At 46.4% G+C, this 132,915-nt stretch overlaps 3 protein-coding genes across 3 annotated transcripts; all 3 read right to left on the bottom strand.

The window, feature by feature from the left end:
* Positions 1-31,921: 31,921 nt before the first annotated feature.
* Positions 31,922-50,955, bottom strand: C18H10orf53 (chromosome 18 C10orf53 homolog). Its single transcript, XM_003278181.3, has 3 exons — positions 50,818-50,955; positions 35,561-35,680; positions 31,922-34,909 (listed from the first exon to the last, which is right to left on the bottom strand). The coding sequence occupies exons 1-3, from the start codon at positions 50,912-50,914 to the stop codon at positions 34,845-34,847; spliced, it is 282 nt and encodes a 93-aa protein (XP_003278229.1). The 5' UTR covers positions 50,915-50,955; the 3' UTR covers positions 31,922-34,844.
* Positions 50,956-65,778: 14,823 nt separating this feature from the next.
* CHAT (choline O-acetyltransferase) lies at positions 65,779-118,287 on the bottom strand. Its single transcript, XM_030798084.1, is given in 16 exon segments — positions 65,779-66,080; positions 68,076-68,213; positions 75,441-75,503; positions 75,654-75,795; positions 78,882-79,004; positions 81,587-81,715; positions 82,595-82,695; positions 85,892-86,061; positions 104,793-104,970; positions 106,915-107,095; positions 110,369-110,422; positions 111,869-111,987; positions 112,567-112,758; positions 115,881-115,984; positions 118,003-118,263; positions 118,266-118,287. Coding segments are annotated over 16 exon segments (2,247 nt in total). The 3' UTR covers positions 65,779-65,810.
* Positions 118,288-119,767: 1,480 nt separating this feature from the next.
* SLC18A3 (solute carrier family 18 member A3) lies at positions 119,768-122,180 on the bottom strand. The gene has a single exon (XM_003278180.3). The coding sequence runs from the start codon at positions 121,744-121,746 to the stop codon at positions 120,148-120,150; it is 1,599 nt and encodes a 532-aa protein (XP_003278228.2). The 5' UTR covers positions 121,747-122,180; the 3' UTR covers positions 119,768-120,147.
* Between the last annotated feature and the right edge of the window lie 10,735 nt (positions 122,181-132,915).

Here is a 132,915-nt window from a genome sequence, read left to right as displayed (position 1 = left end):
TGGTGTGATCTTGGCTCACTGCAAGCTCCGCTTCCCGGGTTCATGCCATTCTCCTGCCTCAGCCTCCCGAGTAGCTGGGACTACAGGTGCCCACCACCACGCCCAGCTAATTTTTTTTTTTTTTGTATTTTTAGTAGAGACAAGGTTTCACCATATTAGCCAGGATGGTCTCGATCTCCTGACCTCGTGATCCGCCTGCCTCAGCCTCCCAAAGTGCTGGGATTATAGGTGTGAGCCACCGTGCCTGGCCAATAGTTTTAACTTTTAAGTTTAGGTCTATAAACATACATTATGAGTTATTTTGTATATGGTGTGAGGTGAGGGTCAAGATTTATTATTTACTGGATGATACTCAATTGACCTTGTACCATTTGTTTAAAAGACTATCCGTTACTCATGGAATTAACTTGGCACCTTTGCATACGTAATATATAGTCAATTACATAGCACAAAAATGAGAAAATATGTGCAAGACCTGCACACTGAAAGTATAAAATATTACTGAGACAATTAAAGAAACCCTAATAAAGGGAGAGAGTTATACCATGTTAAGAATCAATCCTTCCCGAATTGATCTATAGATTTGACACAATCCCCATTCAAATTATATCAAACTGTTTTATAGATTGATTCTAAAATATATTTGTAAATATTTAACTAAAACAACTTTGAAAAGGAAGAACACAGAAGACTTTCATTACCTAATTTCACAATTTATTATAAAACTACCATAAAAGCCTGATGGGATTTTGATTTGTATTGTGTATATATCAATTTCAGGAGAAATGATACCTTACAATCCAGCAATATGTTCTATACCCGCATGTATCTATATCTTTTAAAATTCTACTCAACAACATTTTACAGTTTTAAGTGTATAGGAATGACATATATTTAGCTAAATTTATCTGTAAACATTTTAGTTTTTAAAGCCACCATAAATGGTATTTTTAAAATTTCAATGTCTAATTATTAATTGTTAGTATATTAAAATGCAATTGATTTGTATATACTGAGAACATGCTTACTAGTTCTAATGGCTTATTAAAAATAGATTCCCTTGGATTTTCTACAAAGATAATCATATAATCTGCAAATAGAGTTTTATATCTTCATTTGAAATCTTTATGTATTCTGCCTATGTTATTATTTTTACCTTACTGCACTGGCTAGGATCTTCTGTAACAGGTTGAATAGAAGTTGTAAGAAGTTGCCTACTCTTAGAGAAAAGCATTTAGTCTTTCATTATTAAGTATGATGTTAAACAAAGGTTTTTCTTGGATGCTCTTTATCAGGTTAAGCACAATTTTTCTATTCCTGTTTGCTGAGAGTTTTTATAAGGAATGGATGTAGGATTTTGATAAATTTGTTTCTTGTCTATTGTGATGATCATATAGTTTTTCTTTTTAGTCTTTTAATATGGTGGATTACATTTATTGACTTTTGAATATTAAATGTATTTTCCATTCCTGGGATAAACAACATGGTCATAACGTGTTACTTATTTTATATATTGATAGATTTGGTTTGCTAAAATTTTGATTAAGACTTTTACATCTATGTTTATGAAAGACATCGTTCTGTAGTTTTTTTCTTATAATGTCTTTGTCAAATTTTGATATCTGTTGGGAAGTGTTCCATCATCTCTTGTTTTCTGGAAGAGATTATGTGGACATGGCATAATTCTTCTTTAAACATTTGCTAGAGTTAACCAGTGAAGCCACTTGGGCCTGGAGTTTTCTTTGTGGAAGGGTTTTAAATCATAAATTCAATTAAAAAATAAATTTAGGGCTACTTGTATTGTCTGTCTTCTCTTGAGTGAGTTTTTCCACCTGTTATGAGCTTGATTGTGTCCCCTAAATTCACATGCTGAAGTCCTCACTCCCAGCATCTCAGAATGTGGCCGTATTTAGAGATATGGCCTATAAAGGGATAATTCAATTAAAATGAGGTCATTAGCATGGGCCCGAATACAAAAATGACTGGCATTCTTAGAAGAAGAGAAGATTAGGACACAGACATACACAGAGGAAAGAGCATGTGAATGTGAAGACACAGATAGAGGATAGCCATCTACAGACCAAGAAGAGAGGTCTCAGAAGAAAGCAACCTTGCTGACACCTTGATCTCAATCTTCTAGTCTTTGGAATTGTGAGAAATTGTGAGGAATTATGTGGTACTTTGTTATGGCAGTCCTAGGAAACTAATACATAGTCTTTCAGAAAATTTTTCCATTTCAGTAAGTTGTTGAATTCATTAGCATAGAATTGTTCCTACTATTGCCTTATTAGTCTTTCAATGTCTGTAGGCTCTGTAGTAATGGCTCTTCTTTCATTTCTGCTTTTGGCAATTTGTTCCTTCTCTCTTTTTTTTCTGACAAGTCTGACTAATATTTATCATTTTTTGGCTCTTTTCAAAGAACCTACTTTGGGTCTTATTGATTTTCTCGATTTGTTTCATTTTCTGTGTTACTGACTTCCGCCCTCATCTTTATTACTTTCTTCTGCTTATTTTAGGGTTCATTTGCTCTTACTTTGCTTTTCTTCTCATAAGAGTAGTCATATCCCATCAATTTCTCCCTACTTTTGGTTGATCTACAGTGCCTCAAACAGTTATTCTTTTTACATTTTTGTCCAGATTTTTGTAAATGTTATCAGCAGGAGGGCTAATCTGATACAAATTCCTCTTTCATTACCAGAAGCTGTTCCCTAGAACCACCATCTTTGAAGGAAGATTTGGCAATATGTATTAAAAATTTAAATACCTCCATTTCTTGGTTTCTGTTCTACAGATATTCTTATACATGTGTATACAGAAATGAGTACAAGATTTTTCATTTCAGCATTATTCAAAATAGTGAATTAATAAATCCCTAAATGTTCTATAGCAAGGATTGGCAAAATTTTTCTGTAAATAGCTAGATTGTAAGTAATTTAGGCTTTGTAGGCCATATGATTTCTGTAGCAATGTCTTTATTCAGGCTGTTGTAACAAAGACTATGGTCTGTGTAGCTTATAAACAACAGAAATTTATTTCTCACAGTTCTGGAGGCTGGGAAGTTCAAGATCAAGATCCTGGCCGATTCAATGTCTTATTAGTCCCTGCTTCTTGGTTCATAGATAGCTATCTTCTCACTGTGTCCTCACATGGCAGATGGAGTGAGAGAGCTCTTTGAGGTCCCTTTATAAGGTCATTAATCTCATTTATTAAGACTCCACCTTCATGGCCTAATCAGTTCCCACAAACCCTACCTTCAAATACCATCACATTGGGAATTAGGTTTCAACATATTTAGGGGACACAAACATTCATTCTATAGCAAGCAATAACTCAACTCTGCTGAGGTAATGTATAGATAATATGTAAATGAATATATATGTCTGTGTTCCAATAAAACTTTTCCTGTGGACTCTGAAAGTTGAACTTGGCACATAATTTTCATGTATCACAAAACATTCTTTTAAAAAAATTTTTAACCACTTAAAGATATAAAAATTATCCTTAGATTGCAGGTCATACAAAAATAGGTGGTGGGCCAGATTTGATCTATTGTTCATAGTTTGCCAATCCCTAATCTATAGATTTTATTTAACTTTATACGCAAGTGATTTTTTTCTTAAATTTTAATTTTAAGATAATGATAGATTCACAAGAACTTGCAAACATAGTACAGAGTACCTTTTAGCCAGTCTCCCCAAGTGGGTATGTTTTATATAATTACACTGCAACCGTACAATATGTGTATAGTTTTATGCCTTTTTTTTTTTTTTGAGACATTCTCACTCTCTGTCCCCCAGGCTGGAGTGCAGTGGCATAATCTTGGCTCACTGCAACCTCTGCTCCTGGGTTCAAAACGATTCTCATGCCTCAGCCTCTCCAGTAGCTGGGATTACAGGTGTGCGGCACTATGCCAGGCTAATTTTTTTTTTTTTTTTTTTGAGACACAGTTTCACTCTGTTGCCCAGCCTGGAGTGCAGTTGGACTATCTCAGCTCACTGCAACCTCTGCCTCCTGGGTTCCAGTGATTCTCGTGCCTCAACCACCTGAGTAGCTGGGATCACAAACACATGCCACCATGCTGGGCTGATTTTTGTACTATTAGTAGAGATGGGGTTTCACCATGTTGGCTAGGCTGGTCTCAAACTCCTAACCTCAAGTGATCTGTCCACCTTGGCCTCCCAAAGTGCTGGGATTACAGAGGTGAGCCACTGCACTGAGCCACATTTTTGTATTTTTTGTAGAGACAGGGTTTCTCCATGTTGGTCAGGCTGGATTTGAACTCCTGGCCTCAAGTGATCTGCCTGACTGAGCCTCCCAAAGTGCTCCCAAGGATTATTGGTGTGAGCCACCATGCCCAGCCAATGCCATTTTATTACATATGTAGACTTGTGTAACTACTGCTGCATTCAAGATACAACACTATCCAGCATCACAAAGATCTCCCTCGTACTGCCTATGTATAGTTACAGCATCTCTGCCACTGTCCCTAACCTCTAGCAACCATTAATCTCTTTTCCATCTGTATAATTTTGTCATTTCAAGAATATTATATATGTTGGGTGTGGTGGTGGCATGCACCTGTAATCCCAGCTACTAGGGAGGCTGAAACAGAAGGATCCCTTGAGCTCAGGAGTTTGAGGCTGTAGTGAGCTATGATTGTGACACTGCCCTCCAGCATGGGTGACAGAGCAAGGCTTTGTCTTGGAAAAAAAAAAGGTTATATAAATGGAATCACACAGTGTGTTACCGGTTGAGATTGAGCTTTTTTCATTAAGCAAAATGAAAAAAATTTTTCATTAAGCAAAATGAAAAAAATTTTTCATTAAGCAAAATGAAAAAAATTTTTCATTAAGTAAAATGAGCTTTTTTCATTAAGCAAAAGCTAGGCAGCGCTAAGTTGAACACTCTGATTGTATTGACATGCTTTTTGGTTTTAAACTGGAGTTGCTAGTTAAGTTGTTGCTTAAGGAGCAACTTCTACAAATGTTGTGTCTATAAAGCTTATATTCCCTGAAACAGTGTAGAATGTGGATCTGAAACATCCCATGGCTTGAATGCTACTTCAGTTTGCCGATCTTCCTCCTAACTGCTGAACTGGATTTCCTTGTGTTGACATCTCTAGCCCAAAGTTCCTGAGGTGCTGGGGAATAAGCAGTGCTGAGAAGCCAGCAGAAAGGGGGCTCCAGTTGGCAGCATTGTCTTTCTTCCTTCCCTGTGAGCCCCACGCAGCAGCCAGTGGGTCCCTTTCGCTGGTTCCCCAGGGTGAGGCCAGCTGGAGGACCACACCTGCCACCCATGTGGAATCTTCCTCTGTGGAGGGTCAGAGATCTTTGCTTGGCAGAGCTGAGTTCGCCAGGCTCCCTGTCTGCACCATCTCTGTCAGCTAGTCTCAGCGCTGGGACCATGGTTGGGAGGGGACAGTGACCACACTTGCTGTCTACTGTGGTAATTAAGGTAAAGATGGGAATCAAATGGGGATGTATTTGATTCTGCTGTAATGCTTACGGTTCTTTCTAATTCTTAAATAATATTATGAAATATTTAAAATATACAGAAAAGGAGGCCGGGCATGGTGGCTCACGCCTGTAATCCTAGCACTTTGGGAGATGAAGGCAGGTTGATCACCTGAGGTCAGGAGTTTGAGACCAGCCTGGCTAACATGGTGAAACCCCATCTCTATGAAAAATACAAAAATTAGCCGGGCGTGGTGGTGCACACCTGTCGTCCCAGCTACTCAGGAGGCTGAGGCAGGAGAATTGCTTGAACCCTGGAGGTGGAGGTTGCAGTGAGCCAAGTGAGACTCTGTCTCAAAAAAATAAAATATACAGAAAACTGAAAAGGATATGAGAACAGACATCAGTATATCCATCAACCACTCATCTTGATCAAATTCTGATGTCTTGCTCTACATGCTTTCCATATTTTTACAACAATGAAGCATAACAAATACAGTGGAAGCTCTTTGTTACTTTTTCATCTTGGGTTTTAGCGGTTGTTTATAAATTCTAGAATCTGAGCCTTGACAGTTACATGTGGTACAGGTATCATTTTCCAAACTGTAGGTTATCTTTCCATTTATCCCATCTTTTGTTGAATAAAAGTTTTAATTTTCTTTTTTCTTTTCTTTTTCTTTTTTTTTTTTTTTGAGATGGAGTTTTGCTCTGTCACCCAGGCTGGAGTGCAATGGTGCTATCTCTGCTGACTGAACCTCCGCCTCCTGGGTTCAAGCCTGCCTCCGCCTTCTGAATAGCTGGGATTGTGGGCACACGCCACCACGCCCAACTCATTTTTGTACTTTTAGTAGAGACAGGGTTTCTCCATGTTGGCCAGGCTGGTCTCGAACTCCTGACCTCGTGATCCGCCCACCTCAGCCTCCCAAAGTGCTGGGATTACAGATGTGAGTCACCACATCCGGCTTAATTTTCTTATAATCTGAATTATCATCTGCTGATTTGGAAGCAATACATATTAATATTCATTTTAGCATCCATTCTTATTCTTAATAATTCTTTTGTATGCATGATTTTATTTAAAAATTTGTTATTTAGTATTTCTAACTTCTTTAACAAAGAAACTTGTTGAATAACTCCCATTTTAATCTTCTTATCTAAAAACAATATTGTTAAACACAGAAATTATATTATTTTAATATGGCTATTTTCCTTTTTTTTTTTTTTTTTTTTTTTTGAGACAGACAGGATCATGCACTGGCATGACCTCAACTCACTGCAGCCTCGACCTCCCTCAGCTCAAGTGATCCTCCCACTTTAGCCTCCCCAGTAGCTGGGACTACAGATGCGAGCCACCATGCCCTGCTAATTTTTCTACTTTTTGTACAAAAAGTGCAAGAAGAGATGGGATTCTGACATGTTGCCCAGTCTTGTTTTTAACTCCTGGGCTCAAGCAATCTTTCTGCCACGGCCTCCCAAAATGCTGGTATTATAGGTGTGAGCCACTGTGCCCGGCTAACTATTTTTTATTGTTAATTAAATTTAATGATGTTTTATTCATCCCTGTGCTTAGCATTGTATTTTGAGAGCTTGTTTGGAGGTTCTAGCAGGGGAGCACAGCTACTCGTATACCCTTGACCGAAGACCGGTCCTCCTCTATCGGGGATGGTTGTCGTCTTCGACCGAGTGCACAGCTTCGGGAGGGATGCACGTGGAGCAGTAAGGGAGGAAGGGGACACCCGCCTAGCCAGCCAGATCAGCCGAATCAACCCTGGCGATCAATGGGGTGACAGATGTCGCAGCCAGATCGCCCTCACATCCAGCATTGTATTTTGAATCCCACAACTTCCCTCTTGTTTTATTTTACTTTGGACTGAAATACAACTTTGTAATTGATCTTTTTTTTTTCTTTTAGAGACAGACTCTCACTCTGTTGCCCAGATTGAAGTGCAATGGTATGATTATAGCTTACTGCAGCCTCGAACTTCTGGACTCAAGTGATCCTCCTGCCTCAGCCTCCAGAGTAGCTGGGACTACAAGGCATCTGTTACTATACCTGTCTACCTTTAAAAATTTTTTTTGTAGAGATGGGGTCTTGCCATGTTGCTGAAGCTGGTCTCAAACTCCTGGCCTCAAACAATCTACCCACCTTGTAATCGTGTTTTTTATTTTCTGATGCTTTGACATCTCTGGACATTGCTAACCCTGGAGGGACTGCCCCTCCTAGGGCCAACCAATTTGTAGAGTTAGTAAACAACTCCCCGGAGAATAGACTTTCTGTATGCAAACCAACCAATGAAGAGCCCATTCCCCAATCACAGACCCTAATCACCCTAGGACCTGGTACCAGATAATTAAGGATATTTCCATTCCCCATGAAGATTAAAAACCTGCTGAAACCATTCAAGCTAGCCAGTCGTAAGCCTGCTTCCCCTGCTTTGTCCTTTTCTTCCCATAGAAACTGTAATAAAAAGGCTCTTACCCACATTTCCTCCTCGCTCCCTCTGCCCTTGACCCACCTGGCATGTGGTACCTCCTGTTTCTAGCTAGCTGTGAGTAAAACCAACTTCTTTATTCATGACAGCCATTTCTCTGTTTGTGTGTCTTACCACACCCGATTAAAGCAAAACCCAGTGGCCCTTAAAACAAGCCATGGCTTTAGTGAGAATCTATCAGTGGTGAGACCTCTTAGTCTTTTGGTTATAAAAACTCTTTTATTACTCCTCATAAATGATAGTTTATGTGGCATAAAATTCTAAGTTGACAGTTTTTTTACCCTCAGTCCTTTGGAAGCTGTTCCTCCATTTTCTTGGCTCTCATTTTGCTGATGAAAAGTCTTCCATCAGTTTAGTTGTTGCGCTCTTAGCAATTTTTATTTCCTTTCTGGTAGCTTTTAACATTTTATTTTATTTTATTAATATTATCTTTTATTATACTTTAAGTTTTAGGGTACATCTGCACAACGTGTAGGTTTGTTACATATGTATACATGTGCCATGTTGGTGTGCTGCACCTATTAACGTGTCATTTAACTTAGGTATATCTCCTAATGCTATGCCTCCCCCTTCCCCCCACCCCACAACAGGCCCCGGCGTGTGATGTTCCCCTTCCTGTGTCCATGTGTTCTCACTATCCAATTCCCACCTATGAGTGAGAACATGCGGTGTTTGATTTTTTGTCATTGCAATAGTTTGCTGAGAATGATGGTTTCCAGCTTCATCCATGTCCCTACAAAGGCAAGAACTCATCATTTTTTGTGGCTGCATAGTATTCCATGGTGTATATGTGACACACTTTCTTAATCCAGTCTGTCATTGTTGGACATTTGGGTTGGTTCAAAGTCTTTGCTATTGTGAATAGTGCTGCAATAAACATACGTGTGCATGTGTCTTTATAGCAGCATGATTTGTAATCCTTTGGGTAAATATACCCAGTAATGGGATGGCTAGGTCAACTGGTATTTCTAGTTCTAGATCCCTGAGGAATCGCCACACTGACTTCCACAATGGTTGAACTAGTTTACAGTCCCACCAACAGCGTAAAATGTTCCTATTTCTCCACATCCTCTCCAGCACCTGTTGTTTCCTGACTTTTTAATGATCGCCATTCTAACTGGTGTGAGATGGTATCTCATTGTGGTTTTGATTTGCATTTCTCTGATGGCCAGTGATGATGAGCATTTTTTCATGTGTCTTTTGGCTGCATAAATGTCTTCTTTTGAGAAGTGTCTGTTCATATCATTTGCCCACTTGTTGATGGGGTCGTTTGTTTTTTTCTTGTAAATTTGTTTGAGATCATTGTAGATTCTGGATATTAGCCCTTTGTCAGATGAGTAGATTGCAAAAATTTTCTCCCATTCTGTAGGTTGCCTGTTCACTCTGATGGTAGTTTCTTTTGCTGTGCAGAAGCTCTTTAGTTTAATTAGATCCCATTTGTCAATTTTGGTTTGTTGCCATTGCTTTTGGTGTTTTAGACATGAAGTCCTTGCCCATGCCTATGACCTGAATGGTATTGCCTAGGTTTTCTTCTAGGGTTTTTATGGTTTTAGGTCTAACATGTAAGTCTTTAATCCATCTTGAATTAATTTTTGTATAAGGTGGAAGGAAGGGATCCAGTTTCAGCTTTCTACATATGGCTAGCCAGTTTTCCCAGCACCATTTATTAAATAGGGGATCCTTTACCTATTTCTTTTTTTTGTCAGATTTGTCAAAGATCAGATAGTTGTAGATATGTTGGCATTATTTCTGAGGGCTCTGTTCTGTTCCATTGGTCTATATCTCTGTTTTGGTACCAGTACCATGCTGTTTTGGTTACTGTAGCCTTGTAGTACAGTTTGAAGTCACATAGCGTGATGCCTCCAGCTTTGTTATTTTGGCTTAGGATTGACTTGGCGATGCGGGCTCTTTTTTGATTCCATATGAACTTTAAAGTAGTTTTTTCCAATTGTGTGAAGAAGGTCATTGGTAGCTTGATGGAGATGGTATTGAATCTATAAATTACATTGAGCAGTATGGCCATTTTCACGATATTGATTCTTCCAACCCATGAGCATGGAATGTTCTTCCGTTTGTTTGTATCCTCTTTTATTTCATTGAGCAGTGGTTTGTAGTTCTCCTTGAAGAGGTCCTTCACGTCCCTTGTAAGTTGGATTCCTAGGTATTTTATTCTCTTTGAAGCAATTGTGAATGGGAGTTCACTCATGATTTGGCTCTCTGTTTGTTATTGGTGTATAAGAACGCTTGTGATTTTTGTACATTGATTTTGTATCCTGAGACTTTGCTGAAGTTGCTTATCAGCTTAAGGAGATTTTGGGCTGAGACAATGGGGTTTTCTAGATATACAATCATGTCATCTGCAAACAGGGACAATTTGACTTCCTCTTTTCCTAATTGAATACCCTTTATTTCCTTCTCCTGCCTGATTGCCCTGGCCAGAACTTCCAACACTATGTTGAATAGGAGTGGTGAGAGGGGGCATCCCTGTCTTGTGCCAGTTTTCAAAGGGAATGCTTCCAGTTTTTGACCATTCAGTATGATATTGGCTGTGGGTTTGTCATAGATAGCTCTTATTATTTTGAGATACGTCCTATCCATACCTGATTTATGGAGAGTTTTAGCATGAAGGTTGTTGAATTTTGTCAAAGGCCTTTTCTGCATCTATTGAGATAATCATGTGGTTTTTGTCTTTGGTTCTGTTTATATGCTGGATTACATTTATTGATTTTCATATGTTGAACCAGCCTTGCATTCCAGGGATGAAGCCCACTTGATCATGGTGGATAAGCTTTTTGATGTGCTGCTGGATTTGGTTTGCCAGTATTTTATTGAGGATATTTGCATCGATGTTCATCAAGGATATTGGTCTAAAATTCTCTTTTTTTGTTGTGTCTCTGCCAGGCTTTGGTATCAGGATGATGCTGGCCTCATGAAATGAGTTAGGGAGGATTCCCTCTTTTTCTATTGATTGGAATAGTTTCAGAAGGAATGGTACCAGTTCCTCCTTGTACCTCTGGTAGAATTTGGCTGTGAATCCATCTGGTCCTGGACTTTTTTTGGTTGGTAAGCTATTAATTATTGCCTCAATTTCAGAGCCTGTTATTGGTCTATTCGGAGATTCAGCTTCTTCCTGGTTTAGTCTTGGGAGGGTGTTTGTGTCTTGGAATTTATTCATTTCTTCTAGATTTTCTAGTTTATTTGCATAGAGGTGTTTATAGTATTCTCTGATGGTAGTTTTTATTTCTGTGGGATCGGTGGTGATATCCCCTTTATCATTTTTTATTGTGTCTATTTGATTCTTCTCTCTTTTCTTCTTTATTAGTCTTGCTAGTGGTCTATCAATTTTGTTGATCTTTTCAAAAAACCAGCTCCTGGATTCATTGATTTTTTGAAGGATTTTTGTGTCTCTATTTCCTTCAGTTCTGCTCTGATCTTAGTTATTTCTTGCCTTCTGCTAGCTTTTGAATGTGTTTGCTCTTGCTTCTCTAGTTCTTTTAATTGTGATGTCAGGATGTCAATTTTAGATCTTTCCTGCTTTCTCTTGTGGGCATTTAGTGCTATAAATTTCCCTCTACACACTGCTTTGAATGTGTCCCAGAGATTCTAGTATGTTGTATCTTTGTTCTCATTGGTTTCAAAGAACATCTTTATTTCTGCCTTCATTTCGTTATGTACCCAGTAGTCGTTCAGGAGCAGGTTGTTCAGTTTCCATGTAGTTGAGCGGCTTTGAGTGAGTTTCTTAATCCTGAGTTCTAGTTTGATTGCACTGTGGTCTGAGAGACAGTTTGTTATAATTTCTGTTCTTGTACATTTGCTGAGGAGTGCTTTATTTCCAACTATGTGGTCAATTTTGGAATAGGTGTGGTGTGGTGCTGAAAAGAATGTATATTCTGTTGATTTGGGGTGGAGAGTTCTGTAGATGTCTATTAGGTCCACTTTGTGCAGAGCTGAGTTCAATTCCTGGATATCCTTGTTAATTTTCTGTCTCATTGATCTGTCTAATGTTGACAGTGGGGTGTTAAAGTCTCCCATTATTATTGTGTGGGAGTCTAAGCCTCTTCATAGGTCTCTAAGGACTTGCTTTATGAATCTGGTTGCTCCTGTTTTGGGTGCATATATATTTAGGATAGTTAGCTCTTCTTGTTGAATTGATCCCTTTACCATTATGTAATGGCCTTCTTTGTCTCTTTTGATCTTTGTTGGTTTAAAGTCTGTTTTATCAGAAACTAGGATTGCAACCCCTACCTTTTGTTGTTTTCCATTTCCTTGGTAGATCTTCCTCCATCCCTTTATTTTGAGCCTATGTGTGTCCCTGCACGTGAGATGGGTTTCCTGAATACAGCACACTGATGGGTCTTGGCTCTTTATCCAATTTGCCAGTCTGTGTCTTTTAATTGGAGCATTTAACCCATTTACATTTAAGGTTAATATTGTTATATGTGAATTTGATCCTGTCCTTATGTTGTTAGCTGGTTATTTTGCTTGTTAGTTGATGCAGTTTCTTCCTAGCCTTGATGGTCTTTACAATTTGGTATGTTTTTGCAGTGGCTGGTACTGGTTGTTCCTTTCCATGTTTAGTGCTTCCTTCAGGAGCTCTTTTAGGGCAGGCCTGGTGGTGACAAAATCTCTCAGCATTTGCTTGTCTGTAAAGTATTTTATTTCTCCTTCACTTACAAAGCTTAGTTTGGCTGGATATGAAATTCTGGGTTGAAAATTCTTTTCTTTAAGAATGTTGAATATTGGTCCCCACTTTCTTCTGGCTTGTAGAGTTTCTGCTGAGAGATCAGCTGTTAGTCTGATGGGGTTCCCTTTGTGGGTAACCCGAGCTTTCTCTCCGGCTGCCCTTAACATTTTTTCCTGCATTTCAACTTTGGTGAATCTGACAATTATGTGTCTTGAAGTTGCTCTTCTCGAGGAGTATCTTTGTGGCATTCTCTGTATTTCCTGAATCTGAATGTTGGCCTGCCTTGCTAGGTTGGGAAAGTTCTCCTGGATAATATCCTGCAGAGTGTTTTCCAACTTGGTTCCTTTCTCCCCGTCACTTTCAGGCACACCAATCAGACGTAGATTTAGTCTTTTCACATAGTCCCATATTTCTTGGAGGCTTTGTTTGTTTCTTTTTATTCTTTTTTCTCTAAACTTCTCTTCTCCCTTCATTCCATTCATTTGATCTTCCATCACGATACCCTTTCTTCCAGTTAATCGAATTGGTTACTGAGGCTTGTGCATTAGTCACATAGTTCTCATGTCATGGTTTTCAGCTCTATCAGGTCCTTTAAGGACTTCTCTGCATTGGTTATTCTAGTTAGCCATTCGTCTAATCTTTTTTCAAGGTTTTTAACTTCTTTGCCATGGGTTTGAACTTCCTCCTTTAGCTCGGAGTAGTTTGATCATCTGAAGCCTTCTCTCAACTTGTCAAAGTCATTCTCCATCCAGCTTTGTTCCATTGCTGGTGAGGAGCTGCATTCCTTTGGAGGAGGAGAGGTGCTCTGATTTTTAGAATTTTCATTTTTTCTGCTCTGTTTTTTCCCCATCTTTGTGGTTTTATCTACCTTTGGACTTTGATAATCGTGACATACAGATGGGGTTTTGGTGTGGATATCCTTTCTGTTTGTTAGTTTTCCTTCTAACAGTCAAGACCCTCAGCTGCAGGTCTGTTGGAGTTTGCTGGAGTTCCCTTCCAGACCCTGTTTGCCTGGGTATCAGCAGCAGAGGCTGCAGAACAGCGGATATTGGTGAACAGCAAATGCTGCCTGATTGTTCCTCTGGAAGTTTTGTCTCAGAGGAGTACCCGGCCGTGTGAGGTGTCAGTCTGCCCCTACTTGGGGGTGCCTCCCAGTTAGGCTACTTGGGGGTCAGGGACCCACTTGAGGAGGCAGTCTGTCCGTTCTCAGATCTCCAGCTGCGTGCTGGGAGAACCACTACTCTCTTCAAAGCTGTCAGACAGGGACATTTAAGTCTGCAGACGTTTCTGCTGCCTTTTGTTTGGGTATTCCCTGCCCCCAGAGGTGGAGTCTACAGAGGCAGGCAGGCCTCCTTCAGCTGCAGGGGGCTGCACCCAGTTCGAGCTTCCTGGCCACTTCGTTTACCTACTCAAGCCTCGGCAATGGCCTGCACCCCTCCCCCAGCCTCGCTGCAGCCTTGCAGTTTGATCTCAGACTGCTGTGCTGGCAATGAGTAAGGCTCCGTGGGCGTAGCACCCTCCGAGCCAGGTGCGGGATACAATCTCCTGGTGTGCCGTTTGCTAAGATCGTTGGAAAAGCGCAGTATTAGGGTGGGAGTGACCCGATTTTCCAGGTGCTGTCTGTCACCCCTTTTCTTGGCTAGGAAAGGGAATTCCCTGACCCCTTGCACTTCCCGGGTGAGGCGATGCCTCACCCTGCTTTGGCGCATGCTGGGTGCGCTGCACCCACTGTCCAACAATCCCCAGTGAAATGAACCCTGTACCTCAGTTGGAAATGCAGAAATCATTCGTCTTCTGCATCGCTCACGCTGGGAGCTGTAGACTGGAGCTGTTCCTATTCGGCCATCTGCTTTATTATTTTTTTTTGACATGGAGTCTTGCTCTGTCGCCCAGGCTGGAGTGCAGTGGTGTGATCTCGGCTCACTGCAACCTCTGCCTCCTGGAGTAGCCCTTCTCATGCCTCAGCCTCCCAGTAGCTGGGACTACAGGTGCCCGCCACCATGCCCGGCTAATTTTTGTATTTTTAGTAGAGATGGGGTTTCACCACGTTGGCCAGGCTGGTCTGGAACTCCTGACCTCAAGTCATCAACCCACCTTGATCTCCCGAAGTGCTGGAATTACAGGCGTGAGCCACCGCACCTGGCCTAACATTTCCTTTTTTACCCTTGATGTTCTTCAGTTTTGTTACAGATTCTCTAGGTGTAGATTTATCTTTCTTTGTCCTGGCTCCATATTCATAGTGCACTCTGAGAAACCTTTCTTCAATTCTATAAATGTTTAAGTTATTATCTCTTCAAATATGTATTTTTTGCTATTTTTCTCATTCCCTGCTTCTGTGACGCTTGTTAGATAGGTGTTACAACATTTCAAAGTAGACGTCAGGTCTCATAACTGTTTTTTTCAAACGAATCTTTTATTTTCTGTGTCTCTGTGTCTTGTCATGGGTGAATTCTCCAGGACTATCTTCCAATTCGGTCATGTTCTCCTCTATTAGTTTCTATATAGAATTTATTCTATCTAGTGAGTTTTAAAAAATGTCAATAACTATGCTTTTCTAAGATTTTGAAGTTGTTCATATGTCCTTGATATCTCTCATTGTAGTATACATTCTTCAATTCTGCCTGTTTAAAAGTATTTTATTTTTCATGGATGTTATTTAAAAAATCTCTTGGAGCAGCTTATAATAATTGCGAAGCATTTGTCAGATTGTTTTATAAACCTAATTTTGTCTGTAGTGAGCTCATGTTCCGACGAGGTTGACTTTGTTGGCCGTCTTTTTCAGTACTTGCATTCTCCCTTATATTTGGAATATTGATTTGCTGGCTTATTTAGAGTGGGGTGTTTTAGGCCTTTTGTGTTGTTTTGTTTCTCTTCTCTCTCCTGCCTTGTGCATCAGTTTTTCGTTTTTGTGGTTGCCTTTACTAAGCCTCATCTAATCTCATTTGGACTAAACATTATAATGAAGTTTTATGGATTCTCTTCTGTGGTGATGCTAGACAGATGCTAGGCCCAGGCAAGAAGCCAGCAGGCGATCTTGATTAAGTTCTTTATCCAGCCTCCTCTTTAAGTCCAGAACCTTAAATAAACCAGTGTTCCAGGTAGTAGGTCAGAGTTTGTTTCTGCCATATTTCCTGACCAGTAGATCCACATCCCAACAACTGGTTTTAAGCAGAGAAACTGCTGCAAGCCCTCTGCCTCATGTGGGATATTTTTAGCCCTATTACCCTGTGAAAGCCAAGCTCCCGGGTTCCTTCCCTGCCCTGGAGCCAGTGCTCAGGAGCCTTGCAGCTTCTGTACTGCCACTCCTGTGTTGGGGCTCTCCCTGCATCACCTCACTCAGTTCCCACCACAGTCTTATGAAGAAGCACCTGAGTCCAGAGGCAGCATGGCTTAGGGGCTCAGTATACGAACTCTAGACCCAACTGGCCGGGTGTGAATCCCAGCTGTGTAATCTTAGGAAAGTTACCTGACTTGTCTGACCTGTCAGAAATTGCACTTCTGTCCTGTTTCTGGCCCCAAAGATTTTTTTTTTTTTTTTTTGAGATGGAGTCTTGCTCTGTCGCCCAGGCTGGAGTGCAGTGGGGCGATTATGGCTCATTCCAACCTCTGCCTCCTGGGCTTAAGCGATTTTCGTGCATCAGCCTCCTGAGTAGCTGGGACTACAGGCATGTGCCACCATGCCCGGCTAATTTTTGTATTTTTAGGAGAGATGGGGTTTCACCACGTTGGCCAGGCTAATCTCAAACTCTTGACCTCAACTGATCCGTTTGCCTCAGCCTCCCAAAGTGCTGGGATTACATGTGTGAGCCACTGTGCCCAGCCAAGTTCCAAGAGAAAATATCTGATTGGCAATTTTTTGGGGGCTATCCATATCTTTCTTGGGTTAACTTGATTGACAGTTTACCCAAGACTCTGTACAATGAATGGGGGAGGAGCTTCCAAATAAAATTGGGGTATGGTTTCCAGAAGAAGGGGATTTGGATGTTGAGCAGAACACCTGTGGAGGCCTGTTCTACTTTGCTACCGGGTAGGTGTGAGAACAATAATAGCAGCTGATATTTATCAAGTAATTTCAATTCCTTACCAGGGGGCCGCCATTGTTTTCCATCCTTTCCACCTAATCCTCGCTATACCCTATGAGGCATGAGGCATGTCTTTACTTCTATGCTACTGATTAAGATGTTGAGGTTCAGACAGGTCAAGTAACTTTCCTAAGGTCACACAGCTGGGATTCACACCCGGCCAGTTGGGGCTAGAGTTCGTATACTGAGCCCCTAAGCCACGCTGCCTCTGGACTGAGGTGCCTCTTCATAAGGCTGTGGTGGGAACCGAGTGAAGTGGTGCAGGGAGAGCCCCGACAAGTGCTTGGTCCTTGGCGGTGGCTCAGTACCTGCTAGGTCAGTCAATGTGGGTCTGTTGGGGCTCACTGGCTTTTCTCCATAGATGGGGGGAGGGAGAGAATGATGTGAGCTGTTTTCTCCTTAAATACCCAAGGAAATTTCCAGCATAACAAGAAAGAATTCTCAAAATTTGGAGGCTGGGGTGGAACTCCATTACACATTATCTGCCTCTGCGTTCTGTCACCTCTCTCTTCAGCTGAAGTATAAGATGAAAACACCCTGCGGTCACCTCCTTCTGCTGGGCCCAGAAGGAAAGGCCAAAAAAAAAAAAAAAAAATGCTGCTGCTTTATTGTAGATGATCCTAAAAACCAAACTTCATGTTTCTCCTGGTTGAAAAGCAATGTATGTCCTTTGAGTAAAAATGAGAACCTAAACAAAAGAAGCCGGAATGATGGTCGCTCACATTTACTGCTGGCTTAACCGTGTGCCAGTGGGCTCAGCTCCTTACAGCATTTCATTTTATCCTCATAATAGCCTCAGGAGGGACATGTTATTGCCACCCCCATTTTATAGGTGAGAAAACTGAGAATTGAGAGGCTGAGTAAGTTTTCAATACTACAAACAGCAAGAGGGGAGCGGGCATTCACATCCCGGCTCTGCATCCCCACCCCTGAGCTGTGTATATTGTGTGGTTGACAAAGAAGACAGCAATCTTTTCTTTTTCCTATGCCCCCGTTCCATAAAATGACACACATACTTCCATTCGAGCAATGCTCAAAGCATTTGCTCACACAGAGGTGTGCCCAAGGTTGTCTTGTGCAGTAAAGGGATTTGAGGCGCTTTTTTGCTGGGATCTTAGAGTCTGTTGAAATGTGTGCTTTGAAGGACACAGTAGCCGTCCGTGCAGCACAATGGGAGGGGCTGTAACTCATATAACATGCAAGTCAAGCTGTTTGGAAAATGGCAACAGTCACTGTGACAAACTGAACAACATATTGGAAAAGGGGGCTATTTTCCCAAATATTTCACAGTTACAATTTTTTTTTTCAGGACAACCTCTACAATTTAGATGTCTGTACTTTGACTAAAAGCCCTTACACGTACTAGCACTTTCCCCATGTCGCATGAAGTGAATCTGTGTGTTCTCGGCTCCTCTACTGCCTCTTTTTTGCTCATCAGCACTCTGCTCACCCATCTCAGCTTCATCTGAGTCACGCAGACCTGGGTTTGAGCCCTGACTCTGCCTCCAGCCAGCCTTGGGGCCATGGGCAAGTGACTTCACTCTCTGAAACACAGTTTTAAAAGTCTGGATAGCAAGGCCTGTTAGCTCACAGGTTGCTGAGAACTCATGAACATCCATGACGCCCATGCCATGGTTTCCTCGCTCACAGCAGGTAACAGGGTGAGGTTTCCAGAACTGTGGTCTACACCTGCCTGGAATCAAACACAGGGAGGCATTAGCTGCTGGAGGAGAAAACAGGAAAGTGTTTACTCCTGAAAAGGGGGAGGAGGCAGAGCCCTGGGGAATGGGGAGAAGGAGGGAAGGGCTGGGCTGGGGTGGGTGAGACAGAGAAAAGCCTGGGGGTGAGGGGGCAAATGCGGAGCTAAAGCCATCAGCTACTGCAGTGGGGTGTGGGGGACTCAAGTCCTGGACTAGAGCTGGGTGTGCCAGGAGCTGCAGGGAGCCACCCCTTTCCTGTGTGAGAAGAGGCCCACTTAATCCTGCTGGGCACCCACTGTTGAGTTTAGTGGCTGATGTAGCAAAAACCATTTCAGTTCTGATTACAAGTGATAGCAAGTCTAACTTACACTGGCCTAAGAAAAGCTGATTGCTGTGGCCTGGGTGATGTGCTCTGACTGTTGGGACATGAGTTTCAGCTGCAACAAGGCAAGGCATGGAGTCCAGGGGACCATGTAGACTGAGAGTGGGGAGAGGCAGGGAGGCAGTGACAACAGCAGCCCCTGTCCACCACAGTGGCCAAAAGAGACAGCCATGTCTTCCCTGCTCCACAGTCACAAGGCTCTTCCAGCCACCAGAACCTGAGGGAGACAGTTTTCCCAGCCGGTCAACTGATAATCCCCAAGAGAGATGACATGGACATGTCTGCAACAATTTGTACTAAGCACTCTTCCCCGAGACATTCAAACATTTTCCAACATGTTTTATTAAGTAACAATGCCACACTGGCCCTCAAGCAACTGTTGGGTGTTGTGTCCAGGGCTGGCAGGATGGAGCATTGATTGCCATCCTTTGTTAACTGTGTGTTTGTTGAGGGCTCACTATGGGACAAGTGCTATGCTGGGCTCTAGGGTAGGGGGCACCAAGACATGGGGCGGTGGGGAGGTGACATGCTGCTGCTTTGAGGAGCTTTATGACCCTCCCAAGACACACACACACACACACACACACAGAGATATAGGGTGCCAGGCATTCATCAGAGCCTATGCAGAGCGAGGCTGCAGGGAACCAGAGGAGGGAGCCCACCGTTCTGCTGGGAGAGAAGGGAGAAGGGGAAAGATGATGGCAGGAGTTGCCGCTTGAGTTGGGCAGCATTTACCAGGTGGAGAAGGGGATGCCAGGAGGGCAGAGGCCTGTAAATGTGAAAGACCTGCTTTGCTAATCACTTAGGGCTGTGGGGTGGGCAGTGGTCCAGGGAACAGGTGAGTGAGATTCAGATCATAAAGGGTCTCTTATGCCTGGCTGAAGAGTTTAAATTTTCTCCTGAAACCACACAGGAGTGTCTCGGTCAAGGTTTATAGCTGTGAGCAACAGAGCTGGCTCTGGCTGAGGTGGGCTCAAACGGAATTGTTTGAGAGGAAACCAGGATCTCAAAGACTTGCCTAGAAGGCTGGAGAAGCAGGCTGGATAAAATACAGGGACACAAGGAGAGGCACTGAAGCTAGAGGTTCAGCCCGTGTCATACCACAAAACCAGGCCTGGAAGGAGCCCATGGTCATGCTGCCGAGGCCAGAAATGGCAGCTTACCCCATTAACCTTGCTAGATGCTGGATGTCATGGCTGGCATGATTGCCCTGGCTGACCCTAGAAGCTGGATGTAGCTGCCACTGGCAGATCCACAGAACACATCATTCCTTCTCTTACCATCCTTGTGCCACAAGCCCTAGAGTTGAGGTCTAGGGCCAGTGCATTCCCCTGGTGGAGCATGGGTTACTTGCTCATGTCAAGACTCTGTTTCCACCAAGACTTACAGTGTGGAGAGGTCCCCAAGTATAACATGATGATGGAAAACCAAAAAATAAATGCACAGGGAAGAAACAGGGGCAGATCAATGCTTGGGAAAGATGATTTTAGCAGTCATGTGGAGAGTGGTTTGCAGGAGTAGATAATGGAGACAGAGTAACGAGATAATGGAGACAAAGTAATGAGATAGGAATCCAGGGAAACAGCTTGGGGAAGAGATGCCAAATCCCAAAGCAGGGCGAAAGCACTGGCATTGTTGAGAAAAGGGCAGATCAGTTCACTTCAGAAGATGGTGAGGGCTATCCCCAAGTTCCCAAATTGAGTAAGTAGTTCATTGATCATAACTTCAACACGGGAATACAGTTGTAGAGACTCAGAGCTGGGGAGAATCATGTTGGGTTTGCCATAGGTTGTCTGTGGGACATCCAGCTGGAGAGGTTTGGGAGATGTGGGACAATTTTTGTTTTGGGGGACTCAGTATCTATTCACCCTTATTCTGGAAACAGACCCACCACTTTCCTTGTGTGAAATGAACCCCTTTCCCATAATCTGTCCTGTTGATTTCAGCAGGGCTGAGTTCCCCTCTTCTCTAGTCCAGAAATGACCATGTGATCCAGGCCTGGCCAACCCAGGTCACAGAGATTGGTTTGGAAATGGACACATGATCCAATCTGGGCCAATACAATACAAGTAAGGTCCTGGGTCTTTTGTGGGAACTATTGCAAAGGAGAAGCTTTCATCCCACACGGGCTGCTAAGCTGGTGAAATGTCAGCCTGGAGCTGCTGGTAGTCCTCTTGTCACTACTTGGGGTGAGCTTGCCTGAGAACAAAGACAACAGAGAAGAAAGCAGCATCAAGAGATGGAGACAGAGTCCTGCTGTTGTTGACTGAACACTCATATTCACCTATGCCTGTAGCTGGACTTTTCGGGTATACAAACCAATATATTTCCTATATTCTTAAGCCGATTGCAGCTGGCTTAAACTGCTTGAAGATGAACATTTCCTGACTTAACCATTGAGATTTGGGATCTAGCACATAACAAAGAAATCAGGCTGGAGAAAGATGTTGGTAAGTAGAGCTGAAGCTGTGGATATGACCATAGAGTGTGCAGGGGAGAACACATGAACAGAACCAGGAGATGGGCCAATACTTGGGTGGTGCAGATAAATACATTTAGAAACACTTAGAACTCCAGGCACTAATACTGGTACTCTTCTTATAAAGCGCTAATGTTTGTAGCAAATTGAGAAAAACTTTAAGACAGTTAAAAATACAATGAGGCCAATGGGTTTTTTTTTTTCATTTCTAAGGAAAACCACTGAGATACTATTAGATGCTTTGGAAGCATTTTCGAAATGGAGGAAAATGGACATCCCTCTGAAGACAGTTCCCAAGAAGCACACACTGTTCAAGTGCCGTGTGCTACCTGGCTTCCATGCCACTCCGCTGCTTGCTTCAGAAAAGACAGCAATCAACAAGTGGTTTAAGATATTTTTCCACTATGAATTGGGTATTTAACTCATTTAACCCATTTCCTCAGTGATGCTGAATTTCCAATGAACAGCTAAACGACTGGAACATTTTAAAGACAAGAATCAGTCAAGTCTTGGAGCCCGATCACCAGCTGCTCTGAATCTTATTTGGTGTTGTTTAGGCTGTTGCCTAAGTTCTGGTGAAACCCGAGAACTTTTGCATGAACCTGGTTCATTGTATATGGGCACTGTAGCTGGTTGTGCTTGTCATTGATTATGGTGATGGAGACTTCCTAAGGTCAGTTTTGGGAAAATTACAAAAATAGCTTGAGTCCCATTCCAGCTATGGGAAGGGATGGAGTGGGAAAGCTTAACATTGGGGTCCGTCCTGTGGATATGGGCTCTGCCCCCAGGCTTGGCCACTTCTCTCCCATGTGAGTGAGCTTGGTCAGGTCCCTCACCTCCACTAAGACCCAGTTTCCTCACCTGTTAAATGGAGAAAACACTGTAGGGTGTGTAGGGCTCTTGTGAGGATTAGCGGACAGGAGTTACATCTGAGATGGTCCATGTGAGGCACGTGACCAGGGCTTGATCATTGATGAATGCCAGCAAAGGAGCTCAATTTTTGTTTTTTATTAATTTTTGTTGTATGCTAACAAAGTAGCATGTGCTTATTGTAAAAAAATCAAACAATGCAGGAATAAAGGAAAGTTTTCCTCCTGTGCTCCTACCTACTCATCTTGCTCTCAGGTAACCCTGGGCAAGAATATTCTTCCTGGCATATTTTTGCTTGTGCAAGTGAGTATGCACACACTATACACACACCAGAAAATTGTTCCTGTAAATGTTATATGGACATCTTTGCAAAATCAGTACATACAGATAGATGTAAACACTGCATCAGTGCCTTTAATGTTGTTCAAATAGTTTGGAGGGAGGGGGCAACTGACTGTTTTTGGTAGTTAGGTATAATTCACATGTGTACAATTCATCCATTTAAACTGTACAATTCAATGGATTTTACTATGTTCATAAACTTGTACAACCATCACTACAGTCAATTATAGGACATTTTCATCATGTTAAAAAAAAAAAGAAACACCTTATTCTTTAGCCCTCATCTTCTCAGTCCCCCTTCCTCCAGTGCTGTGCAACCACTAATCCACTTTCTGTTTCCAAATGTTTGCCTATTTGGACACTTCATATGAATGGACTTATACAATACGTGGTCTTCCTTTACTTAGCATGATGTTTTCAAGGTTCATGCCTGTTGTAGCATATATTAGAACTTCATTCCTTTTTATGGTGGAACAATATTCTATTGTATGGATAGACCACATTTTGTTTATTCCTCAGTTGATGGACATTTGGATTATTTCCAGCTTCGGCTACTATCAATAAATGCTGCTATAAACACTTGTGTACAGCTTTTTGTGTCAACATATGTTTTCATTTCTCTTGGGTATATACCTGGGAATAGAATTGCTGGGTCAATGTTTTACTTTTTTAGGGGTTGCCAGACTGTTTTCCAAAGTGGCTGCCCATCTTACATTTCACCAGCAGTGTATGAGGGTTCTGATTTCTTTACATCCCCATCAACCAACACTTGTTGACTATTTGATAGAGCCCATCTTTGTGGGTGTGAAATTGTATGTCATTGTGGGTTTGATTTGCATTTCCCTCTAATGATGCTGAGCATCTTTTCCTGTGCTTGTTGCAATTTGTATGTCTTCTTTGGAGAAATGGTTTTCCCATTCTTAGCCTCTTTTTAAATTGAGTTATTTGTCTTTTTATTATTGAGCTGTAAGAGTTCTTGATTTTAGATACAAGTACTTTATCAGATATATGATTTGTAAAAACTCATTTTGTGAGTTATTTTTTCATTTTCTTAGTGGTGTTCTTTGAAAGACAAACATTTTTAATTTTGATGAAGTCCAATTTATCTATTTTTTCTTTTGTTTGTGTTTTGATTTAATATATAAGAAACACTTGCCAAATACAAGGTCATGAAGATTTACCTGTAGGTTTTTTTCCTAAGAGTTTTATAATTTTGGCTCTTACATATAGGTCTTTGATCTATTTTGAGTTAATTTTTGTATATGGTGTGAGGTAGGGGTCCAACTTCATTCTTTTGCCTGTGGCTATCCAGTTGTCCCTGCACTTTCTTGAGGCAAGTGACTTTTGGATCTTTCTCCAAACAGAATTATCTTATTAATGCAAACAGTCTTCCAGTCAATTCCTGTTTCTCATATCTTCCATGGGCCTCTGCTATGCTAGGGTCTGGCTTCTCTGTCAATCTAAACACAACTGCTTTATTTTTAAAACATTATTTTTGAATGAGTAATATAATATATACAAATTTTCAAAGATAAAAAGGATGTATAGTGAAAGATCTCCTGCTCATTGCTGTCCCTCTGCCACCCCAGGCCTCCCTCTCTAGAGGTAGCTTCTTTCTGTTTCTTGCTATTTTAAGCAGATTCAATGCATATGCATATGTTCTTTCTCATTTTTTCATAAATCATACAGTATATATATTCCTCCACACCATACTTTTTTGACCTTAGCAATATATTTTAGAGAGCTTTCCATAACAGTACTCCAAAAGTCTCTCTCATTCTTTTGACTGGACACATAGGACTCCACTGAATGAATGAACCAGGGTTTATTTAACCAGGCCCTTGTTAGTGATACAGGGCAGCTTTCAATCTTTTGTTATTACAAGCATTTCCTTGTATGCACATAAATTTGTTGTATAGATTTAGATGGTATCTTTAGAACAAATCCCTTTAGGGAGGTATAAAGATATATGCTTTAGATTTTTTTGACAATGCCAGATTGCTCTGTAGACATTTTGTCAACTTACTCTGCCTCTATCAAGCACAAGTGCCTGTTTACCACATCCTTACCAACACAGAGTCCTACAACATTTTTTGTTTTAGTATTTCCTTTTTTATTTTTATTTTTTTTTGAGGCAGAGTCTTGCTCTGCCACCCAGGGTGGAGTGCAGTGGTGCAATCTTGACTCACTGCAACCTCCACCTCCTGGGTTCAAGAAATTCTCCCACCTTGGCCTCCTGAGTAGCTGGGATTACAGGCGTGCACCACCATGCCCGGATAATTTTTTTGGTATTTTTAGTAGAGACAGGGTTTCACCATGTTGGTCAGGCTGGTCTCAAACTTCTGACCTCAAGTGATCCATCCACCTCTGCCTCCCAAAGTGCTGGGATTACAGGTGTGACCTACTGTGCCTGGCCTAGTATCTCAGTTTCAATTTGCATTTATCTTATCAAGATTGAGATTAAACATACTTTCCTCTGTTTATGTACCATTTATGTTTCCTTTTCTGTGAATTGCCTCCTTACATTTTTGTCTTCTTTCTGTGGGCTGTTAGCCTTTTTCTTAGTGATTTGTGGGAGCTCTCTGTAGGTTAAGGATATGAGTTGCAAATGCCTTCTTCCACAAGTATTTTCATTTTTGATGTGATTTGCTTTGTTTTTAAAAACACAAAACCACTTTTCTTCTTATGAAGTTGAATTTAATCATTTTTTTCTTCTATGTCTTTGGGTTTCAAGTCACGTTTAGGAAGGACTTCTTTATTCCAAGTTTATGAAAAATTTCAAGTTTGTGATTTTCTTTATTACATGTAAGTATTTGCTCCATCTGGAGTTTATAGTAGGATAAGGACAGGCGGGAATGGCGTTGCTCCTCCAGATGGTGGTCCAATTGTCCTAACCACATTTTAAGAATGAGCGCTCTTCTCCAGTGATTTGAGAGGCCCTTTATCATATACTACATTCCTCTGTCAATTTTTAGATTTTGATTCTGTTTTTGGCTACTGTTGTTCATATTTCAATATAAACTTTATAATCAGGTTGTCTTGTTTTCAAAAAGTCTTATTGGCATTTTTATTGGGATAGCATTACATTTATATATTAATTAGGGAGTGTTGATGTTTTATGATGAGTCTGCCTGTTGTATCCAGCAGGAGGAAGGAGTTATGACAAGAGGGCTTTAGAATGGTCTAGAAATGTCCCCAGATCTAAAGCACTCAGTTTATCACAAGACCAGGCATCACAAGCCCTTAGTGGTGACCAAGTTCCCTTCACTGCATGTAGCAGGCACTCTGTGAGCACCTACCTACCTTGTGCCAGTATGTGGCTGGGGCTGCTGGCCGCCTTACATGGACTCCTTCCATCTCTTTACTAATAAGATATTTTAGCAGAACGCTGCTGCTTGGCTAAACAGCTCCAATTTTCAGTCCTTTTCATAGCTAGGTTTGATCATGCAAATGGAGGCTCATGTGAGGCTTCTGAGAATTCTTCTTAAAAGGGTGGGGGTGTTGCAAAGGCCCATGGAGTGTGTTGACACAATATAATTTCTGCCCAGTGCTCTCAATGCCAAAGTGAAGAAATTCAATGAAGTGCAGGTAAAGGAATAACTATGACTCTCTTAAGTAGTTGAATGCCTTGTCATCTAATTAGTGATGTGCATGAATTAATGAAGTGGAGATTCTCACTGTCCCTACCTACTATCCAGTGAAACCACAGCCAAGGGAAGAGTCTTGGCGGAATTGGCGGGGAAAGAAGACCTTGTTGAGCTTGACTCTAGTCTGGCATGGTGAAGAGACATGAGAGGTGTAGAATAAGCGGTGGACCCTCGGCAACCCCCCTCCCCTTGAGGGAGCGGGGTGGGGTACACTGTCCTTGTAGGCCCCTGATGAAAAAAGAAAAAGAAGGGGAGCAGGGAGAACCCCTCTTTTTGTCCCTTCCTCCTTCCAGATGCCTGCAACATATATCTGGTGGCTGGAACTTGCTAGACATCATGGACCAGAACACTCCATACTTAGATGGTGGTTAGTAGAGGTAGTTGGAGTCAGGGTCTCTGGAACTGAGGAGCAGCCTCAATTCTTGACTTCTGTATTAGTCAGAGTTCTCCAGAGAAACAGAACCAATAGGAGATCTATATGTATATCTATATAGTCTATATCTATATCTATAGCTAAACCTATATCTATATGGAATTGTCACAATTATGGAGGCTGAGAAGCCCTGCTACCTGCTGGCTGAAAGCTGGAGACCCAAGAGTAGGAGGTAGTTTAAGTCCAAATATGAAGACCTGAGAACCAGGAGAGCCAGTGGTGTAAGTCCCAGTTCAAGTGCAGGAGAAGATCAGCATCCCAGCTTGAGGACAGTCAGGCAGAGAAAGCAAATTTCCCCAAATCCCACCTTTTGCTCTATTCAGATTTGGATGAGGTATGGGCTGGATGAGGCTCCCACCTTGAGTGGGGGTGGAATCTGCTTTACTCAGTCTAGTGATTCAAATGGTAATCTCAGCCAGAAACATCCTCACAGAAACTCCCAGAATAATGTTTGATCAAATACCTAGGCACCCCATGGCCCAGTCAACTGGATACATACAATTAACCACCCCAACTTCCCACGGGTTTTGACCACTGTCCCTCCCTCCCTCCCTCCTTCCCTCCCTTCCTTCCCTCTTTCCTTTCCTTTCCTTTCCTTTCCTTTCCTTTCCTTTCCTTTCCTTTTCCTTTTCCTTTTCCTTCCTTCCTTCCTTCCTTCCTTCCTTCCTTCCTTCCTTCCTTCCTTCCTTTCTTTTCTTTTGAGACGGAGTCTCACGCTGTGGCCCAAGCTGGAGTGCAGTGTTGCAATCTTGGCTCACTGCAATCTCCACCTCCTGGATTCAAGTGATTCTCTTACCTCAGCCTCCCAACTAGCTGAGATTACAGGCGCCCACCACCACGCCTGGCTAATTTTTGTTAGTAGAGACGGGGTTTCACCATGTTAGCCAGGCTGATCTCAAACTCCCTACCTCAAGTGATCCATCCACCTCGGCCTCCCAAAGTGCTGGAATTACAGGTGTGAGCCACCATGCCCGGCCGACCACTGTTATTTCTTCCACCGTTATTCAACATGCTGCTGATTTTGACCCTTCTCATCCAGAGCACAAAGGCAAAGAGAAGAGATTGTCACTGATGGGCTCATCACACAGAGGCACTGGAGAGATCAGCAAGCCAGTGTTGCTGGCGTGCGATACCCCACCAAGGTCGTCCCTGGTGCCATAGGGGTGGGAGTGGTGGGAGGTCAGGGCAGGCTTCAAGGAGGGCCTGATAGGTGAGAAGGGACCTGAACGCTGAGCAAGAGTTTGTCCACCAGAGAACACAGCATGGCCTTCCATGAGGAGGAAGCAGCACGAGGAAGGCAGAGAAAAGACTATGGTTTACTTTGAGGAACTGTGAGAAATTTGGGGTACCCTGATTGTATGTGTGTAGAATAAGGTCTGGGTCACTGGCAGACTTAAAACGCATGAAAAATCACAATGACTTGGGGAACAATTTGTAGTACAATAGTTATAGCAACTCAGAAATATACTTCTAAGTGTAAAATAAAAGTTAATTAAAAAAACGCAGCAATTTGTACAAAACATATAGCTCTGGTTCTCAACCTAGTTTCCTCCCATTTAGCACATACTCACATCAGTGATAGAGGGGCAGTTAGCTGCAGATTCCCTCTCCAGGTGACCATATCAGCCTCTGCTGAAAGTGTCTGCAGACTGAATGAGCTGAAACGTGATACACCCTTAGGGAGCTGTGCCCTCTCTCTCAACTCATCTCCTCTCTCTCAAGAGTTGCATTTGACTGCCGCCCTCCGCTGGAGTGTACCTATCTGTAAAGTGAGGAGTACCTGTATTGCTTTGTATCCAAAGAAAAAGACCCACTAATGTAAATGCAGATTTTAATAAATAGATATGTCAATAAAGGCACAGCATTTATGTGCATATATATACATATATATATATCCTAAATGTGGCCAGGCGCTTCTTGGTTCAGGGTACAAGTGGCAGATTAGGAATAAAACCCCAAGTTTGCTTAAAAGAGTCCTCCTGTGTGGTCAAAGGACCAGCCTGCATCATCTAACGTGCTTTTACTGTGGACAAGAGCGATGGGGGCTGCATGCCCAGTGGTTTCCCTCATAGTTCTGGGCTCTGGGAGTCCACACTGCCTGGATTCACTTCCAGCAGGTTCCAGGGTGAGACTCTGAAGGCCACTGCTGCTGCTGCTGTGCTCACCCTGGGAGTATATTCTCTTCCCCCAGGTCTTCCTCCACCCTAGGAGTAGGTGCAGATCTAGCGAAAGAGTCGACCTCTCCACATTACAGCTCCGGTGGTGCTGTGACTGTTAGAAAGATAGGAGAATCAGGGAGAAGTGGACACGCCCATGGGGTACTGGCCATGCTCTAGAGACCACCTTCTCTCACAACCGCCAACCCGGAGTATTTCCAAGCCCTTCTAGTGTCCCTGGAATCCAGGCCCAAGAACATGAGGCCTAGAGGGAAGAAACATCCCATTTCCCTGGTCTGGGTGGGGGATAACCTTCCTAGCCCTTCCCAGAATGACTGACAGAGGGTAGCCCCATTCCTGGGGGGAAATGCCCACCGCTACCTACAGGGAGAGCATAGTCCTGTTCTAACACCCTGATGCCACTTCTGTCAGTGCATTTAGCCTGTGTGCACTGGAATCAGTTGGCTCACATGTGAAAGAAGCAGATTCCTGGGTCCCGCCCAGACCCATTAAATCAGAACATGGGAATGGGGCCTGGAGTCCGCGGACAAGAGACTGCCATGCCAGTGCATTCCTTGGAGTCAGAAGCTTTGGTGTTCAGTATTTCTTATGGAGACATCGGTGGCCCAGTCTGGACTGAGCCTCACCTGACAGGTTCCTCCCCTGTGAGGAGGGGCTCACTCACCATTGTTGAGTCTGCTGGGTCTCAGCTCTTGACTTCCTCTAAACAGAACATCCACAGAACAGGGACGTGCACGCTCACAAAGACCTGTGACCATGCAGGCAAAGTAGGCTTACACCTTGCCTGGAGGCTCTTCCCCTCAGGCAACCTGATCTGGGGGATGAGCTCTGCCTACAGCTGGGCCCTCTTGTACCTGATCACAGAAGAATCAGGCTTTTTAGGTTTCAGCTTCTCAAATGTCTTTATTTCATAGATCTGCAAATAGTCTTTGTTTTTTCATTTGCATAACCAAATGGTTGGGTCAAGTGGTTTCATTAAAACAAGAGTAGTCTGCACACACTATAGCTGTGGACAGGAGAGCCAGGGGACTTCTGGGAAGGGTGACGGTGGAATTCATGTGGAAAATGACTCTCAGACCAAAGGTGTAAACTGGAGTGTCCCATGCAAGGAGTACCCCATGCTCCTTGATCAGGAGCAGGTGATCATCATAGTAACAGGCTACAAATGTTGTTGTTTTGGTTTTTCAGTTGGCACCAATTTTTTTTTTAATTGAGCCACCATACTGGGTGTGGTGGCTTGTGCCTGTAATCCTCGCACTTTGGGAGGCTGAGGCAGGAGGATTGCTTGAGCTCAGGTATTTGAGACCAGCCTGGGTGACATAGGAGATGCCATCTCTACCAACAAATAAGAAAAAGTATCCGGGTATGGTGGCATGCACCTGTAGTCTCAGCTACTCGGAAGGCTGAGGCAGGAGGATTGCTTGAGCCCAGGAGTTTGAGGCTGCAGTGAGCTATGATTGTGCTACTCACTCCAGCCTGGGCAACAGAGCAAGGCCTTGTCAAAAAAAAAAAAAAAAAAAAAAAAAAAAAAAATTGAGCCACCAAAATAAAAAGTTAACAAGAGAAAGAAAAATGATAAATCTTGACATATTACTGGGCTATTTTAAAAATGCCTTTCAGTAAAATTTTACTGTTGGCCAAAAAGCAAAATTGAACCAACATTTTAAAACCAAAAGTTTCTAGTAAAAATCCAGATTTCCAGCTTTTCTGGAACAATTCAGAAGATTGATACCTTGGACAGCAACATCACTAGCGCTGAGCTGCCGCCACCGCTGTTAGCCTAGCTGCCTGCTCCCCACGTCCCTGGCACTCACTACGCTGTCCACCCTGTTGTTGTCTTACATCAGCGTGGTGCCCTCAACCTGCTGCTGCCTGACTTCGGAGGCCTCGGGTGTGTGCTCTGATTTGCACGGGGGGAGAAGTGCAGTGCCCCGTCCTGTGAGTGGGAACATCCACTCACAGCTGCCACTACAGCGCCTGATTACACCACTGTCTTACAGGAAACTCCCTTCCACCAGCCTTTTCAATGTTCGGACAGTTTGGCAAGAATAGTTCCACATGCCTTACGCCCAAGAACTGGGCTAGCATTTTCTTGTCTTTTACCTGGATTTGGCCAACTGCTGTGTTTTTAGTGAAAACCTTACACCCCCAAGGCATTTGTTGGTTGTCACCAGTTGAGATGTTCTGTTTCTCTAACTGTAATGCTCGCAGGGCTGGGGGTGAATGTCCGAAGCAGAGGACCAGAGTAACAAATCCCAGTGTGATTTTGTTCAGGACATGTGTCCTGTCCTCCCTCGGCACCATGTGTTCAGTCCTCCCTTCATCTCCGCACCACTGAGATGTCCCAGCAACCTACCTGGGGAGCTGATTTTTCACACAGTTCCCTTGTGTATGGCCCTCTTGCAAGGATTGTCAGGTTTTTTTGTTTGTTTGTTGAGACAAGGTTGCACTGTCACCCAGGCTGGAGAGCAGTGGTGTGATTGTAGCTCACTGAAGCTCAAGCCATCTTCCCACCTCAGCCTCCCAAGTAGCTGGGACTACAGGTGCATGCCACTGCACTCAGCTAATTTTTTACTTTTTGTAGAGATGAGGTCTCACTATGTTGCCCAGGCTGGTCTGGAACTCCTGGCCTCAGGCAAACGTCCTATCTTGGCCTCCCAAAACACTGGGATTGCAGGCGTAAGCCACAGCCTCCAGCCAGTCGTCAGATTTTAAGGGCAATCCTTCCAAGGGAGCAGATATAGCCAATAAGGCCCCAGGTAGGAGCCCAGAAAGGCCCCTTGAAAATCTATTCTTTTTAAATTTTAGAAGTAAATGGAAAAAGTTTAGAGATTCCAAATTTCATTTAAAGACAATTAAGGGCCAGGCTTGGTGTGGCTCATGCCTGTAATCCCAGCACTTTGGGAGGCCGAGGTGGGTGGATCACTTGAGGTCAGGAGACCAGCCTGGCCAACATGGAGAAAGCCAGTCTCTACTAAAAATACAAAAATTAGCTGGGCTTGGTGGCAAGTGCCTATAATCCCAGCTATTCAGGAGGCTGAGGCAGGAGGATCGTTTGAACCCAGGAGGCAGAGGTTGCAGTGAACCATGATCACGCCACTGCACTCCAGCCTCAGTGACAGAGCAAGACTGTCTCAGAAACAAAAACAAACAAACAAGACACAGCTATGCTTCTAACTGTATTCTAAAATACACTTTCTTTACATGTTAATAATAATGACGTCGACTTGACATCTTATAAAACTTAAAATGTGATTTAATCAGTGGCATTTTAAAAGCATGAAGGCGCCTGAATGTCTAGCACATTGAAGCACAGGGCACTTTTGCCTTTGATGGGGAGCAAGCTGTGTCTCCTGCTTCTGGGCAGGGAGGTGCGTGCTCGAGAGAGGGAGGCGAAGGAGGAGGATGACAGCACATTCTTCAGAGATTTCCAAAGAGAAAGTTCTTCTTAGTGACAGAGGAGGATAAGGCCACATAGACAGGTGGGTTCTATGTCAAAATCTTTATTTTATTTTCTGAGACAGGGTCTCACTTTGTCACCCAGGCTGGAGTGCAGTGGCGTGATCTAGGCTCCCTGCAGCATCTAGCTCCTGGGCTCAGGTGATTCTCCTGCCTCAGCCCCTCAAGTAGCTGGGACTACAGGCGCATGCCACCAGGCCTGGCTAATTTTTGTATTTTTTGTAGAGATGAGGCTTCACCATGTTGGCCAGGCTGTTCTCGAACTCCTGTGTTCAAGCAAATCCACCCGGCTTGGATTCCCAAAGTGCTAGGATTACAGGCAAAAGCCACCGTGACCGGCCTTGATTTTAAGTTTTTATTTGAAAAGTACCCCTAACACACATTTACATACAAAGTAAAAATCAATTTCACCACTAAAAACATTTACAATACGGAAGGCAGAATAGCCCTGCAAACCTCCTCCCTCTACCTCACCTGCCCCCCACACCCCCCAATCCCACTGCTCAGAGGAAACCTTGGTAATTTTTCCCGACAATGCTGATTCAGACATCATTTGCCTCTGATCCAAACTGAAACACTGGGCTCTGGGAACAGGCATCTCCCAGAAGCTTCTCCGGTATTTCTTAGAATCCGTGTACTATCTCGCCTTACCTGCCCTTCAGCTCTGGTCATGAAGCCAAGGAGGGCAGGTCTTCTTCGCTTGTAGTGCTACGCTGAAGGCACAAATACAACCTGTGGGGTTGAGGGGGATGCTGGAGGAGGGCATGGTGCTGCCGAGGGAAGCACTCCGTACCAGTTTAACGCCAGGGATGCACGGCTAGAGGAGACAGGATTCCACAGTCTTTGGAGATGAAGTTCTCACTCCAAATGCAGACAGGGGAAACTAGCAATTTCAGTTCTCAGCATTGAAAAAGTTTTGGCCATGAAAGTAGAAATCACAGCTCAAGGGAGAGATTTCCTGATTAAAGACAAAATGCTCAGACAATCAACAAATTATGTGGGAAGAGGCTCTATGTAAAATGTTACGTTTAAAAAAAGATTCAACATACCTGCCCATGTACCCCCTGTATCTAAAATAAAAGTTGAAAACTTTTTTGAAAACTTACAAAATTGCGCATAAATCTCAAATGAAGTCAATTTCTATATGTCTATCTCTTTATGAATATTCAGACATAAATAGAAGAAACCCAAATTGAAATATATAAAAATGTTACTAAAGTTGTACTTTATTTTTACGTGTATTTTTCCATTTTTCTTTAATGAGAATGAATTTCTCTTGTAGTAAAATGTTATATTGAAACAAAGATTGAATGCTACATCTATAGTAACTTACACTGGTTTTTGACAAAAGGGGACTAAATCTAGGGTTACAAAAGATATGTGAAAACTGGCACCAGACACTGGGAGGAAGAATCTTTTTTGAGCCTCAGTTTCTTAGTAAGGTGATGCTTAAATAGTTCCATAGAGTTCTAAGTGATTCACAATCCCTGGATCAACTCTGACAAGTGAAGCTTGGGCTGGAGTTTTAAAAATTATATCCCCTACTTTGTCCTGTGTGAGAAAGAACTTGTGCAAGCAGTTTCATGGTCCCCGGTGGTCTTTGAAGTTCTGGGGTGCAGGAGGGTTTGAGGCTGCCTGGGGCGATGGTTAGGGCTGCTCTCAGAGGGGGCAAAGCCGCAGCTCTCTGAGCGATCCTGAAGGCCCTGCTCCTTCAGCACAGGTGCCCCGGGTCCAGAGTCTTCTTTTAGGGAATCTGGTTTTCTCCCATAGGTGTGAGGCCTTCTTACCATGACCTCCCATTTAACGTCATTAGATCAGTATCTGCATTTCCCCCTCTCGGTTACTCTATAGTTAAGAATATATACTACACATTGGTGCATAAGACTGGAAAGTAAAAATATCATTTCGACATGACTGATTTTCACACTGAACATAGCGAAAACCCTCTTTAACTCTATGGGGCTGTGTTCTACTCCAGAGGGACCAGGGAACCATCTCACATTCTGCTGAGGACCCTTTCGTGCCCTCCTCAGACAATCTTAATGCAAAAGAAGGCAGGTCATTTTCTTGCTTTAGATGAGAGTAACTGAAGATTTGATTTCAGCTAATTTTATATTAGCAGTTTAAAATATTTATTCCCTCAGGAGTCAGAAATAAATCTGTAGGAATAGCAAGGTTTCCAAATATTAACATTTGCTTTTGGTTCAGATTTTCAAAAGCCTTTATTCTCACTCTTCCCTCAACCTCTCTTTAATTTTACCTGTTCTGAGCTCTTTGAGTACTAAACAATGGAATCTCAGATGCTTCTGGCAACTATGTGTTATTAGTCAGGAATGGCACCTTGTTATTTGATTGCATTTTATTGTTTCCTTCAGCTCAATATGTACAGGATATTGGAGGGCTCTCCCTATGGGTTGAGATTGAAAGATGTTACAAATGATGTGGTTTTTATTATTTCTGTGGGCTCCTGTGCAGCCAGGTGAGAATCCTGAGGCTGTGTAAGCTGGAGGTCAGGCCCGAGTTGCCCTGTTCTGACTAGTAGAGCCCAGTGTCCACACTGCGGCACAGCCACTTCTGCCTGCATCATAGAATGGCTGGGGCAGCTGCTATTGTGCCGACTTGAGATGCCTGTTCCATGAGGAGATCAGTAGGCGTTCAGCACGGCTATCCTGGCCTTTTCACACAGTGGGTCTAGTTTACCATCGCCTCCTAGGGAAATAGATATAATTGTCTTTTGGTTAGCTTTATATACAATTTGGTATCATATCAGACATACCTATGGCTTCCACCCAGAGTGCATTTTCAAAGGGCATGGGCTGGTAAAATGTTAACTAGTTTTTAATAGAGTGTTAGTGGATTGCAAAGCTTTAACTTCTGAGCACAGAGGGGCACGCACGGTGCCAGCCAGCCAGGCCAGAAGCTCTCATTTGAATGTTGCTGATAGTGTCATGCACTGCTGGCATATCAACTTTAATTGTCTTAGCAAGTCTAGATAGAATAAACAAGTGGAACAAAAGTAGCTTCGAAAGCAAATAATAATAGAATACATATTATTAAAGCACAGAAACCCGTTATCCCTTAATTCCATCACATCCCTTGAAGTCCAGGGCTTCATTTCATTTTCCTTCCTCTTCTGTTTCCAATGTTTGGGGAAACTCGGAGCATCACACACTCTACTGTGTGGTTTTGGATACTCTCCTGTGTGTGCTACTGAAAGCACAGGGCTTTCAGTACGAGTTTCAAACTCTGAAAGAAAGCCAATTTGAATCCAGGCACGACACACTGATTATTTCAACTAGAAATTGAGGGACTCCTCAGAGGAGGCAAAATGTTGGCTGGAAACGTTGCCAAAGGGCTTACCGAACTCCAAGTCCTTAATGTTGCAGTGGAAGATGACTTCTTCATTCACCATGAGTTCCACCACATTCCAGTCTTCTATCTTCTCTAGGATGACCTTGTGTCCATCTCTGGCCAACACAGCTGGGAAGGACAGAAAAGGAGGTAAATGACATGGGGGTCAGACTTCAAACTAACCTGATTGGTAGCAGTCCTCATGATGACAGCAGCTTGTCTGCCGTCTAGTTGCTCATGGGTATCACTCAACTGCCCTGGTAGGCACTTTCTGGGTGCTGGTCCCAGGTGCCCTCACCTTTGCTGGGAAGCACAGCCAGAGGGCTGAGTAATTCAGGTTTCAGTTGCTGTTTGTCCTACACCAAGGTGATCTGTTAAACAGTGAGCTTCCTCTAGTAAAGGGCTATTGGGCTTTCCAGAGGCTCAATCTTATAGAGACCACACTCAGTGCTGGAGAAGACTCAGGGGAATAGGCAACTTCTTACTCTGCTGATGGAAGTACAAATTGAACACCTTCTGGAGGGCAATTTGGCAGTACCTACCAAAAGCCTCAAAAAATGATTGTAATCTTTAGTCCAGGAAATTACACTTAAAAGAAAGCTTCCTAAGGAAAAAAAAATACAGGCAGATTTTTGCAACAAGATGTCTTTTCTCTATTATTATGATAGCAAAATACTGTGAATAACATATATCCAATAATGAGAGGATGGCCAAATAAACAGTGGAATGTCCATGTGATGAGATTTTATTTGGACATTTATAAAAATGTTCATGAACTTTTTTAATGGCAAGAAAAATACTTGCAATATAAGCAAAAACTTAGGATACAAATATATATAATACATGTTTAAAATATATAGTCAATATGAATTCAAATATGTATGTAAGGATGAAGAAAATACCTATTGATTGTCTGTGGTGAGATTATGGGAAACTTTTTTCTCTTTATTCTTTCAGCATTTTCCAGATTGCCTATAATAATCTGAAAAAAAGTTTTTTAGAAAAGCTAATTAACTAACTTTTTATTCTCACCTTTGGAATCTGCATTTTGGTTATCACTTACATTCAATGGCTCCTTCCCCAGAGGTCAGTCATGGAATAATTGTTAGATTTAATCTTTTTATTGTGGAAATGCAAAGGTGTGTGGCTTAGAAGAAATGATGTACATTGGACAGCCTAGAGCTCTATTTTTTCCAACGTATTTCTCCTCACTTTCCTGGATATATTTAACCCATAACATCAATATTAGAGTGGGTGTGTGCCAATCATTACCTTTGTTGGTCTTCACATGTTGGTGAGAATTTTGGTTAGGATGGAAAGAGTAAACAGATGGGGGCATATTCTTTAAAGTCTTGCCATTTCAATCAGTTTTACATGGAGTAAAGCAAACAGTTATGTCAGTTAATTGCATTTAATTACAGAGACAATTGCTGTTTCAAAATGTTGGTGTGTCCACTTCTTCATCTTTCAATCAGTTCAAGAACATCCAGCCCCAACTGTGAACATTTTAATTGCGTGATTTTAATTTCACTTCTGGAAAGGAACTTCAGAAGGAGACTCAGCAAGGATCTCCATTAACAAGACAGCACTCCCTGGATACCCATAGGTGGCCCTAATTGACCTGTGTCAGCTAATGCGTCTCTAAAAAAATGCCTGCATCTTTTTTGTTGGCATATTTATGATATTGTATCCTGTTTAAGTGTCTTGTTCTTAAACGTCTTTGAAGAAGGCACTCAGCTTGGACCCACGACTTGTTTAAATGAAGCAGTCCAGCTCGTGTGGAAAGGCAGCTGATCACCTAGGGAGACATAAAGGCAGTCCATGGGCAGAGATTTCTGGGATCCCACACTCCCTCAGCAGCAACCCCTCAGGACGAGGGAGCTGCATTTGTCTGAAGACACTCCTGGAGGATGGACTTCAATTTGATAGGAAGAAATCAGGAGCAAAACAGCTTCTCCATTCCCACCTTACACCCGCCCCCCACCCCCGTGAGGCAAGGTGCTGCCACTCTGCGGTTAACACCCAGTGCCAACTCTCTAAGGCCTGGAGAAGTAAGGGTGCGTGGACTGTGGGCGAGGAGCAGCCTTATGGGAGGAGGCCTCAGGAGGCGAGCACACTGTAGCCTGCCCCTGGCCCTCCTGCAGGGCCTGCTGACTGAGCCTCACCTGGCATCTGAGCTTGGAGTTTGTTTTAAGAGGACAGTGGCACTTACATGGCATGGTGTAGCTCAGGAACAGGAATTGATCCACCGAATCACTCACCCTATAGAGTTGAGGGGTGCTGAATAATAGGGGTCCACCTCATCTTCGAGCAAATGAAGCCCAACACGAAGAAACCCTCTTAAGAGACACACCACTCCTCACTCTGCCCTCTACAGGGTTGCAAAGCACAGGCTCTCGTGGTCTTAAAGGGCATGTGTCTTCCTCACTGACCAGAATTATCTCCAAGTGCCTGGTTTTAATACAGGCTCACTGAAGAAGCAAACACAGAATGGCCCTGGGCACTGCCCACGACACTTTTGGACCCACAGAGTGACCTAAGTCTGATTCTTGCTAAAGCAACAAGCTGCCTCAAGAGTCTACATTGAATATTCAGCCCCAGGACATTCCCTTTCCATCACTCTGGGAGGTGTTGAGCTGGCTCTAGGTGGCCAGTGCAGGCTTAAGGGATCAAACACTAGACACCCCGGAATTCCTGCAGCTCATCCAAATGCCACCTCTCTACACGGAGCACCCATTTCCTCCCATGAGCTGCCGTGGGGTTGTCTAGTCAAAGAAAGGTCAGATAAATATACTCCCTGAAACAAAGCCTGTGCAAAGGCAGTGGGTAAACTCCAGCATAAATCAACCAGAAGCTATAAGGCCACCTGCAGTCCGCCTGCCGCTTTGAAGTGGCACCTCATTCTTCAAGGGGGATCTAAATAAACGAAAGGGACATGGAAAAGGCTCCCTCCTTGCCGGTGCTGGTGGAATTGCACACCATCTGCGAATGATTTAAATGCTGCTGGTCTGGAAGTAGAGGTAAACAGACCTCTCTCCCTCCTCTACTCAGCACAGAGGCATACCCATGCCCACGAGCGAGGGCCGCCGATGCATAGCTAGCACAGGAGAATGGCACACACAGTGTCTCAGCTATGTGGGGTGGATTCTATTTTATTGATTGGTTTCAATTCCTTCCAAGCCCTTTGAGTGGGTCATTTGGCAAACTTAAGTACAGCACGCAAGGGGCAAGTGTGGCCAGGGAAATTACTTAGAACTTTTTGTTAAGCATTAGTTTAGCTTCACCAGCATTGAGGCCACAGTGGAAACATTTTGCTGAGTTATTATAATTCATGGACATAAAGAAAGAACAAAAATTTTCAGATTGCTAAAGGCATGGTAAGTTCAGAAAAGATCAGGCCTATTTCTAAAGCCAGCAGGGCTTCGGGAAATGATAAAGAGCTGTAATTTTAAAAGAAACACACAGAATTCAGATGCAGATTTTACAGAGGAGGGCTTGCGAAGGTACCACTCTCTGCCTGCTGTGCGGTGAGTGCTGGGTCTAAAGTTGTGGGGGGTGCAGATGCTCCCCTGCTTTGCTGCAGTGAACACCCTGGCCCTTGTTGGCTGCCGGTATTACATGACTTATCATTCATTGATACACAGAACTGACTTTACAAATCAACCACCTACTGATACCTTGCAACCCTCAAGTCTCCTTCAGCCATAAAAATGCTCCTCTTGCTCTTCTCCAAATACTCTTCCCTGCCCCTACTGTGGGAGGAGCCGCCTGTGCCTGCTGCCTTCGCTTTTTGCTGTATTTCCACCCGCTCACCTCCTGCAGGGAAGCCTTCAGCTCACCATGTCCAGAGCCTGCCCTCTCAGAGGTCAAGAAACCATCGCACATTCAGTGGCTTCCCAGTGCTCCCCATCCCTCTCGGACCCACCTCCTTTCTTGTTTCTTTAAAATACTTTTGATGGTAAAAACAAATACGTTTTTTGATCTCTAAATTTTAAAAATCAAGTTATCAATGTAATGCAGATTCATAATTAGGTTTTTTTTAAAAAAACTTTAAAATTATAGAAAAGGACAACATTTTAAAAATCACCCCTAATTCTTCTCTCCCTGTCTTCTTCAGTGGCAGTAAGACCATGGCATTCAGAACCATGCTTTGTTCCCTTCGCACTGCATCCTATGTCCCAGCCCTGTCACACACATAGAGTGGCTGCGTTCTTCTTCAGTGCTGTGTAGGATTTTACATGATGTATGCACTACAATTTATTTACCCATTCCTTTTTCTGGTTGTTTCCAATTTTTCGCTATCACTGAGAATGTTGTAGAAAACATTCACAGCATGCATCCTTGTGCGTGTGTGAGGTTTGTTTTTTCTTTTATAAGGAAGATATTGAGAAATGGAACAGCTGGATTCTACAGTATATGATCACATTTTAACAGACACTGCCAAGTTGTCCTCTAAAGGTGACAGTTCAATTTACTCTCCCGCCGAGGGTAAATTAGGAAAATACTCTTTTTCTGTCTTTCATCAGCCATGAATTCTTCTCTCCTAGAAATCACCTCTACTCAACAGTTTGGAGCCCACTGGTAATTTTCTTCTCGAAATGCCATCGCTTGCCCCCTTATGCCTCCAGTTCTCTCCTCCCTCTGCCCCTGCTCCTCCACAGGCTGCTCCTCTTAACACACCCTGCCCTCAGGGGGGGCATCTCATTGTCTTGCCATCTCCAGTCCTGTCTTTCCTTGCTTCCTCCGCAGTCTCGCCTCCTGTGGTTCTAGCATTTGGCTTTATGCAGGTTGATTTTCTTAACTAATGTTTATTCTTACAATATGCCAGGCACAGCTCTGGGCTAGGACCCAGCAGAGAACAGAACCAGAAAAGAACTCCTGCCCCTTCCCTCCTCAAAGCATGCCTCCAAGTAGGGGAGAAGGGTAACAAGGTATACAGGTGAGTGCGTGCTGAGGTAGGTAATTACAAGCATGAAGAAGAAATAAGGGGGGAAGGGAGATCAGGAAGAGGGAGGCAGAGGGAAGTGTTGACATTTTTGGTGGGATGCCCAAGGAAGGCCTGCCCATGAAGGTGACTTTTGAGGAATATCTTGAGACTGAGAGAATGAAGCTGAAGACCACGTGGGAAAGAGCGTTCCAGGTGAAGCGGCTGTGAAGCCCTGAGGTGGGAGCTGGCTAGGAGCATTGAAGGACTGCAGCAGGTGGCTGTGGCTGCAGCAGTGGGCCAGGGAGAGGATAGTCAGAAGCAGGAGGGGGTGGGATCAGGGGGGCCATGAGGAGCCTAGGGGGCCATGTGAGCCTTTGGCTTCTCCCCTGAGTGAGCTGGGCGCCCCTGGAATGTTCTCAGGGGTAAAGGTCATGCTGTTTCATGTGATTCAGGTTTACCAGTATCAGCTGGCTGTGGTACTGAGAACAGACTGCAAGCAGATGAGGGTCGCAGGGAACAGAGTCAGGCGGCCAGGGCAGTAATCCAGGCAGGAGATGATGGCGGCTGGACAAAAAATGCAGAAGGGGTAGTCAGGAAGCCTAAGAGGGATTAATTCTGGGCGTACTTTGAGGGCAGATCTGACAAATTGCGTTGACAGACTAAACAGGGAGTGTGAGGGAAAGAGGAGTGAGAGGTGCCTGCAGGGTGTCTGGCCTCAGTAACCGCAAGATGGAGCTGCTATGAGCAGTGGAGAGGTGAAGTGGGCAGAGCTGCTGGTGGGGGTGAGTGCTAGGGGTCTAGTCGGAAATTTGGGGCATACTAAGTCTGAGATGGCTACTCAACATGCCAGTGGCTACGAGAGGTCCTGATTAAAGACATAAATTTGGAAGTTCATCGACATATAAATGTCATTTAAAGTCATAGCTACTCCTGACTCAAATCTCCTGCCTTCATCTTTCTTCCAAACTCCAGAACGTAATTTCCTGCCACTGGCTTAATATTTCTTAATAGCTCATTCCACCCCACACCCTGCCACTTCTCCTCCTTAAATTTCTTCTTCCAAAATTGGACTCTTAAGGTGCATCCCAGATCTCATCAACCTTTAGCTCAAGAACCTTCGCTGGCTTCCTGTTGCCAAGGATGAGACAGGCTGGACTCTCTTGTTGCACATCCACCTCCAACCAGACCCAATAGCCTGCTGCTCCCCAGAAGTGCCCAGGTTGCCTGCACCTCCCCTTCCCAATGAGCCTTCCTCAGGAACAAAAAGAACTAATGCTTGCAGAGCCCTGACTGTGTGCAGGCATGGAGTTCATTACTTTACATGCACTTGCTCATCAGAATCTCGCATTGGTGAGGCAGGGATTCACATTCCTCTGTTACCAACAAGGAAACTGAGGCTCATAAAGGTAAAACCACTTGATTTTCACCTTGACTGCAAAGCTACTAAATGGTGGAGCCCAATTCAAACCATATGTGTTGACTTCAGAGCCCTTGTGCTTATCCTCTGCTCATGCCATCTCCCTGCCAGAAGTGTCAAAAAATGTAGGCAGGAGATAAGTGATCAGGGAGAGGTGACAAGTAAAGCTGACATGATTTGTGGACAAACTAGATGGGGAGTTTTCTCCCAATACTGGTAAGTTGTGTATTATAACAAAATGTTCATTTATGCATTCTGCATTAATAAAATTTTTGGTACGTAAATTATCTAATGGAACTCCTACAATCATGCTGGTTGTGGCAGGAGCAAGGAACATGAAAGTGTCAGCCAAACAGCAGAGCAGACAGCTCCAAACTCCCATTCCTCTGCAGATACATTAAAAAACAAAACAAAACCCAGAAACAGTCAGAACCAACGTTGTCAAAACTCTAGAAAACGGTCAAAGGTCTACAGCAACCAAGTGAATACTGAATCAAAGAAAAGGCAACTTTAAAATGGTAGGAAAGCTCTGTGGCATGTTTGCCTGCCCTTGCCTCACCTTTTCTCTGACCTGGTGGCAGTCTTAAAGATAGCAGCCTGTGTTCCCAGTATGGGACTCTGGTTCTTGATTCCAGAGGCAGCAGAGTGGACCTTATTTACAAATTATTGTGTTTGTCTGTTCTAACCCATCTGTGGGCTTCCTGAAGAACTGACTCAAGGCACTTGTGTTTGTTTGCCTAACTTGGAACTCACACAGGGTGGAAAAGCCGTGGGCAGTGCTCACAAACATTGTAAGGCAAATGAAAAACCTGCAGCTGCCTGGGCAAAAGATTGCAGTTGAGACACACAATAGATCTCATAAAGCCTAAGAGAAAAGCTAGAGAGAGTTTCTTTGACAAATTAGGGCATTCAAAGGCACCCATGTATACTGGGGAATTTAGAAAGTCAGTACAGGCTCAGATCAGGATGCATGCTCAGAAAAGACCATGAAGATCCTGCAATTTCATCACTGGCTGATCTATAGTTCGTGAAAGCAGGACGTAAAGGCTGAGGCAAAATTGTAAACAGTCTGGCCAAGTGTTACAGGAGTGTCTCAAAATGGAGCAAATACACAAATAATGGGAGAGGGGTTTTTATTTGTTTGATTTTAAAGCTCTTTGCATTCAAGAAAGCTTTAGTGAAAACACTGACTGACCACAAGCTAAGCCTTCAACAGTTAGGAATGGCAAGCTCTGGGGAAAGAGGGAAATCTGATTTCCAGAGATTATACCTTACGATATTTGAATGTCCAGTTTACACAAAAGGAATCACAAAGCATACAAAAAACCTGGAAAGTATGGGCCACGCAAAGGAAAAGATTAATTAACAGAAACTGTTCCTGAGGAAGCCCAGGCATTGGGCTTACATTAAATCAACTACATTAAATATGCTCAAAGAGCCAAAGGAAGCCAGGGACAAAGAACTGAAAGAAATTAGAAAAATGATGTATGAACAAAATGAGAATATCAGTAAAGAGAAATTATAAAAAGGAACTAAACAAGTCCTGGAGTTGAAAAGTATAATAACTAAAATGAAAAATGTACTACATAGATTCAACAACAGATTTGAGTAAGCAGAAGAAATCAGCAAACTTGAAGACAGGGCAATTGAGACTACCCAGTATTGGGGGAACCAGCCCCCAATATTTCAATGTAGGTTCTTTCTATTTTCCCTAAGTGTTGGCTGGTCTGAGAAACAAAGAGAAAGAGTACAAAGAGAAATTTTACAGCTGGGCCTCTGGGGATGCCATCACATATTGGTAGGACCATGATGGCGACCTTGAGCCACAAAACCAGCAAGTTTTTATTAGGGATTTTAAAAGGGGAGGAGGTGTACAAACAGGGAGTAGGTCACAAGGACCACATACTTCAAAGGGCAATAAAGATCACAAGGCAAGGCAAAATTAGAGTTACTGATGAGAGTCTATGTCCCACTGTGCATGCATTGTCTTGATAAACATCTTAACAGGCAACAGCATTCGAGATCAGACAACTGGTCTGACTAGAATTTACCAGGCTGGAATTTCTCAATCCTAGTAAGCCTGAGGGTACTGCAGGAGAGAGACGAGGGTGTATTTCAGTCCTTATCTCAACTGCATAAGACAGACACTCCTAGAGCAGCCATCTACTGACCTACCCCCAGGAATGCATTCCTTTCCCAGGGTCTCAATTATTAATATTCCTTGCTGGGAAAAGAATTCAGCGATATTTCTCCTACTCACATGTCTGTCTATAGGCTTTCTGCAAGAAGAAAAATATGGCTCTATTCTGCCCGACCCCGCAGGCAGACCTCATGATTATCTTCCCTCGTTCCCTGAAAATCACTGTTATTCTGTTCTTTTTCAGGGTACACTGATTTCATATTGTTCAAACATACATATTTTACAATCAATTGTAAAATAGTCGTCCTGAGGTGACATACATTCTCAGCTTACGAAGATAACAGGATTAAGAGATTAAAGTAAAGACAGGCATAAGAAATTATAAGAGTATTGATTGGGGAAGTGATAAATGTCCATGAAATCTTCACAATTTATGTTCAGAGACTGCAGTAAAGACAGGTGTAAGAAATTATAAAAGCATTAATTTTGGGAACTGATAAATGTTCATGAAATCTTCACAACTTATGTTCTTCTGCCTTGGCTCCAGCTGGTCCCTCTGTTTGGGATCCCTGACCTCCTGCAACAACCCAGTCTGAGGAGTAGAAAGGAAAAAGAATGAAGAAAAATGAACAGCCCTGGAGACCTGTGGGATGCCCTCAAGTATAACAACATATACCTAGTGGAAGTCCCAGGAGAAAAGGAAATAGAGAAAGGGACAGAAAGAATATCTGAAGAAATAGTGATGAAAGACATGAAAATACCTATCCAAGAAGCTCAACCAACTCCAAGCAGGATAAACTCAAAGAGTATTATACTAAGACACATTATAAACAAATTGTCAAAAGACAAAGAGAGAATCTTGAAAGCAGTGAGAAAGAAATGACTCATCACACACAGATTCTCAATAAGATTATCAGCTTTCTCATTAGAAAACATGGAGGCCAGAAGGCAGTGGGATACATATTTAAAGTGCAGAAAGGAAAAAAAACAAGAACCTGTTGTATTGGTCAGAATTCTCCAGAGAAAGAGAACCAATAAAATATGTGTGTGTGTGTGTGTGTGTGTGTGTGTGTGTGTACATATACATACACAAATATATATACATTATACACATGTACAGATGTTCCTCAATTCACAATGAACTTAAGTCTTGATGAACCCATCGTAAGTTGAAAATATTTTAAGTTAAAAATGCATTTAGGGCACCTAACATACTGAACATCATAGCTTAGCCTAGTCTACTTTAAAAATGCTCAGAACACTTACATTAGCCTACAGCTGAGCAAAATTATCTAATATAAAACCTATTTTACAATGAAGTGTTGAATATTTTACATAACTTATTGAATACTATACTGAAAGTGAAAAACAGAATGGGGTTGTATGGGTACTCACCATTTGTAGACAGCTGAAAGCATCAGCATATAGTCAAAAATCAAAAGTCAAACAATTCTAAGTGAGGGACCATCTGCATGTGTGTGTATGTGTATGTTTGAGAGAGAGAGAGAGGAGAGAGATTTTAAGGAATTGGTTCACAGGCTAGGCTACAGACAGAGGTGGAGTTTCCATGTTGCAGTCTTGGGGAGAATCCCTTGTTCTTTGAAAAACATCAATGTTTGTTCTCTTAAGGGCTTCAACTGATTGCAGGAGGCCCACTGAACATTTTCCCCTTAAGATCAAGAACAAGGCAAGGATGCCCACCTTTGCCACATCTATTTAACATAGTATTAGGAGTGCCAGCCAGATAAATTAGGCAAGAAAAAGAAATAAAAGTCATCTAAGTTGGAAAGGAAGAAGACTACCTCTATTTGCAGATTGCATAATCTTATATCCCAAAACTGCTAGTGTTCTTTAAAAAAATTGTTAATGCTAATAAATGAAATTGGCAAAGTTGAAGGAATTAACAAAATTAACACACAAAAAGCAGTTGTATTTCTACACACTAGCAATGACTGATCTGAAAAGGAGATAAAGAAAACAATTCCATTTATAGTAGTATCTAAAAGAACAAAACACTTAGGAATATATGCAAACAATTAGGTGTAAGTCTTATATACTGAAAACTATAAATGTTGCTAAAATAAATTAAGGAAGATCTAAATAAACGAAAATGCATCCTGTGTGCATGGACTAAAAGGCTTAATATTGTTAAAATAACAATACTACCCAAAGGATTATACAGATTCAATGCAATACCTATCACATTCCCAATGGTGTTTTTTGCAGAAGTGGAAAAACCTATCTTAAAATTCACAGGGAATTGCAAGGGACCTAAAATAGACAAAACAATCTTGAGAAAAAACTAAGTTGGAAGACTCACATTTCCTGATTTCAAAACTTACTAGAAAGCTACAGTAATCAAACACATGTGATATTGACATAAGGATAGACATATAGAGCAATGGAATAGAATTGAGAGCCTGGAAATAAATGTTCACAGTGACTGATGTGAATGAACAGTCAGTTGATTCTTGACATGGGTGCAAAGACCATTCAATTTGTAAAGAACAGTCACTTTAACAAAAGGTCTTGGGACAATTGGATATCCATATGAATATCTTTTGAATGAATTTGGACCCTTACATTACACCATATACAAAAATTGACTCAAAAAGGATCAAAGATCTAAATTTAGGAATTATAAAACTCTTAGAAGAAAACATAGGGGCAAATCTGCATAAACTTGGATTTGACAATGGTTTCTTTCTTTTTTTTAGACAGAGTCTTTTGCTCTGTCACCCAGTCTGGAGTGCAGTGGCACAATGTTGATTCACTGCAACCTCGGCCTCCAGGGCTCAAGCGATCCTTCCACCTCAGCCTCCTGAGTAGCTGGGACTACAGGTGCGTGACATCACACCCACCTAATTTTTGTGTTTTCTATAGAGATGGCTGGTTTCTAGAAAAAGGGCTGGTTTTGAACTTCAAACCAGGCTGGTCTTGAACTCCTGGGTTCAAGTGATCCACCTGCCTCAGCCTCCCAAAGTGCAGGCATTACAGGTATAAGCCACCATGCCCAGCAGACAATGGTTTCTTAAACAGCATATCACAGGCAAAATAAGAAAAAAACAGATAAATTGGACTTCATTAAAATTAAAAATTTTGTGCATCAAAGGACACTATCAAGAAAGTGAAAAGATAATTTACAGAGTGGGAGAAAATATTTGCAAATCATTTATCTATTAAGGGTCTCATATTCAGAATATCTAAAGAAATTTTCCAACTCAGTAACAAAAAAAGTGCAACCCAATTTAAAAAATGGGCAAAGGCCTTGAACAGACATTTCTCCATAGACACACAAATGGCCAATAAGCACATGAAAAGATGTTCAACATCACCAATCTTTACGGAAATTTAAGTGAAAACCACAAGTTACCATTTCACACCTACTGCAATGGCTGTAATTAAAACCAAAGAAAATTGAATCCTTGTGCATTGTTAGTGGGAATGTAAAATGGTGCAGCTGCTTTGGAAAACAATTTGGTCATTACTCAAAAAGTTAAATATAGAATTACCATATGACTCAGCAATTTCAGTCCCTTACAACAAAGGGATTCAAACAGATATTTGTTTACCAATGTTCATAACAGCACTATCCACAGTAGCGGAAAGGTGGAAACAACCCAAGTGTCTATCAACAGATGAACAGATAAACAAAATATGGCATATCTGCCACAAAAAGGAATAAAGTAGTATAATACATGCTGTAGCATGGATAAACCTTGAAATATTATGCTAAGTGAAATAAGCTACAAAGTAGATTGCAGGTTACCAGGGGCTGGGGGTGGAGGTGAGAGGTGAAGCCAGCTGGGCTTCTGGGTCGGGTGGGGACTTGAAGAACTTTTCTGTCTAGCTAGTGGATTGTAAATGCACCAATCAGTGCTCTGTGTCTAGCTAGAGGATTGTAAATGCACCAATCAGCACTCTGTAAAATGAACCAATCAGCACTCTGTAAAATCAGCAGGACATGGGCGAGGCCAAATAAGGGAATAAAAGCTGGCCACCCGAGCCAGCAGCAGCAACTGGCTTGAGTCCCCCTCCACACTGTGGGAGCTTTGTTCTTTCACTCTTCACTATAAATCTTACTGCTGCTCACTCTTTGGGTCTGCACCACCTTTAAGAGCTGTAACACTCACCACCAGGATCTACAACTTCATTCCTGAAGTCAGCGAGACCACGAGACCACCGGGAGGAACAAACAACTCTGGACGCACCACCTTTAAGAGCTGTAACACTCACCACGAGGTCCCTGGCTTCATTCTTGAAGTCAGCCAGACCAAGAACCCACCAGAAGGAATAAATTCTGGACACACAGGGATAGAGTGTTGTTGCTTAATGAATACAGTTTCTGTCTGGGGTGTTGAAAAATTTTAAAAAGAGAGAACAGTGATAGTTCCACAACATTGTAAAGATAATTAATATCACTGAATTGTATGCTTAACATGGTTAAAACAGCAAAATTTAAAAAATATATTTTACCCACGTTATTTTTAGAGAAAGTGAACATAAACTGAAGGTAGATTATGAGGTGAGGGTGGGTAGGTGTGGCTCATCAGATGGGGAGGAAGAGAAAAGTCACTTATTTAGGCTGTCTTCTTAGCCAAAACTACAAAACATTTTAAACACCACCATGGAGCACTGCTAGGAATTGAATTGTTGCCCCCCTTCCTCCAAATTCATATATGGAAGCCCTAACTCCCAATGTGACTATAGGTGCTTAAAGAGGTAATTAAGGTTAAATGAGGTTATAAGGGTGAGGACCCAATCTGATAGGATTAGTGTCTTTCTTCTTATAAGAAGAGACACCAGAGAGCTTGCTCCCTGCTCTCCCCATATAATCCCACCAGGTGAGAACAAAAGAGAAGGTGGCTGTCAGCAAGCCAGGAAGAGTGCCCAGAGCCCTCACCAGAAGCTGACCTTGCCAGACCTTGATCAGGGACTTTTAGCCTTTAGACTGAAAAATATATTTCTATTGTTTAAGTCCCATAGTCTATGGCATTTTGTTATGGCAATCCCAATAGACAAATACAAACATGGAGGTATTTGCAACAGAAATTTCTCTATCAACTGTTCTCTCACAGAAAGTAACTTCCTCTGCTGATTGAAATCCTACCCATCCTTCAAACTCAAACTCAAATGCCATCTCCTCCAGGAGGCTTTCCCTGATTGCTCAGCTAAAACTAATTATTGTGTCCTTGGACTTCAGAGTATTTTGCCTGGAAGAGTCTTAGTTTGGGTCATATGACAGGAGTTCATCACTGCTCATTCCTGGGCTCTCATCTCATTCTATATGTTCTCTCCAAGTCAATGACTCACGTCTTTCTATCTCCATTTCAGACTTTTTCTCTGAACTCCAGAACAACAGAGCTGATTCAGCACCTCTGTCTAGGTAGCTGAAAGCACATGAAGCTTAATTCAGATGCTCCTTGACTTACGATGGGGCTAGGTCCCAATGAACCCACCGTAAATGGAAAGTGGGCTTAATACCTGGATAAGCCCATCATAAAGTGGAAAAATCGTTAAGTGGAACCATTGTAAGTTCAGATGTGCCTCAACTTAGGATAGGGTTACCTCCCAATAAACCCATCCTAAAGTCAAAAAGTCTAAGTTGAGGACTATCTGTATGTCCAAAATAGACTGTTCCTTTGGAACGATTCCACATATTCCTCCAAATTTTGGTCCATCTTTGGTGTCTTTGATTTTAGTGGACAGTACATCCATCCATCAGCACTGTTTCAAGCCAGACACTGATTGGGTCCGGATAACATTCTTTTTACCCTTACCTCCCACCTCCATCCCCTCAGGAAGTACCATCGCTTTCACTTTGATCCATGGTCTCCTTTATGGTCCAAGCTACTCTCATCTCAGCCCTGGACCACCCCAACAGACTTGTCTTCCTTGTTTCCACTCTTGCCCCCCTCTAATCTGTTCTCCTCAGAGCAGCAACAGCTTCATCCCCTGCCTAAAACTTGTCTGCGGCCCTGCAGGGTCTGGCCCCTGACTACCTCTCCAGCCTCATCCCCCATCAGTTTGACAAATATTAATACATCATTTGTTGAATGCCTCCAGCCATTGCCTATATTACTAGCCCCTCTGCCTGGAAGGCATTCCTCTCTTTACCTGGTTAGTTTCTACTCATTCTTTAAAGGTCTGCTCAAATGTAGGCTCATTTAAGGCTCCACTTAAATGAGCCTTTCCAGACCTCTCCCTCTCCCCTCCCATTATGGCTAGTCACAGGTCCCACTATGGTTAGTTCCCATGGCACCACCTAGCCTCAGTCAGAGCTTAGGCACAACTGTCATTTAGCAGTTAACAAGGAGATTACTTCAAGGACATTCATCACTGTTTAACAGTGTGTCCTCAGTCCCTGGAAGGGTGTCCAACACACACCGCTTGCTTAATAAAAGTCTGCTGCATGAATGATTAAGAGATGGAATCCCAGCAATGCTACTTCCCAGCCATTTGAGTTGTGAAAGTCACTTAATATTCTTGATCCTCAATTTCTCAATTCTTAAAGCAGGGTTATGTAATTTTTTCTATGGAGGTAATTTCTGTAATTTGCTGGGCACTGGGTGGGCCCACAGCTCACTCTTGGATAGAAGGGCGTTCCCACTCTTTTAGCCCAGCCCTGGAAGCCATAGGTTGCTACATAATCCTGGGGAAGACTTCCTGGAGAGGTGGCGCTTCGTCCGGGTCTGAGGAAAGAAGGCCTAGGCACAGGGCACCACCTGCACGGATGCTCAGAGGCTGGGGCCCTCAGGGGTGCACGCAGCGAGGAGGCCCACCTTGCAGGCCCTGCAGGCGGAAGGTGTGATGCTCCACCGGTAGGCCTGCCGCGCTGTAGGGCCCATAGCGCAGGGTGACCACTGCGTTCTTGGGCATCGCCAGGCCTCCGCCGCCGCAAAGGCTGGAGAGAAACACACGCTGCTAAGCAACGTCTCTTCCGGCCCGGGCGGGTGGGCGTCGCTACGCGCGGGGCGGGGCCGGGGTGGCGCTAGGGGATCCTCCCGGCCCTAAGCTGCTCACGTGACCCTCAGCGCCTGGTCCGCAAATACGCGCCTTTGAGCTGGGGTGGCAAGTGTTAGTGATAAATAACAGCAGCAGCCAGGCACAGTAAGTTCGTGTCAGGCGGCGTGCTAAGCACTTTCCCTGCGTTATCTGGTTGAATCAGTTTACCATCCCTAGGAAGTATTTTACGTTTTTTGTTTACAAAACCGAGGCTCTGGGAGGGCAAGTTGCGGTCCCAAGAGTGACAGGGGTGTAGTACGGATTGGAAACCCTTGCTTTTCTTCTATTTTCTTGCCTCTTTTTGATTGATTGGGAGTATTTGTTCATCATTCCTCTTCCCCCACCTCCTTCCCCCCTGCCCCTTCTGTCACCAGTTAGGCTATTTGGTGGAGCCAAAACTGTGAATTCGTCCAATTCCCTTTTATTTGCTCAGTTCTGCTCATTGGAATTTGGACATAAAAGACATCCACCACTCCTAGGCATGGCTCCTAAAAAGTCTTCTCCACACCTGCTGTCGCCCTCTTCTTATCGGTAGCCAGATACGGGATCCCAGGGAGGACCTGAGGCTCCCGGGGAGACAGACCCAAAACGTGGGAGGAACCTGGACCACTGAGTAGCTGCGCCGAGTAGAGCCTCACCCATGTGCATTAGTTGGTGACCGAAGCAAGAAGGAAACATTTATTCCATAACCACTGAGATTTGGGGGTTGTTTATTACAGAAATTAGCCCAACCTAACGATCGCAATACCCTTGCGATTACAGCATTTCTTTACTTTCTAAATATTCAGTTGTAGTTGATTTTTTACCCTCCTTTTGAACAGTAAAGGATTTTAAAAACCCTTTCCCACTAATTCTCCCAACGTATGCTACTGTGTTTTTAAATTTTCTCCACGTGTACAGTATGTTCTATGATACATATTTCTTTGATGAGAATTAGTTTATACACGATTGGTAAATAGAGGAATGATATCAGTAGAATTTTGACATTATTATGGGTCATACATAATTTCCCCCAGCACTTGAGAGTTTCGCACCATCGGACAAGAACCACTGAATTCACCAACACAGCTGAACCCAGCAGACTATGGAGGAAGGCAGGACTGTACCTGATGCCATTATTCATCCTCTTGGCTTTATATGGTTACCTGTCCTGTCTTAGAAGGACTTGTTTTCTGGTTCTCTATAAACTTTGTACACGTCTTTAAAGGCAAAAATCCTCTACTCACTGTAGTGTTTTTATTAATTAGAAATTTAACGTTGGTTTAACTTTGCTAAAAGTTTTGTATGAATAGTTGTTTTCCATTACTCTTCTGTTTTCAAGACTGCTTATGTTTCTTTATCTCTTGCTTTCTGTGATTTTACTGTAACAGTAAAGGATTTAAAAAACCCTTTCCCACTAATTCTCTCAACGTATGCTACTGTGTATTTTACCTCTCTTGGGATTTGTTGAGATTCTTGAAGTCCTTCATCAGTTTTTGGAAAAGTTTGAGTCATTATTTCTTCACATATTGCTTTTGTTCCATTTTCTCATTCTCAGGGACTCCAGCTAGATATATTAGACCTTCTCATTGTAATCTGCGTGTGTCTTCTCTGTGCTTTTCTCTTTTTTCTTCTTCCATACTTCTTTTGGGGTTGTATGTATACATGTATGTATGCATGCATTCATTCATTTTTACCTGTAATCCAGTCTACGAATTTTCTTTTTGGCTCTTAACTGAGAAGAAAAGCCAGGAATTTGGTTTTTTATTCTAGTTATATATTTTTCAATTCTAGAATTTTATAGTTTGTTCTCTTTTCAAATCTGCTGTGCCACTTTCAGTTTCTTCCCAAGTGTTTTAGGTTTGGCTTTATCTCCTTCATTGTGGTAAAGATAGGTATTTTATAGTCTATGTTTGAGAATTCCATTGTTTGGAGAACCCATGTGTTTGTTCCTGTGGTTTATTATTCCTGCTGGTTTCTATGCATTTTGTCTTGTCTCCTAGAGTTCTGGTTTATTTTAATTGTGTGCTGGACATTGTATTAAAAATTATTTGTAGAAACAATTTGAGGCCTAAGATGGTATCTTCCCCTATAGAAGATTTTAAAATTTACTTCTTGTTAACTCCTACTTGCATGAACCCAGGATCATCTTCATACAATTTCAGAGTCTGAGATTTTTCTGAGCCATCCAGATGACTCAAAACTGGGCTACAGTCCATTTGGAGATTGGTTGATTTATATTTAATCCTAATTCCTGTGGTGCAGTCCTTTGGGATCCTAGCTTAAGGAGGGTGGTGATTTATCAGGGTTTCCCCATCCTTGGTGGTGCTAGACTCCAGTTCTTGTACCCTCTACTTCTGCAAGGACTGAAAAAATGCAGCTCATTCTCTGCACTGCCTATTCAAGAGCACTAGATAGCCCTGGGCTAAGAGAAGCCCCAATGCTATGCTTACTTACTCTTGCTCTCTCTCTAATTTTCATTCAGTAAGCTCTTTTATGCTTTTCTAAAAGATGTATGCCAGATTTTAAAAGATCTCATCTTCATGAAGCCTAGTTCAAATTAACTAGCCTGCCATATGGAAGCAGAAGTTTCCTTATTGAGAGTTTGACTTAAGTTGCATTGAATCTATAGATCAATTCGAGTGAACCGACTTCTTTCTGAGGCCCTCCTATTTGTGAACTTGGAATACCTCTCGTTTATTTCAATCTTCTCCAATGTCTTTCAATATGTTTGTAATGATCTGCATATCCTTCATGTCTTTTGTTAGATTTATCCATGGGCACTATTGTAAACATCTTTTTAATTGTGATTTTATTATTTGTTGCTGGTATGTAAAATGAAATGGACTTTTATGTGTTGATTTTATAAAAGCTACCTTGACCTTTATAATGTTTTCTATTAATTTATTTGTAGATTCTTTGGGGTTTTCTATGTAAATAATCTTAGTGGCTGCAAATAATGACCAGTTTTATTTTATTTTTTATTGTACCAATTAGAATCTCTAGTGCAACAATGAATAAAAGTGATGACAGTACATATTCTCCCTTTATCCTGATTCTTACAGGAACCAATCATTTCCAACATTCCCCTTTTAGTATGATATATGTTGTATGGGTTTTTTGTAGATGCTCTTTGTCAGGCCAAGTTAGTTCTTTTCTAATTCCATTTTACTATGAGGTTTTTAGTTGATAAATAATATATCTATTTGTGGGGTACATGTGGTATTTTGTAACATGCACAGAACATATAATGATCAGGTCAGGGTATTTAGGATACTCATCACCTCAAGCATTTATAATTTCTATGTGTTAAGAACATTTCAAGTTCTCTCTTCCAGTTATTTTGAAATATACAATACATAGTCACCCTATTCTGCTATTGAACATTGGAACATATTCCTTGTATCTAACTATATGTTTGTACCTGTTAACCACCCTCGTTTCATCTCCCACCTCCACACCCTTCCCAGTCTCTGTTGACTATCATTCTGCTCTCCACCTCCATGACATGGACTTTTAAACTTTTACATATGAGTGAAAACATGTGATATTTGTCTTTTTATGCCTGGCTTATTTCACTTAACATAAGAACTTCCAGTTCTATCCATGTTGCTGCAAATGACATGATTTTATTTTTTTATAGTCAGATAGTATTCCATTGTGTATACATGCCACATTTTATTTAGCCATTCATCCATCGATGGAAACTTAGGTTGATTTCATATCTTTGCTATTGCTAATAGCTCTGCAATAAACATGAGAGTGCAGGTATCCTTTTGATATACTGATTTTTTTCCTTTGGACAGACACTCAGTAGTGGGATTCTGAATCATATGGTAGCTCTATTTTTTGTTTTTTGAGAGATCTCTGTACTATTTTGTATAATGGCTGCACAATTTACATTCCCACTAACAGTGTATGAGTTCCCTTTTCTCTGCATCCTCACCAGCATCTGTTATTTTTTGTCTTTTTAATAATAGCCATTCTAATTAGGGTAAGATGATATTTCTTTGTGGTTTTGATTTGCATTTCCCTGATGATTAGTGATGTTGAGCATTTTTTTGTATACCGGTTGGCCACTTGTGTGTCTTCTTTTGAGAAAAGTCTATTCATGTCCTTTGACTATTTTTTAATGGGGTTATTATTATTATTTTTTAACTGTTGAGTTGTTTGAGTTTCTTATATATTATGGATAAAAATCCCTTATCAGATGAATAGTTTGCAAACATTTTCTTCCGTACAACAGGTTCTGTCTTCACTCTGATGATTGCTTTCCTTGTAGTGCAGAAGGTTTCTAGTTTAATATAGTCTCATTCATATATTTTTGTTTTTGTTGCCTGTGCTTTTGAGATCTTAGCCATATCTTTGCCTACACCAATGTCCTAACGTGTTTCCTCTGTTTTCTTCTAGTAGATTTATAGTTTTGAGTCTTACATTTAAGCCTTTAATCTCATCTTGAGTTGGCTTTTGTATATAGTGAGAGATAGGAGTTCAGTTTCATTTTTCTGGATAAGGATATCCAGTTTTCCTAACACCGTTTATTGAAGGGGGTCTCTTTTCCCTAATGTATGTTCTTCATGCCTTTGTTGAAAATCAGTTTGGCTGTAAATATATGGATTTATTTCTGGGTTATCTATTCTATTCCATTGGGTAATGTGTCTGTTTTTATATCAATACCACGCTGTTTTTGTTACTATAGAATCTGTAATATATTTTGAAATTAGGTAAAGTAATGCCTCTTGTTTTGTTCTTTTTGCTCAAATTGCTTTGGCTATTTGGGCTCCTTTTTGGTTCCACAGGAATTTTAGTATTATTTTTCCTAATTCTGGGAAAGATGCTGTTGATATTTTGATAGGAATAGCATTGAATCTGCAGATTTCTTTGGGTATTATGACAATTTTAACAATGTTAATTATTCTGATCTGTGAGCATAAGATGTTTTTCCATTTGTTTGTGTCATCTTCAATTTATTTCATACATATTTTGTAGTTTTCCTTATACAGTTCTTTCACTTGCTTGATTAAATTTATTCCTAGGTAGTTTGGTTTTTCGTAGCTATTTTAAGTGGGATTGCCTTTTCCATTTCTTTCTCAGATAGTTCATTAATGTTATATAGAAATGCTGTTGACTTCTGTAGCATTGCAGATTGTGTCCTGCAACTTTACCGAATTCATTTAACAGATCTGAGAGATTTTTTTGGTAGAGTCTTTAGGTTTTTCCAGGTGTAAAATCATGTCATCTGCAAAGAGCAACAATTTGACTTCTTCTTTTCCAAGTTGGAAGCCTTTTATTTTTCTCTTATCTGATTGTTCTGGCTACAACTTCCAGTATTATGGTGAAAGGTGAAAGTGGACATCCTTGTCTTTTTCCAGTTCTAAGAGGAAAGGCTTTCAACTTTTCCCCATTCAGTATGATGTTAGCTGTGGATTTGTCATATATGGGCTTTATTATTTTGAGGTATGTTCCTTCTACACCTAGTTTGTTGAGGGATGTTGAATTTTGTCAAATGCTTTATTTGCATCTATTGAGATGATCATGTGGTTTTTGTCCTTTATTCAGTTGCTGTGATGTATCATGTTTATTGATTTGCATGTTTGAACCATCCTTGCAACCCTGGGATAAATCCCACTTGATCATGGTGTACTATCATTTTAATGTGTCATTGGATTTGATTTGCTAGTATTTTGTTGAGGATTTTTGCATTTGTTTTTATCAGGGATATTGGGCAGTAGTTTTCTCTTTTGTGTGTGTGTCCTTGTCTGGTTTCCGTATCAGGGTAATGCTGGCCTTGTAGCATGAGTTAGGAGGAATTTCTGCCTCTTCAGTTTTTTGGAATAGTTGGAATAATTGGTGTTGGTTCTTCTTTGTAATTTTGGTAGAATTTGGCAGTGAAGCCTTCCAGTCCCGGGCTTTTCTTTGTTGGGAGACTTGATTACAAATTCAATCTCATTACAAGTTATTGGTTTGTTCAAGTTTTCTGTTGCTTCCTGATTCAACCTTGGTTGTGTGTGTCCATGAATTTATTCATTTTCTCTAGGTTTTCCAGCTTGTTGGCATATAGTTGTTCATAATAGTCTCTGATGAACTTTTGTATTTCTATGGTATCAGTTGTAATGTCTCCATTTTGTTTCTGATTTTATTTGGGCCTTCTGTCTTCTTTTCTTGGTTAGTATAGCTAGCAGTTTATCGATTTTGTTTATCTTTTTGAAAAACCAACTTTTCATGTTGCTGGCCATTCGTATTGTTTTTAAGTCTCTATTTCATTTATTTCTGCCTTGATCTTTATTAGTTCTTTCCTTTTATTAATTTTGGGTTTGGTTTGTTCTTGCTTTTCCAGTTCCTTGAGGTGTACTATTAGATTGTTTATTTGAAATCTTCCTACTTTTTTTAAAATGTGGACATTTGTTACTATAATACTATAAACTTACCTCTTGGTACTACTTTTGCTGTATTCTATATTTTGGTATGTTTTGTCTTGATTTTCACTTGTTTCAAGAATTTTTTGATTTCCTCCTTAATTTCTTCATAGACCTAATGGTTATTCAGGAGCGGGTTGTTTAATTTCTATGTATTTATATGGTTTTCAAAGTTTCTCTTCTTGCTGATGTCTAGTTTTATGCTACTGTGGTACGAGAAGATACTTGATGTGATTTCAATTTTTAAGTTTTTTTTGAGATTTGTTTTGTGTTTTAACATATAGTCTGTCTTGGAGAATGTTTCATGTGCTAATGAGAATAATGTATATATTCTGTAGCTGTTGAGTGAAATGTTCTGTAAATGTCTGTTAGTTCCATTTGGTCTAAAGTGCAGTTTAAATCCAATATTTTTTTGTATACTGAGTATACTGAGAGTGGGAGACTTCAGCAACCCACTATTATTGTATTAGAGTCTTCTCTCCCTTTAGATCTGATAATATTTGCTTTATATATCTAGCTCTGCAAGCTCATCTTTAATGGAATGTTTTCCTCTGTGGGTGTTTGGTGTGTGCAGAGTGGAAAGTGGTTTTGTATTTGAGTCTGCTGAGGTCCTTTGGGTCTTACTGATCCAGGCCAACTTGGCTTTTAAAAATTATTGGGTTGGAATCCTACTGAAACTATTCCAAAATATTGAGAAAAAGGGAATTCTCCCTAACTCATTCTATGAAGTCACCCTAAAGCCAAAACCAGGAAAGGATATAACAAAAAAGGAAACTACAGGCCAATATTCCTGGTGAACATAGATGCAAAAATCCTCAACAAAATACTAGCTAACTGAATCCAAGAGCACGTCAAAGAGATAATTCACCACGATCAAGTGGGTTTCATCCCAAGGATGCAGGGATAGTTTAACATATGCAAGTTAAGAAATATGATACATCACATAAACAGAATTAAAAACAAAAACCATATGATCATTTCAATAGATGCGGAAAAAGCATTCAATAAAATTCAGCTTCCCTTTATGATAAGAACTTTCAACAAACTAGGCATAAAAGGGACTTACCTCAAAATAATAAAAGCCATATATGACAAACCCACAGCCAACATCATACTGAATGGCGAAGATTTGAAAGCATTCTCCCTGAGGAATGGAACAAGGCAAGGATGCCCATTTTCACCAATTCTATTCAACATAATACTAGAAGTCCTAGTCAGAGCAATCAGGCAAGAAAAAGAAAGAAAGGGCATCCGAATTAGAAACGAGGAAGTCAAACTATCACTGTTCACTGATGATATTATTTTATACCTAGAAAAACCCTAAGGACTCCTCCAAAAGACTCCTAGATTTGATAAACAATTTCAGGAAAGCCTCAGGTTAAAAAGACAATATATACAAATCAGTAGCACTGCTATACACCCACAATGACCAAGCTGAGAATCAAGTTAATAACTCAATCCCTTTAATAACAGTGGGAAAAAAATATAAAATACCTAGGAATATACCTAACCAAGGAGATGGAAGATCTCTACAAGAAGAACTACAATACAAAACACTACTGAAAGAAATCATAAATGACAAAACAAATGGAAACACATCCTATGCTCCTGGGTTCATAGAATCAATATTGTGGACATGACCATACTGGCCAAAGCGATCTACAGATTCAATGCTATTCCTATCAAAATATCAACATCATTTTTCCCAGAATTAGAAAAAAGGATCCTAAAATTCATATGGAACCAAAAAAGAGCCCAAGTAGCCAAAGCAATCCTAAGCAAAAAGAACAAATCTGGAAGCATCATATCACTGAACTTCAAATTATACTACAAGGCGATAGTTATCAAAACAGCATGATATCGGCATAGAAGTATACACACAGACCAATAGAACAGAATAGCAAACCCAGGAATAAAGGCAAATACTTAAAACCATTTGATCTTTGACAAAGTATACAAAAACATAAATTGGGGAAGGGACACCCTATTCAACAAATGGTGCTGGAAAAACTGGCTAGCCACATGTAGAAGAATGAAACTGGATCTCTATCTCACACCTTATACAAAAATCAACTCAATATGGATCAAAGACTTAAATCTTAAGACCTGAAACCATAAAAATTTTAGAACATAACCTAGGAAAAACTCTTGTGGACATTGGCCTAGGCAAAAAATTCATCACTAAGACTCCAAATGCAAATGCAACTAAAACAAAAATAAATAAGTGAGACCTAATTCAACTAAAAAGCTTCTGTGCAGCAAAAGAAAGTAAACAGAGTAAACAGACAACCCACAAAATGGGAGAAAATATTTGCAAATTATGCATTCAGCAAAGGACTAATATCCAGAATCTATTATACAAGGAACTCAAACAAATTACCAAGAAAAAAAAACAAATAATTCCATCGAAAAGTGAGAAATGATACGAATAGATATTTATCAATAGAAGATACACAAATGGCCAACAAACATGAAAAAATGCTCAACATAACTAATCATCAGGGAAATGCAAATTAAAACCACAATGAGATACCACCTTATTCCTGCAAGAATGGCCATTACTAAAAGTTCAGAAAACAATAGATGTTGGCATGGATGTGGTGAAAAGGGAACAATTATACACTGTTAGTGGGAATGTAAATTAGTGCAACCTTTGTGGACAACAACATGGAGATTTCTTTTTTTTTTTTTTTTTTTTTTTGAGACGGTGTCTTGCTCTGTCACCCAGGCTGGAGTGCAGTGGCACGATCTCGGCTCACTGCAAGCTCTGCCTTGTGGGTTCATGCCATTCTCCTGCCTCAGCCTCTCCGAGTAGCTGGGACTACAGGCGCCCGCCACCTCGCCTGGCTAATTTTTTGTAGTTTTGGTAGAGACGGGGTTTCACCGTGGTCTCGATCTCCTAACCTCGTGATCCGCCCGCCTCGGCCTCCCAAAGTGCCGGGATTACAAGCGTGAGCCACTACGCCCAGCCAGAGATTTCTTAAGGAACTAAAAGTAGATCTACCGTTTGATCCAGCAATCCCACTACTGGGCATCTGTCAAAAGGTAAAAAGTCATTATATCAAAAAGACACCTGCATAAGTATATTTATTACAGCACAATTCACAATTGCAAAGATATGGAACCAATCTAAGTGGCCATCAAGCAATGAGTGAAGAAAATGTAATATGTATACCATAGAATAATACTCAGCCAAAAAAAAAGAAGGAAATGTCTTTTGCAGCAACTTGGACAGAGCTGGAGGCCGTTATTAATGAAGTAACTCAGGAACAAAAAAAAATAATGTATGTTCTCACTTATAAGTGGAAGCTAAGCTATGGGTATTTAAAGGCACACAGAGTGATATGGACTATGGAGACTCAGAAGGGGGAGTGTGGGGGTGGTGGTGAGGGATTAAAAAAATTATGTATTGGTGCAATGTACACTACTCAGGTGACAGGTGCACTAAAATCTCAGACTGCACCACTATACAGTTTATCCATATAACCTGAAACCACATGTACCCCAAAGGCTATTGAAATAAAAATAAATAAATAAGTTTGGCAAGAATAAAAAAAATTAGCGGCTTGGAGTGCCTGCTTTACATATAAGCGGTATGAATTCAAGCTCCTCATCCACATATGGCATGAGTTTATGGTTTTACTTTCTCATGGATGTCTTTTACCCCCTCTACAGCCCTGTGGATGGCAGGCTTTTTTTCTCCTCTCCTGCACTGATGAGATGATGAGAAAGGTTTTTCTAGTTCTTGTCACATGGTCGGCATGCCTCTGGGAGGTCCTAGTTTGTGCAGGGAGTTTAGTTGCTTCTCCTGCCTTGCATGAGCTGTTATGTCTTCTCTGCTTGCAGGGACGGTGAACCCAGCTGGAGCCACTGAGACTCTGTTCTGCTTCACCTTGGGCTCCTGCTTAGTGCTGTGCTCTGGACATCTTTCTTTTTTTCTGGAATGTGAGGACTTGCTTTCTTTCTCTTGAATTTGATTATATATTTAAAACTTTTCTTTTTTTTGTATATGGTTTTGCAGGTGGAGGGGTGCTTCTGCATCACCTCAGCCCATATTGCTGCACCTTAATATAAGAAACAGAGACTAAGGGATCCATTGGCATATACACAGCAGAAATAGGAAGAGAAATCCCAGAAGAAGCTTGGAGGAGCACACAGCAGAAGAACAAGGACAGAGCTGGTCCCTGGGAGCCATGGAGAACAGCTTTTAGAAAGGTCCTTTCGCGAGATGTGTGGCCAGCTTTTCCCAGACGTGGCATATTGTTCACCTTGCAGACTCAAGAGGCTTCTTTGAAATGAAAACTCAGAAGCACAAAAGCAGGGAGATAGGCTGAATTTATAAAGGGAACCCAAGGCACTGCACACTGTCTCTCTCAATCTCCCTCCCTCCACCTAGCTCTCTCTCTCACGCTCTCTCTCTCATTACTCTCCAAGGAGAACTGCTTAGGAGTAATTTGGAAACTTCTAGCTGCTCTTGTGAACCTGGGAGGGACTCTTCCCTGCTTCTGTACCAACACCCACCCCGCAGGGAGCTTCAGAGGCTGCAGGAGGGTGGCGTGGTTTTGCATGTTGCGTGTCGGCTTGCCTGCTCTTGCCCTTCTCTCAGTGTCTGTCTCTGCATCTGGTTACTTTGGGGATGACTGTGACATCTGTGATAAGAGCAAAACCCATATTGCTCAGATCCTGTTCTTCCCTTTCCCCTCCACTCCTGCTGGACTACTCTTAGCCATTATCTCTTTGAATAGTGCCTTTCCAGCATCCCAAATCCCACAAACCCACATACTTCAAGGTTCTTTTTCAGGGTCCAATTGGAAGGCATTTGGGCTTCCATTTGGAGGAATCTCAGTTCTGATTTTGTGGATTTTCATGGCTATGAGGACATCTTGCAGCTTGGAATATATTTCAGCTGTGCAGGGCAAACGAAGCTGTGTGCATATGTCTGTGTGAGCCTGCAGCAAGGCTTGGCTTTTACACCACTTCCTAAGTTTTCAAACAGTCACCATCTCATATCATCTCTCTACAACCCTGGAAGTGAGTAATGCTGATATCAATATTGCCATTGTACAGATGAGGAAACTAAGCCTAGAGAGGCGAAGTGACTTCCCCAAAGTCCACAGTAAGTTAGAAACAGAGCTGTGTTTATTGTCCAGGCATCCGGCCTCTGAGCCTTGTGCTCTTTTCTCTGCCCCACGCTGTCCACACATGTTTGTGCAGGCTTAAGTGGAGACACCCACTTTCTGTCTACACCCAGGTTTCTGTCAACCTGATCACAAGCATCCCATGAAGCCTCCCTGCCCCTTACCCCACCCCATGATGGCATGCCATAGACTAGGAGAGACTTAGTTCTCTCCTCCCTTTTCTCTCCTGGCCCCTGTGTCTTTTAGATATTGGCTACTGCTGGTGGCAGACCCCAGACAAAGGCAAATGAATTTTGACCCAGCTCAGAGAATTTATGACATTATATTTTAAAGTGAGTCTGGGTAGAAACAATGGCCAACATCATCTTTCTTGGCGTTACTTTTTATTGAATATAGACTTACAATTTTTAAATAATTTGAATATAATGCTTACAATATACAGTTCTTTAATCTTACATATATTTCTTCAAAGCACAAAACTAGAAATTAAAATTGAAAGGCTATACACGTATATATTGCCATAAATCTAGAACTATTTTATAAAAATAGAACTCAAATATTAACTTTATATATTTTAGCAACTTAGCAGTATTGTAAGGTGGCCGCATACATTTTATTATGCATCACTGTTCCAAATGACTGTCTCGTTTTCCATCTCTTTGGGGACACCTGGAGCAGGCTCCTTTCCCAGGATCCCCGCAGAGATGCCCTTGGCCATGGCTCAGTGTTGCCTTTGCATAAAGACTCAGTGCACCCGTGTATTCTTGGAGGGGGAAGACCAGCTTCCAGCCTCTTCCTCAGAGAGAGGAAGTGTTCCCTCCTGCCAAGCATTTACTGTTTGCGCTTCTCATAGCCCTCACAGTGCATAGTTTGATATCTGAATGTACAGAGTGAGTTACCTTTCCATGTGCTCGGAGAATAGCAGATATGAGTTTGGGTCTGTCATATCAGTGTAAATAGTTTAAAAGAAAACCACCCAAACAATGCCCACTGGGGTAATGTCATCCCAAAGGTAGGCCCCATGAAGCCTCCCTGCTCCTACTTGACCCCATGATAGCATGCCATAGACTAGGAGAGACTTAGTTCTTTCCTCCCTTTTCTCTCCTGGCCCCTGTGTCTTTTAGACATTGGCTACTGCTGCTGGCAGACTCCAGACAAAGGCAAATGAATTGTTGACCCAGCAAGGTCCTTGACACACATGCTCTCCAGTCCTCATAGTCTTGCAAGTGGGGACATTCTTGTTCTCATTTGACAGTGGAGGGAATTGCGTCTCTGGGCATGCATGTCATTTGGCCGAGGTTGGTGGGGCTGCCTGGCCCCATAGCTGGAGCTCTATGTCTGCCCAGAAATCCATGGAGGGAAAGGAACCGGAGGAGAACTCGGATCTGCACTGTGGTCACTTGGAGAGAACAGACAAGTAGCTTTGGGCCACCTTACAGCAGGTGGGCTGCCTTTCCCCAGAAAACCCAGGACCCTTGTGCTGCAACTTCCTAAGCAGAGCAGGAAGGTGGCCATGGGAGGGAAGGAGCATAAATCTACAGGCCAATGACTTAAGTTTGTATGTTCAAAGGGTAGTGCCCAAATCTCCCACAACATCTAATAGAGATCCTCAATCTAAAACCAGGGGTTCAAGGAACCCACTTCTTGAGGCTGCTTGTGTTTTCAAAGAGCTGAGCAAAGGTCAAATGCCCATCCCACCTCTGCCAGCCTGTGACAGTCCAGGTCGAAGTGTGGAGAGCCTTCACAGTGGCACAAAGAAGGGAGACCTACAGGATTGCTGGGCTAGAGCAGAGTGCTCAGCAGGAAGCAGCAGGATTGGAGGGATGTGGAGCAGAACACACGGGCTCTATGCTGTAGATTTCTCTGGTTGCTTTCTTACTCCCTCCCCCTGCCCTTTAGACTTCCCATAAAAATGTGCTCTAATGGGAAGTGCCTCTTGCGTTTCTTCTATGATCACAGTCTCTCAAGACATCTCAGCTCTGCCTCTGCTGACCTGCCTGTCCTGCCCATGTTGGAGCTGGAGCTGGGGCTGGAGTTGGAGCTGGGGCTGGGGCTGGGGTTGACTCTGGACAAGGCTGTGCCCTCCTCCCAACCCTGCTCCTTGCCAGCTGTCCCCTCAGTCCCTGAGGCCAGAAGAGAGCCCTGCTCTAGGCTCTACCACATGGGTTTTTGTCAGAGTCCCCGGATAGCCTGCTCCAAATAAAGGAGCCCAGCTGCCTAAGGGTCCTGCTTGAATCACTAAGATTTTCTGAAATTAATGTCAGGGTGGTTTTCTTAAAAATCTCTGTCTTAAAACAGATAACAGAGAAACCCAAAGTAACCATCTCTCTTCACCTACTGGAGCATGTAGGAGGGGAGGAGAGGGGAAAAGATGCAGAAAAAATGCAAAAGGCAGGACCCTGGGAAGGGACCAGGTCCTCTGCAAACCCACTGGCACCAGGTACCATCTGCTTGGGGCTGTGCAGTTTACTCATCTTGGACTGGCCCTGATGCCGCCTGCTAAGCAGAGAGTGGCAGCAACTCCAGGGCAGTCACAGATAAATTTTTTTTCCTTTCAGAATACCTGGACACAATTTTCTGAGCTCAACAGAAGGCTGCCCCTGGGCACGAAAGCAGAAATGTGTTTGTGGGCCCAAGTCACTATATTTTAAATGGACTTGGGCTCTGTGGTGTGTGTAGGAAGAGTGGGTGCTTGCAGGACCGTACGGCTCAGTGGAGACACTGGGAATGCCACGATAGGAATGCTCTGAATCTCAAAACACAGCCTTCTCTCCCCCAAAAAAGAAAAGAGGTAATGACCTGGAGTTAGCCTCTTCCTTCCTAACTCATTTAGGTACATTGCATGTAATAGAGTGACTCATCCTTTCATTGGGCAGAAGCATCACCTGGACACACTAGGTCCTGCTGGGGAAGGAGACATGAACACTAAGCTTCCAAGGACCACAGAAGGAGTCCTTAGTGTGGTTCCCCAGTGCATCCGGGCTGCCTCTGAGCCAGGCTGGTTCCATTTCCCAGTGTGCAGGCCCAAAGGCACCTTGAAAATGATGATTCCCATGCATGAAGAGGGGACCCTTTCCTCCTAACACTCTGGCTGTGTGTGATGTCTCTGCGTGGTCTGTGGGTTGGACCCTGAGGACAGGGAGCTGTGGAAAGCTGGGGTAAGGGATGGGAGCGGGGATCGGCAGAGTCTGGCTGCTCTAGAGGCTGGGCTTGGGAGGTGAAACCTAGTGGCAGGAGTCAAGGCTGGTGTCCCTGGCTGGGCCTCGTGGCTTTTTCCTGTGTTGCCAATGGCTTGCTCTCAGCAGGCGGCGGCAGACTGCAGAGGTCTCTCATGTCAATGAGGCTTTCTTCCACAGCTTTTGCAAACTTGCTAGAAGAAGTCTCTTTGCAGCTGTGAAAGCTGGAGATGCAGAAAAGGATGGTCTCTGGCTGGGGGTTGTAGCAGGCACCATACCCATTTGGGACCACAGGACCATAGCAGCAGAACATCTCCATGGTTGTGGGCACCTGGAGGAGAGGACAGGTCAGGAGCTGCTTGTTCTGGAATGCAGCCTGCCAGCCTCGACTGGGCTTGGCTTCTCTATTTTCCACCTGGGGGTTTGACTGAATTAACCAAATCAAGTGATTGCTTCAGCATGGATGGACACAGCCAGAGTCATAAAAACAGACCCATCTAACTGCATGATATCAGAGGATGAGGGGCCCCAAGCCCACTCCCTGGTGTGCAATAGGCTCTACTTGTGGAGTTGGAAGCTCCCAGAGTGACCTGGTGCTAGGTCTTGGGCTGAGTCTCCACTTCACCTGGGGGCCATTTGAGGCATGGAGGCAATCAGGTAATTTACTAAATAGTCCCCTGGTGGCACCCCACAGTTAGATGCTTTCCGGAGGGACGAATTTATGAACTGGAGGAAATCTGGCCCATCCTCTCTGTCGATTTCCCCCAGATCCTTAATTACTGTCAGTATTGCCTGGCTGCTCTGATTTCTCCCTGCAGCCTGGCCATGCACAATTACCCAGCGTTGGGTGTTTCAAAGATTGCCATCAACTGGAGTTTTACTTATGCACCTAGTATGTTTTGAATCAGAGTGCCGAGATTTTGTAATCCAGATCACAAACCAAGAAAGTATGTTTCTGAAAGCATTCAAGCCATAAATGCTGCTTTCCAGTTGGAAAACAACAAAACTCCCACACCCCAGATTAATTTTATTAGCTGGTCCTAGGGAAAAAAATAGGATTCTTGGGCAGGTGCAGGGCCTGGTTTGTTTTAAACCTACAGGTTTCTGGTGCTGTGTGCTGAGGCCTTCGGAAGTGACACTGGCTGTTTTAATGGGGCAGAACAAACCATTAGTCTTGCTAATAGAGTCACCGCATTGTCAGATAAATTTGCCGTGCAATAGCCGAAGGCCATAAAGCCATTCCAAAGCACTTTTTGCCCATGGATGATTTCCTGAGAAATTTATGGTGCTGTGTTCTGTCCTCCTTTATTCACGTCTGCATGCTCACTGCCATAATGACAACATCCAATTACTGAGTGGGCTTCTGTCCTCAAACACAGCTTATCAACCCCAGTACTGCCCACATCCAGCCTTTCGCAGATGAGGTGGCATTTTAGTAAATTGATGGCTGTGGGGCATTTCCCCTCCTAAACCATGACCTCTCTCTAATGGATTGCATTCTATCTTTGTGGCAGTGGCTCTCATACAGGACACGCTGACGCACTGGTTAGATGTTGGGCTGGCCACGAATGTTCTGCTGTTGGTCGCGTGGCCCTTTATAATAATATCTGTGACCTATTTAGTGGGCCCTGTCCATGCCAGGCCCTGGGCTGGGCTTTCTCCCTACATCGTTGTATCTGGCCAAGCCAAGACTTCACTGCAGACCTGCTGGGTGTCAGAGACCGTGGAAACCGCAGTAATAGATTGAAAGGTAGTAAGGTGTAATGGTTAGGGCACCAGAATGGGTGTGTTCCTGTACTGTCTCCACCTCGGCTAAGTAGGGTCTGCTGATTACTCCCACTCAGGAGATGGGAAACCTTCTTCTTTTTTTCTTTTTTTGAGACAGGGTCTCACTCTGTCACCTGTGCTGGAATGCAGTGGTGCAATCCAGGGTTCACTGCAATTTCCACCTCCCCAGCTCAAGCAATCCTCTTATTTCAGCCTCTTTAGTAGCTGGGACTTCAGGCACACACCACCATGCTTATCTAATTTTTAAAAATAGGGAGATGAGGTCTCCCCATGTTGCCCAGGCTGGTCTCAAACTCCTGGGCTCAAGCAATCCTCCTGCCTCAACCTCCCAAGGTGTTGGGATTATAGTTGTAAGCCACCAAGCCTGGTCAGTAAACCATCTTCTAATGAACATTCAGATCATTTTGCTGAAGGTCACATCGTTCAGAAAAAGCAGAGGCAGGATTTGCCTGACTCCAGCTAGTGGGCTTGTTGTCACTGCTCTTTAGAAAGCTTACTGACTACACTACTCTTGGGCGATAGCTGCACGGGGCTGTACCTGGCTAGTGGAGAGGACAAACTGGTTGCTCATCAGGTAGGTTTCATCCGTGAACATCTCAGGCAGCTCCTTGCACACGGCCCGGGCCAGCTCCCGCAGTGCCAGCAGGTGGTTGTCAATGGCCATCCCTGTTATGGCCTGTGTAGTTGGGGACAAAGAACAGGAGATGAGAAATGGGCCCCCTGCACCTCCTTGTTCCCTCCTCTCTAGTCTACAGGACTACTGGTGACTCTAGCAGCCATGGCTCTTGCTTACCCAGTGCCTGCTGCCAACAATGTGTATGAGTGGCTGCTCAGGACTGACCGCTGTACCATGCGACCTCTGCTCCCGGGCCCTTGAGCATTTCTACATGCACTGAATGAGTCCAGAGCAGGTTGGGTTCTAGCTTGAGACGTCTGAGCTAAAGGTTAGTGAGTCTGAGCATTCCCTCCACACCTACATCCGCCTGGTTCTCTTAAGTGGAAAGAATGGGGCTGGCCTGGCCATCTCAACTACCAACTGCTTGGGCAGGGAGAGAGTTTGGGAAGAAGGCTGTGTGCAGGGCTTGGGGACTGCTGGATCCTGTGCAAGCATTGTGAAGGGTGTTCCAGCCTGTCCTGAACAGACTCTCACCACAACCAGCGCTGTCTCCTCCAGTAGGAGCCCAGGGAACAAGAGATAGAGGATAGAGTGTGTGAGATCTGTTCCTGAATCTTGGCTGCTATTTCATGGCTCAGGATCAATTCATTTAAACTGGATCCATAATCTAAGAAATCGTTTTGAGACAGGAACTAGACCCCTTAGCAGGCTCAGCTGACATTTTCAAGGGGAAAGAGCCAGTTGAATGATAAAAGTTCTTTTTCTTTTTACCACAAGATATTTAAACTTTTATCAAAGGATAGAAATATAGAGAAAGCTCCAGGATGTCAATGTAGGAGGGGTTCACGGAGGGTGAGGTGTCTGGAAGTTGGGGCCGGTTACTCATTCTACAGCTCCCCCACTTGAGGCTGGGTATTTAGTATGCACACTGGTTTTTTGGACTACATGTTTCTTTGGAGCAATTCTAGGGGCTGATGGAGACTCGGGGCCACCCTCACCCATAGCAATCACTTTTGGGTCAACATCAGGGTAACTGTGAGTAACTCTTGGGGTTTCACAGTTCTGTAGGATGGCCACTTAGCTGTCAAAGCCCTGCACAGGAGGAAACTTCCCATTCACAATGAACTTGGTATAGGTTTACAAGGCACGTTTAGGGATTTGACAGCTGTTCTCTTTCAGTTGCGAATGAATGCATAAAGATGACTCAGGCTCTGGTCTCTCTGAACGCACCTAATTAGAGGGTGAAAAGACAAACATTACACAACCACAGCTCACTTTAGACGTGCCCTGCCTGTTAGGACAGAAGGAAAGAATGGTGAGCCCATCTATGAAGGAGACTACTCTTTTAATTTCTCTGGTTTCCTCTATTTAATTCCTGATTTGTGTTGGTCCATAGAAGCAGCTTCCCTGTGAACAATCAACTCACCCCTCTTTTCACCACCTTGGAATAACTGTAACAAGAGAGACTGAGTTCACAGGTTGTTTGGCTCAGAGCCATGAGTAATAACGAGTAAAATGACTTATAATTCAGGCTTTCATTCATTCATTTAGGGAATCTTAATTGAGTGCCTACTATATGCCTGGTGCTGCAGGTCCTGTAGCCACACAGAGAACAAGACAGTTGTAGACTCAGTCCTTGTGGAGCTTATGGTGTAGTGGGGGGCAGATTTCATCAACCATGCAAAAAAACATGATCGTAAACTCAAGTGTGAGGAAGGAAAAACATAGAACAGTGAGAGAGTAAGCGATGGGGGCTCTAGACCACCTTGCCATTGGAACTTTATTTCTCCATGACCACTGGCAAATATGCTTACCAGTTATTAGGTTTCCTTGCTTCTTTCCCCCTTTCCTTACCCTCCATGTCCAACCACACATCAGATTCACATCCTAAGCATCTTTGTATCTCTCCTTTCCCCAAACCCATCTCTTTGATTTGGTTGTTCTCATCAACTTAAAATTGTTAACATAACCCTATGGCAATGCTTTGGAGGGTGTTTTCCTAGACATTTTAATAAATTTAAAGTTGTTATTGTCATATATTTATATCATTTAGAAATCCAAATAAACCAAAAGCCTACGTCATTTTGCCAGCATGGATTCCTACCCCATAGAGGCAATTCCTTACAATCTTTTAGCTATTTCTTTTGGGTATATACTTTCTTTCCTCTAAACATATGCTTAGGTTACCACTACTGAATTTCTCAGTTTTACCTATAATCTTCTTGTTATAGACAGTGAAATTTCAGCTTTTTTTTTTTATTTTTTTTTTGAGATAGAGTCTCGCTCTGTCACCTAGGCTGGAGTGCAGCGGCACGATCTTGGCTCACTGCAACCTCCACCTCCTGGGTTCATGCCATTCTCCTGCCTCAGCCTCCTGAGTAGCTGGGACTACAGGCACCCACCACCACACCTGGCTAATTTTTTTGTATTTTTAGTAGAGGTGGGGTTTCACTGTGTTAGCCAGGATGGTCTCGATCTCCTGACCTCATGATCCACCTGCCTCGGCCTCCCAAAGTGCTGGGATTACAGGCATGAGCCACTGTGCCTGGCCAATTTCAGCTCTTTTATGACCCTGCTCCCCCAGCACACTTCTACTCTCCCATCTTCCCAATAAGATTATGTTTTAACTCTTTGTAGTCTGATCAAGATACAGTATACTCATGTATACAGAATGATATACATAAGTAAAATTAAGCAAGTATTCACAGCTGGGTCATGTAGTGTACTATGATTAGATTTCCTTTCTTATTGAATTTTTTGTTTTCCCTAGAATTGACAATGTATAAATTATTTTTTTACTTCCTTAGCTTTCCATGTATCTATTTCTTTTATTTATTTATTTATTTATTTATTTACTTTTGAGACGGAGTTTTGCTCTTTCACCCAGGCTGGAGTGAAGTGGCGTGATCTCGGCTCACTGCAACTTCCGCCCCCTGGTTTCAAGTGATTCTCCTGCCTCCGCCTCCTGAGTAGCTGGGATTACAGGTATGTGCCACCACACCCAGCTCTTTTTTGTATTTTTAGTAGAGATGGGGTTTTGCCATGTTGGCCAGGCTGGTCTTGAATTCCTGACCTCAGGTGATCCACCTGCCTCGGCCTCCCAAGGTGCTAGGATTACAGGCATGAGCCACTGTGCCAGGCCCCATGTATCTGTTTCTAACTGATTCCTAAACATGCAGCAAGAATTTCATTCATCCTCTCACTGCTTGCTTCTTTATGAACTAATTGCTCTCTAGGTGTACTTAACAACTGTTCATTTGTGATCTCCTTTTACTATCGTCCTGGGGGCATCCCTCTATCTTTTTCTTGTGTTAAATCTTCTGATATTTTTGAGCCTATGATTTCCTCTTTTATGTTTTATTTTCTCACTTTAGAAGTCTACATTCTCCAGTAGCTTTATGAGAAATGGTGCTTAATAAGTAAAATGTTTGAGACTTTCTCTGTCTAAAAATATCTTTGATGTATCTTCAAACTTGATGACAGTGTAGCAGGGTATGAAATGTGTGTTGAAGGTCACGTTCTCTCAGAATTTTAAGACACTGCTCTTTTTATCTTCCACCTTCCAATGATGCTGTTCAGAAATTAATTACATCTTTTTTATTGATCTTTGTATTTGATTTTTTTATCCTCTGATAGATTTTAGAATCTTCTCTTCATCTTTAGTGTTGTGAAATTTCCTTTGCTATGAGTATTTTCCATCTATTAAGCAAGTTATTTGGAATATTATTCTCCTGGACTAAGCCTCTTTTCTCTCTTATATTTCATCTCTTTGTTGTGTTGATATTTTGGGGATATTGTCTCAGATTATCTTCTAACTCTTCCACTGAATTTTTTTCTACCATATTTTCCCCCAGAGTTATTTTTATTTCCTGAAAAATGTTTTTAGTTTCCTATCATATATAGATGTAATAACTCCTTTTATTTTTCAAAGAATCTCAATGATCACTTTAAAACTGTTCAATTGTTTCTTGTACTTTTTTCATTTCAAGTTTTTGTTTGTTTGTTTGTTTGTTTTTTGAGAAGGAGTCTTGCTGTGTCGCCCAGGCTGGAGTGCAGTGGTGCAATCTCAGCTCACTGCAACCTCTGACTCCCAGGTTCAAGTGATTCTCCTGCCTCAGCCTCCCTAGTAGCTGGGATTACAGGCATGTGCCACCACACCTGGATAATTTTGTTGTTGGTAGTGGTGGTGTTTTTGTTTTGTTTTGTTTTTTGAGATGGAGTTTCACTCTTGTTGCCCAGGATGAAGTACAATGGCGTGATCTTGGCTCACTGCAACCTCCACCTCCCGGGTTCAAGCTATTCTCCTGCTTCAGCCTTCCTGAGTAGCTGGGATTGCAGGCATGCGCAACCATGCCTGGCTAATTTTTTGTATTTTTAGTAGAGAAGGGGTTTCTCCATGTTGGTCAGGCTGGACTTGAACTCCTGACCTCAGGTGATCCGCCCGCCTTAGCCTCCCAAAGTGCTGGGATTACAGATGTGAGCCACTGCACCTGGCCTTTTTTGTATTTTTAATAAAGACAGGGTTTCACCATGTTGGCCAGGCTGGTCTTGATCTCCTGACCTCAGGTGATCTGCCTGCCTTGGCCTCCCAAATTGCTGGGATTACAGGCATGAGCCACTGTGCCTGGTCCATTTCAAGTTTTTTTAAAAAATATTTTTTTAATTAAAAAATTTTTTTAACTAGCAAAAATGTTTGTTAGTGTTGGTTTTACTCTTTTATGTCTCCTCAATGTCAGAGGATCTATGGCTATTTGTATTTAAGAATAAAGCACTGAAAATATGATTAGAAGATTTATGTGTGATGATGTATTTGTTAACCTGGGGGCTTCACTGTCCTTACAGTAGCTCTTCTTCAATATTAAAATGGTTCTTAACTAGCAGCTCTGCCTCTTGGCAAACCACTACCTCATCTGCTGACTAGGCTCTTTCACTGTGGGCCCCAACCATCAGTTTCTCTGAGTGTTCTCTCTTGGCCTGGTCAGTTTTACCACAGAGAAATCTTATAATCTCCTGCTTGGTGAGGGGTGGTTACAGAGCTAGTTCCCAGTGTGTATGGAGCTGAGTGGCTGGAGGGCTTAGTAGTAAGTAAGAAGAAAGTAATAAGACTTTAATTAACCAATTAATTTCCATGCAGTATTCCCTCCCTCAGCCGTGCCTAGTGTCCTCAAGTCTAGAGTCCTTCTGCTTCAGCCTCTCCAGAGAATGAACTTCTAGCCCACCGCTGGGGAGGGAGGCTAGTAGCCTGGCTGCCTGGGGTGGTAGAGAGGAACTGAGGGTCTAACTACTTTTTATACAGATCATCAATTGCTATGGTTTGGATGTTTGGGTCCTGTCCAAACTTCATGTGTTGAAACTTAATGGTATGATAGTATTAGAAGGTGGGACCTTCAGGAGGCGATTAGGTCATGAATGGGTTTAAGGCCGTTAAACAAGAGGCTGCACACAGTGTTCAGCCCTCTGCCTTTCCACCTTCCACTATGTGAGGACACAGCGCTTGTCCCCTCAGGAGAATGCAGCAACATGGCGTCATCTTGGAAGCACAGGGCAGGCTTTGCCAGACACTGAACCTTCTGGCACCTTGATCTTGGATGTCCAACCTCCACAACAATAAGAAATAATTATCTGTTCTTCATAAATTACCCAGTATCCCAAGCTTCTCTCACTGTTTGCTGAGTCAGTCGCCATGTGTTCTACTTTCCAGCTCTAAAACGTTGCTGCCACTCCTTTCCCGTTCTCTTTGCCCTGGTGTATTTATGGCTTTCAAAAATCCCTTGCTGTTGTTTTTGGAGGGTTTCAGAGAGAGTGACAGTAACCCTGTGTGCAGTCCACCATGTGCAAAGAGTTTCTTCCACCAAGAGGAGGAGTTTACGTCTTCCCCTTCACCCTGCCCCTGTCCTACTCCAGTCCAAACACCAGCTCTTCCTCCACATTGGAAAGGTCCTTAACCAGCAACTCTGCCTCTCAGCAAAGATTCCCACCCCCAATTCCAACCAGTCCTTCTTCCACCCAGTCACCATAACACACTTTGTAGCAGGGAAATCCAACATCTCCCCTGCTCCACTGTCCTTTGCAAGCTGTGCTCTGCTTTTCCTCGAATGGGTTTTATTCTCTTAAGGCTCTCAGCCTTTGCATGTGGTGCCCTTCTTGAGCCATCTTTCCCTTCTGTGTCTGCCTGACAAGCCTCTCTTCATCCTTTGTGGCTCACAGGAAGCACCACTTCCCCTGGGAATTCTTCCTGGCTTTCCCAAGCAGAGGAAACAGCTGGCTCCTCCATGTCCCCTGCTACTTTCTGAGGGCTCTTTTCACATGGGATTGGTGTTCTCGTTGAAGGGCCTCTTCTCCCAACTACATGGTAACCTCCCTAAGGACAGGGCTTATGGACTTCATATTTTGTTTCCTAGCACCCAGCACCTTGCCTGGTATAAAGCATGAAGACAAAAAAAAAAAAAATACCCACTGAATACATGAGTGGGTGCTACATTTTCTCCAAATAGAACAAACACTTAAGTATTTAGATGAATTGGGGACCTAGCAACTGAATTAGAGAGAAGTCTATGTTGGCTAGTTCTAAAATCCAGAAATGCATTGTTTCTGTTTTCAAGTATCTATAGTGAAATTTCTTCAGCTTCTTCTCATAGATTATATGATCCTTCAAAGACTGTATTAGAATGACTTGCAATGAAGGTATTGATGAGCAGCCCAAGTTGCTGCTTATTCTCTATTTTGCTATTGCAAGCAATAGCTTTGCAGGGCCAGAAAATAAATTATTTCTCTAAGCTGGAGAAACATTTCCCTGGCAAGTTTGATTTCCCTATTAATTTTCAGCAAAGACTTTTTATTCACAGGTAGTACAAATGAATATACAGAGAATAAGAGGCAAAAGCAGCCCTAGGTGGGAACAGATACTGCGTTGCCTGAGGTTGCGGAAGGTGTGTGACCTCCACCGCTTGCCAGGCTTGAGCCCCTTCCCCTCACAGTTGACTCCTCTTGTGTAAACTGCAAGATACTATACATATTAGGTGCTATTATTATCATTATGGTTGTTTCAAAGGGTTTGAAAAGTGGTAACTTTTGTATTCTTATAAAATCCATGTCAAAAGCAGGAATGCTATGTTACTTAGGTTCTAAAACGAAGAAACAAGTGACTGAGTGGTGAAGTGGCCTTGCCAAGTCCCTAAGTAACAGGTGGCTGGGCCCTTACACAGGGTCTCATGCCATGGTGCCCATTCTGGCAGGCCCCAGGCACAGCTCAAGTGCAGTGTTGTGAGGTGGTGTGACGTCACTCACCATGACTGTGTATGCAGTCTGGGCACGGATGGCGTCCTTCAGGAGCAGAAGCTTCTCAGAAGCCTGTCAACAGAACACAGAGGCAGCGTGGGGTTTAAAAGGCTGCTTGGAGCCAAAACATCTGGTGGTCAGAGGGCCGAGCCCACGGCAACCCAGGGCAACCCACAGCAGCCTCACTGGTCTCCTGTGGTCATGGGATGGAGCGGGACTTACTGGCACAGCAGCCTTGTGGTCAGTCATGGCTCTCACAAAAGCCTGTGCCTCTGGAGTGGCCGATCTGATGTTGTCCACGCGTCCCTCCTGGAATCGGCGGATGGACGCGCTCTCGTAGGTGGGCACCAGTCTTTGGTGGAGCCTGCGTGGGATGAAGGATGAATGGTACGTGGTAATTTATTCTTGGGAAATCATAAACTCAGAAAGAAAAATCGTCTCAGCAAGCTTTATTTTCACAGCCCTGACTTGACTTGGCAGAATATTTCATTTTAATATTAATAGAATTCTAGAGGGAATTCCCAAAGACGACGCTGGGGAGTCTCCCACACGGAGAGCCACGTTTGCTTGTATACACCCGGGGATGCTGCACTGACATAAAATAAAGAAGTGACGGGTAGCGCTTCAAAAAAAATTCCCAACCTGGTGGGAAACCTAGAGTTTTCTGTGAGACCTGAGTGTTTGATGAATAGCACAGAATGGAATAATTGTGTAATTAATCATTCCCACCCATGAGGGAATCCTGTTTTATTTAAACTGATTCAAGCATGACCTCCAGAGGGAGGCAGGGAGGGGCCTTAGTGGTGGTGAGCGTAAACAACTGTCCAGGCCCTCCCTTCCAGGGGCAGCTGGGCTTCTGACAGACCCATGGGCACCGTGGCTGTGCCTCTCCTCCCTGACGACTGTTACCCGAGCAGCAGTGGCCGCTTCTCCACCAGCCAGGGCACTCCTTTTTCCTTATGCAAGGGAACTGGGCCAGCGTCCCTGGGCTTGCACCCCTGGCGGGCACGCTCCCTTTCTCACCACTCAGTAAAGTCCTTGGTGTTGGGAGTGGGGGAGGAAAAAAGACACAGAGCTTGGAGAGAAGCAGTGACAGCCCAGTGTCACCCAGCAAGTCGTGGCCCCACATCTCAGCCCTCTCAGGACGTGTCCCTCCCTCACTGGCTGGGCTCCTGGAGGTTTGGGAGGGCCGTGTCCAATTCTGCAGGGTGTGTGACACTGTCTTGCTTGGTGAGCAAGGGAATGACCTTCCTGTACACTCTGACATATTTCCCCAAGACTCTGGCAAGGAGCTCCTGCCCTGTCTCTATGGTCCCTGGAGGCAAACGCCATCACTGGCCAGTCATTGACCAACCCCAATTCAGGCAGCCTCTAGGTTTCTGCTGAATCTAGGGGCAGATAAAAACAATTGTGATTATTACAGCTTAGAGCCTGAAGAATGCTGCTCATGGGAAGCAGATCCTCTTTGGCCATTCGATGAACCCAGGACCCTCTGGCTATGTCTGTTCCTGGCCTCATCCTGTGACAGCACAGCCCACAGGCAGGTGGAGGAGGGGTGCATTGTGCAGGCTGCACTGTCCCCCTCAGCTCTGGATCTGAAACTTGGAAGTGCTCATAGTAGAGAGGTCCCAAGCAGCTGGTCTCGGTGGCAGCCCCAGGCCAGGCTCCGGCAGGATGCTGACCTCACGGTGTATCTTGGCCCCATGCCCTCTGAGTATCAGAAGGCACTGACCACCATTCCAAATGCCAGGTAGGTCCTGCAGCATCTCAGTACTGGTGAGGTTTCTGCCTCTTCAAGTCTCAGCGGCAAGCCCAGTCCTCATGTGGGATGACATCAGCCTTCCCCAAGGTGCCCTGACAGGACAGACACTCAAAGTGGCTGCACTCACTTCCTTGAGAATTACAGCCCTGCAGGGGACACTGGGCTGCTGTGTCCGCACGGGTGCTGCCTGCTCATTAGTGAGAATGCCTTGCCCTAGCTTTACTGCAGGGTCACGTTATGCCCTTCATGGAAGTTGCAAACTGAAAGCAGGTTTGAGGGCAGAGCTTTACCATTCATAGCAGACGGTTGATGAGCCGCTGCTTCTGGAGCCCTGGAACTGTCAGGAGCTGGCCCCATCTCCAGGAAGATCTATTTCGCAATTTGGTTTCTCTACCTCCTATAAGGCTAATTGACCTCTCCCCCTGCCTTCACTCCTGATTTCCCTACTCTTCACCCCTTCCCCGACACGCAGCTACCTGGGCCACCAGGTCTAAATCCCAGACCTGGCCGGACCACTCCTGGCTAAACCTCCCGTCTGTGATTCAGTCTCTGGCACCTACTCTGTGCCAGGTATGGTGTGGGTGCTAGGGACTCAGAGGCATGCAAGATGCCCAGAATGTCAGGGTTGTGGGGACAGTCTAGAAAACAAAGCCAGCAAACCTGCGAACAAGATAAATCACATGAGTAACGACTGCCTGAAAGAAAAAATTCAATGTGGTATGACAGAGAATGGGTGGCAAGGGGCCCAGAGGGGCTGCGTTAGATAAGGGGGTGGGGAAAGGCTTCGAGGGATGGAACCTGGGCTGGAAAGGGCTGGTGCGTGTGGAGGGTGGTGACCCCGAGGCCACACGCACACCTTCTGTGGGTGGCAGAGGCATAGCCAGGGCAAAGATCAGGAGGCAGGAGAGAGCTGAGGGTGTGGGAGGGCCTCAGGTGGGGCCAGTCCACAGGGGGCACTTCTAAGCCTGGCTTTTGTTCTAAGCCTGGTGTGAAGGCACTGGGAAGTTTCATGTGGAAAGTAATCTAGTCTGATTTGCATAGTTCGAAGTTCACTCTTCATGAAGACAGGATTACCAGGGACAACAGTGGAAGCAGTGACCCTAGGGAAGTGCTGCCGTTGGCTAAGCATGAGCTGATGGTGGCCTGGGAGGGGCCAATGGCAGTGGAAGTGGAGGACAGGTGAGAAACACTTGGAGGAGAACGGATATGGCAGTGTGCAGGGATACGAGAAAGGGCGGAATCAAGGATGGGTCCAAAATCTTTGTCTTGATCAGCTGTGGGGGCTGCTGGTTCCATTTCCTTAGCAAGATTGGGAAGACTGGGGAAGAACAGGTTGCATCAATAGGGCTTAGGTGAAGTGGGGGAAGTTGGGATGGAGAGCAGCCCCCCAACCCCAACCATGGTCCTCATCCCCTCCTGGCTTTTCTCAGCTCTACACTCCAGCCCTCTGGAGATCCGTGCCCCTGTGCCATCACCCAGGCAGTTCCCTGATGGTACATCCTTCTTGTTCTGAGGTTGGATTTGTAACCCAGTTTGGTCTGCTCCTCCTTCATGCAGCCTCGGTCCCTCTCCAGTCTTCCAGGCCCACAGAAGGCTGACCCTCCCTCCAGGACACTTCTAGACCCTAGATCCTACAGCACTGTGTCCGTCAGCCCTCCAGGGTACAGACTCACTCCACCTTCACTCACCTGTAGAAGGCCAGCTGGAGGGCCACCTGGATGAAGGCATCCGGGCTGCATTTCTGCTTCTTAATGAATGTTTTCCCGTAGTTGTCAAACTTATAGACAATGAAGTCAAGGTTCTTTACTATTCTAAGGAAGAAAAAGAAAAGATGTTTTTATTGCATGCAAAACAGTATGCATGCACCATGGGGTTTCCCCAGGCTTCTTGAGCCTGGTCTGTGTCCTAGCGTTCTGGAAGGTGAGGACGTAGTCCCTGCCCTCCAGGAGTGCACTGAGGTGTCAGAGACATGCCTTGACCTATGAAAGTGTCAGAAGACAAACCATGCCAGGACTACTATGACCCAAGATGAGCTCAGCTGAGCGGGGTGTTGGCCCTGCTCTGGAGAGTGGGTGGGGAGGTGGGCCTGGCTGTGTTAGTGAGGCAGGGACTCACCGTGACACAGGCGACATGCCCGGGATTTTGTAATTCACTGTCAGAGTAACAGAAACATTTTCCGAGTCTGCACTGAGACTCTGGAGCACTGGCTGGCCCCCATATTGAACAATCTTCTCCTCCATCAGGAGTCTGGGGTCCGGACTGACTGCCCACTGGAGCAGTGTCTGGCAAGGTCTATGCGCCTCCCCACCAGAGAGCGCATAGCCTGAGTGTGCACCCCGAGCCCACACACACACCTTCCGTCGGGACTCCATGCTCCCTGCCTGCCTCTCCTTAAAGTATTCCTCCTGCTCACAGCAGCTCAGCTCTCGGTGGGGCCAGGTGCTGGGAACACAGGGGGACTTGGAGGAAACCCAGTTCCCATGAGTACTTGCCCCTCAGACCTACCTGTTGACAGATTCCTGGGACAGACTGAGCTCACTATCACCACAGCCACCTGGAAACCTCTCCCCAAAGCTGTGCCCACTCGGGCCTCACCCCCTTGTATGGGACCCTCAGGACCCCCAGGGAGGAGCCTCCTGCTTCCCCATCCATGGGACTCTCCTGGCTCTCCTCAGCCTCCAGAGGGTGGAGCTGGGGGCCTTGGGGAATGTGGGATCTGCTCAGGTCCCTGGAAGTGAGTGGACTCCTTCACCCACTGAGGGCTCAGCAGCCCACCAGCTCACTGCCCTGGCCCCTGACTTAGCTCCTGAACAACCCTGCAAAGCTGAGATGGGATCACCACTTTATAGAACACCTGAGGCCCCTCCATGCCCACTGAAGCCAGGCACCCTCTCCGGCAGCTACCAGTGGAGGGGTCCTTCCCGCTCTTCAGCTTCCCAGCCTGGCCACACTCTGTCCTGCTCACATGTGCCCTTCCCACAGCCTCCTCGGGGGCATCCCCATATCCCCTGCACAGAACCCTCCAGTGGCTCCTTACCATTGGCAGGGCAGGCTCTAGGCCCATAACAGAGGGACAGTGACACTGGTCACAGTGTGGCCCAACTTCCTTTTTGTGGCCCAGCTCTGGCCATTCTCTCACTTGCTGGTCTCCAAACCAGCATTCATCGTTATGAACTTGTTTTTTTTTTTTTTTTTTTTTTGAGACGGAGTCTTTCTCTGTCCCCCAGGCTGGAGTGCAGTGGCGCAATCTCGGCTCACTGCAAGCTCCGCCTCCCGGGTTCACGCCATTCTCCTGCCTCAGCCTCCCAATTAGCTGGGACTACAGGCGCCCGCCAACATGCCTGGCTAATTTTTTGTATTTTTAGTAGAGACGGGGTTTCACCGTGTTAGCCAGGATGGTCTCGATCTCCTGACCTCGTGATCCGCCCGCCTCAGCCTCCCAAAGTGCTGGGATTACGGGCTTGAGCCACCGTGCCTGGTCCATCATTATGAACTTGTACAAGCTTGAAGAAGCTACCTTTCTGCCTCTTCCCCATATGCTTGCACCATGAACTCCTAGCCATCCTTCAAGGCCCATCTCTGCAAGCCCTTCCCTCATAGTCCTGACAGAGTTCAGCTTCTATATTTTTGTGGGTTCAGGTCAGCATGGCTGTTTTTGCTTTTGGAATTAATCTTACTGTGTCACACGTTTTGGCCTGGGAGTCTACTTATTCCACTCAAATATGGAGTGCAGGTCCCATGGTATTTAACTTTCTGTGTTCTCAGAGCCTTACTAGAGGCCTGGTGCACACTAGAGCTCTGTACATGTGTGATGAATGAATGAGCAAACCAGTGAATGAATGCATTCGTGCTTGCTTACTGAATGGGAGAATCAACAGCTACAGTGCAGACATGGTTGCCAGGATGCGGCTGCCACCACTGCTCGCTGCTGCCCCAGGCCCTCCTGCCTGGGTCCCGTTAGGGCCTGAACGGCCCCCTCCCCTTGGGGAAAAAGGCCCCCTTGTCAAGTTGCAGTGTAAATTCAAGCAAATTGAAATAGCTTGAATTCAAATGACCTATTCAAACCAGTTGTTTATTACTCCCCCTGAAAGCAGGGGATGATTTCCCGGCCTTGACTCTGCTCAGTCAGGTGAAACTGAAGAAAAAAAAAAAAAAAATAGCCCTGCGTTTGCATTTTATGGAAATGATGGATACTTCAGCAAGGTTATTTCCCCAGAGTTATATCTCTCCTTTAGTTTGACTATATTTCCATGAGGGATGGGGAGGAGGTGGAGCCCAAGGGGAGGCAGAGGAGCTGGGGTCTTCGGAAACTTCCAGGGAGCCTTGGGAGCTAGTAGGCAGGGGCAGGGTGGTCCCTAGGGGAACCCTGAAAGGAGACTTAGGTTGTCCTTACCGTTGAAGTTTTTCTGCCGAGGAGGCTAAGTGGCCTTGAATTTCCGGGGAGCATTTCCACCGCAGCCTCCGGGGGGCGGGGAGCTCACTGACGGAGTCTGCTCGGATCAGCTTCCTCCTGCTCTGTGTCCTGCGGGCACAGAGGCAACTTCCTGAGGCTCTGCGGCCAGAGAGCTGTGGGAGGCATCTCTTCTTTGCTCTCTGCAATCATCTTAGCTGTCAGTGTTTGCGGCCACGGAGTTTCAGGGGGTACGAGCTGCCCCTGAACCACTGTGCAGATGAATAAACTGAAGCTCAGAGAGGCCACCAAAATCATTAAGTGGCAGGGCCGGGGTTCCATCCAGTTCCGCCTGACTCCAAAACCCATTATTTCTTTTCATTGTTTTCCTATTAGACCATGTTACACCCTTACAGAAGACTTGGAGAGAAATTTAAGAGCAAGCTGTGTTGTTCTCTTCTGCAAGGTTTGTGCCTACTAGGCTTGGTTTAGGTTTCAGTGACCCTGAGTTTCGTGGAAGAAATTGAAGACTTGGATGCAGGGAGAAGATTCTAGGAGAGAATGGGTAAAATTGGGAATGGAGGAAGGAACACCATGTGTTTAAGGCACAGAGGAGCCCTGCTGGGAAGCTAAGGAAGCAACCTTGGGATTTGGAAGCAGTGAGACTCAGAGAACTCCCCCTGTGCTGGGGCAGCCGTGGGCCTGGCCCTGGCCCTGACTCAGGATAAGTGATAGGTATTGATGTAGGCGTCCCCTCTCTCAAGGCAGAGGTTCCTGAGAATTCCTTGCCACGCTTCTCCCTGACTGCCGTAAATCTGCTGCCTCCTATCCATGGCCCGTGAAGCACATGATGTCTCATACAAAGCTGGGTTTCAAATTCATCGTGTGTGTGTGTGTGCACATTTTTTTCAAATTCATCTTTTGCTAAGACGCTTTCCAGATTGACACAGCCCCCAGCGGCCACCCACATTTTTTTCGGCCCAGCATGGCAGCCCTGGGCTCCAGACTCACATGTGCTTGAGCAGATGCTCAGTGCACTGCACCAGGACGATGCCATCGAATGGGGAGTGTTCGCACACCACGCCGCAGGTGCCGTCTCGACCCACCACAAACTGCAACAGGAAAGAAGGAGTGGGCGATCATGGGAGAGTCAGCATTGCAAGGCAGCCCCTTGGCCCCAGGTTAGGCCCCTGGCTTCTCAGGGCACCTCTTCTCCAGGGACACCAGAGCACATTATTTCCTGAAGAGAACACTGCACATGATTGCAGTGGCCTGAGAATATGAGAATCCAAGACTGCTCTGCACTCGCAACCTCTTTCCCATAAAAGCTGTGGGCAGTGAAGGTGGAGCCCCAAGTTCCCTGAGCAGTCCAGGGATTCCTGAGGAGCTCATCCCGAGTCTGCTCAGCTGCCCTTGGGGCATGGGCGAGGCCCTTCAGCCCTGTTTCCCGTCATAGCTCACATCACAGGCACCATCCTGTAGTGCTTTATGTGACTATTCGTCTGATGGGCCCTGTTTGTTTTGACCACCACTGATTTTATTCCCAGGATATACACCAGTGTCCACCCCATCGTATGTGCTCAATAATTGTGTGGAATGAGCGACAATGAAAAATAACTGTCTGTTTTGGATGGTAAGCAGATTCCTAGGGAGAAATAAAATATCCCTTGACAGGAGTGAAGGAAGGATGAAGTGGAGGAAAGATGAAGTGAAGGAAGGATATACGGAAGATGCTCCACTAGTTGCCACCTGGGCTTTGAGTCAGAGACCCACATGAAGTTTTGCAGCCATGAGAGCTTTAACGAGACATGTCAACTCTCTGGACTTCAGTTTACTGTCCTTGAACACAGACCTGGTAAGGCCCAGCTCATGGATTGAGAAGCAGATTGGAGAGGAGGTGTATGAAGGATTCATAGGAGCTGTAGAGATTACTTATGACTTTTTTTGTGACTTTACAAAGACTCTATTTAGCTGACTTGAGAAAGGAACATACCTAGTGTACAAAAATACTGGGAGAAAATAATGAGAAGGACCAAATTTGGTTCTTTTTTGTTTTTTTAAGCATCCTTACCTGTGAGAGCTTTATTTTGAAGTATTGGTAGGTGAAATGATTTACTTTAACATGATTCAGCAGTAAAGAAATAATAAATAATCTGGAGGGCATAAATGAATCAAGGTTGGCAATATGTACATGCTACTTTTGAATATGCTTGAAAATGTCCACGATAAAAGTTAAAATATCCAGAGCTTTTGCTGTCTTTATTAAAATATTCTTTCCTCTAGAAGTCCTGTGGCTTCCTTTCCATAGGGAGAAGCAGAAAGATGAAGGATTAAATGCAGAGAATAATAATAATGACTTCTTGTCATTATTATTATTATTTTAAGTGAGGAAGTTAATTGTCTCTCTCTTCCAACAGCACACACTCATTATGACTTGTTTACCTATGTAAATGAATTTATTTTCATAATTTATAATTAAATTTTACAATAAAAAACTTATATCAGGAAATATTTTAAACATCTAACAGAAAATTTAGGATTTTTAAGTTTTAGAAATTTAGTTTCAAGTTTTATGTTCTGTCACGTTACTTTCTTTCTTTTTTTTTTTTCATTTTATTTAAAGTGTAATGCAAATAAAGCAGGCTGCCTGGTAGCCCACCACACCCAAGAGATACTCATTCTTTATCCCTAAACAAACAAAACAAGCAAACCTTTGGAGTTTTACTGAAGTCTCTTCCAGGGCACCATACCATTCCACATGTCTCGAGATGCCTCTTTCCTGGGTCTCCTCCCAATCTCTTGCCTTGTGTGCCAGAGGCTGGATCTTTACTCCCATTCTACAAAGAAACTCACTTCCCACAGAGCTTCTCCCCAAACTCACCCTTTGCAGGCCCTCCCCTCCCACCCCCAGTGTCCCCTGCCTTGCTGTCCTGAGACCAGCTCTCTATCATCTTGAATTCAGGTCCATGAAGCCCTGATGGCTTCTCCGGTTCACCTGATAATCTACCCTGCTGATGAAAAGAACTTGGAGGTCGGCATAGACTAACCCATGAGAGGTGGTAGAGAGGGCTGAACCCACCCCAACATTAGTACTTATCTGTGCCTGTCACTAAAAAGAAGGAAGGAAGGAAGGAAGGAAGGAGGGAGGGAGGGAGGGAGGGAGGGAGGGAGGGAGGGAGGGAAGGAAGGAAGGAAGGAAGGAAGGAAGGAAGGAAGGAAGGAAGGAAGGAAGGAAGGAAAGCGGTGTCTTTTAAAAACTGCTACCAAGGCTGAGTTCCAGATTCTGTGCATGTATTATATCGGTTCACCCCCACAGCTGCTCCATGAAAGATGATAAGCCATTAGCACCACTGTGGAGGTTAAAACAGCTGGCCCAGCAGCCGAAGAGCGCATCAGAAATAACAGAATCAATATGCAAACCAATAAAAAGGAAAACCTGCAGAATGTAGGGACAGAGAGAAAGGAAAACGAGGTGTTGTCTAGATATGCTTATCAATGTGAGCTTTGCTAACCCAAAGTAGAGAGATGTTTTGTTTTTGCCTGCTGTTTTATACTATATGCCATATAATATAAAAGTGTAGTGACTTTAAAATAAACAAGACTAGGTTCAGGATTGGCATGTTGGGGGAATAAAAGGAGGATGGCAGAATGGGAATGAACGGTTTGACCTTGACTTCATCCCATCTGCATGGGTATTTTTCTGTAGGCCAAAGTAAATTTCTTGCTTCTAGGCTGATGTCATGTAAATGAACGTATATGAATTATTTTATCTCATCTTACAGTCTTTCTTCCATGGAGATGCTGGGCTGTTCTACTTCTCAGGGATTGAGGGAGGTATGTTGAAATCGCCAGGCCACAGGGGTGGACATCCAAAAAGCTGACAGCTCTGGACATCAGAAATTATTATTTCAGAATGCATTAAGGATTTGTTCAGTGGGGCTGTTGTACTCTCCTACTCCTGGCACACCCCCACCTCACAGGTGTGATGGGTGATGGGAAATGGGCCCCAGGTCTGGCCCAGACCTTCCTGGCACAGGCTGCAGGAAGGTTAGGGAGTTTGAGTTAGGTTTGGCCACTGGCTCCTCAGAAGAGTTCTGGCTGGTCCAGAGATTGACATCAATAGCACATCTCAGACCCCTCCAGCTCTCCTGACCCCTGAGACCCAGCCTCTTAGGCAGCAGAAGCCAGTGAGTGTGCCTGCCAGACGCAAGCACGTGAGGGCCTGGGCACCGGGCTGTGCCTGCTTGCCTGCTCACTCTCTCACTGGAGGCATGGCTGTGCTCTTGCAGGGCCACCTGGACGGCTTACCTGCAGGGACTTGTCATACCAGCGATTGGCCCCGTTCTTGCTGTAGCCTCCTCCATGAAGGAGCTGGAGTGCCCTGTGGGTGTCGCTGAGCTCCACGCCTCCTGGCGCGTCCAGGCACACAAGGCAGATGCAGCGCTCAATCATGTCCAGCGAGTCCCGGTTGGTGGAGTCTGCAGGGGATGCAGGCACAGTCCTAGCACCTGTCCAGTTCCAGGCCAGGGTCTTCCCTCCTCAGAGCCCCACACAGGGCAGGGCAGCCCTGTCTTCTGGGATCACACCAAGACCCAGGTCTTGAGCCAGCCCTGACCCCCCGACCTTGCCCCACTGTGGGTGGGCAGTGAAGTCAGCCAGAGTATCCTGAGCCTCTGTCCTACCCCAGGATCCCAGCTCATTCGCACGGTCCCTGCAGGAGCCCTGCTCTCCAGCTGCGACCAGCTTTCCTCCAGATGTGTGGGCTATTGGTCATGCATGCCAAGATGAAGTGGGATGCTTAGAGCCTCAGGTCAGCCCACATCAGTGGAGGGGCCCTTAATCCCCCACCCAACAGCACCCTCCACTTGGGCTCCTGTGAGCCACATCTGTGTGTAGGCATGCTTGTTTGTGCTGAACTATGACTTTCAGACATCTAAACTGCAATTTCAAAATTGTTGCAATTTCAAAATTAGGCAATTTCACATTAAAACCTGAAGGAAGTGTATTGCTCACCTCCCTGCCCCCAAGCTGTTGGTTCAGAGGCAGAGCTGCAGGCGGAAGGGCCAGGCTGCCCTGAACCCACATCTAGCTCGTAGGGGCAGTTTTGGACCCATGGATCCAAAGGAGCTCCAAGCCTGGCCCACAGCTGGCTTTTGTGTTAGCCTCTACCAATTCCCAGGCCCTCTAGACATTCTCCTACAGTAAGCAGGTCTCAAAAGGGAATCCCCCTCACTGGTGGCACTGGAAGAGTACAGACAAGGATGGCTCTTCAGGAGCGGGAGTCAGGCACAGAGGACGTGACTTCACCAAAGACACATGCGTTCCTCCCAGAGAGGACCAGAAGCTGCCTTCCCTGGCAGTCTCCTCCACGGGGCACAGGGAGGTTCACCAAGCCCACCCGGCAGAACCTGTTGGGGGCCAGGCCTGCTCCCGCTGCATGTTCCCATTTCTTCCAAACAGGAGTCTGTTGTGCTGACAATGTTCTCTCCACTGCTCGGTACTGGGTGTGGGAGTACACAGCCTGCCTCTTGGTTTAAAGTTCACCGAAAGTTAAAAAGTCCACCTAAAGTTTAACATTTTGGTTTAAAATTCCAAAGAGTCACTTCAAGACCCAATGGTGAGGGCTGCATATCACTAGGAAAGCCTGACCTTGGGGCTGGATGCTGGGACAAGATGAGGCACCCAGGGCAGGGGTGAGAGTGCTCTGTGTGTGGGAAGATGGGTGTGTGGCATTTGCAGGCAAAGGTGCATTACATGGTAGAGACTCCTAGTTGCACACCACATGTACTTTCTTTCCTTGCTCGTAGAACCCCTGGTTTTTAGCTTGGTACATGGATAACCAACTAGAGCTACACTTCCCAGCCTCCCTTACAGCTAGGGGTAACCAGGTGTCTAAATTCTATGAGCAAGATCTCAAAAAACTACACCACAGCTTCTGGGGAACCTCCTCAAAGATAACTAGCATGTGCTCTTTGTCCTGCTTCCCACCTTCCTCCATCCTGCTGCCTGGATCACAGATATGATGGTGGGAGCTCTCGCCTGCGTTTTGCCTTCCTTGGGCATGTGGACAGCTCCCCTTCCCAGGGTGGTCAGTAAATCTTTAAGACCATCCCCTAGGTCTTCTCAATGCCCGCTGTGTACACAGATGCTAACTGCATTGGTCTTCGCTCTGCCCAGGTGAATTCTCCAAGTTTACAAGGAGTATCCACAGATGCCCTTGCCTGAAAGGAGTCTCCAGACCCCATGCATCCCCTTTCTCTCACTTTTTGCAAATCCTGGGGAAGGAGATGTTTCCCACAGCAGACCTTCTACTCTGGGAAGCCAGCCTAGCCGTGGGACATCCTCTCTTCCCTCCTGTTGAGGATGAGGCTTTGGGAGCCCTGTGCTTTCAGAACCCCTCCTGGTCCCTATGAGGGCAGGATGCCTCCTCACTCTCTGCATGGCCTCTTGGGCTTCCCTGCCTCAGTCTGATCAGCATCAAGGATCTGGCCATGCCCTGAGGATCTAAGCACAAATGAGAGCCAGCCCAGGCCCTGGGGAAACTCCCCTTCCCGTAAGCTCCTTAAGGGGGTGCAGTCACCACATTACCCTCTTAGAACCAGTTTCAGGTTCTAAGCTGTTTCAGCTTCTGCCGCCCATAAGGGAGAATCCAAATTTCTAAACATGGCACCGTGGGCTCCATGGCTCACTTTTGCTGCCCTTCAAGGCCACCTCCTTCCCACCCTAGATCCCTGCATGGACCTCACAGACAACCTCCTGCCCCTCCCTGATCCTGTGGACATCCCACTGCCTCATCATCATGCAGGCTGTGCCCAGGACAAGGCCCTTCTCCACCTCTGTCTATGAAAGCCCTCCCTGAGCTCCCTCATCCTCTGGCAGTGCCAGCCCTACCCTGGAGGACTCCTAACACCCAGAGCACATGGCCTCCACAGCTTGCTCAGTGCAGATGTGGAATTGCACTCTTGTCAGGCCGCCTCGCACAGCACCTGAGCCCAGAGGTGCCCCCCCAACCCCTGCCTACCATCCCCTGCTGCACAGCACATGACCTCACTGCCATTCCCAGACCACCGTGCTTTGGACAGTCAGCACTTGCAGCCCCTGGACCCCTGGTCTGGTCCCCTCCCCCACATCAGCACTCACTGAGGGTGGGGCCTGGGCTTCCTGAACAAGGCAAGCATAGTCCATGCTGGGTAATGGACTTTAGTGTGCTTCCCTTGGCCTGGGCAAGGCAGGCTGGGATCTGTGGACCCAGTTCAGACAGGGGGCCTGGAGGTGCCCAGCTGGCTAATGGGAAAGGGAAAGGCCATGTCCTTATGAAAGGCAAAACCCAACTACTTTTGAGGCTTTGAGCTTCATGAGTTGATGGGAGAGTCTGGGTAGGGTGAGGCTGGGACAAGGTAGGGCTTCTTCCCCCCTGCAAGGCTCCCTGCTCTGCCCTTCTCCCCTCCTTAGGCATCCCTGCAGATGGCCATGTTGCTCAGACCTGCACTGTGTGCTGTGCTAGCGGTCCCTGCAGGCTCTTAGGCTAGCCAGTGCCTTCAGAGCCCTGGGGAGGACTTGGCTAGGTCTGGGTCAGGTTCAGATCAGCAAAGAAGAAGGGAGAGGCATGGCAGGAGGTGTATAATAGTGCAGGGTGGTGGGTGGGGGGTGGGACAGTGGTTTGGATGGCCGGAGAACGGATCCCCAGGCTTGTAAGCAGAGCTTGTGAGTGATCGGCTTGACCTCCAGCTTATGGGTGAGGGCATGCAGGATTTAGGTGGGGCTGGAAGAACGTAATGATGTGATACTATTAGCTAACCTTTGTTGAGCACCTACTATGTGCTAAGTATCAATCTAAACATGCATATTGATGCATATAAGATAGGTATCATTGTCATGCCTCATTTACAGGTCAGGAGCAGAGAAACCAAATATCTTGACCTTAGGCCATTTACAAGGTTTCTTTTGTAAATAAAGATGATAATAATCATCCACTAAGTGGAGGGAGCTGGGTTTGATCTCAGCCATCCAACCCCAGTGCTCAGGTTCATCAACAAGGGCTATGAATGCCCAGCTCCGTCATGTGACTTCAGCCAGCAACAACAGGGAGTACTGAAGGATCATGGAAGAGCTCAGTGTGGTCAGAGCAGAGTCTAGGATACCTGGCAGCTTGGGAAGGGCACGGGCCTGGAGGCCAGCCAAGCCGGGGCCATGGGCAGCTTGAATGCTATACACCTCATCCCTGTTGGCCATACCTCAGGGTGAACTCTGAGAGCTCTGGCTTGGTAGCTGCCTTCACCAACGGCTCCTTAAAAACAGCCCCAAAGCCAGTGTGGAGTGCGCAGACTGCAGCTCCTGAGGCAGCCCACATCATGCCTGCTCAATCAGGAGTCTGGGAGCAGGCCTTGACGCAGGCTTGAGGCAGGAGAGTGGAGGCCTGGCACACTCCTTTTCAACTGGGCAATGCAAGGCTGGCAGCAGGAAAGAATGGCTCCCTGGGCATCACTGCCCTCATCACCTCCAGGCAGGGGAGACGGATTGTGAGGAGGCACTGAGGCCTTGCCATCACGTGCAGGCTCTGCAGGGCCCAGGAGCCCAGCACTGCCCAACAGGAACCAGGTCTTGGCTCATTAGACAGGGTAAAATGGGAGCAGGACAACAGAGCGGGAAGCCAGGTGGCCTTGCAAATGAACTCCCTGCATATAAGTAGCTGATCAGTCAAATGCTGACAAGTTTATCGTGTAAGGCAGAAAATGAACACTACACCCAAGCTCATCCACCATGACTGTGGCCCAAATATAATGGAAACACGGGACAGCGGGCTGAAGGCACACGGCAGGAGCCGTTTGTCTTGTGGCATCCTCATCGAGCACATCGAGGCTCCTTTAAAGTGGCGAATCAATCTTCCTCAAGGAGCCCTGCTTAACAGTGAGAGGTGGGGATTGAGTAATAGGAGGAGCCTGCTCTGACACCCATGCCCAAGGAGGGAGCTGACAGCTTTGGTAGTGTGGAAATTCCAGAGGCCAGGAGGCCTCGGGGAGCCCTGAGGCTGGCATTAGAGGTTGGAAGCTTACAGGCTGAGACTCTGGTGAACACAGACAAAATAGCACCTGGTACCTCTCTCTGTGCAGGGCTGCAAGACTCAGGAGATGTTCTTTAATGTGCAGTACTGTGCACAAGTACCCCCGGACATATACCACCCTCTTTGGGACACTTGCCTTTGCTTGCTCTGATCTATTCCCTGAGAAGTTAGCACAAGTCAGATTTCTATGCCATGCCCATCCCCCTTCTCACCGTCCAGGAGATGGATGAACTGGGCTCTTTCTCAGGGGCTTAGACCTTCTTAACCTTTCCCAGTCCTATCTGAGCATCTTTCCTCCCCAGATGAAGGAGAACTTTTTTCTTTTGGGAGGTAAATCTGCCATTGCACATCTCATATTCTTCCCAGCTCTCTGGCCTAGGGGGTGATCTTTATGCTGTCAGTCCTCAGAGACTATGAGAATTTAAAAACAAGTATTTCTCACTCTTGCAAAACGGAACTGCTTTGACTTGAGTTACATCAGGCACCTTTAAAGAGCTCTGGATGGAGGGTCTTCCGATTCCAGGAACATATACTTTTCCCCATTCCTCCCACTAAAAACTTGGACATTTTATTCAAAGCAAAAGTAAGAAGACTCTGAAAGATGGAGAGAGGAAGACAGACCAGCCAGGGACCTCAGGACCCAAGGAACATCATAGCAGCAGATTCTCTGGCTATTATGGACTGAACTGTGTACCCTGAAAAGTCATACGTTGAAGCTTCAGCTCTCAGTGTGACTCTGTTTGGAGAGAGGGCCTTTACAGAGACAATTAAAGTTAAATAAGGTCTTAATCCAATAGAACTGGTGTCCTCATAAGAAGAGGAAGAGATACCAAGCATGTGTGCACAGAGAGAAGGCCATGTGAGGACACAGTGAGAAGGTGGCTTGTAGATGCCTACCCTGTGACACCTTCATCTTGGACTTCCAGCCTCCAAAACTGTGAGAAACAAATGTCTGTTTTTTAAGCCACCACTCTGTGGTATTGTTATGCCAGCTCTACAAACTAATACACTATGGGGTTTTTTTGTTTTGTTTTGTTTTTTACCTAAAATATCTAACTTGCAGTTGAAGAACCCAGCAACATAAAAACACAAGTGGGTATAGTTAAAAACAAACAAACAAACAAACAAACAAAACAATTAACAAAAGCCTGCTCTCTCTAGTCAAAGGATCAGAATAGCAAGACATAAAACTTTTAGGTAATAACCGTTCTACTTCAGCCAAACACCACAGAAAAAAACCATGTCATCCCTCTCTCCCCCAGCACCCTCACCAGCAAGGGCCAAGTGGAGAGCCCAGATGTCTACCATCACCAGTCAGTAATGAGGCATCTCAGCTTCTGGGGGTATCAGAGAAGGCACAGTCTCAGATGGAAGCTGGGACTTCCATCTCCATTGGGCAATAACCAGCCCTCCGTCCTTTTCCCCACACAGCATTAATAGAGATCATGTAGGGAGCTTGAACTTCCACCCCCCAACCCTGCAGTAATAAGGAGTCCCCTCCCCCAGGGTGTCAACAGAGACCCAGTGAAGAGCCTGTGCTTCCACCTCCACCTCGTTATAACCTCCCCCATTCTCTTGCTGGACCAGTGTCAGCGGAAGCCAGCTAAAACCAGCTTAAATAAGATCCCAAGTCTCATAACACAGTATATCCAAGTTTCAACAGAAAATCACTCATTCTACCAAGAACTAGGAAAATCTCAGTTTGAACACGGGAGGCGGAGGCTGCATTGAGCCGAGATCACACCACTGCACTCCAGCCTGGGCAACAGAGTGAGACTCCATCTCACATAAATAAATAAATAAATAAATAAATAAATAAATAAAATAAATAAATAAAAGCAGTAATCATAAAAAAGCCTCAACAAGCAATTTTAACATATTTGAAACAAATGAAAAAAAAAGGAAGTCTCCACAAAGAAACAAATTCTCAGCAAGAAAATAAAAGATAAGAAGAACCAAATAGAAACGTTAGGACTGCATAATGGAATAACCAATATAAAAAGTGCAGTGGATGGACTCAACAGCAGAACCTAGGGAGCAGAGAAAAGAATCAGTGAACCTGAAGACGGAATAACACTGATTAGACTGGGGGAAAAGGAACAGAGTCTAAGGCACCTTTGAGACAAAAGGTGATGTTTATGTCACCAAATTCCCAGGAGAGGAGAAAGAGGGCAGAGCAGAAAGGACTTAGAGAAATAATGGCTAACACATCCCCAAATTTGGCAAAGGACACACACCTAAAGATTCAGGAAGATAAGTTAACCCCAAACATGATAAATTCAAAGAAGTATACACCAAAACATATCATAGTCAAACTTTTGAAAACCAAAGACAAAGGAAAAATCTTGAAAGCAGCAAGAGAGAAATGATATACATATATACACATGTATCTATACATAGACACACACACACCCATGTGTGTGTGTGTGTGTGTATATATATATATATGTATATATATATATTCTATAGGAGAAAAGCAACCAGGACAATAGCAGATTTTTTTTCTTATCAGAAACCATGAAGACCAGAAGGAATTGCCATAATATTTTGTAAGTGCTGAAAAAAAAGGAACTATCAATCCAGAATTCTGTATCAAGAAAAAATATCCTTCAGAAATGAAGAAGGGGAAATAAAAACATTTTCATATGAGGAAAACTAAGAGAATTTATGCCAAGCAGACATATCCTGAAAGAATGGATAAATAAAGTGTTTTTTTGTTTGTTTGTTTTTGTTTTTGTTTTTTTGAGATGGAGTCTCGCTCTGTCACCCAAGCTGGAGAATACAGTGGCCCAATCTTGGCTCACTGCAACCTCCGCCTCCCGGGTTCAAGCAATTCTCTGCCTCAGCTTCCTGAGTAGCTGGGATTACAGGTGCCTGCCACCACGCCAGGCTAATTTTTGTATTATTAGTAGAGACAGGGTTTGTCTCTACTTGGCCAGGCTGGTCTTGAACTCCTGACCTCATGATCCACCCACCTCAGCCTCCCACAGCACTGGGATTACAGGCGTGAGCCACCACAGCTGGTCCTTAAGAAAGTTTTTTTAAAAGAAAGGAAATGATAAAAAGAGAAACATTGGAACATCAAGAAGAAAGAAAGAACAATAGAAAGGGTTAAATATCTGAGTAAATAAATTCATTTTCTTTCTCCTTTCAAGTCTTCTAAACTATGTTTCAGTGTTGAAGCAAAAATCATAAAATTGCCTGGTGTGGTTCTAAATGTATATAGAGATAATATTTAAGACAAGTGTATTATAAACAAAGGAGAATAAAAGGTGGTAAGCTTTCTACACTTCACTAGAACTGGTAACATTTCAACACTAGTAAACTGTGATAAGTTATGTATATACAAGGTAATACCTACAGAAACTGTTAGAAAAAGCTATACAAACAGATAATACTAAAAAAGTTACAGGTAAATCAAAATTGAATTTAAAAAATGTTCAAGTAACCCACATGAAGGCAAGAAAAAGAGAACAATAATAGAAAAACAGAAAATAAAAATTAAAATGTCAGAGTTAAGCCCTAACGCATTGATAATTATGTAAAGTGTAAATGTTCTAAATACACCAATTAGAAGACAGAGATTGATGGAATATATTACAAAACATTACCCAGCTATATGCTGTCTACAAGAAATGCACATCAAATATAACGATATAGATTGGTTATAAGTAAAAGGAAGGAAAAATATATAGCATGCAAACATTAATCAAAAGAAAGCAGAAAAAGCTATCTTAATGTCAGGTAAAGTACAGTTTAGAGCAAAGAAAATTTACCAGAGACATAGAAGGGCATTATATAAAAGTAAAGGATAAATCCTCCAAGAAGACATGGCAACCCTAAATGCATCTGTACCAAGCATACTATAAAATATGTTAAACTCTGACAGAACTGAAAGGAGAAATAGCCAAATCCGCAATTGTACTTGGAGACTGTAACACCGCTCTCAACAGTTGTTAAAACAACTAGACAGAAATTCAGCAAGGATGTAGAAGAAATCAACAATATCATCTATCATTCTCTTCAAATACCCATAGGAAATATGCCAAGATAGACTATACCCAGGACCATAAAACAACACTCAACAAATTGAAAAGAATTAAAGTCATTCAAAATGTGTTATCTGACCACAGTATAATCAAAGTAGAAATCAGTAACAGAAAAATAACATAAAAAGTTCCAAACATTTGGAAACTAAGCAACATACTTCTAAACAATTAAGGGGTCAAAGAGGGAGTCTGTATTAGTCTGTTTTCACACTGCTATAAAGAACTGCCTGAGACTGGGTAACTTATGAATAAAAAGGTTTGATTTACAGTTTCACGTGGCTAGGGAGGCATCAGGAAATTTACAATCATGGCGGAATGAGAAGGGGAAGCAAGGACCTTCTTCCCATGGCAGCAGGAGAGACAGAGAACAAGGGGGGAACTGCCAAACACTTTTAACCATCAGATCTCCTGGGAACTCACTGACTGTCATGAGAACAGCATGGGGGAAACTGCTCCCATGATCCAATCACCTCTCACCGGGTCCCTCCCTTGACATGTGGGGATTACAATTCGAGATGAGATTTCGGTGGAGACTTAGAGACAAACCATATCAGAGTTTTAAGGGAAATTTAAAACATACACTGAAATGAATGAAAACTAAAATACACCATATGAAAATTTGTGAGATACAGCTAAAGTATTGATGAGAGGGAAATTTATAGCATTAAATGCTTACATTAGAAAAGTCTCAAATCAATAATTTCTTACCTGAAGAACCTAGAAAAAGAAGAGCAGAAAAAAACCCAAAGCAAGCAAGATGAAGGAAATAATAAAGAGCAGAAATCAATACAATTGAAAACAGGAAAAAAATCAACAAAAAGAAAGGTAGTTATTTTAAAAGATCAATCAAATTTATAGAGAGACTGACAAAAAAAAAAGAGAGAAAGACACAACCACCGATATCAGGAACGAAACAGGATATCACTACAGACCCTGCAGACATCAAAAGTATAATAAGAGGATACTATGGACAATTCTATACACATAAATCTGACAACTTACATGAAATGGACCAATCCCTTGAAAAGTATAAACTACCACAATGCGTTGAATATTATGATTAGTTGAATAGCCCTACAATTATTAACCCGTTTATGCTGGAGGTTGCAAATTTTTTTTTTGTGAAAAATCAGACTTTGGTGATGACCTTAAGCAGTAGGACATAAATAACTCCTACAAGCTTAGCATTCTAATAATGGAACACTAGGCATAAATAAGTTAAGGATATTGAATTAGCAACATTAAAACTCCCTGAAAAGAAATCTTCGGGCCCAAATAATTTCACTGACAAATTCTACCAAACATTTAAGGAAGAATTGATACCACATATATACAATCTCTTTCAGAAAATATAAGAGGAGGGAACATTTCCCAATTTATTTTACGAATCTGGCATCCTGATACCAAAAGAAGATAAATACAGTACAACAAACAAAAAACCAAACCAACTATAGACCAGTGGCCCTCACAAATATAGATGGAAAAAATACTGAACTACATATTAGCAAGTAGAATTAAGCAATATATGAAGAGAATTATAAACCATGACCAACTGGGGCTCATTTCAGGGATGCAAGACTGGCTCAGTATCTGAAAATCAATCAATGTAATCCACCACATTAACAGACTAAAGAAAAAGTAACATGATTATATTAATTGATACAGTAAAAACATTTGACAAAATTGAACATCCATTCATGATAAAATCTCGTATTGAACTAGTACCAGAAGGGAACTTCCTTGACTTGATAAAGAACGTCTACAAAAAGCTTATAGCTAACATCATATTTAAAGGTGAAAGACTATAATTGAGTTTTGTATGTTAATCTTTTATATTGCAACCTTGCTGAATTCATTTATTCTAGGAGTTTTTGGAGTTGTAGATTTGCTACTATTTCCTACGTACATAATCATGTCATGAAAACAGGGATCATTTAATTTTTTTCTTTCTGATCTGTATCCCTTTTATTCCCTTTTCTTGCCTTAATGCACTGGCCAGAACTCCAATACTGTGTTAAACAGAGTGGTAAGAGTAGGTATCCTCTTATTCTTGATCTTAGGGGGAAAGCATTCAATCTTTCACCTTTAAATAATATGTTAGCTATAAGCTTTTTGTAGATGTTCTGTATCAGGTCGAGGAAGTTCCCTTCTGGTCCTAGTTCTCTAAGAGATTTTATCATGAATGGATGTTGAATTTTGCCAAATGCTTTTACTGTATTGATTAATATAATCATGTTATTTTTTTCTTTCGTCTGTGGTGGATTACATTGTCTTCACACCTATCAAAATGGTTAAAATAAAAAATAGTGACAACACCAAATGCTGGCGAAGATGCGTAGAAACTGGATTATACATATATTGCTGACAGGAATGTAAAATGGTACAGTCAATCTGGAAAAAATTTTAGCAGTTTCTTAAAAAAACTAAACATACAACTATGGTGTGACCTAGAAATTTCATTCCTGGGCATTTTCTTCCAGTAAGTGAAAACATAGGTTCACACAAAAAACTGTACACAAACGTTCATAGTAGCTTTATTTTTAATAGCTCAAAACTGGAAACAACCTGGATGTCCTTTGATAGGTAAATGATGAAAGAAACTGATACCTAGCACCATGGGATATCACTCAGCAATAAAAAGGAAAGAACTGTTAATACATGCAACAATTTGGATAAATCTCCATCCAGAGAATTATGCTGTTTGAAAAAAGCCAGTCCCTGCATCATACATGCTATATGATTTTACGTATATAATATTCCTGAAGCAATAAAATTATTGAAATAGAGAACAGATTTGTGGTTGCCCAGGAGTTAAGAAGGGGGTGAGGTGGTTGTGGTTATAAAAGGGCAGCATGAGGGATCCTGGTGGTGATGGAATGTTCCGTATCTTGACTGTATCAATGTCAGTATCCTGGTTGTGATATTGTACTATAGTTTTGGAAAATGATACCATTGGGGGAAGGTGGGTACATGTGAGATCTCTGTATTACTTCTTACAACTGGATGGTAATCTACAGTTATCCCAAAATAAGTACAATTTAATTTAAAAAAAGAACTTAAGAACCAAGAAGTGCTCTTTCTTCTGGGTTCTAACCACTCTTCCCACAAAGGCAGAGGATATAAAGAGCTGTCAGGCTTCCAGAACTGGGGGAAAGGATGGTGGGGGAGAAAGGCAGGAGATACAAAAACAAAAACAAAACAAAACAAAAAAAACACCTCCCAGCTATCTTGTACCCCAAACATTACTGTGCTGCACATAAAATGGAAAACGAGGGCCAGAGAGATGGTGATCAGGGAGAAGGTAAAGAGAGGAGCCCAGTGTGTGTGCACACAGAGAGAGTGGTACGTGGAGGGCCCAGGGAAAGCAATATGCACCGCAGAGTTCAGAGGGATTAGGATTCCATGCAAAGAGCAAAGCAGCCTGAGGGCCCATGGGCCCCTGCCTCTGACCACAAGGACAGTACTCATGTTCAAGTTCACCAGATTTTTCCAGAGGGTTTGTGGGCATTGGGCAAAGCATCCCCAGGGTGATCCCCAAATCTAATAAGAGCTACCATTTAGCCAACACCCTCTGTGTGCCAGGCGCCAGGCCATCTGCTTTACCGCCTATCCCCTTGGTCCTGCCCACAGGGCAGACTGCTATCTTCATATAGACTAGGAAGCCCAGGCCCCAGGAGACAGCAGCTATGGTAGGTCAAGTGCAGGCCTCTTGTCCTGGACCACTTGCCTTTCCTGCCTGGATGCTCTTGTCCCTAATGGCCTTCATTCTTCTACTGAAGGAGGGAGGCATTGGCCCAGCCCCTTCCCAGAGCAAGAGAATCACATTCAGTCTTGAGAGCTCGGGAGGTATTTCTGGGCCAATTAAATCAGAGAGGCTGTTAGTGCTAATGCGTAATTGGTTTTAAAATCAGCAGACATGCCTAGCTCTGGATGACAATACGTAAATAGCAAAATGCCCCCATCCTGAGTGGTTCTTGTAAACCATGACCATGGCCTTCTGCAGCTGTAGCCGCCTTCTGTCAGTTCCCTCCTTGCAAGCAGTGGCTCAGCTCTAATTGACTGTCGGGGATAAATATTTACGGGACTGTGTAAACGAAAAACATCTGCCTCTGAGGTCTGGTCACAGGCTCTTCACAGCAGCACCCAGGAAAGCCAGAGGGCTGGGGGGCTCTCCAAGCTGGCCATCCTTTTCCTACAAATTGACAAGTGCTGTAGTCTCCCAGACTCGGGGCTGAATGTCTAATTAAATTTCCAGACCAGGATAACGGGTTGGCTCCTTCTGGGTTCAGGAAGGCCACAGCTTCGAGGTGGTGGGGAGGGAGGTCCTAATAGGGTGCGCAGGCTCCCTCTGAGGCCCCAAGCCTGTCTTCAGAATCCCACCCGGCCTCCCTGGCACTGCAGATCTCAGGCTGGCTAGGCAGATGCTTCCTTCCAGTGTCAGACCCTGCTTCGCCACTGGCCACCCCTAAAGGAGACAGACACAGCCTCTTCCTCGATTCAGTGGGAATGAAATCCCACCTCACAGGTGTAAAGAAAGACAGAAGGTGCCCAGGAAAGAGCAAGCCAGAGGGGGACCTGGATGCTCTGCTAATATCCGAGTAAGCAGGTCCCAGCCTGGGCTGCACATGAAAACACCAGAGTGCTATAAAAATAGATTCCTTGGCCCCTCTCTGGAAAATCACTGGGGCCCGGGAATCTGTTTTATTTTGTTTTATTAAGGAACGCTCTAGACAATCCTGATGTCATCATCCAACGCCAGTCTGCAATCAGGGCTGAGTCACACTGGCCTCAGCACACCTGGCCTTAGCCTCAAGTTCCTCTGTGGACGTGGTCTCCCAGCCCCTCAGGACTCTGTCTGAATTGCTGCTTTGGTTTAGCCTGTGTATCCTGGTGCTTTGGGCCCCCAGAGGACACTGGCAGTGGCCTGCAGATGATCAGGCCACCTTCGTTGATGTCAGTGCACACACTCCTGCACCGTGTCTGAGCCCATGTCTGAGCTGGAGCTGAGGGGTGCGGCAGGCAGCCCTGCTCCCCTGCGCCTGGGCTGTGCCACCCTGGCAGTCCCTGGAACCCTGTGGGCCTCATGCCCTCAGTGTCGTGGCAGAGGGTCAGGCTAAGCAGCCTGGGGCTCACAGGAGGGAGTCATCCTGGTTGGGGGCAGGGCGGAGGCTCAAGGGCAGTGCCTTGAAGGACAGAGGTTGATAAAATGGAGGGTCGGGGTGGACAAGCCCCTACCCCAGGTCTCAGCTGAGCACATGAGAATCCGGGGAAGTGTTTCGTCTGAGCTCAGGCTCCTTGGTCTAGACCTCCACCAGGCTGAGAGGAGCTCAGCTTGGCCAAGGCCTCCTGCCAGCGAGCGTTTGTCTGGACTCTGTGCCCATGAGCACTGTCCCTGTACCCAGGCTCCAGGAAGTGGGGGCAGGATCTTAGGGCTTCAGCTGAGAGGGTTGGGAGCTATGCTCCCCTAAAATAGCTCAACCCATTCCGTGGAGTTAATCAGGATACTGCTGTGGGTCAGAAAGCACCTCAGCCCCAACAGCCACACTAGGCAACCACCCTGGGGGCTCCCTGGCTCCCCCATCACCCCACTCCCCAGGCCACGTGTCCCCTATGTGCATGCAGTCTTCACACTTCTCCTTTCCTCCTTCTGGAGCCCTTCGTGCCTGTCTCAGATGGGCCATTCCCCTGTATGGCTAAACTCTTCTGTAGGTGTCCCGCCCAGCTTTGCCTCAACTGCAGTGTGGCACTTCCCGAGGGGCTGCCCCTCTGAGGTGCCCGCTCCCCTTCCACCCTCTCAAGCATGCTGTTGTTTTCCTTCACACTCATGCACCCCAGGGCCAGGTGGGGTGGACAGCTTCCTTCTCCCTGTTCCTGCTTCTAAACAACTCCCCCTCCCTCATCCCACTTTGCTTTGGAGCTGGAGCTGTTAGGTTTTACAACCCCCATCACCATCATCCGCCTTGTTTCTGTGCTGCGCCAATATCTTCCAAGGTCCCCATCACGAATATCTGGGCTCTCAGTTCACCTGCTTCCCCCATGCTACTGGAACCATCGTTATGGTAATATGAGCATCCATGTGGATGCCCAGCCTCCATCCTCCTCTCCCAACTTCTCCATCTCCACACCTTTGACAGTCTCACCCCTGCACCCATGGCCAATATCACATCTGGGAACTTCTCTGTACCAGGAGCCCACCACCTCTAAAGTCTCGGTTTCAAGCATCCCACACTCTGACCACATTCCTGGCTTTCTAGTTCACATCCTCTGATACCCACTGAACACATCTCGTGTCACTGAGACGGCCAAACCCCTCGGCCCTGCTATGCTCTCACCATCTGTCATTTACCCTGTCTGTCACTTCATTCCTCTTATGGGCCAAATTGTGTCGTTCCAAAATTCCTGTGTTGAAGTCCTAACTCCCAGAAGCTCAGAATGTAACTGTATTTGGAGATGGGACCTTGAAAGAGAAAATTAAGTTAAACAAGGCCATTTGGGTGATGCCTAATCCCATATAACTGGTCACCTTATAAGGTGATTAGGATGCAGATACGCACAGAGGCAAGACCACATGAAGACACAGGGAGAAGGTGGCATCCACAAGCCAAGGACAGAGGTGTCAGGAGAAACCCACCTGCTAAACTGTAAGATAGCAAGTGTCTGTTGTTGAAGCCTCCCAGTCTGTCATACTTTGTTATGGCTGCCTGAGCAGACTTGAACACACTTTCTTACTCAGCTCAGATTCCAGCATGACCGTTCTCTGCCACACCGTCACCGTCCCTACCAGTTACACTCACCAACTCTGGCTGAACCTGAGGAGCTGAGCATTGGTGGGGAAGATCACATAACAATGTTAATTAGCCTCTCCTGAAATATATCACTTTGAACCTTCATATATGAGCTCAACACAGTCCATAAATCTTATCAAGTTTTTCAAGTCTTCTTTCCCACTTTCCAGGAGGCTATTTCACACAGTCGATTTCATCTTCAACATCCACCTCCCCGCTTCTTATCTCAAGGTTGTGATCTGAGACCAGGAGGTACCAGCTGGGAGCCTCTGCATGCTCCTACCTCTGCAGCCTCAGGCCCAAGCTTTCCACTTCACCTTGTACCAACCAAAGGCCTCTTATTTTCTGAGTTCTATCTCCTTTTGCCTTTGCAAGAATTCCACCCCTCCATTTATCTCCTGTCTCTTCATCAATTTCTTTTACTAAATTCCTTCCATACATTTGTCTCTTCTCCTAAAAACACCTCCCTTGATCCTCATCCTCTTTCAGCAACTCCCTCATTTTTCTGCTCCTTTTAGTATCAAAATGTCTGAAAAAAGTCAACCATACTCACTGGTTCAAATCACTGACTGCCTCATTGACAATTTCTTTCTGCTGTTGGATCACTTCTGTCAGTGTGCAAGCATTTGTTCTCCTGCTACTCCAGTCTGACTCTCAGTAAGCCCAGTGACAACTTCAGGGTTGCCAAGCTGGGTCTCCTGTGTCCCGTTCCTCCTCGAGCTCTCCACAGCATTCCATGTGGCTGGCCGCTCTCTCTGTCTTGAATCTTTGTGACTCTTCTGGCTTTCCTTTACTTCATGGGCTGCTCTTTCTCAATCCCCTTTGCATCTTTCTCCACCTGACCTCCAGGCCCCCTGTTCTTCTGTTTCTAGATTATCTCACCCAGTTCCATGACTTTAAGGATCATTTATGTGCTGATGGCCCTCAAATTTATAGCTCTGTACTGACTTCTCCCTTGGGCTCCAAACACATATATCAAGCTTGACGTCTCCACCCAGACGACCTCGAACCCAACATGTGTGGCAATGATTTCTCCATCCCGTACCCACTCCCTGACCCTGTTTCCCATCTTACTAAATGGCACCAACATCCACTCACGGCTCAGATAAAAAGCCCAGGAATTGTTCTCGCTTCCAATGGACTTGACCCCACTGGTCTCTCCATCTTCATTCTCAACCCTGGCCCAAGCTGCCATACTCTTTCACTGGGAAACTGAAATCATTTTGTAAATGGTCTCTCTGTTTCTGTTCCATAGGCAGGGCTGCTCTGGGGAGGGGGGGATCTGTGAAGGATCAGTTTCTTGTTGTGTAGATGACACAGTTGGCACTAACTGGATTAATCGGATTACCCAAGGGGAGGCGCGTGCATCCCCTCCTTTCTGTCGCATTTCCCTCAGAAACAGCACTTCCATTCAGAAAGCCAGATCAAGTGCCATTAACAAATCAATTCTGATCCGCAGCCCAAGCGCTCAGACCTCGGGGCAATCCAGCCAGCCCTGAAGGGCGTGTCTTGGGCCTGGCCTGCTAATAAAGTAGAAACTATGCTGGAGGCAGAGGCGATTATTTTGATGCCTGTCTCTGTCCCTGAAGGGGAGAAGAGTGGGATTTGATTACACCATGGTCTCCTGAGGGAATTAACTCACTGCAGAATGCTAAGTTATTAATTCTCCAGCAGGAGGTTAGGTCCAGAAGGGCAGTCAGCTTTCACACCCCTCTTTGGCTCCTGCAGCCCCCTATTTAGGACAGCATTCAGGAGGTGCCCAATAATTGGATGAAAGAATAATTAATTGGTAAGTCGGGGAATAAGTCTGGGGCCTGGCCTTTTTAATCACCCTTCACTCTTTTATTTAATAAATGTAACTGGGCCCAGACTGTGTTTCTCAGAAATTAAACCAAACAGACAAGGCCCCTGTCCTTCTGACCTTATAGGCAGTGGGTGGGAGGTGGGGGGAAAGGCAGATAATCAGCATTTATCAAACAAATGCAAAGGTGTCCTCAGAGATTGAGCAACAGAGTCAAGGTAAGAGAATGGGCCACAGTGACACAGTGTGCAGGAAGGATGCCCAAGGCGGGCCTGAGGCCGGACACCTGGGCTGAGCTCTGCATGGAGCAAGGAGCCAGCTGGATCTGGGGGAAGACCCTTCTCGAGAGAGACCAGAAAATGCAAGTGGCTGTTGTCAGAAAAAATAGTCCCAGTACATGTGGCTCAGGCCACCTTCGCTGGGCGGCTGCTCTCCTCCTCACCCTGGGGGTAAGGTGGGTGTGTCCCTGCTGGGCCGAGGGCTTTGCCCAGGATTGGTCTGCCTGCCTGGGTACCATCCTTCCCTCCAGCCTTTCTCACTCATGGCATGGGGCTTTGTTCCATTCCCACCTCTTCTAACAGAGCCTTTCACAATCCCACTCGGAAGGGCTCCCTCCCCTCTCTGAAGTCCTGGAGCACGTTTTTGACGCCTGTCTGAAGTGGGTCAGCACTGCATGCACCTGGATGTGAGTCTCCTCCCCATGCCCTCTCTTCCCGTTCCCATCACGGGGCTGCTCTTGGGTAGAGGCCTCAACTCCTTTGTCTCCCATACTCCCCGGGCCGAGCCCAGGGTCCTCAGTAACAGATGTGGAGAGTCTGAATAGATTGCCTGGCCCAGTAAAATTCTGAGGGGGCAAATAAAGAGTCACAGAAGTCTTGCTTCTCATTCCAGCATCTCTAACATGGGCAAGGAAGGAGGGCATTCCATCATCTCCTGGAATAGGACCAGCTTTGGATCTGAAAGTAGTTTCCAGGAGGGTGATGAAAAATTTTCAAGAATATTCCTGGCTTTCTTATGGGAATGCTTGGAGACTTTCATAAGAACAGTGCCACAAGATAAGGGACAGCTTGAAGATGAAGAGTCCCAGGATGGAGAGATCAGGTGAAAGAGGTGGTGAACCACTTTCCCGGAGGCAGGCTCCATCCCACACCCCCATTCAACGACTCCCCCAGCCACTCTCAGTGAGCACCACCCACCAGGAAAACACACCTACTCACTTGCAGCCAGCCTTCCTCCAGCTAACTCCCCCGCCCCGCCCAATATTCCCAGACATCCCCAATTCCAGCACTAGTTAGTCCCACCAAGAAAGCCAGATACTGTCAGATGGAACACGAGGGCACAAAAGGTGGCTTCGGTGGCAAGGCACCATGGCTGGCTGCAGGGCATGCTGTGGGCCCTCAGCTCCCGCACTATGGCTGATGGGGATGAGGCCCTGGCCCAACCCTGGAGGAGGGAAAGCTGATGGGCACGAGCATGAGATGGGCATGGAGATGTGCTGGGCACTGCGGCTGACCTTTCACGAGGACCGTCCTGGCCTCGGCCCACTCGCTCCTCCCGTCAGACGTCAGCAGGCCAATTGGAGGCAAACGCTCATCCTCGTTGGAAGCCATTTTGACTATCTTTCTCAACTGAGTGAACAGATCCCCCTCACTGAGACGGCGGAAATTAATGACAACATCCAAGACAAAGAACTGTGGGGTAAACAGGTCAAACACGTCACTTGTTGGGTGGCCAGGCCTTCACTCAGCCTTCACACGTGAGCTTGGGACAGGGATGCTCAGGCCCAAGGTTCCCAAGGTGTTTGGTGGTTCTAGTCTCAGTTTAGGGACGAAGCCAAGGCTGGACTGTGCTGGATTCCATGCTGCCCCCAATCAAAGAAGGCAACATTAAACTTAGCCAAAAGAAAATGTGCTTTTATGGTTCACGGAATCCATTATGTTTGTGGGGAATGGAATATAAATTGGCACAGCTACTGTTGGAGAGCAGTGTCTACCAAAACTAAAAATGTGCATACCTATGACTAAGCAATTGCACTTATAAATGCATATTTTAGCCTGAGGCTTAGAGAAACATACCCGTGTATACCGGAAGACACGAGGAATGTGCCTCTCGGCCTTGTTTGCAACAGCAAAATTGTAGCAAGAGCCTCACTGCTCTCCAGAAGGGGAATGGCTAAGTGAAATGTGGTGTATATGTCTGGGGCATGTCTACCCAGCCATTGAAAAGAGTGAATTAGCAATAGATAGAGCCACAGTGATGGGTCTTAAACACACTGGTGAGTGGAGGAAAAAAGCAAGCTGGCAATCATATGCAAAGGAAGATTAAAATGGAAAACCAACACACACCATGCGTGCATGTGCACCTACACATGTGCATGTGTGTGCACCCTTTACATGTGTACCTATGTGTGCTTTGTATGTCAGCCCTGTGGTTCTGTCATTTTGTAGCTTTGAAGGCTAGAGCCTTGGGCTTTGTGAAGGGTCTATTCCTAGACCCAGGTCAAGATACCCTTTTCAGCTGATTGATATGAGTACCTTGTTTTCCCTTCCCCTCCAACACCCTAGCAGTGTCTGCATGGCCTGGTCTAGTGCAGGGGCCCAGAGCATGTCTGGAAGAGGTGGTTACGGTGGCCTGTGGGAGCTGGGAAATACTTGGCTTGACTTTCGAATGAAGATGGGGAAACATCCTTGGTCTATGGCCAAGGTGTCAGGTGGGCTGTGAGAGCTCCTAGATGGCCTTCAAATCTAGGAACAGAGGTCACAGCTTCCCTCAGATGTCAGGGCTCCACAGTGCTCCCAACTTACTAAAAATGTGAGGTGAGCCCAAGATCACATTGCAGAGCAAGTACCAGGGGAGTCCCTGGGATTGTTGCCAAACTTGGGTTTTAGCAAAGCAAAAACAAAAACAAAACTGTTTGTCAGAGGAAATATTTATGTGAAGCTCAATATATGGAATATATAGTGCAGTGGGCACAGGGAAGAGGTCAGGAGCCCTCATCCTTAGCCTGTCCCCCAGGACCCATGGGTCCTTGTTGGCTCTGTGGAACCCAGTCTGAGGACCTGAGCTGCAGGGGGTAGACCGTGACCTTGGGGCACTGGCCAGACCTAGGAGTCCTTCCCACTCTTGGACAGACCACTTAACTTGTCTGAGTCTCATGTCCTCAACCGTCACATGGAGATCCTAAGGCCCCCTCTGCAGGGTCACTGTGAGGATTAAGTGGGATGAATGCATGTTAAGTGCTGAGCCCACAGGCTGGCACATGAAAAGGTCCTATTTGTCAGTCTGTAACACTGTCTGTCTGTGTGTGGTCTCGAGAAAGGCCAGAGCCTGGGTGACTGCATGGAAAAGAACAGATGTACAGGTAGAGGGTCTCAATCATGACCCTCGGTGCATCAGGGCTGAAGTGAGAGTCCAGTGAGGATATTCTCAAACTGACGGCTCTCAGTCTTAGAAACCAACTGGTGGAGAGACATGGGACTGACTGGAAGTAGGCACCTCACTTTGGAGACATGGTGCCCTAGCTCCCTGTGTGACTCAGGGAAGAAGGCTGAGCCCCCTCGGAGAAGGTAATGGATGTGAACGCATGGCCACTGCATGCTCTGTGCCCTCCCTCACCAAGACAAGGGGCTGCTTACCTGATTGCAGCAGGCTACGATGACGTGCTCAGGCTCCGGCATGATGCTGCTGTTCTGGGCCACCAGCGTGTCCTGGGTATGGCCGGGGAGCCGGTAGGAGGAGAAGAGCCCATAATATTGCTTCATGCAAAGGGGCTGCCCTGACAGCTGGCCTTTGGCACAGTCAGTGGGAATGGAGTGGCTGAAGGAGAGGAGTGGGAAGGAGGCAGCCACGAGGGGATGGTGGGGGGTGAGGGGAGACAGAGAATGGGTTCTATTGTAACTTGATTAGGCAAAACAAGGCACAGAACCCAGAATTGCATCATCATGGCAGATGCAGAGCTCAATTCTCCACTTTTTAAAGTAGTGGAGGCCCCATTTCCACAACACACGGAGACCCTCAGAGTTTCCTCAAACCTCTGCCTCATAAACGGCATGTGCAAACTCTGCCAGTTAGCCTTCTGCATCTTTGCTTATGCTGATCTCTCAGCATGCCTTTGCCCCAACCCCAGAACTCAACTGTTCTATTCAGAAAACTCCTTCCCCTCCTTCAAGAGCCTACTCCTTTATCATCTCTTTTAGAAGCCTCTTCTGAGGTCAGTGCAGGAAGTTATTTTTCCCTGTGGTCTCAGCATGCCTTGTCCCTATCCTTCCTCTCTTCCTCTCTTTCTTCCATCCATACACCCATCCATCTATCCAACATCCATCCGTACATCCATACATCTACCATACATCCACCACCAAACATTCATCCCTCCTTCCACTCACCACCCTCTCATCCATCCACCATCCACACATCTACCCACCATCCATCTATTCTTCCATCCACCCATCCATCCACCAAGCATCCATCCACCATCCACCCATCTATCCACCATCCATCCATCTTTCCATTCAGCCATCTTTCCATCCATCCATCCATCCATCCTTCCACTCTTTCAGCCAACAAATATTTGTGAAGCACATCCTCCGTATAGGCCAGGCACCATTCTGGGATGTGGGGATATGGCAGCAAATAAGACATGTAGCTCCTGCTCTACTGGGGTGCAGGTCCTAGGATGTGTAGGTGGGGAGTAGACCACAAGCAGCAAACCAGTGAACAGGAGAATTTCAGGTAGTGAGACAGAGTGTTGGCAGGGACAGGAGGTGGTGACTAGGGGCAGTCTCACTGAGGCAGGTTGATTGAGCTGACCCCTAAGGGTAAAGTGTCCCACAGCACTGCAACTCAAAGTATGAGTATTGCACTAAACTGCTGTGACTGACCCATGACTTGGTGTAATGCCTGAACCCAGAAATGTTTGTAGCAATGTGATGGGAGTTTTATGTCTGTTGAATCCTGTAATAAAACATTTGGTCTCATATTTCGTACCGTTTTTCTAGTAATCAATTTTTTGTTGTTTTACACAAATTTTACAAAATGAAAGAAAATGTATTGGTTCTTCCCCAGAGGCAGCTTGAGAAGCCCTGGTTAAAGGCAGAGAGAAGCCAGTGGGGCTGAGGCCCAGTGAAGACAGGGCCAGAGAGGTGGGCAGGCCAGGTCCTGTGGGGCTCCAGTGGCAGTGCGGAGGAGCTATCATCCTATTCTTGGTGCAGTGAAAGCCCTCGGGAGGCTTTAGCACGCAGGGGCACGACTGGGTTTCCATTTTGTTGTTGTACTGACCCTGCTTGTATGGGGAGAATGGACTGAAAGGTGTCACAGGAAGAACAAGGAAGGAGGTTGTGGCAGAGAAGGAACGTGATGTCTCGTGAGGGCAGCAGGGAGGGAGGAGGGAGCTTGAGGACATGGTGGGGAGGGAGAATGACCACATCTGAGCACCATGGGTTACATGAGGGTGCAAGGGAGAAAGCAGAACAAGCACAGGTGACTTCTAGGTTCCCAGACTCACCAGCAGGGCATGCGCTGGTGCACGTATGGACATGGCTCCACAAGGTGTGGGAGGAGTTGGGGAGCGGGGAGGGAGAGGCGAAGCTCTCCTGGCTCATTTGTAATGACTGAGAGACACCCCAGTGGGGATGGCTGAGGCTTGGATGAGCGAGTGTGGGACTCAGGGGAAGGGACACAGCTGTATTTTGTGTCTGTTTAAATGACTGTCTTGCCCAATAGTCTAAGGACATTTTGAGGGGAGGATGAGGCCTTATTTCTCTTCCTCTTCCCAGCGTAACTACATTGCAAAGTGAATAAGTTAATTAATTAATTAATTAATTAAAGGTTCAAAATAGGCACTTAAGTCCTTTTCAATCATTGGACATGGGAACCTGCATGTGGATATGCATGGGTATTCGTGTCTGTGTGAGTGTGTACACACACATGTGAAAGTCTGGGATCAGAAGGAAAGTGAAGTCTCATGGGGGCAGTCAGTGATGAATGGGCACCAAGTACCCAGGCCCAGCAAGACAAGGCTGTTTGAAAACAGACAGGACAGTGAGCTGGAGGGGCGAGTTCTGGGAGGAAATAGAGTGCTATCCACGAAGAAGGGAGAGACCAAAGACACACCATGAGGAGACAACAGCCCAGGGCCTAGTGACCCATGGCATTTAGAGAGGAGTGAGCAGAGCGCCCAGGAGTGTGTGGTGCAGAATGCCCTGGACAGCCTGAGTTGCTCCACCCTGAGAGTCTGGGAGCCCTGCCTGCCCCTCTCTGGAGGGAACAGCCCTACCCTGGAGGGGCTGTGGGTCTAAGCCTCTGTCCCAAGGCTGGGTAAAGACTGAGTTGAGTCAAGTTGAACAGAGAGTGAAGTTTACCCCTTGCCCCCTCCTTGCTCTGCCGCCACCTGGCTGTGTGACCATGGATGAGTTACTTAACCTCTCTGAGCTGCAGCTTCCTCATCTGTGCAAGGGATGCTTCTTTGGGCCTCTCTCTCTCCTTCCAGCTTCTAATGCCCTTATAGTCTCTACCTTGAGAGACTTGGGTCCTCCAGACCCGCTTACTCTCCCTGCTGCTCCCAGACACCCTCCTGCTCTCTTAAGCTTGGCCAGGAGAGGGACTTTCCTCCTAAAATCAAAGAGAGCCTGCGGTGCTTGAACAGCCCTCTCCATCTGTCAGAACAGCCTCATGTCCACTGAGCTTGGTGGGATTGAGGACACAGAGGCTCCGGCTGGAGACACCATTCCTCCAAGTGGCAAAGCAGAACTCCCCATCACCTCACTCTAACACCTCTTCCTTCCCCGCCTTCCTATGTGTTCTCCAGCTTCAAATGAATTCACTCCACCTCTGCATGTACGTGTGGAGGGAGGGGGCATTTTTAAAAGATCAAGGAAGGATGGTGCTTGCCCCAGGAAAAGGAACAGTTAACAGACAGGCCAGCTGGGTTAAAGGTCATCCCGATGGTGGGGGAGTGGGTGGGGGCGGGAACATCTGCTCGGTGCCAGGAGGCAGGAATGGGAATACAGAGCTGGAAAAAGACAAGGTTCCTGGAATGGAGGTGGACGCATAGGCAGACTGTGCTGGAACAGGGCATCACCCTCCCAGTCCTACCTGTCCAGCAGGGCCTTGTAGCTGAGTACACCAGAGATGAGGCTGGCTGCAAACCTGCAGGGAGAAGGGAGGCCTGAGCCCTTCCTCCCAGGGCCTGTCTTCCCCCCTCCCTCCCTCCCTTCTGCCTCCCCTCCCTCCTTCCCTCTTCCTTCCATCTTCCTCTTCCCTCCCTTCTCCCTCCCTCCTCCCTACTGCCAAACTCTATGATCCCCCACTGTATGCCGCCCCTGTGTGCACTAATCACATGTGGTTCTTGCCCCCCAGCCCAGTGCCGCGAGCCCACCACAGGCCTTGGATTCAAAATGGTCCTTTGGTGAGAACTGGGGGTGGAGCAGCTCTTGGGGAGGGGAGAGGAAACAGGAATCACCTTGAAGAGGAGAGGGAGCGGAGAGGGAGACGGAAGCCAGGAGAGGCCACAGAGCAGGCCAGAAGGGGTGGAGGGTGAAGGGTGGAGTTCTTCCTTGGAAAGGCCAGCCCTGGGGCCGGACAGGGCAGGGCCCCTGACCTTGTGGAAAATTTTCTCCCAGGAAAAGCTAGTAATTTGGTCCCTTTCCTCCCACACCCCAGTACTAATGAAAAGGAAATCGAGTGCTTGGGGAAAGGACTGGAGAAATGAGCAGTGGGAACTGTCATCCCAGGATGCTGGGCCTGGCTTAATTGCACCAGGAGGAAAATACCTCCTCAGATGCAATTGTGAGAATGGTTTTCAGAAGTCATTCATCCGTCCACACCTTCCTTCTTCCCTGGGGAGACCCCAGCTACAGTGGGAGGGAAGGCTGGCCAGCTGGTAGGGTGGGGTGGGGAGGTCTTCCTAGCATGGCTAAGCCCTGCCCAGAGGTGAGGTGGGCCCTGCCTCTTGTCCTCGGGCCACTTTGCTCTGCCCTCCCTCTAAACTGTCTCCACCACTTGCCCCACTCAGGTCTTAAGACCAGACTCTGAGAGACTCCAGAAGGGAAACCCTTTCTGCCTGCACCCATCCTCCATTGTCATCAGCGGCCAGAGGCCCTTCCAACGGCTCAGTGAGCTCTGAAATTACAGCAGATGGCACAGGCTCTGGCTGCTGGCGGGGAGGAATTGTTTCCAGCCTTCTGGGGCCTCTGCTTAGAGCTGGGGGCTCTGGAAGGAAGCAGAGACGCTCTCAGACAGCCTGGGGCGGTGTTTCCCAGGGACAAGTACTGGTGTGGTCCAGGGACACACGCCTCCTCCCAGGGCCTCAGCCAGGCGGAGGCTGTGGGGATATTTGGACCCATGACCTCCATGAGTGCCCATTCCACTGCAAGATAAATATAGACTAAGGCTGATTGTGTGATTTCCACTCCAGTGCAGCCACACCTAACCTTGCTCCCCACCTGATGGCCTGGACGTCCACTGTCTTGCGGCATTTGGCCCCAGGAAGCTCAGCCGAGGCTCCAGCTTTGGCCTTTCTTTGCTGGCACTGGGGTAAGGGCCCCTGCCTTGGGTGAGTCCCCAGGTTATGAGCTAGGAGCACCAAGGCCTCACCTCAGCTGGTCGTCGGTGCCAGGGAAGTGCTGCCGAGCAAAGATCACGGCGGGGCTGGAGTTGACAGGCAGGGCCAGGCGGTTGTTGAGATACATGTCATTCAGCCAGTACTCAGACACCTGCCAGGGAGGGCAGGGAAGGCCGTCACATCCCTCCAAACAGTCCCAGCCTGACAGCCCCGAGAAAAAATTGGGACGCTTCACCAGAGCATTAATTCATTCATTCCACAAATATATGCTAAGCCCCAGGTATGTGCCAGGAGCTTCCCAGTCCACCGGGCCTGTCCTTCACCTTCGTGCCCTCCTGTCTCCTTTCTTCTCTCCCAGTCCCCATCCTGGTGGCTTGGTGCTACATTGCTGTCCTCTGCCTGTCCTTACAGGTGTCTCCTTCCTGCCCTTCACCCTCTCTTCTTTCCTGGTGCAATCTCTGTCCTCATCTGTCCCCTATTCCTGTCCCCGATTTGTCCTCCTCTTTCTCTATCCATATTTCCCATTCCTCATCTTGCTTGTTTCTCATCCTTGTCCCTTCCTGTCCTCCAATCCATGCCACCTGCCTGTTCCCACACCTATCCCCCATCCCTGTCCCTCGTCTCTCCTTCTGCCCTGTCTTTGTCCCCTACCTGCCTCTCACTGAGACCCCTCTGTCTCCAGGTCTGCCTCCCGCCCCTCTTCTATGGGTTCCTTGTCTGCCCCTCTTACCCAGTTGGCTGTCTTCTCCTGCCGCTCCAAGAGTTTCTGCTGCAGGGTCTCGCCGAGGCCACCAGGGGCCCCAAACCTCTGCACAATGGCCTGGCTTTTCCTGAACTGCTCCTCAGGCACCAGGTGTCGCATGCACTGCAGGTACGTGGCCAGGGTCTGCTGTAGTGGTGGCACGGGCAGTTTGGGTAGCCCCTGGAAGAAAGGGTTCGTAGGCATTGTGCCTCTAGTATGTGTGCCCCATGCTTGTCCCCAAGTTGGTCCCTAGTATCTGTGTCATTCTGCCCCTGTGTTGTTCTCTACCCTGGGACCCCTCCATTTCTAGGGTTCAGCTCAGCAAAATTATGAATATAGGAAGTTCCTGTTTGGCGTCCCTGACCTCATTGTGCTCTGTCCCCAGAAAGGGATAAAGTGCAGAGGAAAATACGGTGATATTGGCACCAGACTGACCTGGGTTTGTACCCTGACCCTGCCGCTGACCAGCTCTGCAACCTTGGGCAAGTCACCCTCCCTCTGTGCCTCAGTTTCTTCCTCTGTAGAATGGGAGTAGTAACCCCTATCTCTCATAGGATCAAACAGATAAAAGATATGAAAGTGTTTTTAAGCCACAAAGGATGGATCTAAGATGAAATAGTCCTGTTATTGATATTGTTGGCTGCTGGTGACTCTTAATTTAGAGATTGCTCCCAGCTGGGGCTCCAGAATCTGATTGATCTCTGGACCTGAAGGGGGCACACTTACAGAGAGATTTGGAAGGATAAAAGATGATTTTGGATGAGAGACATAATTCAGTGCTGCCCTAATGACTAGAATTCTACAAGAGGGTTCCTCGGAAGATGATTCATGCCTTGAGCTTCTTATAAGTCCCTCCTACTTATAAAACCCAGGCAGGGAATTTTGTTTCATGTGGGTGTTAGGGGCAGGGGCAGGGATGCAGTGGATGTCCTTCCTCTCTGAATCTCTCCAAGACTCTGCTCCTCATCCATAGGACATAAATAACAATTCCTACCTGAGAGGAACACAGAGAGAATTAAATGAAGGAACAACTGGCCTCAAATAGGCACATCTAAAATGTTCTGACCTCGATATCTTATACTTCCAGAGGAATTCCCAAGAGGAAACCCATACTGTTTGGGGGCCCCAAAGTGTGGCTAGAGTCTAGGAAGAACCCCCCACTCCACCCTCCTATACGCATGCTGTGCCTCTCAGTTCACCAGCAGGTTCACCACAGAAGGCTTCTGTGTGGCTTCAATTTTGTGACTTCCCATTTATGAATGAGGAAACTGAGTCCCAGAGAGTGAAGCAGCTGGTCCAAGGTCACATACAAATCTGATGTCAGACTAGGAGCTAAAATCAGTCTTCCATGTCCACTCTGCTTCTTTCTCCTGGGTCATTCTCTCCCTTCCCTTTCACTCCCTTTTCCATTCCTTTCCTCTTCTTGTCCCTCACTTGGCCAGTGACAATAGGAAGGCAGAACTTATAATAATATTGCTTAAATTGTACAGTTTCTTCTCCTGTAAAATGGGGGTAGTAAACCCTGCCTCTCATAGGATTAAAGATCTAATGTATGTGGAAGTGCTTTTAAGTCATAAAGGATAGATCTAAGATGAAATAGTCCTGTTATTGATATTGTTGTCTGCTGGTCAGTCTTAATTTATAAACTGTTCTCAGCTGGGGCTCCAGAATCTAACTGATCTCCGGACCTGAAGGGTGTACTCTTGTGGAGAGATTTGGAAGGATAAAAGATGGCTTTGGATAAGAGACATAATTCTGTGCTGCCCTAATGACCAGAATTCTGCAACATGGTTCCTGGGACACCCTGGTAGACAGTGAGGCACCTTCCTTCAGGGGCTTCTCCTCTGTGCAGTGATGAGTTTCCATGAGACAGTAAAGGGTTCCTCCCCATAGGCTGCAGAGTGAAGGGGCCCCTTAAAAGCACCTCCTTCTCTGCCCCTGCTGCTGATAGATGAATGACGGCCCTCTGTCTGTCTGATCCTGCCTCTAGGGTTCACTTCTCTGGCAGGGGTGGGATGTCAGTGCCAACTACGGGCTGCTCCTGCCCTGGGGAATGATGCGAGGACGGATCTGGGCAGCATCCCAGGCTGCCCTGCCCAATACCAGTGAGCCAGGTCTGGGCCCCCAACCCAGCTGTTCTGGTTCTTCCATCTCGTGCGGTGGGGGGTGGTCTGTGTGACGGTGGGTGGGTGAGCACCTACAGAAAGCCCAGCCCAGTTAGTGGCCTGCCCAAAAGGGCCCACAAGTCTGGCTAGAGTCTCCGCCAGACACTGCTCCCCTTCTTCCAGGCTCTGACAGTGCGCTGTGACTTGGCCTGGCTAACAGGGAATCAGCAGTGGGTAAAAAGGAATAAAGCAGGAAATCGCAGCTCAGACATCTCAACCCCCCAGGGATCCTCCCCAGACTCTCCTGGACTTCTGGCCCTGTACTAAAGAGTGTCTTTGGACCTGGGAGTCTCAGGTCAATGCTCCAAAACTCCGTGTTTCCTGGGCAGTTCATGTGAGTCAGATCCTGGGCTGGACTCAGAGACAGTGGAGAAACAGAGGCTGCTCTTAAGGAAGCCACAGCCCAGTGGGGTGGGTAGAGAAGCATGCCAGTGGACCAGAGGTGACAATAGATGTTTGTCAGCTGCGGAGGTCAGGGCAACGGAGTGAGCAGCTTCTTGGGGAGAAGCCAGAAAATTCTGCCCAGGGTTTCAAATGAGGGCTGGGGGAAGGGGGAAGGGGGAAGGAGGAAGAGGAGCGGCAAAAAGACAAGTGTGGGAGAGGGGAAACACATGCAACCACCTGAAATCAGGTGTGTTGCTCTGCCACCCGAAGGCTGGCTGGGGTGGGAGGGAGGATGCCTGCCCAGGGAGGATGGCATTGTCTCAGGCCAGTGGAGAACATGGTGTGTAAGGCCCCAACGCTGAACTAGTGACAGCAGCTGGAGCTGGGACTTGCAGGGCTTGGAGGAATTCAGCCCCACCCTAAGGCAAAATCACCGGGCTTAAAGCTATCAGAAGTGGAAGCTGGGATGAAGAGAGGCCCTGTAGGGAAAGATAGTGCCTAGCCTGGCCAGGGGATTTGGAAGTTTAGCTCTTAGCATTTCCTTGGCACCCTGAGGCCCATCTCAGCCCCTCCAGGCCCTTCTGGGATCCTTAGCAAGCTGGGGGTGGAGCTGTAGCCTGGGCCTTGTGCCAGTAGAGGGCAGGGCTGGGGCCAGGCAAATGCTGGGGGCCAGTCCCACTCAGGACTGTTCTGGAAGCAAGGGCATGTGGCTGGGGAAAGCAGGGTTGAGAGAGGGCTCCAACAGTCACTCACAGACTCCTCCTCACTGCTGGGAGTTTTTGCTGCCATCTTATGGGGGACCTTTTCCAGGATGGGCGTCTCGGTGAGTCCTGGTGCAGGGATGCAGAGGTGTGGACCTGGGGACCAAGAAGTGGGAAGCATCAGCACAGCAGCTACATAGGCCTGTCACAAACCCTCCACCTCCCACCAACAGATCACCACCCCAGCCCCATGAGGAGGCCAGAGCCTGACAGCTGTGTATAGGGGTCTCATTGCAGGCCTGGCCCCAGTCTCGACTTGCACCTGTACGTGCTGACCACAGTGTTCTCTCTGGGCCCCCATATGGGAGAGAGTGGTTCCTAAAGTGAGGGTCTGCTCTCATGAGGCTGTGGCCACCCAAGGCCAGCTGACCACCCCGGGGCAATCCAAATCCACCAGGGTTTGCTGGCAGAGTGCTGGCTTTGTTCCTGCCTGGAACCCAATAGATACGTGCTTTGCCGATCAAACTCTCTCTTTCCCACTAGCTTCTCAAGGGTAAGACCATACCTACTGTGCTCAGTACTTCATCTCTGGGTCCTGGCCACATCTCTGGTGTGGAGTAGGGTGAATTCTCTCAGTCCGTTGGCGGAGGGAAAGGAATGCATGCGTGGGTGAATGGAGGCCTTTAAGGCCCTGTGCTCCAGGATGCATCTGGGCTAATTGGGAGCCTGGCCTGTGGCCAGGGCAGGGAGACTCTGGGCCTGCTGGAGGGGTTGTGACCTAGGCAGTCTTGGGTCTGCAGGCTGCCAGTGTAGATGCCATAAGAGTGCCCAGGGAGGTATGCAGGGAGGCTGGGCAGCCAGGGCCCCTAGGGGTCACCTGCCTTAGTCTGGGGAGAGGCAGATTAATTTTGAAGGTACAGTAGAAGTGAGCCAGGCCAAGAAGGCAAAGACTGTTATTATTAGGCTGTGGGTCACAATTGCTACCCTCTGAGATCCCCCTGAACCTAAGCCTCCACAGGCACATACTCATGTTTTCCACCAGCCCACCCTCTATTCTCTCAAGTCTGAAGCTGATGTTTAGCTAATTTCCTCACCCCTCTCGCTGCCCAGCACCACCCCTACCCAGAGGCAAGCATGGCCCCTGTATGGGCACATGGCAGGGTTGTAGCCAGGAACAGAGAGTCCAGAAAGATGGATGAACCGGGCCCAGGGATGGAGGAGCCTGGGGCTGCCTTGCAGTGCTGGGCAGAGAATGTAAAGCCCTTGCTGGCACAGTGCAGGGACACTCCACAGCCTGGTTCCCAGGCCTCCCAGTGCTGTGGGTTCATAGGGGCTGCGCCCAACTGCAAAGTGAAAGAGGTGGCAACCTGGTGAGGATTCACCGGAGCATGGCAGTTTTTTGAGAGGACAGCAAGGACAAGGTCAGGTTGGTAAAGGCCCTACAGACCATGCAGCCAATGCCTCCTTTTGCTCTGGTCCAGAGCCCCCTCTCCCCCCATTCGGGAGACACTAGTCAGGCTTCAGGGACCCTGAGCTTGACGAAGGCAGAGCTGGGTGGGATGATTTCCTGGTGGTCCCACCTGCCAACTCTTCTTCCTCCATCACTCCTGGGCGGATGCCTAGAGGGTATATGTGTCTGTTTGTCTGTGTTTTGTGCCTCCCACCCATGCTCCTGCCAGCCTGGCTTTCCAAGGGCTGGCTGCTCTGCCCCAAAGGTCCAACCCCAGTCTGGCCGGTCATTCACAGGCTGTCATCGGCTATGTGCTGGCTCAGACTTGCCACCAGCCGCTGCTCCTCCTTCCCCACCCCCTGCTCCTGGGAGAAGCAGTTGCGAACCAGCAATTCAGGCGAGTCGGGTCAGACCCACGGACCCTCCCACTAGACACAGAAAGTGCAGACCTGGTCACTTAGCAGATGCTGGGCCAAGTGAAGTGAGAACATGCGCTTGGAGTCCCGAAGCCCTGATGATCAAGCCTCCCCAAGCCCAGGCACTGAAGCAACGCAGTCCTGCAGCTTCCTAGCTGACCCCCGACGGCCGCTGCTGCGCAGGACTCAGAGGACTCCACGAGTCCTGGGGCCTCTCGGCCCCGGTGCTGTCCCTGGATAGAGCCCCCGACCGCCGCCCTTGCTCCCGGCACCGCGCTCCGCCAGCCCAGCCCAGCCCTTCTTCTCACCTGCTCTCCTCGGCTCTGCTGCCTCGGCCGCCGCTGCACCGCACCACTCAGGAGTGTGGGCGGGGGTGTGAGCCGGAAGTGGTGGGGGGCGTGTCGCAGCGCGGGGGTGGGGGCTGCCGCCTGGGTTCCCGGCAGGGCCTCCGACGTCGCCCGGGTCCCCGCGGCCACCCGACAGGAGAAAGCAAGCTGGCCGCACTTCTCTCCTTCCTCTTGTTCCTCCTCCCTCCTCTCGCTTCCATTTCCCCCCTCCCCCAAGCCCCCCTTCTTCGCGGTCCTCAGCCCCATCCCTTCCCCCGCTCCCCGCCCAGGGATCCCAGCTCCCGGCCCCCTGAATCTACCCGGAGGGCTTCCCGGAGGAACTCGGGCAACAAATTTAGGCTCTAGAAGGGGGCACAGAACACTGTCCCGCCCATGCCCCCTGCCTCTAGCTCAGCATTCCCCAGTCACCGCACTTCCCCAACCCCATTATTCCAGCCGTGGGGTGCTGCTGCTCAGAGTCCTGGAGAGGGTTGGGTCTGAGGAAGTCTCTGCTCTCTGCCCTCCTCTCCCCACCATCCAGGCCAGTCTCAAACCCTACTACACCATCTTTCAAAATAATAATAATAAGAAACAATAACTGGGATCAATGTTCACTGCAGGACTTCCCTTTCTGTTACCATCCCATTCCTGCTGCCACTATGGGGTGGGGAGCAGAGGTGGGGTGCTACAGACTTGGGACAATCCTGATGGCAGACCTGGGGATGCTTAAGGACTGCAGCAAGAGGCAGGCTCTCCTCTCAGACAAAAGCATCCCCCACCCCCGATAGAGACCCCCACACACAAATAGCACAGACAGACCGACAAAGGCAGACTCCGCCCAGGCACACACAGCCCGACTCGCAGATCGAGGACAGACATGCGCACAACAGCAGAGCAGACCCCCACAGGCGCAGCTAACACACAGGCGACCCTGACCAGCCGCCTCTTCACGCTGGGATGGGAAGACTCTGCCTCGATCATCAGACTACGGTCTTCGGGACATGGAGTGTTGTGCAAACGCTGGCTTGAGGATCTCAGGGCTGGGACTAAGGATGGGAAACTTTCCTGACAGTCCTGGGCCGCCGCTCCCACTAAGGACAGGATGGCAGTGGGGGTTGGCACCAGATCCCACACTCACATCTCTCCCTTCAAGACTCAGACCCTCAGGACTGACAGGGACACAGCAAACACCAACCACGGCTCCCCCACTCCTTCTAGGACAGAGCCTAGTTCTCTAATGAACACACACATCACATCATACACACATTTCCAGAGGTCGGACTCTAAAAGATGGGCCGTTTTTCTTCCTCTGCCGGAATGCTCGGCTCCTACTCCTTTCTCAAAGCCTCAACGGGGCGGGATTCTGGTCTGAAGGGAAGCTCAGCCCAGGCACCTCAGAGCTCTGTGGATGGTGTGGGGCGTGTCCTCAAAGGGCGGGGCCTGGCCTGCCCAGCTGGAGCGGGTCCTCAGGCTCCCCCGGGCGGCATCCCCGGGCTCTGCGCTGGGCCTGGAAAGGAGGGTCTATCCTGGGCTGAGGGAAGCATAGTGCTCCTTTGTGACCATGGGTGACAGCCTTTGTTGGGTTTGCTTCCCTCCTATCCCCTTTTCCAGGTAGAAAAACAGCTACAGGCGCCTACGTGTTAGTTTGGCTCAGGCCTGGATTCGGACTTGAAGACCCAGTTCACCCTCCCCTCTGCTCTGGCCCTGCGCGCCTCCACGCACCCCCCACCAGTAAAGAGACTCGGCCTCCTGTGACAGACACGGTTTATTGATTTGGACGGAGGCGCCGCGGTGCAGTGGCCCAAGTTTGGCACTGGGAGCAATGGAAGGAAGGACAGACAGATGCAGGCTCTACACAGGGGAGCCGCAGGTGGGGACTCGGAGTCCTCTTCACCTCCGCAAGGAGCGCGATGGCTTCGTTGCCTCGGTGCTCCAAGCCCCATTGAACAAGAGAGAGAGGGATATGGAATGGGTCACAGGGAGGGAATTTGGGCAGAAGTCAAGGTTGAGGAGGGGCTGGGATAGTCGCTGGAGGAGGCGGGCCCTGAGCCAGAGCTGGCCAGTGGGCTTGCAGAGCAGCCCCCTTGACCCAGGGCTGGTGGGTGGGCTGGAGGAGGAGTGGGGATGCTAGCTGCGGGTGTAGTAGTAGTTGTAGTCGTCCTCGCACTCGTCAAAAGGGCCAGGGGGGCTGCGAGGCTCGCCGTCCTGGCCAGACACGGGACGCTCACGCAGGCGCACCGCATCGTACAGACCTTGCGGTGGCTCATCAAGCAGCACATCGCGCTCGGAACGGGAGCGCGTCAGGAGGCCCACGTTGCGGAGCAGCAGCAAGACGGGAGCATAGAGCAGGTTGGCCAGTCCCATGCCAAGGCTGAGCTGCTCAAAGCCCAGCGAGTGCACAATGTGGCCTGCCACTATGGGCCCGAGCGCGTAGGCCACCGAATAGGAGATGTCGGCGATGGCATAGACGCTGCCATAGACTGAGACGTGGCGCACGTCCACCAGGAAGGCGAGCGTGGGCAGAAGTGCTGTGTCGACTAGGGCTATGCCAAAACAGAGGCCGCAGAGCGAGACCACTAGCGGCGCGAAGGAGCGGCAGGCGGGCACGATGCACGAGCTGGCGCCGATCACAGCCAGCCCGAGCGCGCCGTACAGCCACTGCAGGTGTGGGTAGCGCGCCGCCAGGCGCACGGTGAGGTAGACGCCCAGCACATGAGGCACGAAGGCCGGCAGCCAGGCCATGCCCATCTCCCACTCGGAAGCCGCCATCGTATGCTTCATCCACGTGGCAATGGTGGGCTCGAGGAAGGCGAGGGGAATGTTACAGGTGGTGAGCGCGCCGGCCACCACGGCAATGTAGGGGTCCAGCATGAGGCGGTGGATGGGAGTGCCCACTGGCAGGTTGGCCCGAGCCCGTGCAGCCGCCGAGAAGGGTTTGGCCACTGCCAGCAGCAACAGTGCGTCAAAGAGCGACACGGCAGCTAGAACCAAGAAGGGCACGCGCTTGCCGGCGAACTCATAGAGGATGCCCCCGAAGGGCGGGGCCACTAGGCTTCCGAAGCTAATGAAGGCCAGCGCCACGCCCAGTGCACGACTGCGCTCCGGCTCCTCGGGGTACTTGTCGGCGATCATGGCTATGCCAGACGTGTCGGCGAAGGCTGAGCCCAGGCCCTGCAGGCTGCGCGCGGCGAACAGCGTGGCGTAGTCCTCGGCGAAGGCGAACATGACTGTAGAGGCGAACATGACGCCCAGGCCGATCAGCAGCGGCACATCGTAGCTCATGCGGTCGATGAAGGGCCCGCTCAAGGGGTTCACTAGCAGCTGCAGGATGGCCTTGGAAGCAAACAGCACCCCGATCTTCACGTCTTCGCTCTCCGTAGGGTAGCGGGGCCGAAAGGCTGAGCCCGCTGGCCACGGAGCCGTCGGGGACGCGGAGGTGTTGGCCGCGTAGGCGCTGGCATTGGCCGGAGTGGGCAGCGGCAGGGTGGGCTCCCACACCTCGGGAGTCCGGGTGGGGCCCTCGCCGCCCCCGCGCATGTGGGCGATGTAGTCGGGCACGATGGGCACGATGACCATGTACAGCATGTTGTCCAGTAACAGTGCCACGCACACGATAACGAGCACCAGGCGCCTCTGCCGCCGGGGCTCCTGCAGCGCCGCGCCCACCGCCTCCGACAGCTTGGTGGCCGCCGCCCGGGCCTGGCCCGCAGGTTCCGCGGGTTCCATGCCCCCACCCCGATGCTCTTCCGAGGACGCCTCCTCCAGGGTCGAGCGCTGGCGTCCCGCAGTGCAGAGGCGAGGGCACGGGACTTCGGGGAGGCGGTCCTGGCCGAGCAGACCCCCCTGTGCCTCAGGTAGCCGCGGGGCTCATGGCCCAGCGTCCCGGGAAAGGAAAGGACTCCGTCCGGCGAGGCGTTGCCGCTACTCTTAGCCGATCCCGGGACCCGCGGCTGCTGGGCTCAGGGGCGGCCGGGAAGGCGGGCGCGCAGAGGGGCCGGGGCCGGAGACTGGGCGCACTTCGCCCGGGGAGCGCCCAGAGCAGCCCCCGCCGCGCTGAGAGGCCGCCCGCGCTGGCCAAGGGGCATGCTGTTGCCGCCCGCCCGCTTGCCCGCCCGTTAGCCCCGCCGCTGCACTCCCCTCCCCTCGCGTTGGCTCTTGCCTCCTCCGCCGCCTCCTCTTTTTTTTTTCCCTTCCACCCGGGGCTGTGACGCGGCGAGTCCCAGCCCCCGAGTGGTGCCAGGGCCACTTGCGTCGCTCATGCTAATGCGACGTCGGCGGGGCGGGGGCCGGGGGCGGGGCGGGGCCGGGCAGGGGTCCGCTCCCCAGATGCTCCAGGGCTGGAGGCCCAGGAAGGGGTCTTGGTGCGGAAGTCTTGAACCAGCCCCTGGGATGGGTGTTCCGCGCTGGTAGCTGGCCCTCTGCCCGCCCCCGGCCCGCCCCCCGCCCCCCGCCCGCGGTTCTAGGACGCGGGGTCAGCGCCCGCTCTTCTCCTCCTGGGGAGGGGGGCGCGGCAGCCGGTTCCTCGCGGCCCCTGGGGAGAGGCGGGAGCCGGAGGCTTGCGATCTCCGCTTCAGCCTGGACCTCGGCGCACAGCGAGCAGGAAGCCCCCGAGGTGAGCTGCCGCTGCGTCCATCTGTTCTCGCAGCTGGATTGTGGAGCTGCGTCCGGAGGAGCGCTGGACACGGACACCCCCAGCCCTTTCTTCGACTCCGCCCCCTGGGCCCTTGCACACACACCCCCGCCAGGAGGGGAGGGGAAGGCTCAGCAACTGCCTGGCCTTCCGCACCGGCCCCTCCGCAGAATTTCTCGGCAGCGAATCCCGGCCTGGAGCTTGTTGGGACTGAGGGCAGAAGTTGCCGCGCCCCCACTCGGGATCGCGAATATTAGCCTGGCCGCTGCCGCCCTCTCGCACTGCCTGGCCACATTCCCCTTGCCTGGAATCCCCCTTTCTCCTTTAGCGGTCGGGTCCCCCAGCTCCGCCTCTTCTCTTCCTGCCGCCGCACCCTCTCCCCACTCTAACTCCTCCCAGGCACTCTTCGCACCCGACCGAGCCCTCGCTCGGCTCCTGCCAGCCTCCGCCCCCTGTTCTGCACACTCCCCCATCCCTCATTTTCCAGAGCCTCCTCCAAGCCCCGGGTAGGCTCTGGAGTGACTGTGGCTGGGGTCCTCTCTTGGAACTGTAAGAAACCTTTCTTGGGTGCCGCGCCCACTTCCCGGAGAGCGCCCAGCCGCTTCGCTGTCGTCAGGGGCTCCAGGGAGACTCACCTTCCTTCTGAGAGGGCCGCACCCCTTGAGGCGCCGGTGCTCAGCTGACAGGCTAAGCTGCCCAGGCTGTGCGCTGGGCCTGACGCGTCCCCAGAGCGGCGTTGACCCTGGATGGCACATGGAGCCCGTGTTCCAGTGGGCGGACTGGCGGGAGAGAGGCTCCAGGGCGGCTGAGGTTGGAGGTGGGGATTGTGTTGTTGAGATTACGGTTTGCTTCTCTCTTCCAGAGTCAGAGGGGAGCTTTCCCATTTTTCTGGCCTCAAGAGTAAAGCAGCATTAGACGCAGATGCTTCTCCCATCGTGCCCCCTACCCCGCAGGAAGTGCAGCGATGCAGTGCAAAGAGTGTGGGCTTTCGAGGCAGACAACCAGGATGGCTCCCAGCTCTGCCACGTACTCATTAGAGTACCTGCAGGGAATTACTTTGCCTCTCTGTCCCTCAGTTACTTTCTTTGTAAAATGGAATAATAATAGTACCTACTGCTAAGGGGGCGGGGCACACCGAAAGAGCAGTATAAGGACTTGCTATGTTGTTATCATGTGTAGAATGTGCGGTTTGTCCTCATTTTTCACTTGTGGGTCTTGTGAAGAACAGATGAAAGACACAGGGGGCACTTGGCTAGCTGGCTGATCCCTCTGGCTAGGTGGGCATTGTGACTCCAGGCTCTGTCTGGGTTGGTGGAGGACCCAGAGGGCATTGGAATGTCTCCATCTGTCCCTGAGATGGCTGTAGGATGAGGGGATGGGGACCAGTGTGTCAGGGTGAGAGGTGGCAGCCTGGCCACCTGTTGCTCAATCCCTTCACCCACCCAGTCACCCTGGGAAAGGAGGAGAAACTCATCCACTGAAGGACTGCTGCCACCTGCTCTGCAGTGACTGAAGTGCCCTCTGTCTGAGGGAGAAAAAGAGTCCCAACGTGGGCACAGGCCTGGCCCTGGATGACCTTGGGCAAGTCACAGTCCCTCAGTGGGTCCCAGCCTCAGCCTCGTCTGGTTTAGGTTGAGGTGAGAGCCCACTCACTGCAGCCCTTAGAAGTGTGTGCTGCAGAAGACTCTTTGGAGTGGGCTAATTATTTTAAATTGTATTTGATGGCCTTTCGTCAGTACATGCACACTCTCCAGCACATCACAGTCTCGCCCCAGCTGACTTCACACACTTATGCCACTTGCTGGTTCTCCAGTCATTTCGGTTTGAGACCTCTGGGCTCTTCTGACTCTCCCATTATGAGACTCTTAAAGGGGCAGTCTCGCAGCCTACAAAACAATTATTATTTATGCACATGCTGTTTCCCCTGTCTGATTAAAGAAAAGAGGAAGGAGGACTTGAGGGAAAATTTTTTTACGTCTAGTGGCTGAAGAACAGAGGAATCATAGAGGAGAGAAACTTTCCCAGGGCCTTCAAGGTGCAGACCACATCTCCAGCCCTCTGGCCCACATGGCTGTTCCTGAGCATGAAGCCAGGTATCTCTGGGCTCATGACTAGCTCTCCAGTCCTCGGTTCCTGTATGGCAGGAGGCACACTCATTTATTACTTGCTTTGTGCCGGGAGTATTGTGTGTGCTGTTTTATTCCATTCTCCCGCAATCCTGGTGCAGTGTAGGTGCTATTCCCCTGGTCTTACCAGGTGAGGAAGCTGGGCGTGGAGATGCTGGGTTGCTTGCCCAAGGCTGGGGGACCTGTCTTGTGGTCCTCACACTGCTTCCTTATTCCCGGCACTGCGTCGTGCTCCTGCTGCTCCATCTCCAAGGTGGCCGCACGCTGGCAGTGTAGGGGTGAGGCGCAGATCAAGACCCATGGGAGGAGGAAGGTCCTGGGCTGGCTCCCTAAGGAGGCTCCAAAGACACTAAACTCCCTCATTCTCTAACTTTCAGATCAGAGGGCAACCCCTCCAATCCATCATGGCTCCAAATACGGGGGTGCCGGGGTTGCAAGGAGGCGACAGGCCCCTGCAGCAAAAGGCTACGGAGGGTCTGAGCCTAGATAGGACCTGTCAAAACCCTCCTCTCCCGGCCAGCCGCCGGGAGCTGTCCAGGGTGCTGGCCCCGGCCCCACCGCAACCAAGAAGCCTCCCACGGAGGCCCCGCCCCTCTGGCTTCCCCTTCACTTGAACGCTTGGTAAATTCCTTTCCCGACTCCTCTATCTGAGCATAACTTGCAGGCAACAGAGAACTTCCCATCCAATCCTGTAGGAGAAAACGGAAGCATTTTTCTCTCCTTTCTCAACCAGAAATAGCAGCTGTTAGGGCAGCGTTCATATCTAGTACTCAATTAAAGTTGAATGAGTAGAGGAAGGAAGGAACGTATTTACTAGACACATAGTAGAGCTTATAAGGCATCAGGCACCATTCTAAGGATTTGATAAGCATTGACTCATTGAATTCTCTCACCAACCTTCATATTACTTTCTTATAGGCAAAGACACTGAGGTAAAGTAATGTATTCAGTCAGAGAGCTCACAAGTGGTAAAGATGGGATTCCCATGCAGGTAATTTAGTTCCAGCGTCCTGCTCCCAGCCACCATGTGGCCCTGCTGCAGGATGGCTAAAGACTGCGAGATAGCTCACTTGAACGTGTCTAGACCAATGCTTGGTACCTAGTAGGAGTTTAATTGTTATTATTTTGTATGGATAGGGACAAATTGGTGATTTCTAGCTGACAACACTTCTCATTCTATCCACAAGATACAACTGTGTCCACAGTCTGATGGACTAAAATTTCTTCCTTGCTGGATCAGTGCCCTGTCGGGGGAGGGGGGCTTACTGGGGACAGGGGAGTCCTGGTGTGTGGGAGTTTGGGAGGGCTGGAAGGATAGCCATGCTGCACCAGTGCCTGGGTGAGATCTAGGGGGTGTTTGGAGGTATTGGGTGGGTTGTGGTGGTGGGGTGCTGCCGTGGATGGAGGTGCCAGCCCAGCCTGGCCTCATTTCTGAGAAGGTTATGGGGCCATGTCAGTTCCAGGGCTTTGCCATTTGTTGCTTCCCTGAAACATCTGGTTCCAGAGAGGTGAAACCACTGTATTTCTGTGGAGAAGCAGGCTGGTGTTGGTAATGGCAGTGTGTGGGTGGGGCACCTGCTCCTGATTTATTATTTCTTTGTCTCTCTGGAAGCACTTAAGCACAGGCTTCGTTCCAATCGAGCTCATGAGCCTCTCTAGATTCCAGCACTGGGGGCTGGGGGTGCAGTTTGCTCAGAGCTCCATAACCCGTCCCCTGTGCACCGGCTCAGGCGGGCCTCAGGGCCTCAGCATCATTTAATTAATTTAGGCTTCCCCAGTCATATATTCTCAGATTCAAAGGAACAAAGTGGCCCGAGTCAGCCTTTCCCAGAAACCTGTGAGTCTGGTGGCTGGAAGCCAGAGGACTACGTGCCTGCCTGCCTGCCCTTGGCCAGCCTGTCCTCGGTGCCCAGACTTGCTCTGTGCACAACATAGCTGGGCTTCGATAGGGAAAGAGACTGCAGGTGCTGCTTTGTGGGTGGGCTCCAGGGCTCCTCTCTACAGCTCCCAGGGACAGGACCTTGCTCACTTGCTTTTTTTCTGGCTCCCTGACACTAACTATGAATCATTCGTTGGAAGCATGGCCTCCAAATCCCTTTGGTTTCTGTTCTCTCCACTTTCTTTCCATCTCACTCCAATTAATGTCTCAGATTCATTTCCCTCCTCCATTGAGAGCACTCCCTGCCTGCCCCCAGCCCAGATCCTACATCTTCCCCCACACTAGGACAGTTAATCCCTTCACTTGTCCCTTGCCTCCCGACCCTGACAATCTACCCCTGCAGGAATGCCAAGCTTCTTTTCTCTGCAAAGTTTCAGGCAAGCTTCCAGCCTGTTCACAGACCTCTCAGGGTCCCCTGCTGCCTGGGACTGGAGTCAGCATCATCTCCCCACTTGGTGGCCTTCCTTCCACAATGCCTCCCACCCTTCCTATCTTCATCTTCCCTGTCAGGCCCCAGGAGATCCTACCTCCACACCTTTCAACCAGTGTTGCCTTGGTTCTTGCCCAGCTTTGCCTCTCCTTGGTTGCCATATTCTTCCCTGATTCCTAATACATTGTGAACATGCCCCCATCCAATCAAATTTTCTACTCCTCTTCTGAAATGTATCACACACAATGTTGGAGGTGTTCCCCTACACCTCAGAGCCCCTTGCAGACAAGATCTGTATTCTGCTTGTTAGGCGTTCCGTACAGCAATGGCCATAGCATTTTGCATGAGAACTGATGTGTCAGTGGTTTTTAAAAATCCATCTCTACATTTATTAGAATGAAAATTAATCATGTAATTCATACATATATGCATTCTTTTCATAGAAATCAGAGCACCATGAAAGTTCTGAGTGGTGGCCACCTCTCAGATGCCACCACCCTTACTGTTTTGGTGTGTGTTTTCCAAACCCTTTCTAAATTTGTTTCCATACATACATATGAGCTCATATAAAATTTAACATAAGTGGCATTATACTTAAACAAGTACATATTCACATAAATGTCGTTATGTATGTATCATTCTGTATTTCTCTCCTTTTCCACTCAACATTATATCCATTTTAGCCTACATAGAAATAGTTGGATTTTCTCAGCTGCTGCTGCAGAGTATTTCTGGCTATGAACATGCCCCAGTGTTTTCAGCTGTCCCCTATGGATGGGCATTGGGTCAGGTCTGATTTCTAGGTGTTAACAGTGTTGAGATGGATTTCCTTGTGCTTGTGTGGAGGTGCTTCCCCAAGTGATACAAAAACAATGGGGACTGCTGGGTCAATTCTAGCAGTCTCCACATTTTGAAGTTTAAATCTCCAAATGGCCCTATAAAGTGGTGGTATGAATGTATCTCCCTTGTCCTCCCACAAACAGCATATGGGAGTACAGCTCCTCTTCCACTTATGATGGGGCTATGTCCTGATAAACCCACGGGAAGCTGAAAATATTGTTAAGTGGAAAATGCATTTAATACACCTAGTGTACAGAACATCATAGCTTAGCCTACCCTAAACATGCTCAAAAAGCTTCCATTAGCTAACAATTGGGCAAAATCATCTGGTCACACATCATGGAGTATTGGGTGTTTTCTCTTGTAATCGCATGGCTGACTGGGAGTTGTGGCTCGTGGCCTCTGCCCCAGCATCTAGAGAGTATAGTACAGCATATTACTAGACTGGAAATATCAAAATTCAAAATCTGAAGTATGGTTGCTACTGAATGCGTATCACTTTTGCACCATTGCAAAGTTGAAAAATCATGTCATACCACATGTAAGTGGCAAATGTTTGTACACAATTCCCCATATTCATGCCAACACTTGCTCTTATCTGTCTTTTTCCATTTTATCAATCTGGTGGGAGAAGAACGGTATTTATTATCATTTTAATCATTTAATTGTTTAATTGGCTGGGTACTTTTTTATATGTTTATTGGTCATTTGTATTTTCTCTTTTGAGAATTGCCTGTTACTTGTTTCTCTATTAGTCTTTTCCTTAACATTTTAAAACAGAATGTCTTTGCCCCAAATATTTACACTGTGGATGAAAATTATTGCTACTTCTTCACTAGTAGATTCTATGGCTAATACTTCTTGGGCTGGATGAATTAGAGTGGATGTGAGGTTGCCGTATCAATTAAAACCCTTAAGAGCCTCTTCATCATCAATGGGAGAGTCCAGATTCTCAACATAAAAGATTGTCTATAATCTGTCCACCTCCATGCTCTCAATGTGATGCCTGGATTTGACTCCTGATTCCATCACCTTCTATCTATCTAACCTTGAACAAATTTACTTTCGTGCTCTGGGTCTAGGGTCTGTTATTTAAAAAATCTTACAGAGTTGTCCCTTCTTTGCAAGTTTCTAACTCTGACCTTGTGCAAGTTACTTAACCTCTCCAAACCTTACTTCGCATCTATAAAATGGGTGCGTTGACAATACCTTGTAGGGTTTGGTATGAATGGAATGAGATTACTTGTAAAGTAAGCTAATCCTGTTGTAAATTATACCACTTCCTGCCTTCCTGGATGACTCCTATCCATCTTTTATGGTCGAATCGAGCTGTGTCCCACCCCCCAACCCCTTTGTGTTATGACCACGCATCCACTACTGTACTTATCACACTGAATGGTGGGGATGTGTTCACATGGTGATTTCCTCGCCCTGAATGCAGCCTTGAGGGTGGGGGCTGAGGAGGCCAGGCTCGCTGCCTGGTACAGAACACCCTGAATCAATAACTGTGGAATGGAGGAACAAGGCTGTTTGTCAGTTTTGAAAAGACTTAGGGCTTTCTCATTATGCCAAAGTTCTGCTGAGTTTGGAGAGGATGGAGGGACACTTAGACGGAAGTTGAAGTATTCTTGACAAATACTCCAGACACACCCTGGGGAGACCAGGAAACAGCTACCCTGGTTGACTAGTCAGGTAGGCAGGAAAGATGTTTAAGGGAAACTGCATTTTATAGTCAGTTGGCTTTGTTGGGAAAACCAAGGAGAGAGATGAAGGCTGCAGCCATCTCTCCTGAATTCCGAGGCTTGTCATGATTAGAAAGGTCAGCACTGATCAGCCAGGTCACTTCCCTTTTCATATTAGAAAAGTGTAGGTTTGGTGCAGGGGTCTCCTTGGACACCAGGGCAGAGGGAGGGTGGGGCCGTGTGCAGGGGACTGCCTCGGAAGGATGCCCATGGAGACAAATGCTGTGCCTCTGCTCTGTATCCCAGTGCCTGGCAAACAGCGGCAGAGTGGGGCTTAGTGAAAATCCAGTGGACAAGCTTGTTTAGGAGCCAGTTGTTCTGGATGGGTAGATAGCAATCATCTACCTTGTGTGCTTGGTTAATGAAGCCATGGGTTCAAGATCATCTATCTTGAGGTAAACAGGCTTCTGCTGAAAGGGGCTCCTGGATGCAGATGGGGGAGACACAGGAGGAAGCCCCATCTAGTGGGAAGCCTGAGCCCTGAGGAGCACGCTTACTGTGCTTGCATGGTCACTGCAGGCTGGGTACAGAGAGGAGCAGTGGCACCTGCAAAGTCCCCTAATTTCATTGAAGTGTGTCTTCCCAGGCTGTCAGCCACCACCGTGTCTAGGCAAGTCTGATGTGAGAGAGAGAGGTCAGGAGATGTCGTGGTGCCAGACGCAGCGGAAGGCTTTTACTGTCATTAGCTTTCGCTCTCAGAACACCCCTGTGAGGTCAGTCCTCTTCTGGGCCCCATTTTATCAATTGAAAATTGGCAGCACAGGCGGGTGAGTAATGTGCCGAGACACAGGCAGTCTGACTCACGCTCATGAGTTCTTCATCCACTTGGCTGTGTGGCTTTGGTGCTTGGAGGTCTGAGGGGTTCCTCTGTGGCCTTCTCTTTCCATAGTCCCTCCGACCTGTGTGCAGGGTCAATGCAGGTGTCCTCCCTTGGGTAAGGGGGACCTTTCAGTCCCAAGTACAGAGGGCTGGGCACCCTTTATCTCTTCTTTCTCTAGACATTCTGACCTGGGTCCTTAAGAGCTCTTGCTGGGGCTATTGCAGTAGTCTGTTGGCAAATCCCCTCACCCGGTGTTGACACCAGCTCCTGATCCCCCAAACTGCTCCCTGAGTCAGCCTTTAGAAATGTAGCTCTTCCAGGCCGGGCATGGTGGCTCACATCTATAATCCCAGCACTTTGGGAGGCCAAGGCAGGTGGATCACAAGGTCAGGAGTTCGAGACCAGCCTGGCCAATGTGGTGAAACCCCACCTCTATTAAAAATACAAAAAATTAGCCAGGCATGGTGGTGCGTGCCTCTAATCCCAGCTACTTGGGAGGTTGAGGCAGGAGAATCGCTTGAACCCGGGAGGCAGAGGTTGCAGTGAATGGAGATTGTGCCACTGCACTCCAGCCTGGGCAACGGTGTGAAACTCCATCTCAAAAAAAAAAAAAAAAGAAAAATAAAAAAGAAGAAATGTAGCTCTTCCCCACAGTAAGAACTCATTAGATAGTTGTCTAATGGGTCATCCTCCTGCTTTACATTCTCTTTGCCTGGGGTCAAATGTACCAGCGCAGCTTGGCTTTTGAGGCCCTGGGTGTGTGGACCTTGCACTTTCTGCCACACACAAGGGTGCCTGCCCAGGACACATGTGTCTTGCTGTCCTGGTCCCACTGCTGACTGTGTTTTCTTTCCCCCTTTCCCAGCAGAGTGGGGTCCTCAACACAGGCGAGTGCTGGCCCCCGTGCACATGCCTCCACCCCAGCCTTGTCATGAAGGGCTCTTGGCCTGTGTTGAATCCATCTCATATCTCCCAAGCCCAAACAATGGGACCTCAGGCAGAAAAACACCTGGAATGGTTTGTGCCACACATGCGTACCAACCTTTCTGAAGTGAGGCATGCTCTTTTATTCATTTTATTTGTTAAATGCTGTTCACAACCCACTAATTTGGTTTTATAACCTGCTCCTCACAACACCCTTATCATGTTCATACTATTATTCTCTCCCATTTTATATGTGATGAAACTGACACACAGAGAGATGAAGTAATTTACTGCACCACTAGGAAGTGACAGAGTCAGGATCTGAACCCAGGCAGGTGGCCCCAGAGCCTGTGTGCCGAGCCCCCATGAATGTAGCTTTAATGATTGATCAGGGCTCCAGGGGCTGGGTGACTCATAGCACAGGAGGCCATACTGAGTGGCTTCAGGGGTGGCTTCAAGATCCTCCCCACCTTCAGGAAGTGGAGGCAGGAAGAAAGAGCTGAAGCATTCACCCTCCCCTCCAGGGTCCAGCCTCAGCTGCAGGTGGCTCTGCCCAGAGCCCTCCTCTCACCCCTGCAGGAGCCAGGGGGCAGTGGGCTTGTGCTGAGGTGAAGGGTGTTGGGACCCTTACCTCACCTGTGGTTTGTGCTCAGGGATGGGGCTGGGACCTGGACAGGAAGCTGGTAGAGCCCCAGCAGAGCAGGGAGGGCACCAGAGCAGCATCCAGGAGGAAAGGTGGTCACGTGGGCAGTCCTGGGCCACCAACAGCAGGCTGCTTGGCAATGCCGCCCCTATCACTACATGTGATCACAGTCCGACAGTGTGTCACACACATGATCTGTTACCCTCTCAGATCTGTCATCACCGTGTTCCCAGCACCCGGTGCCGTGCCTGACCCATGCAGAAGGAACACACCAAAGGTGGCTTTCTTTGGAGGGTCTCTCAGGAAGCTAAGTGACCAGAGTTCTGATTCTCTCTTGTTGAGATACAGGATGTTAAAACACATCTGAGGGAGCTTGATAGCCTACACAGTGTCCATGTGGCAAGATGAGGTCTCCATGAGAGAAAAAGTCTGGGCTGTTGACTTGAGAGCCCGAGAGGACCAGACCCCAAACTCCTGATGATGTCACGGAAGGGGCCTGGAGAAAAGGCCTACTTCGTGATGGGAAGAACTGGCTCCTTGTGGTGTGGGCAGGCGTGAGGGCCATCCCTGACTGACCTTAACTCTTGCCCACTGGCCATATTGGTCAAGTTCTGCAGGGAGGCCTGACTCATGGCTGTCTGAGTAGGGGAGGGGTGTCCTCTAGATAGGCCTGGAGCTCCAGATGGTGACATGGCAGGGACTTGGAGACTTTGTAGCTAGAGATAGGAATTCAGGTGTAGCCTTCAGCTGTGTGCACCCCACAGGTGTGTGGGGGACAGGCGTGGGGGGATGTCTGTGGGG

The sequence above is a fragment of the Nomascus leucogenys genome, chromosome 18 (genome assembly GCF_006542625.1).
Source record: "Nomascus leucogenys isolate Asia chromosome 18, Asia_NLE_v1, whole genome shotgun sequence".
Lineage (NCBI taxonomy): Eukaryota > Metazoa > Chordata > Mammalia > Primates > Hylobatidae > Nomascus > Nomascus leucogenys.
The sequence above is the reverse complement of the archived record's forward strand: the minus strand, read 5'-3'. Positions and strand labels throughout refer to the sequence as shown.

Coding starts and splice junctions, on each gene's coding strand:
- C18H10orf53 (XM_003278181.3), bottom strand. CDS start 50,914: ATGCCCAAGAACGCAGTGGTCACCCTGCGCTATGGGCCCTACAGCGCG. Junction 35,681..50,817: donor CCGCCTGCAGGGCCTGCAAG/GTGGGCCTCCTC, acceptor TGTCCTTCCCAG/CTGTGTTGGCCAGAGATGGA. Junction 34,910..35,560: donor CATTAAGGACTTGGAGTTCG/GTAAGCCCTTTG, acceptor CTATTTCCCTAG/GAGGCGATGGTAAACTAGAC.
- SLC18A3 (XM_003278180.3), bottom strand. CDS start 121,746: ATGGAACCCGCGGAACCTGCGGGCCAGGCCCGGGCGGCGGCCACCAAG.